Source organism: Nomascus leucogenys, chromosome 14 (genome assembly GCF_006542625.1).
Source record: "Nomascus leucogenys isolate Asia chromosome 14, Asia_NLE_v1, whole genome shotgun sequence".
Lineage (NCBI taxonomy): Eukaryota > Metazoa > Chordata > Mammalia > Primates > Hylobatidae > Nomascus > Nomascus leucogenys.
This window is the reverse complement of record NC_044394.1, coordinates 45173724-45317902: the sequence shown is the minus strand read 5'-3', so window position 1 is coordinate 45317902 and position 144179 is coordinate 45173724. Positions and strand designations below refer to the sequence as shown.

Sequence of the window (144179 nt, the reverse complement as noted above, 5' to 3'; positions counted from 1 at the left end):
AACTATTTGTGAATTTCATTACAATATTTTTCTACTTATTGCCTTGTGTTAACATTTAATATTTATTTTAACCATGTGTGGATGTGTATATATGTGTGTGCTTGTGTGTGTGTATGCCTGTCTCTCCCTCTCTGTATCTGTCTCCCTCACTTTATAGATGTAGAGCATAAATGATAAATATTGAACGTAAAATTGAAACCTTAGTGTCCTACATTAAAGATTTCTCCTTACATGAGGACAGTCGGGTGTTCTTTTTAGCCAATATCATTGTCATAAGGTTAAAGGATGATGGAGAGGTACAGAAGCAGAAGTTTCAGGGGATAGTATCTAAATATATAGGAATTCATCTCATAGAACTTCCAAGTTCTATTAGAATGCTACTTTAATTTCTCCACTTAGCGATTATACCTCTGCATAGCTCAGTGGTGGAAAAGAGTATAATTATACCTGTATAATTTCTTCCTTACTAAATTTAATTAAAATCTCTATTTTGTTGGTATTTATGATTACTAAACCCCTAATTGAATGTTGTAGAAAATAACTACAGTTGCTGAGTTTGTGGTTGTTAAGAAGCAGATAACATCAACTAGCTGGATTAAATGACCCGTAGTAGGTAATCAATAAGTGTGTGTGTGTGTGTGTGTGTGCGCGCGCCTGCCTGTGTGTGTGCCAAGATTCTTCTTATTCACATTCCCAGTGTAAATGGCTCTTGGGGTAATGGATTCTTTTATAAGCTGAAATTGCCTATGCTGAATGGTTGTTAGCTAATATTTATATATGACTTTTATGAGGAGAGACATTCTCTACTTCTTTTGGTAAGGAGAAATGAATGTGGAGATATGGCAAGTACAGGAAAATGTTTCAGTTTAACTCCAGTGGCCAGGAAGATAGCAGTTTTATACAAGCTTGATCTGTTCTAATTAATTTTTTTCTGATTTTGAGTTTTTGTCACACTTGCACATAGCATAGACACATATTAACAACTTTTATCATATTCAAACTGCACACACATACACATACATGCACTCCATTTAAAAGATTGGATGGCATTACAATATAGATTAACGCTTCAATGTTCCACATCACAATCTTTAAAATAGATAATGGTTTGGAAGTCTAGCTATTTATTTTCTATTTTACTTCTACCCTGGCCCAAGGAATTTGACAGGCTTTAATTTTTTAATGTGGAAGCCCAGTAGTGAATTTCAGTGGCCATTACTAGAAATATCTCTTCAAATGTGAAAGTAGTGAGTCTCCTGACTACTCGTTGTGAATATACTTTGATGAACATGAGGTATCTTTAGTTTTATTATAGTTTATGGCATCTTTGGCTGAGTTTCAAGCAGAATTTTGCTATTATGCACCAATGGCCAGAAAAGATTTTATTCTTTACTTTTAGAATAAATATGATTTCACACTGAGAACTTTTTTTTTTTTTAATTTTATAGTCTGGACTTTAGAGACTGAGGCTACAGCCCACGCTGTCCAGTATGTGGGATCTAGATGTGTGGACAGTGAAATAGTTTTCTTACCAAAGAATTCTTTAGACAAACTGTAGCTTTGTAGATTTGGTTCCAGCTGTGAACAATAGCCAAGGTAAGATAATTCAGCTAGTGTGAGAAAAGCTGAATTGGTCCCACTCTTCCCATTAGGCAATACACGAAACCCACCTGGGGATCTCGGGAAAGTCTGCTCAACACTCCCACTATGCTTCGTTTTGTTTTTCTCCTCCCACTGCCAAACCTCTGTGAACGCCAAAGGACATTCAATCCTTCCAGTTTTCCCACCTGTAATGAAATATACAAGTGTAAAAGCCCCATTAAGAATTTCAATACAATTGCTCTTCTACTCTTACGTTTCAACCTGTTGAGAATCCTGTTAAGCAACCTCGTCAGAGCTCACTCATCATTGAACCACAAATCTGGAAGCAGTTTTAATGCCATTCCATAGATATGCTATTGGATTTTGTCAAATATAAATTATCAAAAGAAACAAGGCACTAATGCGCGTTTGACAATGAATGTCCCTTGGGCTCATTTCAGGCCCACATCTTAATAAGAGCACTTTGCAGCAATGTGTACGTGGCTGGTCTCAGTCCATCCTTTTCTTAGCTGAGTAGTGCTTGAGCACTCTTCCGTGGACAATGACACACAATTATTGAAGTTTAATTCTAACTTCATTGCGTTTTATATTTTTAAGGAAATTTGGGAATCAGAAATACAACCTGAAAGGCCAGGTTTATGTTCATACAGACTTTTTAAAAAATGTAAGGTATCCAGAATGGTTTTATAGGAATCATTAACTTTTTAAAAGCCACCAGTTTCCTTCTGTCATTAATGATATGCGTAACAGCTTAATGTAATGCTACTTTTAATTATCACAGCCCTTTCTTTTAAATATAAAATTTCCCTCTCTAAACTGTCCTGCCTTCTCTTTAGAGTCTCATCTGTCACTGTAAATGCCATCACTTTATTCCTCCTTTAGATGCACTGACAGGCCCACTCTTATCCCAAGCTTTATCTCTTTTTCCATCCTTTATTGTACTACAAAGATCCCTTTCTCCTAGTTTACAGCTGTATCCGCTTTCCACACGTGGCAAATGATTGCCTCGGTAAAGGTATTTTCTGTTTCAATCTTGTATTTTCCCAAGGGAGAACAAAAGGGACAAGCTTTCTGGAGTTGGTTTCACTGAGAAAATTGTTTAGAATTGCCTCATTCCTCAGCAGATTAACGAATGCATACAATCCCAGCTTAAGTGCTATTGTACTACACAACTTGTCCATTATACTTTGTCCTTTCCATTTAGAAAACCCCTCACCAATTAAAGCAATACAGCCTTCCAATACCTGCTCCCAATTAAATCTGAGCTGTATTACCTGCCCTGATGCAGCTGGTCACAGATTCTTACCACTTACCCACATTCATTAGGCTTGTTCATTATCAAGGGGATGGTGGCAGGAATTCAAGCCACTGCCTTCCTTTTAGGGCTCACCAAAATTATCAGCTTTCCACCCAAGGCCCCAATAAGGACAGGATTAGGTATAAGGAGAAGGAATTCATACAGTAGCAACTCTCATTGTTTCTTCTTTCCTCATGTCTTTTCTACCTCAACACATCAAAAGGATACAGTGCAGGTACAAAAGAACACTCATCTTAATGAAAGGATCACTTTTCTCTCGGTTTTGGGCCCAAAGTGTACCCGCCAGCTTTGTTCTTCTGTCTTAACTGCCCTCCCGCTCCAAGCTCTTTCTGCAAGACCACAGTGAGAACCATAAAGAAAGGCTCTGAAAGTGACCAAGAAGCCCACTTGCTGCGAGCTTTGTCATTTAAGAGCAAGGCTTTCCAGCTTCAGGCTGGACTGGATTTTGGGGAAGTGTTATTTTTCTATCCAAGGCTTAAGGCATCTCTAAGAAAGGAGGGGGTTGTGGAGGAATGGAAAGTATGGGGAACTGTGATTTAATTACTACTGGGCATGACTGCGTGAGTGGGTTCTCCCAGATAAATTTTAATCTAAATCCAGTGAACAAAAATATACAACCGGCTTTCTTTACTTTCATTTTGAAGTGGGACATACACGCAGTTAATTCTTTGGTGATTCTGGTGGGTCTCTGTCGTGATTATTGATCAGAAAAGAAAAATAAAAAACAAAACGAAGTTGGCGGGGGGGCATGCCACAGAAGGGAAAAGGTCACAGACTAAAGAGGAGAGGTATATTTAACACACTAGAGAGAAAATTCAGGAGAGAAGAAAATACAAGTTAGCTGCTAGGGTTAGGAAATGCAAAATTCAGGTAAAAAGGACTATTGATCAAATTAAAAAGTCATGAATTTCTGAACAAGAAATGCTCCTTCAGCCCTGAGGAGACCAAGCCTGAGAGCTTACCCAGGCACTGTTGGTTCTCGGGGTGGGGGGAAAGAGAAGTTCAGCGGGAGGCTCAAGTGTCCTTTTATAGGAGAGTACAGAGCAAATTCCACCTATCTTCTCTGGAGAGAAGACACTGAGATCCTGCACCAAAGTGTCCCTTTTAAGATATTTGATTATGAAATTAAATTAATATGTATCCTCTTCCGAATTCCTGAATCGTCACCTATCCTTTAGTCAGTAACATTTTTAAAGGAACTTCAGTGATCTCGTGCCTGTACTGAGCAGGCACTGTGATGGAGACATCCTGATCCTGGAGAAACTACCAGCATTCTCAAAGGAGCAGATATATGGTGGGTGGATAATCAGTGAAAATCCATTCTAAGCAACTTTACTATAAGTCTTTATTGTATATATACAAATCTTATCAATGAACAGCACCATATGCATATCTGTGGCTTTTTTTTTCTTAAGAGGGGGAGGTTGTATATTAGTGTTTTCCTCTCAATTAACTTCTAGGCAATTTTCCCAGCTAAATGCATAACATCTTTGGCAAGATGCCAAACAAAACCTTAAGACCCAACACTAAATTCTGCACTTATACAGGCAGCTTAGATTTTCATGCGGTGAACTGGAAGCTTGCCAGCAACTCCCACTATAAACTCAGCAGTGGGAAAGCTATATATATTTTTTTTATCAAGAAACTCTACTTTAGATTTCCAAAACCACTTGAAAATTGCACTATTTTAATGTGTCTTTTAGATAAAAATAAAAGAAAGATTTAACCTGCTATTAAATTAACCCAATTAGCTATTTATTCCATGTAACCTTACACTTTGGATGATGTTAAATCAAATAAACTGGCAGGGAATGATTTTTTGTAGTGAATTATGGAAATTACAAAATGCATTCTAGACAATAAGTTCTTACGTCTTTTTCTTTATCCTTTTCACTCTGACAAGATTATCAGAATACTTTAAAAAAAAATCCCTTTTTTGTATAGGAAATGGAATTACCCAGGATATAATAAAGCTGAAGGGCCTGGGGAGAAGTGGCTGGAAAATTAGAATGTAAAGGAATGCTCATCAAATAGAAATTTACACAACAGTCATTCCTTGGAAGGCTTGCCATCCATCCCTCAAACTTTGCTTTTTGGTGTGCTGTTACTTGTACATCCCATTCAACACATGTGTTCTTCCAATAATGTCGTACTTTTCAAAGCACTAACTGCTGTCAGGCTGCTTTGGTCCCTAGTCAAGCTTTGTTGATGTTAAATTTAGAACCAAACTCTAAGAATTTGAGTTCATGTCCACTGGGATCTACCAGTTGAAGTAAAAAACACTTTCGAGAACTTGTGTAGTGTCCGATAAATTCTTTTAACACTAAAAAGCTTTTGGAAAACAACATTCTGACGATTTAAGAGGCAGTGAACCAGAAACATATGGATTAAGTTTCCTCTGTAAGACTCAGGGGCTTAAAAATTAAGGGGGAAACGCTTGGCCAAACAAATTTTGCCCAACCAAAAAAATTCACAAACCAGGCCAAGATACTTTGCCAAACCTAAATTACTGATGAGCTCTCTTTCCGTAATATTAGCTATTATTATTATTACGTTTTATTTTTGTTTGATAATTCTGGAGTTTTAAAAACATCTGGAATGGTTTCAGAGAACAGCAGTTCACATCAAACTGATTTTGCAATTTCAAAAACAAATCATAAATCATAACCTAAGAACATTGTGAATTTGTCTACATAAGTTCAAGAGCCAGGATAGTTTGGCCGGGAAGTGGCACACAGTTGTACCCATGGTAAGGGTGCTTAATGTTTAGTAGGTTAGGCCTTGCAAAGACAGGGAGACTCAGAGGATGTGGAGGAAGGAAAAGTCAGTACTTGTGTCATGGCCTCGGGCACCAGTTTCCACCAGACAGACATGAGACAGACAGAAGGCACCACTGGAGAGCTTCCTATAAAAATATGCAGAGAGATGACTCCTTAGGACGCCTCAGCAAAACACAAGATTTGGACCCCAAAAGAATTGTTAATGTTTTCCTTTTGATTTTCAACAACTTCCAAGAACAGACATAGCAGCTACTTCTGCCTATTGGCCCTCTGTAAGTTTTAGCAACAGCACAGAACTCTCATCACACTAAATAACATCACCAAAATAGCAGGACAGAATACAAGGGTGAAATGAACTATCTCAACCATCTTTTCCACTGACTTTTCCTGTTTGTCATCTGTTCCCTCAAATTGTGGCCGGAAGAAAGCAGGTTCTGTGCTATGTATACGCAAAGCCTGCATTTGAAGAAACAGAAGGAGCCCAGACTAGGAAGCTAAGGGCACAAGCTGCAAAATATAGATAAAAGAGAAATAAATAAATAAATACAATGATAAAATGAAAGAAGAAACAAAATAAACAAACCCCCAAAATGAAAAGAATGAAGGAAAGCAGAAAGAAAGCGGGGAAGAGAAGGGAGGAAGGAAGGAAGGGAAGGAAAGAGGAAGGAAGGAAGGAAGGGAAAGTAAAAGGAAGGAGGGAAGGTAGACAGACTCAGCACACATATAATATTAAGGGAAAGGAGATTATAGCCAATTTGATGAACACTTGCTATAGGTTTTGTTGCATATATAATTTATATTCCTTTGATTTATTTCAAGATTTAATTACCATTTTTTTCCAGCAAGTTGATTATGATTGCATGTGGTATTATAGTGGTAGAGGTGGTGGTAATTGTGGTAATGGGGGATAGATCAGCATTGAGAAACTTTAAAACTGTCTGTAAGACAGAAGTAAGAGTTTGATGTAAACAAACAAAAATCCTTTTTAAATATTTTGGAAGAGCGATAAAAGTCATTTGACATTTAAAGACACTGCAGCAGCAGTTAGTGGACTATGGAGAACTGATATTTATGAAAAAATTGTATTCATACTGCTGAAACATCACATAATCCCTGAAAAACTCTGAACAAAGTTATAAAATTAACTGCTCTATATGGTCTATTTTACGTAAAAGGCCATTGTGTCCACAGAATGCAATGGCTATGACAAAAGAAATATTCTTATGCTATTGAAAGTATGTTAAATTAATTTTTTTGAAACTCCTAGGAAAGTCCAAGATAGGTGATTTTATTGGTGGAGGTATTTCTTAAATATATACTAATGAGTCAACAGGCATTTGGGAAATAGCTTAACATATCATTTTTTTTTTTCTGTCTTCTAACTAGAAAAATATTTTTTTCTTCCATAAGGGCAGTCTAGAAGATTGGGCATGATTCATACTGCATCTTATTACACCCCTAAATTTGTGTCTATTTATGAAAAAATTAGCATAATTTGACTTAAAACTTCTATTACTTTGTAAAAGAGTTATTTCACATATTTCTCACCACAAGCAGCAGCAGGCTCTTAGGAAGAATTTTCTGCTGTGAAGGAGTATTCTATGCTTATATATTTATACATAACTACATTCTAACTCGTACGATCCAAAATTGCAGGGAGACAGGCTAGAAAAGGAATCTGCACTCACTCAAGATTCTTTGTAAAAAAAATTTAAAAATATCATTGTATTAAAATATTTAAAAAGGTACTCTGTTTTACATGCACTTGCTTTGATTTAGAATGCATTTTTGAAAACCCACCTCAAGCTTCTCTGGGCACTCTAGCAGGGCCTGCTTGCCTGCTGACAGACGGGCCGTCCTTAGGAACCCAATGTGCCAATTTGCACCTAGCACGGCGTGTGCATTAAAGTTACACGTGGCAGAGCTCTGCAGCATGCACATCTTTGTTCGGGATGCGAATTGTTAGAAATCAGGGATTATCTTTATTAGGATAAAGGCTAATGCTGTACAAGACCCAAACAAATAAAAACATACATAAAGCCCAGAAGCTTTTCAAGTTGAGACTTAGTGTCAGAATCCCAGGTGGGGAGGCAATGTCAGAAAACCTAATTCAGAATTTCTGATAAAGGTAAATGAAAGGTGACAGGTAGTTCCAAAATCCAGCCACAATCAGCAACTAGAGAGGAGGAGTTACCTAAACTTGAATCAGAATCCAAAATCAGGGTCAAGAGGCACAAGAAGGAGCAAGCCAGGGAGTCTACACTAGCTGGGACTTGGGGACAGTAGACAGCTGATGATGGGCCCAGGGTTTCTTGGAGTTTTTAGAGAGAGTGAGTGAAAATGAAGTGAGGGCTCTGGATAAAAGGCAGCCCGGAAACCAGGGGTGGGAGTGGGGTCAGCAGGTTACAACCCCCTCATCAGTCAAGGTACACACCTGGCGGCCAGGCCTGGCAGGCTTCTGCCGAAGAGGGAGCGACTTCCCACAGTGACAGGAGTAGCAAATTATATAGATCTAGAGATAGAGATCTATTTATGCAGGTTGTTTATTCAGAAACTAGTCATTATTAAAAGGCTACTAACTACAGGAGAAATATCACTCCCCTAGGGTCAATTGATTTCTGTCCAACACTGATTTCTGAAAAATGAAGATTTCTTTGAAATGGAAAGACAAGATATTGTAAAATATGCATCATTTCAAGATCTCGTTCTTCTGTCTTTGCACTGATCTTTCTGCTCTTTTTATTGATTCATGGATCAGTGTCCAAACATAATTTTACCTTTTTCAACAGAGTTCAAAGCAGAGGAGATGCTATCTCATCAGTTTTCATAATTTCCATATGATTCACCATCTGGCTCTCCCCTGTCTCTGGGGCTTAATTTCCCACTATACCTCTCCGCTTATCACATACACCAGCCACACCTGTAACTCCTTCTGAAAGCCACAGGGTAGTTCTCTGTTTCTCAACCTGCTCATGCTATTCTCTCAGCCTGGACAATTTTCTCTCTCTTCATTTATGCAGTTAACATTTACGGAACCCCAGCTATGTGTTTCATCTGTGCTTGGAAGTGATGAAATGACGCAGTAACCTCTGGAGCTTCCTGTTACTAAAGGCACCAAACTAGTCCACCAAGACTCAGACCTTCCTATAAAAAACCCACTCTTCTTCCCAATTTTGAATTTGTCACACCTTTTTATGTGCCACCATAGGGATATATATATATATATACACACATATATATATATACATATATATATATCACCAGAGTTTGTATTGTATATTTTAATTAATTGTATTTTATATGTTAATTAATTATATGTGTGTCTCCCTAGTAGAAGGATAAGCTATATGCTCATTATGTCTTCTTCAATACTATTGGCACAGATACAATATTTTATGCATTGAAATTATTAATTTCTTCTTTGGTTAAATGGAAGGTTATAGACTGAGGGATGGATGGATGGATGGATGGATGGACTGACTAATGAATGGATGAATGAATGAATATTTGGATATATGCAGTTGAATATTATACCCTTTTTTGTTTCTTGAATCCACAGTACATTGCCCATGACTGTTCAAGACAATAATTCTGCATTGCCTTCCTGCCTCAACCTGGAATCAATGACTTTTTAATCTAAGCCGTATTTCCCTTTCAATTAACAAATAGGATAATTTTGTTTCGTCATAGAACTACTCACTGTAAACACAATTGTCTGTGTGCATAATAGTTTTCTGTTACTACACTAAACTTTTATATGGAGTAACGATGTATATCTGTCAATTCAACAATAGAGTATAAGTTTAATATTCAAAAAACATGTAACTGCCATAAGAGGGTCTGCATTGTAGTATGACATATTTTCATGTCTAAAAGAAAAGTATTTATATGAAAAAAATGAAGCATTTATGTGGAAGAACAGATGGTTATTAATTTATATTTGTAAAAAAAGGTTTCTAATTTACTTTCATTATAAAAATTATTCAATCTGAATTATCAATTTATATGTCTTCAACTTTCTTCTAGAGATATTTTCAAAATGAGTACATACTATATACATTTAGAATTCATACATAGTTGATATTCATATTTTAGTAGATTCTATGTAGAAAATGAAAGTTTGCTCTATCATGTTTTGACAATTTAAAAAATTCATTTCTCCACCCAAAAAATCCTTGATACAGTAGACTGATTCTGGCACAGGTATCGTAATTCAGAAATGTGTAAAAAAATGCTCAGAGAAAGGCATATCTAATATCGCGGTCCTAACACATTTGATATAGTTATAGTATCGCCGAGCTCATTATAGCAGACCCTATACTACAATTATATTACACACATTTTAAATTATCATTATAATTTAAGTCTGCAATTTTGTTTGGGGCTTAGATTTTCCATATTTGTTCTCACATGTGAATCATTTAAATTGTTGAAGTAGAATCTGTTTAGCTGTTTTGAATTATATGAATGAAAGAAAAAATACTTTCTCTTCAAAGCAAATTAAGATATTTGGGGACTCAAGTGAGACTGTCTGCATTTATAAGCTTCAAAATTTTGGAGTAAATATGAATTTAAAAATATTTTCTAATTTCCCTTGAACACAACTTAAAATTACAAATAAATTAAATATTTGACATAAATCTGATGAAATTATCAGTTTATTCAATGATCTTAATTTTACCAGGAATACTGAAGATAAAATTAACATCATAAATTATTAGATTTGTTCAGTTACATTATTTTGGTGTATGCAAGTACAAGATGTTTATTTTTAATATTTGGTCATGACATTCAGAGGTACAAATTAAATAATGTCCTATTATTGTTCCATTTATGTCTGAAGTATAACTATATAAACATGCAAAAGTCCGAATTTACCAAACATTAATTTACCCTGAGAAGATGCAATATTTGTTCCTGGTAGTTGGGGATTTTAACTGGAGACCTGGATACCATTAGTTCTTTATGTCATGCTTTTATATATTTATACTTTGTAAGGAAACTGCAAAAATTTCAAATAAACATAGAAAAGACTTAGGCTAACGTTTCAAGAAATGGAGACTTCTATCTTTCTTCCTAAAAAATTACTTAAAATATCAGCTTTCAGATATTAAAAATATCACTAAGTCTATGTGTATACTCCCCTTACTTTATGTATTTAATTTCATAATTCGGTAATCCTCATTGTATTGTTGTTTCCTTAACTTAAATGTTTGCCTTTGGAAGTCAGCAGAGAGACATCACGATCCCTTTGAACTTTTACTTTTGATGATATAAGTATTTCAAATTGTAGTAGAACTCCACATGCTAAATTTTGCTCTCCTGACATTTTTAAAACAACAGCAAAGACAAAAGGGCACTCGATGTAAATCCCTGAGGACTCACAGTAGCAGCCGAGTCTTACAGGTTCCCTTGGTCTTCAACACTCTCTTGTCTGACCTAGACCGAGTCTAGCAGAGGTGGTTATAAATAACTCCTCAAACACTGGCTGGAGGCTCCAGTATGAACTGGGGCTGCAGCTGCCGTGCACACTCAGGAGAGGGCAGACAGAAGAAAGCAAGACTAGAGATGACTACAGACACAAAAGCTTAGCAATTGGCATCCTGTAGTCACTACTTGAGCTTTTCCTCTGTATTTTTCGAGAAATTTTATTAAAATGTCTAGTAGACAACACGACACATTTCTATTTAGCAAGCGCTCTAAACAGCAAGAGGCCCACAGAATGTTCATTATTGGAATGAGGAAGAAAGTGTTGTCTGTCCTGCCAGCACCAACATTAATGCCCATTCAAAAGTCTTAACCCAAATGGAAGTGGATTTAGCAGGCACTTCAGGCCAACATTATTTGGAAGGATTTTACACATTGTAAGTCATAATATATACTAAGAAAGAAACTGTGAAACAGGTAACTTGGATTTAAAACGAGAATTCTGAAGGTAGATTAGTATTAGCCAAGTTGTACCAAGAGTAAGTTTCTCCAGCAGCATATAGTACCGCATGACAGCCTCACATAGAAATCAAATTGCCTTTGAAAATTTTAGCTCACTTACTTTATTTTTAACACATAGTTTGGTATTATTAAGGGAAAGTAAAGTTGCCTTTTTCCCCTTTATTTCTCAATGCTGCGTTTCAACTATATAACTTTCTAACTCCTCCTGAGACTGCTATTTAAATGAACTTGATGATGCAATTGTTTATCAAATAAAGACTACTTTAAAATTATAGTTAACTCCTAATTTGCTATACAGATTTTTTTATTGCCATGTACTAGGCTTCAAAATTTATCCCTCAAATTTCCACTTTAACTTAAGTATATGTAATGTCAATTTTATGTTTTTGTCTTGGGACTGTGGTATTTATGGCCAATATCACCAATGTTCCAATTGCTATTTAAGCATTAAGAGGTATGTCAGCAGAAATTTTAATTGTCTTACGTTTTAATTTTAATTTTATAATCCTTTCATACTTTCTTATAAGCCATCTTTCCTTTGTGAGCCAGGAGATGAAACATTTTTAATTTGGTGCATCATTTCAGCGCATTTTCTTTTCTTTTTTTTTTTTTTTTTGAGACGGAGTCTCGCTCTGTCGCCCAGGCTGGAGTGCAGTGGCGCGATCTCGGCTCACTGCAAGCTCCGCCTCCTGGGTTCACTCCATTCTCCTGCTTCAGCCTCTCCAAGTAGCTGGGACTACAGGCGCCCGCCACCTCGCCCGGCTAATTTTTTTGTATTTTTAGTAGAGACTGGGTGGCCGTGGTCTCGATCTCCTGACCTCGTGATCCGCCCGCCTTGGCCTCCCAAAGTGCTGGGATTACAAGCGTGAGCCACGGTGCCCAGCAGCCCATTTTCTTGATGTTTCAAGCATTATTTAGTGTCTGTGTGTAGGATGTGATAGTTGCCACTTAGATTTTGTCGATGAAAACTTTTTGCCTGTGTAATGAATGGCTAGTTATAACAAAATATTAATTGTAGTCAATAAAGGAGAAAAATCAGCAAATTTAACATGTGGATGTCATTTACGGATTAAGGTCATCTGTGATTTAAAACAAAAACCTGTAATCTAATTTTTTTTTCCTAGTAATTGGTAAGGCAGAGTGATCTAGTACAGCACCATCCAATAGAATTTTCTATGATTATGCAAATATTTTATATCTGTCATGTCCAATATGGTAGCCACTAGCCACATGACATTTGGCTTGTGACAGAAAAACTTCATTTTTAATTTTCTTTAATTTTAATTGCTCTATAGTTATATTTAAATACCAACTGGTCTAGAGCCAGATCATGGGCATTTGAGAATTGATTCCATCTCTTACTGTGTGGTTTGGGATGTCACACTCCCTGGGCCTCAGTCCTTGTATCCGTGAAATACAGGTAATAGTGCCCACCTTGTTGTTATGAAGATTTAACAAGATACCCAACCTTAAACCAGTGCCTGGCATATGTTGAGTAATGAATAAATGTTAGCCATTGCTATCACAGGGGTTTCTATTTCTACAGCAGTCAACCCAGCTTAGCTTTTATTTTCTTAGGTTAGCAACCAAAATAAATAAAGTATAATTGTAACTATGTCAACAAATAGGTTTAGGTTCAACTTTTACTTGTAGTGTAAGTGGGAAGTTCTGGAACTTTCTCTAACTAATGGGTACAAGTGACAGGCCAGTCAACCTTTTCTTAGGTGGAAGCACAGTGATTTTAAGAGATTGTGTAGTCTGCTTTAAAAATACTATTTTTGAATGAAGTTGAATAAGTCTGAACATCTGCATGTGAAAATAAAGCTATAAAACATTAAAAAATTTGATTTGTATATACTGCATAAAATATGCTGTTTTCAGATTAGTTGTATAACCAGTGGTGCTAAGGACATTCAAATTAAGAAAGATATAACGTTTAGACTAATTTATGTGTTTTTACTACTGGAAACTTTAATGCTTATATTAACAAATCTATAATTAATATGAAACTTTTTTTCTTTTCATCAATAGGGATGAGGTTTTCTAACTAGCATCTCCCATAGTCAAAATTAACATTAGGGTTTTAGCAGATAAAACTCTAGAAGAGAGGTGCCCCCTGAGATTAAACAAGCATGGGGGCAGAAGGAAACTTCACAGAACCATACCAGTTACTTTTTTTCTTATATTGTCTTATGTTTGAGTGTTACGATGTTAAATTATTTCAAAGTAGAATATGTGAAATAAGAAATCACAGAAAATGAATGCTTCATGGAAAGGCTGATCTGGAGTTGAGACAAGAATATTTTGAAGCATGAAAGCAAGAATCTGTTCTTGGTGTGTTCAAAATGGAACAGGCTTCAGCCTGCTAGGTGTTGCCTCAGTCAGGCTGGTCTATTACAAAATGCTTTTAGAACTATGTTGAAAGTGGGTTGTGTGAATTCACCTCCTTCCAAAATGATTTTTTTTCATGTTGAATTGAGGCTGCTTGAAAATGAATATCAAAAAGCCATGTCAAGGAAGGCAAATATCAGCTGCTGTCATCAACAAATATTTGCTGAATTCTGAGTATTAGTTATGTACAGTGTTACAGGGCTTTCAAAGCAGGTGGATGATGAGACTTTATTTACATTTAAAGCTGATGTTCTTAAACTTGATTAATGAAAGCTTGGGCATCATGTCCAGGCAGCCCTGAAATTATGTGCACACCTTGGTGTGTGAATGTTATGTACTTTTATGTGGGAGGTGGACCAAGGGTAGTATAAGTTGTGAGAGTATCAAAATTTTTTGGTTTGATCCTTAAAGTATTTCATGACTGCCAAAATGTTAACTGTTAATTTCCTCGGATCACATCTAAATGGTAGCTGAGAAAAGCCCAAATGTTAGCCTTCTTTTCATTGTGATGCTATTATGCTAAATAGTTCTAGACATGGAGCCTCTTATGCAGTTCAGTGTGACTGGTGATTACTAATCTGGCTTAAGCCCTGTGTAATCAGTGGTATCCTGACTGCATCTGAGTGCCTGATCAGTCTCTTTCAGATAATCAAAGGGACATTAGTTTTTTCCTGAAGTCCATTACCGTGAGTTAGAGGGCTCTATATATCAGTGGTACCCCCCACTTTTTTTCATACTCACACAACCTAAAAAATTTGGACAAACTATGTGCCGTCTAGCATATAATACGTAAGCATACAAAATATTTTCTCTTAAATTTAAATATTTTTAAAGAGTGTAACTTCTGGCGTGTTGTAAATATTGACATTTAAAAATAAAACTGCTGTACCACTCCTTAAAATATATCCAATGAAATCTAAATACCACTGAGATTTGATTTTTACCAACATCCATTTAAAAAAAATATGCACAGAATGTTCTTTAACAGTCAGGAATTTTATGTTGTTCCTTTTTCTCCTTGAACCCAATTTTCATTCCACTTCCCCCAAAGAAGTTGATTCTGGGGTAATATATTTTTATGCTTAGAAGTCTTTCATTGATAATCAAATCTTGCTTCTTGCAATAAAAAAGTATGTAAATAAAAATTCTACAAATAATATTCTATGACCGTAATGATTTATGTTTTTCTGGATGGAGTTATCATTATAACTATATTTAGCACACAGTTGATGAAAACAATATAAACATTATGATCAGATTTATAGCAAAAGCAGGGAGCCTTGTGATGAGCTAGGACTGGGGTGGTTTCCCCGTAGTGTTTCCTTCAGGTGCTCTATTTCCTTGGCTGTTGTAAGACCCTCCCCTTGAAGTGATACACTCTTTGACAGTAGGGCAGTTAAGAAAGAAGCAACAAACTTTTAAAGTTACTATCAGTCTTCACTCTATTAGATGTCTGAATTCAGAGCATCTGATTTTATAGGCTAAAATATCTATTTGTAATATCACAGTCTGTCCTTAGAAGAAAACTGTACAGGAGAAAAATAATACCAGGGAGTGTACACCTACAACATTTTGAATGTTCCCTTTGTTCCAGACCTCAGCATAATGTGCATAGTGCAATGATGGATGGGCAGTCAGTATGCTTCATTTTGTAAAGTGTGGGAAGATTAGTTGTGATTAGAACATGTCATTCTGAAGGAAAATAATGGGCAGATGAGAGAAATTTTTAATTTGAAGAAGGCCTTTGGAGTCTCAGTAGTTCTAAAACCCATGGAGATATACTGATAAAACTGAATTCCACTGAATTACATCTCCTTGTGTCCGGATCCCTTTTGCCATATGATGTTCCTTCTTTGTTCTATGACTGTCTTTTCCACTTGTGTGAACAATAGAAAGTCAAGAAACTGACGATGTGTAAGTTCTGGTGTCCAGGCTTTAAGAGGCCCTGCAGCTTCTGCTTGGACACTCTTGGGAATCTCAATTCACCATGCTGTGTAGAAGCCCAGTGTGGTCTCCTGGACGATGAACAGCCAAATGGAGAAGAACCCAAGCACCTTAGCCCGCAGAGCTGCCAGCCACGCTGGAACATTCAGCCCTGCAGCTGCATTGAGGGAAACCAGTAAAAGCATTACCGAGATCACCCACCCACAGAATTTGGAGGACTTAGAACTCTGTTGTTTTAAGTCTCTAGGATTTGCTCTGCAGTAACATATAACTGATACATCCATTAAATTGAAAGATGTCCTCCAAAATTTTTATTACACTTATTCATTAATAGTCCCTTTCAATGAAATAAAGTTGTTATGTAAAATAGTTATGTAAAATAACCAATAGTTATGTAAAAGAACTTAGTTTTTAAAAGATCATCCTAATATAAATTAATATAAATATCTAAAGCTAGATCTGAACACATGAAAACACATACACATCCACAAACACACAAACTGTTATAGAATCAATTACATCAATCAGATTCCATTCAAAGTATTATAGTCAGGTAGAATTTTCATGAGTATAAAGATCAGAATCTGGCTCATAGTATGTTCAAGAATAATATAGGGAATAATCAAATGAGTTATTTTATTGTGTGAATAATATCAACCCCTTCTAACAAAAATGACATTGATTTGGGAATTTGGGACACAACCACAACATCTGTAATAAAGCTTGATTTTCCATCATACACAGGCAACATCATAAAGTATTTCTTTTAGACTAAACCACAATTCTTGTAGAGGTCTAAAAGATTTTATGTAATGCATTAAAAAGCCAAAATAAAAACCAAATGATTTTGGGAGAACTACAAGCTTATTTGCAAACATAGAGTTAAAGTTCTTCTATTCACTTTGTGTCTAAATCAATTTTCAATTGCTTTAAATTTCAGTATTTTTTTCCTTGTGGACACTCTGAAATTAAGAGGATAAATCCCCTAAATACCCTCATTGTGCTTGACATGCACAGTGCATGTGGTAGAAGAGAGCTGAGAACTATACTTGTCTCCTACAAGACAAAAAGTATGGAGAACTTACAAGGTGAAAATTAATGAAGTCAAAGAGCACTAGAAGAATAAAACACCTTGAAAATAAGTCTTTGAGTGCACACACACTCTTCACAGGCAAATGAAGGACGTGGAGCACAGAGAGGCAAGATGGTAATTAAAGAGTGGGTGACAGACAGTATGAGATCTCTTAATTTCCCTCCAAATTAACTTTTGTCTACAGGTATACAATTCCTTATTGGAAACCCTTGGAACCACACATTTTAGGTCACATGCTTCAGAGTGGAGTGGAGCACTATTAGCTGCACCTCTAGACTTCATAGCATCCTCAGTCAGATCCGGGACATTTCCCCATAAACAGGTATCTTAACATTTCTACAATGAAAGGTATGGCTATTTATACCAAATTGGCTAAATGAAAATTAAAATGCTCTTTTATAAGTTCAGGTTGGGTTCTACTACACAATGAGTTTGTTGCCAAACTTACAGAGAAAATAAATAAAACAAACACTTCTTTTGGAGTTTGGAATTCCAAGCACAGGACTCAGGAGCCTATTAATATCTATGTCTAATTCAGAACTTTCTATTTTATCCCTGTTCGTGTTTTGATTTTTTATCACACCCTGTTTCTGGATTGTAGTACAATATACAGTGAGGTTTTTATGTTTTTAAACTTGTTTAGTTTTTGCCCTTTTCTTGTATCTCTTTTTTTCCTTCATATTCTATATCAATGGTCATAAACAGTGGCTTAAATGCTTTTCTGTCTCAGTTAATGTAGGCAAATTATTCTATTGGGAAGATGGGTGAGTCATTATTTACAGATGCCCTAGAAATCAGCCTTTACACATAAAATGAGGACTGTATACTAATAGATCCAGACATACTTCTGACCAGCAAAGTGTCAGATGCAGGAGGCAAGTTAGAAGCATCAACATCAGGATCAAAATCTGTCAAAAGTACTCAAAGATTAAATAATACCCAGATTTTACATGACTCAGGGATCATATAAGTACAGGAAGCCCCTACTTGTCCCATGTAATGGACATTTAATTTATTTTTTTAAAAATAGGAATACTAAGGATCAACCATGCCAATGTGTGACAATATGGTGCACAGATGGACATTTTAGGTGACACCAGAATTGAAATAAGGGCCTGTTAAAAGGAAGAACACTAAATACTCCTTTAACAGTTAAGATTTTAAAGTTCTTGGTGAATTATTTAAATGTTTCTCGAAGAAAATTTAAATTTTTTGTTTTAAAATTGATTATAAAAATAGCCAATATTTAAAAATAAAATATTCCTTTCTAAAATTCCCATCACGTTAGCACTCATTTGATTGCCACTGGTTTCTAAGGGAGATATTAGGCGTTAGCCAACCTGTCCTATTCTCTATCTCCAGGCACATGGCAGGTTACACTCCTCTACTTCTTGGAAGTGGAATGTAGTAGTCATGCAACTAGTTTCGGCCAATGATATATAATGTAAATGTCATAGGTTACTTCTGGATGAGACATTTGAAAGGCAAAGCATAGTCCCCTGTTCTCACTTCCACTGCCTCAGCAGATTTCTGTTTTGAGATGTCAATGTCATCACATGGTAAGTCTCCATCAGTTTGGGTCCCTGAGTGACCTGATGGAGCAGAGCACTTTTCTTCTTTCCTCTCTAACACCAATCCACGTTAGACCTCAAGCATGACTGAAAAATTAGCTTGTTGCTTCAAGCTATTGAGATTTCTCAGATTATGAATTATGGGAGCATAATTCTGGCCATCTGGAATAATTCTGGCCATCTGGAATAATATGTTCTTTATTAAGCGGCTGGTTATCTGTGCATCATTCTGAATCTGGATTTTGTATAGCAACTTTCAAAGTCTTTTTAATTCATATTCTAAATACCAGAGCTGAATAGACTGCCTTGCTCAGTTAAGTGAAAACATCATATATCCCCCTTAAATGGTCTAGTAAAGCACAGCTCAACATTTGTCCTATTATTTTAGGACTATGGGATATGGCCATACTTACATATTAAAGTTCTATTCATAGAATCACAAATTTGAGGGTTTGTGGCATAAAACCCTCCAAGTTTTTCCCTCACATATAAGAAATTGGTTGTAGTGGTTAATGGAGAGTTGTAGTGATCTGTTCAATGTAAAGGGAGATTCTGGAAAGGCGTGACAGGTGAAGTATTATAAAAGAAAATCAACTGTTGTGCATGAATTTAGAAGAAAGTACATTAATATTGTGGAAGAACAAAATCAGCATATCTAAAGTCCAAAAATAGCCCAAATCCCCACATTAAATTCTATGAATCTCAGTTTAATCTATATATGATAAAATATTCAGGAGCTTAAAGGAATTAAATATTTTAGTAAGAACTAGATATTTTAGCAAAAGTCTTTCACAGTCTCTTTTTTTTTCTCTTACATGAACTTAACACTGGGTCCAAAACAGAAACGCCCAGTTGTGGGGGGAGGTGGGCCCAGTGTCTTCTCAGCACACCTGTGAACTATAGGTCTCGTTTCTACAATAATCCTCAATCCTGGAACTTCATGGTCCCCAATCATTGCTTTTTCTTCATTAATCTTTTGAAATCACAGTCAGGTATTATACATTGGCTGGAGAGAGAAAAAAATGGAATACTGGAAACTAAAAATAGAACTACCATATGATCCAGCAATCCCATTTCAGAGTATATATCCAAAGGAATTGAAATTAGTATGTTGAAGAGATATCTGCACTCCCAAGTTCATTTCAGCACTATTCACAATAGCTAAGATAGGTAAGCAACCTATCTTGCTTTGTTCATCAATGGATGAATAGATAGAGAAAACATGGTGTGTGTGTGTGTGTGTGTGTGTGTATACACACTCAAAATGGAGTACTATACAAACTTTAAAAAGAAGGAAATTCTGTCATTCATTACAGTGTGGATGGAACTGGAGGACATTATGCTAAATGAAATAAGCCAGGCACAAAAAGACAAAGACCATATGATCTCACCTATATGTAGAATCTTAAAAAAGTCAATCTCATAGAAACAGAGAGTGGAAAGGTAATGGTTACTAGAGGCTGGGTGGGGGTGGGAAGGAAGGAAAAGGATAAGAAAAGGGTACAAAATTTCAGTTAAACAGAAAGAATAAGTTTTAGTAATCTATTGCACTGCATGGTGACCATAATTAATAATGTATTGTATATTTCAAAATTGCTAGAACAGATTTTTAACATTTTCATCACAAAAATATAAGTTGGTGATAGATATGTTAATTACCTTGATCAACTCTTTCTACAATGTGTGCATAGATCAAAACATCCCATTGTACCTAATAAATATACATAACGATTTTATTTCAATTAAAAGTTGAAAATTACATAAAAAGAAAAAAGGGATATTGGCAAATACAATAAAGTTGCCTCAGGGCATCAGTGGTATGCGCTTGTGAACACGCATGCGTGTGTAGCTGGATTCGCAGATTTTTTAATTGCTTTCAACTGAATTCAGTTTTTTCAAAATTCAACTCTTGCCTAACATGGTGATCTGAAATGAAATCCTTGAAAAATTGACTTGCGACGAGGCAACTAAAATGTAAAAGGATATAGTTACACATGCTAACTGTTTTGAGTTACATTAGAAAAAATTATCAATAGAAAAAGCTCAGTTTTTAAGTCCTGTAAGTTTAATAATTACTTCATTATTACATCTTAAAAAAGAGAAATAAAATCCATGTAATTTGGAGAACCAAGGTTTATTTTAAAATGTCATTAAGAACATGCTATATTTTTCATTCTGAAAAATGGGTATAATAAGTTCTTCTTAAAATACAGTTAATAATAGAATGAAATAAAATATGTGAAAGTGTTTTCCAATAAGAAATCAACTTAACAAATTTAAGATATGGTTTTAATTTTTTATTTTTCTTGGCAACAATTTTAATGTAATGCAATATATTTTTCTCATCAATCTGCATCTTTATGTAAGAAATCTACTCCTTCATATTAACTGCAGACACATTCACTGTACTTGTCAAAGTTGTAAATACCAAGTAAGCTAACTATTTTTTTTTTTAAGAGAGGGAGTCTGGCTATGTTGCCCAGGCTGGAGTATAGTGGTTATTCACACACACAATCATAATTTGCTGCTGCCTTGAACTTCTGGCCTCAATCATTCCGCCCACCTCAGCTTCTTGAGTTGCTGAAATTACAAGTGCATACCACTGCAGCACCCAGCAAGAGTTAACATTTATCCTGGCTAAATTGAAGTTTATCAAAATGTGGTTTGTAAATATAAAAATAATATTATTTATTCCAAATCCTAAACTTGATCATTTTCAAGGAAACATAATTCTCTTTCAGTAACACACATTGCATCTAACTTATCCACATTTATTTCAGTCATTTGTATACAAATACAGAAACATAATTTTAATGATGCTTTTAACAAAAATATTGAAAAAATTAGAATCCTTCAGTTACTCATGTAGTTTTCCTTTATGAATTGCTGCATACTAGTAGTTAAGCGGGAAGACATAATTCTGTGATATTTTAAAAATAAGACTGACGTTTTTTCGAAGCTTATGAGAATATTTATATGAGTGTTATACTTTTGTATTATATCAGTTGACTCACAGATCCACGTGTATAAATTCAGCTACAGTTTGCATGTTCAAAAACATCACAAAGGTTTTCAATAACTAGAATTCATGTCTACTGTACTTAAAACCTGGTCCTCTAAAGTATATTGGCAAATGTTTATCAAAATTCTGATAGACAACACCATATCTAAGACACTAAACCTATCCCAAATGCATTAGAAACCCTCCATTCTGCTCCTTGACAAGTCTGTCTTCCTTTGTTTGTTCATTTGCCTTCTAAAGCAGTTGCTTCTGTTAAGTTCATTTTGCTATTTCCTTAAATCTTACCTCCCCCTGCTGGTTGTGAAACACGGAGTGTGTCTAAGTAGAGTAAAAAATAATTTGCAAAGGTTGGAGACCTTTCAGAAGGGCAACTAGTAAAAATACATAGGTTCATATATATGTTTACAAATACATATACACATGTACACACACAATGAAACTAGACTTTTTTATAAATTAGACTTAGATGAGAATTGTTAGGGCAATAATCTATAAACAAAATTTTATGTGAAAGTGTAATATCATAGTTATAACATGAAAGACACTCAAGATATATCCCACATTTATATATGCTAGAATGGTGAAGTGTATTTGAGTCAACAGTTTTCATTATGTTATCACATACACGGTTTGCACAATGGCTTATCTGGAACACTAAGAAGACATATACTCAGTTCTATATGTTGATGCAGATATTAGTTGGCCAAAACCATTGATTATCTAGTAATAAATTGAATTTTTATATGCAACCTTTATTGACTTATCATGGCATAATTTAGTTTACCAGAAGTTTTGACCATTTCCCTCCTTTTAAAATTAGACTGGCTCTTCAACTAGAACTTCTAATCTGTAATGCTGAAAATGCTTGCCAAATCAAACATATACGGAACCACAGGATGCATAATTTTCAGAACTGTGTCTACATGGTCTGCAATTTACATTAAATTGCTATGTTTTGGTTAAATGGCACCTTAGCTTCCAAGCAACTCTTTCAATAGTTGTTTCTTTAATTATTATTTAATTTTGTGGTTATGACTGGTTTTCAGTTAAAGAGGGTACTACTGACAAATTCAATTAAATGAAAATAGAGGACTTAATGGTCCATGCTAATGCTTCATTTCATACATAATATTTTATCATTTTCTGTGCAAATTTGAAATGAGCGCTTGGTTTGTATTAATAAATGCTTACATTTAGGCCACATAAAGTACAGTAATTAAAATACTTTGCTAATATTATTTACTTGTAAGTGCTCTAAAAACAATTAACCCGTTGATTCCAATCACTTTTACTAAACCAACTTCCAAGAATACGGTTCTTTGGCATCAAAAAATATTATTTTAATCCTACTTTTCATAAAGTGCCCTGGGTGCTATTTTATTATATTTTAATAGAGCATGTTATATATCTGCCGCTTTCTGGAACACAGATTTCATAGAATAACAGCAAACAAAAATTTAAACAAAACTACCATTTTTTTTGAATTTTGAACAAAGGACGCATATGTTATAGATTTCATTTCCAAATATTTAAGCTGAGAAATGTAACTGTTTATTGTATTGAAATGAGCAAAAGTTGGTTGTCTTTTGCTCTTTAAAGTAAATGTTACTCTATGGTATTTTTTCTTTAACCTATAACAGAAGTCATCTGCAGACAATTTACATTCCTTTTCATACTAAAAGAAGATATGCTGCCTCCCCAAATGAATAAAGATCTTATTTATAAACATGTTGCAGAATATGTGTTACTTATAATTCAACTATGTAATAACATAGTTCAAAATTAAATAGATCTATAAATGTATAAGCTAAACATAAAAGATAAGTTTAAATTCATAAAGTTGGAAACGAGTTTGTATAGGATTATTCAGTTTTCTAGTTTACATGAAAAAGCAACAATTAAACATGTCTAAAATCTTACCTCTAGATATGTGGTCAGTATATTGGCTAATCAAAGCTTTTGGTTTTTATGAAAGTGGCACTCTGGAAATCAGACATATTTAAAACAGAATGATGTGTTTTATTGTTAGTACTTTTTGCTATTGATGTTGAATCAATACCCTAAGGATAAGGAGAAGCAAAATTCCAAACTGACATAAAGGTTGAGATTACAAAATAAATTATGGAAAGGAAAAGAAAATATCTTGAGGTAGTCTGTTCCTTTAAGACCACCAATGAAAAAAGTAAAACGCAAATCAAACTCTTCAGGTAACTAAAGCTTTAGATATGAGCTTTTTAAAAGGCAGAAACAATCTGATTCATTAGAAAAAGCCCTTATTTTTAAAAGCAAGCTGGTAATGACAGCCTTAGTTTTCACATGGAAATACAAAGTGCCCAGTGATAATAACTTCATTAGATATGACCCACAGTACTTCAAAGCAGTCTCTTGTAAAGGAAAAGTCACTTGGTTGTAACATATAAAAAGGAATTATTACTATTTTAAAGGTGGGAAAACAAACACAACTTCAAGTCAAACACTGAAGCATAGGATGGCTAAATTTATAACTCAGATGTACCTTGGCACCGAATTCTACCATTTCAATTAGTCTCCAGAAAATTTTCTAAAAATAAGCCTGTACATTTTCATTTGAGAGTGATATTTTGAGTAATTGTAAGGGGCTTGACATAAAGCACATCTAGTGACATTAAGGTATATATCTTAATACATATATTGAAAGAGATCGTACGTAATAATACATGATGAATATCAATAGCATCTAAAAAACTGGTGTTTCAGCACTCAGGTTTGCCTGCTCTTCTCATTTCATGCATGTCACAGTATCTTCAGCAACTGTTGCTCAAAACATAGGAGATGTGAAACTTTTCTGTCTGGTTGCCTTTGGAGAAGTGGATAAATATGCCAACAAGAGTCCAGAACACATCCTTGTAATCACAGAGAAAATGAAACAGCATGCTCTACTTGGGGTAAGGAGATTACACAGCATTGCTTGCTGGACAAAGGAAGATAAACCTTTTTCTCTCTTTGATTCTTTTAAAAAATCCTGGTAGTTGGGGTTTGCCAGGCCCATTATTGACATCATAAGCAATATTCTTAAATGCATATATTTTTGAATGAATAAAAAATACAGCTAATCGTACTTAAATCCAAGCCAGAAATGCTTAGAAGACCTCAGCTTGACGTTTGAATGCTACTTACATTAACTGAGTACAATTAGGTATTAACAATTCCAAAACACTCTCTTTGGACAGCATTTGTTAATAATAACATTTGTGTTACACGTTTGTTGAAGTCATGCCTAAGATGCAGAATTCATCTACATAACACCCTGCTTTGCTGGGTCTCATCTCACCTGATGGCTCTTCTAGGCATCCCCTTACTCAGTGCCTTCGATCTTACCTGTTGTGTTTCCATTTCACCTCTTTCCCCTTGTGTCCTTGTATAGTTTTTTGAGACAGAATCTCACCTATCACCCAAGCTAGAGTGCAGTGATGTGATCAAGGCTCACTGCAAACTTGATCTCCTGGGCTGGAGTGATTCCCCCACCTCAGACTCCCAAGTAGCTAGGACTACAAGGACGCACCATCCTGCCAGCTAACTTTTTGGTATTTTTTTGTTAGAGATGGAGTTTTGCCATGTTGCCCAGGTTGATCTAGAGCTCCTGGGCACAAGCGATCCTCCTGCCTTGGCCTCCCGAGGTGCTGGGATTAAGTGAGCCACTGCAACCACCCAATTTTTAATATTTTGTACCTTCTAAACTAATTGTTGCACTAAAGATATGCTATTGATAAATATTCTCAATATTACTAAAAAAAAAACACTGTGATGCAGAGATTGGGCCTAGCCACTGGATGACCCACTTATTGCCATGTGGAAAAATACCAAATCAGTACTTTAGTTGCAACACAAATTGCTAAATAAAGCAATTTAGTTAGAAGGAGAATATTAATCAAAGGAAACACTCAGTCTTCAGAACAACTTGATCAGATAGCTTCCTAGCTTAGAAGTTAAACAGGAGTAAAATTAAGCCTATATTTCCTCTTCTGTAAGAGACAGGGATAATAGCTCTATAGAGGCATTACTTCACTGTCAATTTTGTTTTGCTCTGGTTTTGATGGGGATTAAGATGGAGAAGTGAAAGAACGAGGAAGAATCTGTGAAACGATGGGGCAAATGAGCTGATGTGTAAAACACTTGGGTTGTATTATGATTGGATTTTGTTACATTAATTCGAGTAGGTTATCTAACACATACAAACTTCAAATTGTAAACCACTTCGAGCAACTAGTATCTAATAGCGTAATATAGAGAAACTATTAGAAGTAAATAATGGGCATATTTAGACAAAATTAGCTTCATCATGTTGAGTAGGCAGTAGGGAAAGACTTTATGTATAAAATATGCACACAAAATGCTGTTGGGGGATAGAGAAGGAAGTAAATGTTAATATACTTAATTCTCTTTTAAAAACATAACGCAAAACCTAAAACAGAGCAGGCATACAATCGGTGTTTGTGGGGTGCCGGAATGAATGAATGAAAGATGTCATAGCCAGGGATTCCATCAGGGTAGGCAGAGATACACAGATTGCAACCATAACCTGGTTGTGGCCATATTGATTATTAAAAAAAATACATAAAAATTAAAAAAAATGTTTTCAGATAATGCTCTAAATAAAGGCAAAGTTTTTGTAGCTCAACAAATTCAATCATGGTATGTTTTCACGCATAGGTTGTATAAATTATTATTAGGACTTGCTTTATTTATTAGAGAGTTTTGAGGAAAATGAAGTTTATAATGGATGTTTTATGGTCTATTGTTAATATTATGTACTGACTTTTTGGTAGACTTTCCCTATTTGGAACAAATCCAAAGCATCATACCAGGGCAGTTGGAACATGTCTGTTCTGTAATGTCCATGTGCTAAAAATCCTCTAGAGAGTTCTACTGGGACAGGATTAAAACTTGTCATTAAGCCAAATAACAAATCTTTGTTGGTTCTCTGCAGTGCACAGCGATGTTAGAGCTCATGTTACAGGTTAATTGCTTTCAGTGGTGGAATAGCCTGAGTAAGGTTTTCCTTGGCTTAGCAGAGTATTAATAAGGAAATCCAACACAACGTGACCACCAATATTAGAGACAGAGAACTCTGGCAGGCTAAGGCAGCCAACGGCCAATGGGAAAGCTCTGTTACCGAGGGACCATCAGATATGCAAAGCACAGAAGTATTTTATTTACCCTGATGTGGTCTACTAACTTTAAGCAACAAAGACTTCGTCCTTAAGCATTTGTGAGATTTGAACACACAGTGCATAAAAGGTTATGTTCCAAGTGCAAAGTGGAAAATAAAGCGAAAGCAAGGCATCAGACAGAAATATAGAAAATTTCGATATTGTCCACTTATTGGATTTCTGTAGCCAGGAAGTAGCCCTGATTATTTTACTTTACTTCAAAATTTTTAAAAGAAAAATAAAATTGTCCATAACTGAAACTTGGGTACCAATTTTATCTACAGCATTTTTTTTCCTAGCCTGATTATAAACCCCTGAAAATCAGCATTCTTGGTATAATGGGAATACTGCATATCTTTATAACAGCCTTAGCAGTACTAATTACCCACTCTGTACTTAGAAAGTAGAAGGATCAAGACTATATGCATTTACAGCATCCAGGTTTGCAGAGATAGCTAGCCTGTCAGCATTTTCATTCTGTACAAAATGCCTGAGAAGATTTTAGAAATGGCAAAGCTGCCTCTTTAGCATCAATCTACATTGCAATTTTAGCAAAGCAGCATTACTCAGAACACCATACAGTATATCCTAGTGTACACAGTCAAAGTCCAGTTTGAATCTGTGGGATGAATTAAAATACCATATACTAAAGAGCCGTTCAAAAATAGTAAACTACCGTAGCTACCAGCTGCAATTTCTTATTTTTCCTAAAAACTCTTCTCTGTTTGAACAAGATCAGCATATGGCTTTCCAAACTATACCTTTCAATAACTCCATAAAAACGGACTGACTTGGAACATTATACAGCACCGGTAAGAAGGGCTGATGAACTGCACTTCTACTGGGGTCTTCCTACATGAGAAAAATCGTGCAAAACCCAAGATACACGATAAAGCATATATATCTGATCTTTTGCCTTTTCATTCCGCTGCCAGTCTTGCCTCCTGCATTTCTACTCCAGTCATTCTGTAGCAAGATACATACCCAATAACAATTGTCAGAGCCCGTGCTCCACGGCTGACCACCTAGAAAGAAACGTTCTCTGTTGTGAGTCCTGGCCCTGTGCACAGCCGGCAGAGGTTTCTGCATGGCTTGTGCCGGACAATGTTGTACAATCAGTTTCAAAATGTGGTGTCAGTCAGCGCTCTGGCACATGTGCAACCTCAAAGGGTGAAAGAAGTCGCGACTGGGCTGTGGTCAGTGACTGGTGGCGGGGCTGCGCTGCCAGTGTGGGTGAAGCAGGGTAGAAGGAAGCCACTTTCGAGTGATAGCATTTGGTTTTCCCATGATCTGACAACCAGCAACCCAAGGAGAGCTTTCCTTTTCTTTTCCTGCGTATCCACCTTCCCCTCTTGCCCTTTTCGCCCTCACCCCTCCCTGTTCACCTCACCCCCACCGGGCCCTGCCTTTGGTGAAAGAAAGAGACCAAAGTGCCACAAAAGGGCAAGGGTAGCTCAGTTTCAGACCCCAGGGCAACATGTGTTCAGCGAACAAGAGTGTAAGAAACACTGAATATAACAGTTAATTCTTTAGACATACGATTTTCTGACTATGGCTTTCTTTTTAGCCATGCATATTTATTGCCATTCAAAGAGATTGTGTCTGCATACTAGCAAACAGCTATTGAGAACACAGCAAATCTTAAAATGATTAAGGCACTGGAGTTTGCTAAAGATGTGGCATGCAAAGAATCACGAGAAAGCCATAGAATATTAAAAAAAATTAATAATGTCAGTTCTAATAATTCAATCTCAGATTTATTTTGCTACAATCCTGTTCCAAGTGGTGTGCCCTGTCTTTTTTCTTAAGAATGAACAAAGATCATGGAACAGATTGTAGCCTAGGTAAATTGCATGTCTGTTTACAATTGTATTTCACATATTCTATATATCATTTGCAAACTATTCCGCAAAGAAATATGTATCAAACTTTTGAAAAAAGTGAAGATTTGATGACAATCTGTTTTCCTTTCATTTGTTTCAGATGCTGCAAGAGATTTCATCTGCTGGTTAGGTTTTTTTGTCTGCATTTTGAATATAGTGTCCTGTCATGTTCATCATTTGTTTTCTTTTGTTTTCTCTGCTTTTACATTCATAAACTACATTTCTTGAAATTATATCGCCACCATTAAGCAAAGAGGAATAAAGAAAAAATAGAAGATTGAAGTGAAGTTTACATATGCAATGTAATCATAGAATTCTGATCAAATGTGAATGACAAATGTTTCCACATATCATTTGGAAAAAAAAATCAAAATGCCCCCCTCAACTCTTTTAACTTATAAGAATATGCAATTTGTGAGTTTTAGGACTTGTCATCGCAAAAATGTCTTAGGTTATACTTTGAGGAAAACAGTTAAGTATTGCAGCATATTTATAAACGTGTTTTCATGGTCTGAACCTTTGGGATGAGAAATTATTCCCTAGCAATTAATTGCTGCTACTTTTTTAACTGTCAAAACTAAAGATTAATCTTGCAATAGCAGTTTAACCAGAAGAACAAGCAATGGCAATTCCTGAGGAGTATGACTCATAGAAAACACTCAGGAAGAGCAGAGATTCCGAACTAACACTAAATGGATTCTAACAACTCAATTCTAGCGTTACTCACAGTGTATTAATAGAACCTCTCTACTCCTAAGTTAGCACTGAAATCAGACAAAAACACTCTCATTAAGAAGAGACATTTCTATCCCACTACAAATAAGGATTCTTAGATTGTACTCATACCAAACACTATTATACAGTAAATATTTAATTATTGTTTGTACTGGAATTTAAATCATTGAAAAAATGCACATTTGTTTTTCTTAAATGTCTTCAAAAATAATTATGAAAAAATAAATCCATATTATCATGTAAATTTGGCATATAGACATGTAATAAACATGTATTCGATGACTAATCATTATAATTAATTATAATAAAGCTTGGGTGTAAAAGTTGGCTTTGTCTTAGAAACTAAAAACACGCATTTAGTAGTAAATGATATGGATCACTGGAGAGGCACCTGACAGAGCTTGGGGAAAGGAGCAGTTACCCAGTGAAAATGCTTTTGGCAACTCTCGACCTTTGAGTTCCTAACTTAAAGGACATACAAACAGCGCCATTCTCCAGCAAGTTTCCCTTGATAACCTGCTGGAGAGGGGACAGAGTATCCTGAAGCCATTTGACATGCACAATTTAGCAATTATGTCGTCAGAGGAGGAATGATTCTGTTAGACCATCAGGGATTGCTGATGTTTACAACCTTTACACACTTACTAAAATCTAACACAGCATAATCAATATCAGAATGAATTCTCCTTTTGAGCCGTGAATGATAGCTCACATTTTATAGGAAAAGCAAATTTGGAAGATTTCAAATGTTTCATTGAATCTATTTTTTTTTTAAAGGAAATACGTGAGGGTGTGAGACTATGTGGTGAGGGGATGTTCATTACTATATTTAAATGAGGATTAAAAATAAACATGAGTCAAAATGCAATGTGATGCTTTTTTTAACCTTGGATTTCAAAACTAACATTTCTCCAGGTGAAAAATAATAAAGTTTATTTTACTTTACTTTTCAACTAAAAGAAGTTGTTCTTTTTTCTAAGTCTCCTTTGAGCTCACAGCAGTTTATTTTTATTTTGCTGTACATGAAGAAGGTTGCAAGACCAATAATGCTAATGCTTTAAATATTTCAATCTAATTTGAGATTCTTAATTCATTTCCTCTGTGAATAATTTAAACTTGTTTTCCTTTTGTTTAGTTTCCTTGATATGAAAACACAATTTGCATTTCTCTTTTTAGCAGGTAAGTTAGCTAGAAAACAGTTTTCTTCCCCCCTCAAAAAGTAAAATCATTTTCAAGCTTTTATAGTCACGTAAAAGTGCAGCTCAATGCTTTCACTCTCAAAGCTCTATTTTTAATGGGTTGTTTCCAAAATTTCATGCATTCATCAATCAGATATCAATTGCGGGGTGCCTGATTGGGTCTCCCTCCACCTCCATCGTTCCCTGCTGCCTGGGCACTGCCTGCCAAATGTTGCAGGAAGTGACTTGAATAGCGACAGCAGATCCAGCAGCACCCTCAGTGTGCTGGTGGGTCATTGCCATCCCCACCGAGAACCCAGAACATCTGCTCTCTAAACACAGGGTCTGACGCATAATCAGCTTGCAGAAGACCATCTCTCCCAGTACATCACAGACCCTGGCACCTCGACACGTGCAATTGAAACAGCCCACACACCCACACCTCCACGTCTTCCTCTGATGTCTGGATTTGAAATGCAAAGTCTAGCTTTTAGTTTGTTTTCTTTCAAAAAAAGAAAAGAAAAAACAAGCAAGAAAAAAAAACCACATGGATTAAATAATGAATGAATCCCTTTAAGAATCTAATGGAGGACATATACATATGAAAGGAAATGATCACAGTGATAGAGGCAAGTTCAAGTGATAAGGAAAGATTGGTTGGCATAGAAATTGGCTGTTGCTGCTCCAAGGATCCCAACGTGCACTATTTTTCTGATGTAGTCTTGATGCAAGTGTGATTTTTCAGCATATGGAATGTAGAAGGATAGGGCTCCCCAAACTAAGTCACACAAAATTGATATTCGCCTATGGGGACTTAAGAACTTTTTGAGAACTACCTGGCACGGAAATTTATGTGAAGATTCTTCACAATGCAAAGGATGATACAGTGGCTCTTGAACTATTTCCTTATTGTGCTCATCTCAAACAGATGTCTTTTTGTTCATTGCATTCCTTGCACAGACATATTGGCTGTAACCTTCTGTTTTACAGGGACTGTGCAGGATGATTTTCCACATGCTGAGATGCTAAACAAGGGTGTGTGCTCCGTGTTTGATTACTCAGTGCCTCAGTGGCAACAGGCAACTGCAGCAATGCCTTTGATAATATTTCTTAGAGGAATTAGGAAAACCGAATTTGGCGCACTTTATTTTTGTTATTAAAGAAAGGCATTGAATTATCTTTTATTCTTTTTTTTTCCCTTAGCATATTAGAGTGAATTTCCGGTTCTCTATTTCACAATGCCACACAGACACACAGCATATCATCGGGTGATAAATGAGAGCTTAGTGTATATGAAATTACTGATACTGTGGGTTAACAAAAGCTACCTGTGTGCAAAGTTCTTATGCATCTGTGTCTTGGCTTTGTGACCGTGAACAAGTTGCCAAACCTCTTTGAACCTCATAATTCCTAAAATGTGGTAAAATAAAAATTACCGTGTAGCTTTGGGGAGGTCTACGTGAGATCTGCTTCTTATATTTGCTGGCATCTAACAGCCCTCCCCTTCAAGTCTTCATGTAAAATTCCCGGGTACTCATTACCCATCCCCTCCCCCATTCCCAAGGAACACTCTCTCCAGCTTCTTAGCTTTATTTTTCTCTGGAATACTGTCTACCCTTGAACTCCAGGATTTCCCTGTTTGCTTCATTTCTTGTCTGTCTTTCTCTTACTAGAATATGAATTCACCACAGCAAGGGTTTTTGACTGTTTTGTTTATTACTGCATCCTCATTGCACACTCTGATCCAAATTATATTTCCAGCTCTGTAAATATGGATTAGTTGAGTGGATAAATAAATTTTTACACTAATAAATGAATGGAAAGCCTAGATTTATTTAAGATATCTCTTTTCCATCCTGTGGAGTTACATGGGATTCTCTGCCAATGAATTTATTGAAAATATCTTTTCCTAAACCTTTCAGGGGCCAAATAGAATATTTTCTTCCAAATGTACAAAGTAAAGTCTGTATTTTTTAAAGCATGTTTCCCAAGGCACATCTGACGTTAAATCTAGCATGGAAGGGAACCCTTTGTCCACTCGAGAAAATGTTTCCCTTATGGAAGTTGGACAGCCAGGTGGAAAAATTGCACTATGCTGTCCACCTAGTCGATGAGCCAGCAGTGTGGCACAGTGACCTAGCCTGCTGTAGCCCAAGTCACTAAGCCTAGAAACCACCTTCTAGTCTCTGCCTGTTTTGAACAAGCTGGTGAATCATCAGGACTTCCATTTCCCCATTTACAAAATACATGCACAGATTTAGTTTCCAGTCTGGCACTAAACTACTCCGAAAATTTTGACATTTCATGTTGTACCCCATGAACTAGAGAGGGTAAAGGACAGATTAACCACATTTTTTTTTTTTTTTTTTCTGTGAGACGGAGTCTCACTCTGTCGCCCAGGTTGGAGTGCAGTGGCACGATCTCGGCTCACTGCAAGCTCTGCCTCCCGGGTTCACGCCATTCTCCTGCCTCGGCCTCCTGAGTAGCTGGGACTACAGGCGCCTGCCACCATGCCCGGCTAATTTTTTTTGTACTTTTTTTTTTTTTTTTTTTTTTTTTTAGTAGAGGCTGGATTTCACCGTGTTAGCCAGGATGGTCTGGATCTCCTGACCTCGTGATCCGCCCGCCTCTGCCTCGCAAAGTGCTGGGATTACAGACGTGAGCCACCGCACCCGGCCCAGATCCACCACATCTTATGTCTAATTCCATTCTATGGTAAAACATGAGTTCTGGTGCATTAATAGCATTGAGGGCTCACCTTTTGTAGCTACCCTGATCATTGGAAGATATGAGAGAAAACAAGTACTAGGAAATAAAACCCAGAGACTGTGGCAGTACCTGGAGCCCGTGGTCCCATCCATATTCCCATATCCTCGACCCCCACCTTTTTTTTTTTTTTAACGAAGAACATCTACAGATTTGTTAAATCAAGAAAAAAACCCTAATTTTAAATGCATCCCTTAATGCCAACTATTTTTAATGTAGATGAAAGTCCACACTGAAAGGCGTATGATTACAATAAAGAGAGGGAAGAAAATCTTTCTTCAGGAGGGAAAGTTATAACTTACACATGTTTAGAATTACCCAGAGAGCTATTTGTCCTCCTAATGCACACGGAGGGGCACTTGTATCATCACCGTGAACACTGCATTGAGCAAGCACTCAGGACTATCCATGTCACTTACTTTAAGTGGGAGTGTTAATACCTTTGCCATTTCTCTAAAAATGAGGTTTGCTTCTTTTTGAGTTAAAAAAAAAAGAGATTTCTATAAAAGGGAGCATTAAGCAAGTTAACAAAGTACTTTTTTAGAGGATCAAGCTAAGGAAGGTAATACTTCCTTAAAAGGTTTCACTTCTTATTTCCCACCTTATTAACAGGATGACAGAACATCCAGGAGAAAGGCTCAAAGGAGAAATATATTGAAACTCAATTACCTGTGTTAGTGAACCACCTACAGATATTTAAAAATATTCTCTTCTCACAGGTACTCAGTATGAACCAAGTGCTTTTTTTATTTGTGTCTCTGATGCCCCATTAACATAATGAAATGCCCTGTGCCTTTTTTCACAATAGGAAAAAAGGGCCAAAGAGTGATAAGATATCCATACTAACTGTAAGCCAGTGGACAGCGCTTTTAACTGCTTCCTGGCTGACTAACATGCGTGAAACACCAAGCAGGCCTGGACAGTGTATCTACTTGTAGTTCCCAGGGAACCAGAAGCTGACCTGAGTTTTGATCGGGACAAGAACCCTTTGGTTCCATTGATTTTCTGAAACTTGTGAAATCAGCTGACTGAATTTATATAACACCAGGAAATTTTTAAAGATTCGATGCTCTACCTTCTTTCATTTGATACAGAACTGTTTACCTATGAATGTAGTCTCTCTGGATAAAACCTCTAGCTTTTGCCTGCAGCTTTGGCCACCTTCAATTCACATTCAAGGGAATACAATGCTCTCAAATAAGATGGAATCTGTATATTGACTATCCAGTCTTTATAAAAAAAATTTTTGAAGTTTCAGATACCAAATAGTCATGTAGAGCCACTCTCATATTCTTTCATTCATCTCCTCCAAAGATAGTGCTGGAATATTGTGCCAAATATTTTCCATTCAACTGTTGATTTTTCAGATTAATTATTGATTACTAATTCAACTTATGTCTGTTCAACAAATCTGAGCACAATAAATTTTGAGATTAATAAGTCATCACTGTGTCCAGACACAGTGCTGGCACTCATTCTTTGAATCCCTTACCACATGGGGTAGACCCAGCTGCCCTCAGCTCCCTCCAAGCTGTGTCTCCTTCCCGGCGGTTCCTCCTACACACCTCCTTGTATCACATCCCTGATCAATATTCTCCAGCAGTTCTCCACTGCCTGCACACAGGATCAAGTTCAAACTCCAAGACCATGCATTCTCAGCAGCTCCCTAATGCTGTCTCTAGGTCCTTCCCATCCTTGCACACACCCAACTCATACCTTACTTTTTCCTGCTCCCAAAAATGTGTTGTCCTCAATGGCTTTCCTGCCTCTTTTGTGTGCTATTTCCCTTCTTAGAATGCCTTCTTCACCCTTAGTTACAGAAACACACCACTCAAGCCCCTCATCCTCCACAAAGCTTTTCTGAATAGTTCCTGCTAGATGAGGCTTCATTTTCTACCCTTGGTTGTGGTCAGAGCACTATTTTTCATAACGCCCATTCCATTCCACATGGTGATATTTCATTTTTATTTGCTTAATAGCTTATCTCACCAAATGAATTATCTCACCAAATGAATTATCATCTTGCAGAACACGAGAACTAGGTCTTATTTTTGTACATATATTTGCATCCCTAGCCCCTTGTCCCCACCCATAAAGACGTGGAAGAATCTCATTTTAAAATAAAAAACCATAAAGACAAAAAAACCTTGCCTATTGAAACATAAACAAATAATTGAACATTTTAAATGCATTTTTTACTTACAAATTGATTTCTCATGATTTTCATTCATTGGCTTTACTAATAAAAATTCATTATGTATTATTCCACCTGACTTTTAAAGTACTTCTATTAGACAAATGTCCCAAATATGAGAAAACAAATATAAGTTAAATTAAATCCACAAAGCTAAAATTCTCTATGAAATAATTTAAATAATTGAAAGTTTCTCTATGAAATAATTTAAATTTATGGCCCTTTAGATGATTACTAAAATAGGCATGTCTCATAGATTTGAAGTTAAAAATGTGTGTGTGTGTGAACTTCTATGTTGATCAAGGAGTCAGAGGCAGGGAGGATAAGAGAATATAGTCTGGGAGTTGCAGCCCAGCAGATAAAAATAATAGAAGGACAACTTAATCATGTGTAATTTAGATCATCTAAGCATTAGGAACCAGCTACGTGAAAAGGGGTATTTTGACGAACTCCATTTGGCAGGGGCCTTAGGCACAAGGCACAGGAAAGTGCCTGTGAAAATTGAGGATGGCCAGGCATGGTGGCTCATGCCTGCAATCCCAGCATTTTGTGGGGCTGATGGGGGTGGATCACTTGAGGTCAGGAGTTCGAGATCAGCTTAGCAAACATGGTGAAACCTCATCTATACTAAAAATACAAAAATTGGCCAGGTGTGGTGGCACGTGTCTGTAATCCCTGCTACTCAGGAGGCTGAGGCACGAGAATCACTTAAACCAGGGATGCAGAGTTTGCAGTGAGCCGAGATCATGCCACTGCACTCCAGCTTGGGCAACAAAGTGAGACTCCATCACAAAAAAAAAAAAAAAAAAAAAAAGTGAAAGAAAATTCAGGCAAGGAAGGAAAATAAAATGAAGAAAATAACATTTGAAGCAGAGAAGACTAGTTCTGGGGACAGGAAGCAAGCACAGAAGGGAAATGTTTCAATCATCCAGGTCATCTATTTTAAGACAATGCAAGAAGTTATAGAGTCAAAAGCAAAAGAGAGGGGTAAAGCAAAATATTCCTTCATAAGATAAATGGAAGCATTTATTAATCAAATGAATTTTCCAAATGTTGAGCCAAAGGTAACAGACAATTCAGTTACATAATCCACTAATTAATCAGCATCATTAAAGCATTTATTCATTTATTTAGAGAAGCTCACTCTAGTGGTGGAAACAAACAATACTCTGATTATCCACCTATAATAATGTGTTTAGTAGGCACAGTTATAATATGCTATAGGAACAGAGATGGGGAGAGAATAATTCTTTTGGGGACTTAAGGGGCTGCTTCATAGATATACCAACTCCATCTTTGTATTCATAAATGGTCTAAATTTCATCAGGCTGTAAGGATTCATGCTCAAAAGCCTATACGAAGGAGCCTAGGGTGTTCCAGAACAGCACTGCCTTATAGAAATATGATGTAAGCGGTGTGCATAATTTTTGTATTTTCTGTAGTTATATAAAAAAGAAAATAAATAGAGCTACAATTAATTTAATCATCTAACATGTAATCAACATAAAACATTCTTAATGACTTTTTACACCTTTTATTGGCTGGGGGAGGGAGATGTTACAAAGTTTTTGGATCATAGGAAAAGAAGGACTTGAGTAGAAACAAGGGAAGATGGGTGGGGGTTGTAGTTAGACATATGGGTGGAAATGAAAAAGACAATTCCAGTTTAAATTAACATAAGGTTGTCAGATAAAATATAGGATGCCCAGTTAAATTGGAATTTTAGATAAATGATTTTTGGGAGGTGTAAATATGTCCTAAATATTGTGTAATTATACTAAAAATATATTTGTTGGTTATCCGAAATTCACAACACTGTAATGCTCAAGTAAAATCATAAAATCAGAGATCAAAAGTTTATACCAGGATGTTCATGAAGCTAAATTCTAAATCAGTTTATATGCATTTTTACATTTAGTTCTTAAAGCAGCATTATGTGGTAGATCCTTTGTATTATCCCTAATTTACAGATGAGAAAACTGATTCTTAATTAGATAATAAGTCAAAGGTAGCATAGCTAGTAAATTACAGAACTAGGATTTGAACCTAATTATGTTTTCTACCATTACAGTGCTCATATCAGAGCTGAAGGATATTGGAAAAATATGGGTTAGAAGTTCACAAAGGGCATAGAGGTCAATAATCTCTAAGCTCACTTGTGACTCTAAAATTTAGAATCTACTTCTGGCACAAAAAAGTATTAAACTGTGGCTTAGATGTAACCAACTTCCTGCCAAGAATAACTAGAAAATCTGGTAAAATATGGAATCGGAGAGTTATGTAGGCAGCCAAGGCTTCAGGGGCCAAGGTCTCTGAATGGAAAATGCATTAAAGTGAATTAACATTCTGCTCTGCATTCTCTCTGGAGGCATTTACTTCTTAGACTGAGAATCTAAGATAGAATAGCAGCAAAGATGCTGAGCAAAGCTTCTGGTAGTCCCATGGCATTGAGAAAAGAATATATTTCAGATCTGTTATTATAGTCAAGATTGAGAAATCAGGATTCCAGAGGGACAAGAGCGCAACATCTATACTGCTTTTTACTTCATAGCATGTACCTCTTTATGAGCGGTGGTAAGAAATTGATCAGCGCTTTTGACTAGGGAGACAAGAATTAGAGTCCAGGGGCTATCAATGGGGAAGGAACTGAAAACAATGTAGACTTTTACTTGGGATCACTGAAGAGCTACACCCTAAAGGTAAGGCTAGCTTTAAAATGAACCAGCACTCACAAAGACGAAAATTCACTGTCAAATCAGCTCAATCACAAACCGGGTTAAAGTAAAATATTTCTACTCTAACAGGCTTGAGAAGCAAAAATAAATGTTTTCTAGGGAAGGAAAACATTATTTTGAACCTTTGCTATGTTTAATATAAAGTTTTTCTACAAAATTTTATTTAAAAAATTAGTGGAGATAGGACCAAAAACAAAAGAAAAAAAAAGAGACAATAGAAATAGATGTACAGATGATCCAAGAACTACTCTTATGAAACACAGATGATAAAAATTCTGTGATTAATATAATAAAAATGTGTGACTAGATATAAACTTTGAAAAGGAAAATGGAGAACATTTAAAGAAGGAAGAGAGTAAACTGAAAAAAATGAGTTTAATAATAGATAGAACACTGCTGATTAGGATTAGTTAACTCACAGATAGTTTAGTGGAGCATATACACTGAAACGCATAGAGAAAAACTCGTGGGAAATATTAAAACAAGAACAAATTCATAGAGCATGAAAATATACATGTTACTGAAGTTCCAGGAGAAGATTAGAGGCAAATGCAACAGAGTAATTTTTCAGGGATGATTTGGAAAAATTTTCAGAAACAATTAAACAATTAAAAATAGATTCTAGAAACACTACCAATCTGAAACATGATTATAAAAGATAAAAATCATAGCAAAGCAGTTGAAATCCAAATATATACTAAAAACTTCCAGAGGAGGGAAAAAACAAATCACTTTCAAAAGAGCAACGGTAAGGATAATAACGAACTTCTCAACTCAAAAACTAAATTTAGAAGATGATAAAATGATTTTTCAAAAATCTAAAATAATATAATTTAACCTAGAATTCTATAGCCAGCTAAAATATCATCCTTCAAAAATGAAATAAAATTATTTTCAGTAAAAGAAGGACTTTTCAAACAGCAAACCTGAAAAAATGACAGAAAGAATTCTTCAAGCAGAAGAAAAATTATCATAGATGGAAACATCGAAATACAAGAAGAAATAGAGAACAAAAAGTTACAGTAAATCTAGATGAATATGTACTGTGGAAAAATGTCTTATGTGGTTTAATATATATACTATTAAAATAAATTATCACAATCCACAAATGACAGAAGGAGATAAATTGCATTAATGTATTGTTAAAGCCTTTGTACTGTCCTGAAATTGGAAAATAATTCTAATTTAAGACATACTGTAATATTTCAAATATACATGCTGATGTTTTAAGATAGCTAACAAAACAAGAAACTGTATAATGAAAAACTTACAAAGGACAAAGGAATGATAAAAAAGTAAATAAGTGAGAAATCAAAGTAGAGAAGGAAAGAAGTGGCCAAAAAGCAACAGAGTACAGACAGGACAAATACAAAACTAATAATAAGATATTAGACTTAAACATAAATATGTAATTAATTAAATGCCAATGAACTAAATAATTCAAAATTAGAATTAAAACTTATCAGACTGGATTGACAACAACTGTACACTGTTTATGAGATCAACACTTTAAATGTAAAAGAAAAAAAGACCCTAAAATCCCTGTCCCTAAGAAATCTGATATGACATTAATTAGAAATATTGATGTAAAACTGACTAGACTTTAAAGAAAGATGCAACACTAGTATATTCATGGTTCAATCACCAGGAAGAGATAATAATTCTTACTTTGTATACACTGATAACACAGGTTAAATATCTATCTGTATTTTATATACATCTATATAATATAGATAAAATGTAAATATAATATAGATAGCTGATATATCTAATATAGATATAGTATAAATATAGTAAATATATAGTTTTATATTTATAATTATATTTATAATATTCTCTTCTATTTATATTTATAGGAAAATAAATATCTATTATATTTATATTTATATATAATATTTATATTATATTTATAGTATTCTATTTATATTATATTATTAATAAGATATAGATATAACATCCATATATCTTTCTATATATAGACATTATATAAATATAATATGTAGATACATAGGTATTTATAGATATATATTTATAGACCTATAAATATGAATATATATCTATAAATATAGATCTATAAATATCTATATATCTGTATACATAGATATCTGTATGTATACCTAGATAGAGAGATATAAATATCTACATGGAAATTGTTCAGAGCTTTTGGATAGGGAGATAAGATATATCTATATAAATATCTATATGTATATCTAGATAGAGGTCTATAAACACCTATAAAGATATAGATCTATACATTTATATAGATATATATATAAAGATATATATATTGTCAGAGAATATCTCCCTGTAAAATTTTGACACATTGTTCTAACTAACTGGCAGAATCACAGGAGCAAATTAGTAAAGATATATCAGACACAAATAACATAATTCATGAAATGGACCTAATCAAAACCCATAGAGTTTTGCTTGTTTCTCAGTAAGCTCAGAAAATAATATTGAGACTATTGAATAAAAGAAAAGAAGGCATAAATTACTAATAATCAGGATGCAAAAGAGGCTATCATTACAGATCCTGCAGTTACTAAAATGATAGTAGGAAAATATTAGTAAAAAGTCTATGCCAATAAATCTGATAATTTACATTAAAAATATATATTATGTAGATATAGATATTTATATAGATATTGATGTGTATAAAGATATAGATATATTAATATCTATATGTAGCTGTCTATATATTTATAGATAATCAAATGGAGAAATAAAAGGACAAAGGTAATTTAACTACATTGTGAAGGATTTTGACATGTTTTTCCAATTGACTGGCAGAGTCACAGGAGCAAATCTATGGAGATATAAAGGACACATATAGCATAATTCATGAACTGGACCTAATCAACATATGTAGAACACTGCAACCAACAATTGCAGCCTATCATTTTTTCAGTTGAACATGGAATCTTTCTAAAAATTGACCATAATATTGACAAAACACTCAAAATTTATTAGATATACAAGGATGAAAATTATATGGAGGCATATTCTCTTACAAGAGCAAGATTAAACAAGAGTAAAAAGGCACTGATATGGTTTGGCTGTGTCCCCACCCAAATCTCATCTTGAATTGTAACTCCCACAGTTCCCATGTGTTGTCGAAGGGACCCAGTAGGAGGTAATAGAATCATGGGGGTAGGTCTTTCCCATGCTGTTCTCGTGATAGTGAATAAGTCTCACGAGATCTGATGGTTTTAAAAAATGGGAGTTCCCCTGCACAAGCTCTCTCTCTTTGCCTGCCACCATCCATGTAAGATGTGACTTGCTCCTCCTTGCCTTCTGCCATGATTGTGAGGCTTCCCCAGCCATGTGGAACTGTTAAGTCCATTAAATCTCTTTTTCTTCCAGGTCTTGGGAATGTCTTCATCAGCAGTGTGAAAACAGATTAATACAGGCACTTAATGAATTCTACAAATTTTTGGTAACTTTTAAATAACATGTAGATCTAGGAAAGAATCAAAATAAAATTTTTGAGATACTTTTAACTGAATAATATATAATAATAATAAAATGCAACATATTAAGTTTGTGAGATACAAATAAAGTCCTACCTGCAACGGAATGCTTATCCTTCAATACATATGCTTGGAAGAAGAAAGGCTTTTATCTCAATAATCAAAATATCCACCTCAATAAATTAGAAAATGAATAACAAATTGAATCCAAAGAAAGCGAAAGGAAAATGAGGCAAAAGCACAACTGCAGAACAAAGCTCTAATGCAATATGCAAAAGAAGAATTCTAACAGAGCTGTCATTAGTTCTCTGAAATCTAATAAGTTGAGAAAATAATATTCAGGCTATTAAATAAAAATAAGGGATAAATTACTAATATCAGGATGCAAAAGAGGCTCTCATTACAGATCCTGCAGTTACTAAAATGATAAAAGGAAAATATTATTAAAATCTCTATGCCAATAAGTCTGACAATTTACATAAAATAGATATACTCCTAGAAAAATTATGTGCCAAAACTGACAAAAGAAGAAATAAAAAATATAGAAAAACCACATTTATTAAATAAATTAAATTGGTAATTTAAAATTTTCCCCAAAATAACCAACATAAGCTCAAATAGCTTTACTGGTGAATTCTTCTCAAGATTTAAGAAAGAAATATCATGAATCTTATACTTTTTGAAGACAATAGCAAAAGGAGAGTCCTTTGAAACTCATTTTATGAGATGCTTTTAAACTCTCCAGAACATTAACAAATAAGAAAATTACACTTTGATCTCACTAAGATAGATGAAAAACTCCTAAAGAAATATGTGAAACAAAATATTCAAAACTAATCCCAGAAATATTCAAAATTGAATTCAGGGATCTATAAATAAAGAAAAATATATCATCATCAAGATGGGAATATTAGGTTAATTTAACTTTATAAACACACATCCATGTAATCTACCACATGAACAATGAGAGGAGATAAATTATACTATCTTTTCAATAGATACAGTAGCTGGAGGGAGAGGAGAAGAAGAGATTAGGAGAGGGAGAAGGAGAAAGTAAGAGACAGAGAGAGAAAGAAAGACAATGGAAAGTAAATGAAAAACATTCATCACATATCTACAATTTAATTTTAAAAAACAAAAAATATGTTTTAGTAAACTGAGGAAGAAAGGTATCTTAGAATACCTTTACTAGTAATGATACCATTTGTTGAATTAATAAATACCATTAATAAATGGTATATAAGTAAAACAAACATTATTCTTTATACCAGAATATTAATGCCTTTTCCCAAATTAAATTGGGGAAAAGACAAAAATGCTCAGAATCCGCTGGGCATGGTGGCTCATGCCTGTAATCCCAGTACTTTGAGGTCAAGAGATTGAGACCATCCTGGTCAACGTGGTGAAATACCGTCTCTACTAAAAATACAAAAATTAGCTGGGTGTGGTGGCGTGCATCTGTATTCCCCAGCTACTCAGGAGGCTGAGGCAGGAGAATTGCTTGAACCCAGGAGGCAAAGACTGCAGTGAACCAAGATTGCACCACTGCACTCCAGCCTAGTGACAGAGCGAGACTCCATCTCAAAAAAAAAAAAAAAAAGTTCAGAATCAACATTTTTATTCAACATTATGTTGGAGGTTCTATTCAGTGTAATTGACAGGAGACATGTATAATTTTGAAAAAATAAAATAAAAATGTGAACTTTTGCAGATGGCATAATTGTGTATAAGTAACATTTTTTCAAGTCTATAACCCATGTCTTCAGTGAATTTAGTAAACTCAGTGGATACACAGCCAGTGTCCAAAAAAATCAATTGCATTTCTCTATTTCAATAAGAAATTAGTTAAAATATTTTTAAGTACTATCCAGAGTATTACTAAGAAATACGAAATGTTTACAAATATATTTACCAAAATATAAGCAAGACTGTGGCACATGAGTTCAGTGAATATTATAAAGATGTTAATTCTCTCTATAGTTGCTTTTTAAATACAATACCAATAAAAACTCTAGCAAGTGTATTTACAGTAGTTTAATTGTTTTGAACACTTCTAAAGATGACCCTAACATTTATATTGAAATGTATATGGTCAAAGGTAGCTAAGGGCAATCATGAAGGACATTTCATGAATTTCATTTCCAGATAAAAATAAATGATAATTAAGATAACTTAATATTAGCTTAAGTGTATACAAAGAGACCAATGGAATAGAATAAGGAGTCCAGAAATATATTCCTAAATATATATGGCCAATTAATTTATCACAAAATTGACACTGCAGTGTAGTGGGCAAAGTTTTGATAGTTTTCTTAATGGGTGTTACTAGGTCAATTTGATATTTCTTTTTTTTTCTTTTTTTTTTTTTTTTTGAGACGGAGTCTCGCTCTGTTGCCCAGGCTGGAGTGCAGTGGCACAGTCTCGGCTCACTGCAAGCTCTGCCTCCCGGGTTCACGCCATTCTCCTGCCTCAGCCTCTCCGAGGAGCTGGGACTACAGGCGCCCGCCACCACGCCCGGCTAAGTTTTTGTATTTTTTATTAGAGACGGGGTTTCACCGTGGTCTCGATCTCCTGACCTCATGATCCGCCTGCCTCAGCCCCCCAAAGTGCTGGGATTACAAGCGTGAGCCACTGCGCCTGGCTCAATTTGATATTCTTATGGGAAAAATAAATCTTGACCCTGACTCACACCATACACAAATTAACTCTGGTTAAATACAGACTTAATTATGCAAGTGAATAATCATAAAACTTCTTGAAAATATCATAGGAAAATATCTTCAAAGTCTTGAGGATATACAACTATTTTTTACATAAGATACACATCCCATTAATCATAATGAAGAGTTTGGTAAGCAAAGTTATATTAGAATTAATAAATTCAATTCATCAAAAGACGCCAATAGGAGAGTTTAAAAACTAGAGAGTGATTGAAAATATTAGCAACACACATATATATACATAACAAAAAATACTTGCATCCAGAACATATAACTCTCATTTATTGACAAGGAATAGTCAGATAATTTTTTTAAAGATGAAATACTTAAATTGGCATTTCACAAAGATGATATCAAAATGACTAATAAACATATGAATAGCCCCACCTCATTCATGTTAGAAAACTATACATGAAAACCATAATGAGATATTATTTTACCCCCATGAGAATATCTAATATTAATAAGATGAGCAATACTTACTGTTGGCAAAAATAGTTCAATTATTTCAAACACTTTCGAAATAAGTGCATTATCTATGGTAGCAGAATTACATCATCTATTATTGATTTTATGCCCAATAGAAATGCATGTATATGTGTACCTCAAAACATGCACAAAAATGTTAATAGCAGGAAGATGTCTAAGTGCCAGAAACTGGAAACAACCCAGTAGGTTAATTGAATGGGATACTCTAAAGCTGTAAAAATAGATAAACCACTGCAATACTTAATATTGGGAATAAATTTTACGAACATGTTGAGCAAAAAGACCAATTCTGCACAAAAAGTACATAATCTATAATAATCTTGATTTAAAGTTCAAAAAAGGCAAAATAACTTCATGGTGATAGGACAGTGATGATCTGAGGTAGGTTAGTGACTGAGAGTAGGCATGAGAGGGATTCTAGAGGATGAGCAATATTTTGTTTTCTTCTTTAGGTGTTGTTTACGTGTGTCTGCTAACTTTGTTAGCATTGAGCTAACTTTGTATTGAGCTATATAGTCATAATGTATGCATTTTTTCCATGCATTCATACTACAATGAAGCAGCTATTTTAAAAACTGTGGCTTCACTGCTGATTTGGGTAAGGTGTGGTTGAATTATGCAAACTGTAGGCATTTTTAAAGAAGAAATTGGTGTGTTAATTATTTCAAAGTTACTTCATTTGGACTTGATCCCAGACTTTGCATAGGAAAACAAAAAGAGAAGAATGTGGCCCAGAGAAATCTAGAATTTCTGATTTAGGAGCCATAGAGTGAAGGACATGGTGAAGGTCTGAATAGGGAGATGTTAGTTTCAATGTACTGTATAAAGTCTTTGGTGTTATGGCAGGATCTTCAGATGAAACATATACATGACTCAGGACACAAAGAAAAGTTGGTACCATTACAAGGGAGAAGATAAGTGAACAGTCATGGAGGAAAGATTGATAACTCAGTCTTTTCTAGGCTCATCCTTAGCTGATGTAATTATTGTCTGTCCATAACATTTATTACATTTGTCACTCATTTTGACAATTGGTTATGTGTACATTGTCTTATTTTGTCACTTAATTATTTCAAGATGTATTAGGTTGAAGGGTATGAAATTGCCAATATTCAATCTTTTTTTACATACAAAAATGGCAATTTCATAGGGTCCAACTTAATAATGTGTGTGCCCTAGCAAGATTCACTTCCATTAGCATTTGTCTGTGGGCCAGCATGTCGCTAAAGTCTCTGGGCCTCACTCATTTTATCCTCCAATGGGCATTCTCAGAGCTGTCACAATGATGACATGAAACTTTCATTTGGAAGTGCTTCGTAAACTCTAACGTAACATCATGCTCAAGTTGTTAAAGTGAAGACTAATATAAACTATGGCTAGAGAAATCTTGCAAAGGAAAGCCTTCATGGATTTCAGTGGATCAGTGGATTTCATGGAACGCATTCAGTGGATCTACCTGGAAGCTCTCTAACTAAAGGGAGCAAAAGGCACTTTATAATGCATAAGCCAGCAAAAATTATAGAGAAAAGTTAGAAAAAAATAGGTACGTGCTTTCTGAATTTGACATTGTGGTCATTTTGAACATGTAAGTTCTCATGATGTTACAGTTTTTCCAAAGGCTTTCATGGACTTTCCTTCTTTGATGCTTCCATGGACAAAATCAGCAGCCTGGCAAGCGAGTTCTTTCACAAGTAAGCCTTAGTTTTCATTTCCAGCCTATTTCTGTCCACTCACCTTCTCAAGTAGCTACTATGTGTTAAACACAATGCTAAATTAATGAAAATACAGTAGTGCTCAAAAGTTACAGTGCCTCTATCATCTCAAAACATTCAATGTAACAGACAAGGCAAGCAATTCCAATACAGTGAATAAAGGCTAAGGGAATGAGACAGAGATTTGTGAGCACCTAGCTCAACTCAGGCTCAGGGAAGTGAAGATTGCTTCCCAGGATAATAGATATCCAAGTTTAGAGCTGGCAACTGAATGGGTGTTAGGCAGGCATAGACAAAGGCCTGAAGAGGGAGCATGGAATACTCAAAGCTGAAGAGGTGGCAGTATGGGGGCACAGGGCAGAGTGTAGATTTAGAAAGAGGAACAAAGTGGGATGGAAACATTGAGGAGGTAGGAAAGAAACACAACTGTCGGGGGTGGAACCAAGATGGCCAAATAGGAAGAGCTCCAGTCTACAGCTCCCAGCCTGAGTGACACAGAAGACGGGTGATTTCTGCATTTCTGTTTGAGGTACCGGTTTCATCTCACTAGGGAGTGCCAAACAGTGGGTGCAGGACAGTCGGTGAAGCGCACTGTGCACGAGCCAAAGCAGGGTGAGGCATTGCTTCACTCGGGAAGCGCAAGGGGTCAGGGACTTCCCTTTCCTAGTCAAAGAAAGGGGTAACAGATGGCACCTGGAATATCGGGTCAGTCCCACCCTAATACAGCGCTTTTCCAACGGGCCTGGAAAATGGCACACTAGGAGATTGTGTCCCACACCTGGCTCGGAGGGTCCTATGCCCACGGAGTCTCGCTGATTGCTAGCACAGCAGTCTGAGATCAAGCTGCAAGGTGGCAGCAAGGCTGGGGGAGTGGCGCCCGCCATTGCCCAGGCTTGGTTAGGTAAACAAAGCAGCCAGGAAGCTCGAACTGGGTGGAGCCCACCACAGCTCAAGGAGGCCTGCCTGCCTCTGTAGGCTCCACCTCTGGGGGCAGGCCACAGACAAACAAAAAGTCAGCAGGAACCTCCACAGACTTAAATGTCCCTGTCTGACTGACAGCTTTGAAGAGAGTAGTGGTTCTCCCAGCACGCAGCTGGAAATCTGAGAACGGACAGATTGCCTCCTAAAGTGGGTCCGTCACCCCTGAGCAGCCTAACTGGGAGGCACCCCCCCAGTAGGGACAGACTGACACCTCACTCGGCTGGGTACTCCTCTGAGACAAAACTTCCAGAGGAACTATCAGACAGCTGAATTTGTGGTCTCACGAAAATCTGCTGTTCTGCAGCCACCGCTGCTGACACCCAGCCAAACAGGGTCTGGAGTGGACCTCTAGTAAACTCCAACAGACCTGCAGCTGAGGGGCCTGTCTGGTAGAAGGAAAACTAACAAACAGAAAGGACATCCACACCAAAAACCCATCTGTACATCACCATCATCAAAGACCAAAAGTAGATAAAACCACAAAGATGGGGAAAAAACAGAGCAGAAAAACTGGAAACTCTAAAAAGCAGAGCACCTCTCCTCCTCCAAAGGAACGCAGTTCCTCACCAGCAACGGAACAAAGCTGGATGGAGGATGACTTTGATGAGTTGAGAGAAGAAGGCTTCAGATGATCAAACTACTCTGAGCTACGGGAGGAAATTCAAAACAATAGCAAAGAAGTTAAAAACTTTGAAAAAAATTAGAAGAGTGGATAACTAGAATAACCAATGGAGAGAAGGGCTTAAAGGAGCTGATGGAGCTGAAAGCCAAGTTTCGAGAACTACGCGAAGATGGCAGAAGCCTCCGTAGCAGATGCGATCAACTGGAAGAAAGGGTATCGCTGATGGAAGATGAAATGAATGAAATGAAGCGAGAAGGGAAGTTTAGAGAAAAAAGAATAAAAAGAAATAACAAAGCCTCCAAGAAATTTGGGATTATGTGAAAAGACCAAACCTACGTCTGATTGGTGTACCTGAAAATGACGGGGAGAATGGAACCAAGTTGGAAAACACTCTGCAAGATATTATCCAGGAGAACTTCCCCAATCTAGCAAGGCAGGCCAACATTCAGATTCAGGAAATACAGAGAACGCCACAAAGATACTCCTCGAGAAGAGCAACTCCAAGACACGTAATTGTCAGATTCACCAAAGTTGAAATGAAGGAAAAAATGTTAAGGGCAGCCAGAGAGAAACGTCGGGTTACCCACAAAGGGAAGCCCATCAGACTAACAGCTGATCTCTTGGCAGAAACTCTACAAGCCAGAAGAGAGTGGGGGCCGATATTCAACATTCTCAAAGAAAAGAATTTTCAACCCAGAATTTCATATCCAGCCAAACTAAGCTTCATAGATGAAGGAGAAATAAAATACTTTACAGACAAGCAAGCGCTGAGTGATTTTGTCACCACCAGGCCTGCCCTAAAAGAGCTCCTGAAGGAAGCACTAAACATGGAAAGGAACAACCGGTACCAGCCACTGCAAAAACATGCCAAATTGTAAAGACCATCGAGGCTAGGAAGAAACTGCATCAACTAATGAGCAAAATAAGCAACTAACATCATAATGACAGGATCAGATTCACACATAACAATATTAACGTTAAATGTAAACGGGCTAAATGCTCCAATTAGAAGACACAGACTGGCAAACAGGATAAGGAGTCAGGACCCATCAGTGTGCTGTATTCAGGAAACCCATCTCATGTGCAGAGACACACATAGACTCAAAATAAAGGGATGGAGGAAGATCTATCAAGCAAATGGAAAACAAAAAAGGCAGGGGTTGCAATCCTAGTCTCTGATAAAATAGACTTTAAACCAACAAAGATCAAAAGAGACAAAGAAGGCCATTACATAATGGTAAAGGGATCAATTCAACAAGAAGAGCTAACTATCCTAAATATATATGCACCCAACACAGGAGCACCCAGATTCATAAAGCAAGTCCTGAGTGACCTACAAAAGGACTTAAACTCCCACACAATAATAATGGGAGATTTTAACACCCCACTGTCAACATTAGACAGATCAACGAGACAGAAAGTTAACAAGGATATTCAGGAATTGAACTCAGCTCTGCACAAAGTGGACCTAATAGACATCTACAGAAGTCTCCACCCCAAATCAACAGAATATACATTTTTTTCAGCACCACATCACACCTATTCCAAAATTGACCACATAGTTGGAAGTAAAGCTCTCCTCAGCAAATGTAAAAGAACAGATATTATAACAAACTGTCTCTCAGACCACAGTGCAATCAAACTAGAACTCAGGATTAAGAAACTCACTCAAAACCGCTCAACTACATGGAAACTGAACAACCTGCTCCTGAATGACTATTGGGTGCATAATGAAATGAAGGCAGAAATAAAGATGTTCTTTGAAACCAACGAGAACAAAGACACAACATACCAGAATCTCTGGGACACGTTCAAAGCAGTGTGTAGAGGGAAATTTATAGCACTAAATACCCACAAGAGAAAGCAGGAAAGATCCAAAATTGACACCCTAACATCACAATTAAAAGAACTAGAAAAGCAAGAGCAAACACATTCAAAAGCTAGCAGAAGGCTAGAAATAACTAAAATCAGAGCAGAACTGAAGGAAATAGAGACACAAAAAACCCTTCAAAAAATTAATGAATCCAGGAGCTGGTTTTATGAAAAGATCAACAAAATTGATAGACCGCTAGCAAGACTAATAAAGAGGAAAAGAGAGAAGAATCGAATAGATGCAATAAAAAATGATAAAGGGGATATCACCACCGATCCCACAGAAATACAATCTACCATCAAAGAATACTACAAACACCTCTATGCAAATAAACTAGAAAATCTAGAAGAAATGGATAAATTCCTCGACAAATACACCCTCCCAAGACTAAATCAGGAAGAAGTTGAATCTCTGAATAGACCAATAACAGGTTCTGAAATTGTGGCAATAATCAATAGCTTACCAACCAAAAAGAGTCCAGGACCTGATGGATTCACAGCCGAATTCTACCAGAGGTACAAGGAGGAACTGGTACCATTCCTTCTGAAACTATTCCAATCGATAGAAAAAGAGGGAATCCTCCCTAACACATTTTATGAAGCCAGCATCGTCCTGATACCAAAGCCTGGCAGAGACATAACCAAAAAAGAGGATTTCAGACCAATATCCTTGATGAACATTGATGCAAAAATCCTCAATAAAATACTGGCAAACTGAATCCAGCAGCACATCAAAAAGCTTATCCACCATGATCAAGTGGGCTTCATCCCTGGGATGCAAGGCTGGTTCAACATACGCAAATCAATAAATGTAATCCAGCATATAAACAGAACCAAAGGCAAAAACCACATGATTATCTCAATAGATGCAGAAAAGGCCTTTGACAAAATTCAACAACGCTTCATGCTAAAAACTCTCAATAAATTAGGTATTGATGGGATGTATCTCAAAATAATAAGAGCTATCTATGACAAACCCACCGCCAATATCATACTGAATGGGCAAAAACAGGAAGCATTCCCTCTGAAAACTGGCACAAGACAGGGATGCCCTCTCTCACCGCTCCTATTCAACATAGTGCTGGAAGTTCTGGCCAGAGCAATCAGGCAGGAGAAGGAAATAAAGGGTATTCAATTAGGAAAAGAGGAAGTCAAATTGTCCCTGTTTGCAGATGACATGATTGTATATCTAGAAAACCCCATTGTCTCAGCCCAAAATCTCCTTAAGCTGATTAGCAACTTCAGCAAAGTCTCAGGATACAAAATCAATGTACAAAAATCACAAGCATTCTTGTACACCAATCACAGACAAACAGAGAGCCAAATCATGAGTGAACTCCCATTCACAATTGCTTCAAAGAGAATAAAATACCTAGGAATCCAACTTACAAGGGATGTGAAGGACCTCTTCAAGGAGAACTACAAACCACTGCTCAATGAAATAAAAGAGGATACAAACAAATGGAAGAACATTCCATGCTCATGGGTTGGAAGAATCAATATCGTGAAAATGGCCATACTGCCCAAGGTAATTTATAGATTCAATGCCATCCCCATCAAGCTACCAATGACTTTCTTCGCAGAATTGGAAAAAACTACTTTAAAGTTCATATGGAATCAAAAAAGAGCCCGCATCAACAAGTCAATCCTAAGCCAAAAGAACAAAGCTGGAGGCATCACACTACCTGACTTCAAACTATACTACAAGGCTACAGTAACCAAAACAGCATGGTACTGGTACCACAACAGAGACATAGATCAATGGAACAGAACAGAGCCCTCAGAAATGATGCCGCATATCTACAACTATCTGATCTTTGACAAACCTGACAAAAACAGGAAATGGGGAAAGGATTCCCTATTTAATAAATGGTGCTGGGAAAACTGGCTAGCCATATGTAGAAAGCTGAAACTGGATCCCTTCCTTACACCTTATACAAAAATTAATTCAAGATGGATTAACAACTTAAATGTTAGACCTAAAACCATTAAAATCCTACAAGAAAACCTAGGCAATATCATTCAGGACATAGGCGTGGGCAAGGACTTCATGTCTAAAACACCAAAAGCAATGGCAACGAAAGCCAAAATTGATAAATGGGATCTAATTAAACTAAAGAGCTTCTGCACAGCAAAAGAAACTGCCATCAGAGTGAACAGGCAACCTACAGAATGGGAGAAAATTTTTGCAACCTACTCATCTGACAAAGGGCTAATATCCAGAATCTACAATGAACTCAAACAAATTTACAAGAAAAAAACAAACAACCCCATCAAAAAGTGGGCAAAGGACATGAACAGACACTTCTCAAAAGAAGACATTTATGCAGCCAAAAAACACATGAAGAAATGCTCATCATCACTGGCCATCAGAGAAATGCAAATCAAAACCACAGTGAGATACCATCTCACACCAGTTAGAATGGCCATCATTAAAAAATCAGGAAACAACAGGTGCTGGAGAGGATGTGGAGAAATAGGAACACTTTTACACTGTTGGTGGGACTGTAAACTAGTTCAACCATTGTGGAAGTCAGTGTGGCGATTCCTCAGGGTTCTAGAACTAGAAATACCATTTGACCCAGCCATCCCCTTACTGGGTATATATCCAAAGGACTATAAATCATGCTGCTATAAAGACACATGCACACATATTTTTTTTGCGGCACTATTCACAATAGCAAAGAGTTGGAACCAACCCAAATGTCCAACAACGATGGACTGGATTAAGAAAATGTGGCACATATACACCATGGAATACTATGCAGCCATAAAGAATGATGAGTTCGTGTCCTTTGTAGGGACATGGATGAAACTGGAAAACATCATTCTCAGTAAACTATCGAAAGGACAAAAAAACCAAACACCGCATGTTCTCACTCATAGTTGGGAATTGAACAGTGAGAACTCATGGACACAGGAAGGGGAACATCACACTCCGGGAACTGTTGTGGGGTTGGGGGAGGGGGGAGGGACAGCATTAGGAGATATACCTAATGCTAAATGACGAGTTAATGGGTGCAGGAAATCAACATGGCACATGGATACATATGTAACAAACCTGCACATTGTGCACATGTACCCTAAAACCTAAAGTATAATAAAAAAAAAATAAAGAAACACAACTGTCCTTTGGGTCACACTAAGGATCTTAGACTTCATCCTAAGAGAAATGTCACTGAAATGATTGAAGAAACAAAGCAGCAGAAAGACATAAAAGTTTGCATTTTAGCAAGGAAACTTTGTCTCACTGGGGAGCAAGAACAGAGGAAAACCGTTCCTGGTAAGACAGGAGGTAGGTAATAAAGGAAAGTGATTGTTGTTGCAATACACAGTTACAAAATGTAGGACTGACCCAGCATGGTGGGAATGGGAATGGAGATGAGTTCTTCCGTTCTTTCAAAAGCATAGAATCAACAGTGTGACATGAGTCATTTTCTATGGAGGGAGAGGGGCTCATCAAACAGGATTCCCAGGTTTCTACTCTGGGCAATAAAGTTTGCTGGTATCCATCTCTAAGGCTGACTGCATAAGAAGAGTAACAGAATTGGCATGAGTTGCAGAAGAGAGAATGGAGATTATGATTTAGTTTGGAATCTTAAGTTTGAAGAGCTTATCTGTTACCCAGGAAGAGAGATTCAAGAAGCTGAGCAAATCTAGAGCTTGAGAAATATTTGAGGATGGAAGTTTGAATGGGAATAGAAGCCTTGAAAATAGATGAAATTGCCCTGAACAGAGAGCAGAGGGAGTCCAACTGAATGTTCAGAGCAGTCACTTTTTGGCATTTGAGGGATGCTAAAAGAAAAGGCGGTGAGTGGTGGGGGGAGTGGTCACAAATTTGAGGAGAAAGAGCCAGAAAACTGAAGACAGAGCATTTTCCAGGGAAGAAGATAAAGCAGTGTTTCTCGAATGTGAAAACACTTTCAGATGTTGCTAAGAGATTTGCATTGATAAAACTGAGAAGTGCCATTAGTTTTGCACTAAGGAAGGCACTGATAACCTTAGAAAAGGCAGTACCAAAATCTCACAAATCACCACTAATGAACTTACTCTTGTAACCAAACACCACCTGTTCCCCAATAATCTATGGAAATAAAAAAGAAAAAAAAAAGGAAAAGAAAAGGCAGTATCGGTGCAGAGGGCAGCAGCGGAAGATGCTAGCAGAAGATGGTAGTGGGGATTGGGAAAATTTTATATTCATGTTGGAAGACATGAGCATATTTAAATGTCAATGAAAAGTGTGAATACAGAGAGGAAGACTGAGGGTAAATGAAAGAGAAGGCATTTGTCATAAGAATGAAGTTCCTGAAAAAGCATCAGGGGATAGAATTGAGAGCACAAGTATAGAGATTAGTTTTAGAAAGGAAGAAAGATTCTCGTCTGTTTTAAGGGGATGTTCAGAGAACAGGGCCTGTGCAAATGCAAATAATGGGGTATTTTTGATGAGTGAGGCTTGAAGACCCTTCTGTCTTATTGCTTCTATCCTCTTTGAGTTAGAAAATGAAGAAAACCACTGAAAGTAAGGTCAAAGGTGGCATCTGTGTTGTAAAGAGTTTAATCTTAGACCCCAAAGAGGTCTGACATTTGCTCTTGGCCTTGGGTGGTAATCTTTAAACCTTTGGACTCTCATGCCTGGCAGAAATGTCTTTGTTTGCCTGGGGCCTTGACCCACATAAGATAGTCTAACAATATGATTTAGAGTAGGGACTGGCAATGCCAGTGAGATGGAAAATGTCAGCTAGGGTGTTGTGTTCTTTGGGTCATATGCTGTTAGTCTATCCTGTAGACTGAGATCAAACACATCAACAATGGAACAATCAGTCACACTGATGTGATAAGGGCCTGTTAAAAATTCTAGATTTGAGGTGAGCTTCCTTGGTTGGCAGTATCTGTGTGTATTGTCATACATCACTACTGGAAATGTACCACGTCTCAATTCCATGGGGAGAGGACAATGGAAGCTCTATGTTGTTTCTTTCCCAGCCCATGCCCTACGCAATTCTTCCCTTGGCTGATTGTATCTCTATCCTTTCCCCATGAGAACCATAATCATGAATGTTACAGTTTCTGTGACTTCTGTGAGCAGCCCTCTAGTGAATTACTGAAGCTTGGGATTTCTCGGCAGCTCCTTGAACTTGGACTTTGTGTCAGAATTGAGACTGGCCTTGTGTGGACTGTGCTCCCTCAACCTGTAGAGGTGGCTAAAACTAGTGCAGCATCATTGAGCTTAGGAGAATAGAGAAGATGAGAAATAACTTCTGTTGAGAATGTGAGCATGAACTGCAGAGGGGAATAGAAGAGGCTTGTCGGGCAGGCATCACTGAAGACCTGGGCACAGAGTGAGTGGGAGGAGGTAGCTGGGTGGCATGGCTCTGCAGCACCAGTGCAGACCTCTGCTCCTGTCTTTACTGGATTCCTCCTGCCTGCCCATCAACAGAGTCTTGGTATCCTGACTATTTCCCACACTTAGTATCCAGTCTCCTGTACATCGCTTTATTCCACTATTTTCCTTCAACTAATTTATTTGAAGACTGCCAGCCATAACCCACAGTGATTTCTGTTCCCTGAAAACAAGAACTCTAAAATGGTTTTTTTCAGCTATCATATCAAATTTTAAAAGTTTAAATTATAATATTTTTCTTCTTATTTCATTCTAGTCATGAAAGCCTTTGCTGCACATTTACCTGAACCTCTGCTGATGGGTCTCCCTGGGACACCGTATGGATATTTAGCAGTTTGCAATAGGCTTGCTGACTGTCCTCCTACTTTGAAAGTGTGCACTATTACACAAAAGCATTAGAGCATTTATACACTTTTATTTCCCCTTACCCTTTGTTACAGAACATCTGTGTCTTTCCCCTCGCCCTCAATCATGTATTATTCATTACAGAAGTACTGTCTTTGCAGCAGCAACCAGTGAAGGAGTATTGGGAATTTTAGCGTGTTAAAATGACAATTTTTTTTTAGCTCTAGGTTATGATTTCCAAGTCATCTTAGGATTGCTGTTTTCCATTAGTCATATGCAGAAGTAACAATTCCTTAAAGTTAAGAAATCTTGGGACTCAAGTCAGGAACAAAGGAACAGGCTGTACTGTTGGCTTATAAAGAACATTTACTGGAATGCATTCTTCAATATACAAGTATGCAGAACCACTACAGATAGACAGCTGTGTGTCTAAACATTTGTGACAAACAGAACTCAGATGGGAATCTATTTCTTAAAGGAGAAAAAGGCATCAACATACATTCATCACTTGGGCGTGAGAACAATACAAGCTTACAATATAGGTTGAGCAAAAGAGAGTCAGCTTGCGAAAAATGATGAGTTTTTTTTTTTTATCTCTGAAATACTTTCTGCAGTTGTCAGCATAGCTTTCTTGCTGCCTTATAATCTTGCAGCCAGTACAACTTTTTGATCATGAAAAAAACTCGGACGACTTTATAGCCAACTTACTGTTAATGACCCAAGATAGATCCTTGCTCTGTGAAATCTCATTGTGAACCCTACAGACTAAGGCAGTAAGGAGGTTTGAGGACTGAATGAGAGTCAAATATAGTAATAATGAGAGACAAATGAAGAGAAACATTGAAATGAACTGTCTCAGAATTCTTGGGATAACTTTTTAAAGCAAAGTGATTTATTAAAAAAATTATGAGACTGGATAAATCCCTATTGGGTGTGTAGTTATGTAATGAATACATACATGAATACAAACACAGATGGGATCATGAGACAGAGACAACGTATCAGAGGGCCATGATTTTAAAACTAGAAAACTTTCCCCTCTGATGTCAATACATTATGTTAGAAATTGTGATTTGCCTTAAAAAAAAACCTCTTTTAAAAGAGTATTTTTCTCTGTCTAGAATGTCTACTACTACATTTTTTTCCTTTTGAAATACTACATGTAATTAAGATTCAGTTCAATGCTTTGATGAATCCATATTTATAGTGTAGTTGTTATACTGGTCAATCTATATTTCCCTAAAAGTATTAATAAATTGGTTACTTCTTAAAAGTAGGCCATGTCTTATTTGTCATTTCTCACAGGAGTCTTAGCTTAGCCATCAGAAAGATAGTCCTAGATATTGAGGAAATGTTGAATATTGAATGGAAGACACACATTACAATTTAATAATTGAGCCTATCCTAGAATAAAATGAATGAAACAATGTAGAAGCAGCTGTGTTAAATGTAAATAAATAATAGACCACATGGACTAAGTATAAAATGTAAAAATAAACCATACAAACTAAAAAACACAGGTGAATATTAACATGCTCTTACTGTGAGGGAGGGCTTCCTAAGCATACTACCCAGGTGAATCTATAAATGAAAATATTAATTTGACTATATAAAATTGTGAAAGCTTTGTGATATAAAAATCTGCTAAGTTATATAGCCAAAAGTACCTACGTGGGATATCTTCTTTCACATACTAAAAATATGTAAGAAAGGTTTAATCCTTGTAATATAAAAAGTTATTTCAGATCCATAATAATAAGTTCAAGCATCCCAATATAAAAATTGACAACATACAACAACAAACATACCTGTTTCCACACTGCTGATAAAGAGTTACCCAAGACTAGGCAATTTACAAAAGAAAGAGGTTTATTAGACATACAGTTCCACATGGCTGGGGGTGCCTCACAATCATGGAGGAAGGTGAAAGGCACGTCTCAGATGGTGGCAGACAAGAGAAGAGAGCTTGGGTAGGGAAACTCCCTTTTATAAAATCATCAAGTTCACAAGGCCCTTTCCTTTTCTGATATAAACCAAAAATTAAGTCAACAATAGGGTCATCTATTCTTCCTACCATTTAATACTTTTTTTTGAGATCATGTCTTTAAGGAGTATGTTAGGAAGATTGCTTGAGCCCAGGAGGTTGAGACTGCAGCGAGCTGTGATGGTACCACTGCACTCCAGCCTGGGTGACAGAGCGAGAGTCTGCCTTTCAAAAAATTTACAAATTAATAATCTTGTTTTGCATGTTTATAAGAATTTCCTTCCTTCCTTCCTTCCTTCCTTCCTTCCTTCCTTCCTTCCTTCCTTCCTTCTTTCCTTCCTTCCTTTCCTTCTTCTTTCTTTCTTTTCTTTTTTCGGTTAAGACAGGGTCTCACTCTGTTGCCCAGTCTGGAAAGCAGTGCCATGGCCAGGGCTCACTTCAACCTTGGACTATTTGGTTCAAGTGATCCTCCTGCCTGAGCCTCTTGAATGCCTAGGGCTCCAGGCCTGTGCCACCACACCTGGCCTTTAAAAGCATTTTTGAGCTAGGTAAGCTGGTCTGAACGCACTTCATTCAATTACATATACATTCATTCAATCAACGAACATTTATTGAGTTCCTACCCTCTATTAGATCATGTTGTAGACTCTGTGAACAAGAAAGGCAAAGTCTCTGCTTTTATGGAGCTAACATTAGAATGAAGAAAGACAGACAATAGCCAGGTTAACAGATAAACAAGGTAATTTCGGTGCAAGAAGAGAATAACTCAGGTAGTCTGCTCAGACATAAATAGGGCAGGTCAATTTTGGTTGATGTGCAGAGGTGGCCTCTCCAAGGTTGCATTTGAAAGAGAAAAAGCCAACCAAGCTAATTTCTACTACAGTTCTGGTTCACGCACAGAAAACAGCATATGCAGGAAAGGTCCCTAGACAGAAGACAGTTTGGCTGTTCTAGAAACAGCAGGAATATACAAGTATGCAGAACCACCACAGATAGACAGCAGGAACATGAAATGCAGCTGTAGGATCATGAACAACAGGGCTGGAGTGTGAGAGCCATGGTTGGAAAGGTAGACACAAACTTGTTCATTCAGACTCTTGACAGGAGGCCAATGCTACAGTGAGCCGAGGGGTTGAGCCATTGCACTCTAGCCTGGGGGACAAGAGCGAAACTCCTTCTCAAAAAAAAAAAAGAAAAAAAGGGAAACTTTTTTTTTTGATTTTATATTGCCACTCCTTTTGTTACATTTTATCTACACATTAACATGTGCCTTTAAAATGTTTTTCAGACCTCCAAATCTAAAACATTATGCTACAGGGTAAAACAGACTTCTTTTATTATTTGGAATACTGTGCTCATTTTTAAGTTATATAATATACTTACCTGCATACTCTAAGAAAGATAAATAGTATACTTCTTTCAGGAAGTCAAGTCCAATGGAGAGTTAGTATACTAACGAGATATATTCTTCAACAATCTTTGGCAAATTTGTCCTTTAATTCACTTTTTATATTCTTGAATTTTCTAATGTAGCTCTTTGCTTTAAGTATTTATCTGCTTACATATACATGTATGTATATGAAAAGAAAGATAGCTGTATCTTCCTCTCCATCTTGTTTGAAGTAAGTGTTGAGGTCTTTATGTAAACCATTTTAATTATGCATTCCATTTATTTATTGAGACAATTTGGGGAATACCTACTGGATGATATAAATAATACAAAATTTTATAAACTAATAATAGGGTTGTAAAACTTATGAATTCTATAAAAGAGTTAGGTTCTAAAAGTACAGGAGAAATATTTTCTATTCCCTGTGTTCCAAAGTAGAAATCACTCATTACATATTTCCACTGTTTCATAGTTCCTGAGTTTCATATGCTAGCGTGTCAGTATCACAACATTTACACTGCATTATTTAAGTCTGGAGCAGTACTATTGAAATATCATGCAGTCTTGTCCCCAAAACAATGAGAAATTCATTATTACTCATGAAATCTATTCAATGAAAGTTTACAAAAAAAAATGGTTAGAGGTAAGACTAGCCTGAGGATTCCCTGGAACACCTTTTGTTTAATGCATGCTAAGTTTTCACCACAGAATAAAAGTAACTTTTACATTTTGTAGGATTGATGAATGGCATGAAGGGTTATGTTTTCATGGCTATGACCATAAAATGACCAAATTTTATTAATTTGATGCCAGTGACATAGAATGTGTGACAACTTTGCCTGCCTGTGGTGATATCCACCCATCATAGTGTTTGTAAAAACATAAATGTGAGGTAAATTGATGGTGTAAATAGAATTGCACATACTTGGTCAACTTTTTTGAGAAAAGATAACTTCTGAGAAAAATTGCATATCTGTGACTAGATGTTCTTATCGCTTCATCAAATGGACTGAATGTGTTTGTAGTGGTTCAAGTGACTCTACGTTCTAGGAAAGGGGAATTTAGGTTCTACCTCTGTACCTTGCCTGCCTTTTCTGTCTTCAGAATCCTCTTCACATTGAGATGCTGCTCCAAAACTCTAAAATCCTGAGTTTTCAGTATTTCAAACTGACCTCTAATATTAAGTATATATAATATATGTTATATAATTATCATCAATTTTTAGTTACCTCTATCTATGATTATTAATAAGTCCTCAGGTGTCTGGGTAAGTTCCACATTTAAAAAATACCTACTGTTAAGTTTTTGTGAAGCCTGATAATATTGAACTCGTAAGTTGTTGGATTTCATCTCCTTATCCATTCACTGCTAATTGCCAGTAAAAATATTTTAAAGAAGGAGAAAACAGGGAGAAAATCCTTCGGCTATATACTGAGACTAAGTATGCTCATTAAGAGATATTACGTGTTCATTAAGATAAAATTCCCCTTGAATAAAATGACATGTTTTCATGTAGAACTGAGGGTAAAGCACCAAACCCAAGATTGAAGTAGACATTCTTGGAAGTCGTAAGCATTTCTATGAGGACATTTCTAATACATAGACACTTAGAAATTGCTACTACCCCTGCCAAAAAAATTGCACGGGGAATTTCGTAGCTGTAGGAGAACTCAGGTTACTGAAACCACCATTTCAAATATAAACCTATGAACTAAATAGATTCTAACCCAATACATTTATATGTTCCTAAATATTACACAATAAAATTTTATAGTTAAAGGTCCAGGCTTCTTAGCATGACCTTCTTAGCATGATAAATGTGATTTATCATATGCATTTTACAAAGGTTAATATGCATTTACAAAGGTTATTCTTCATTTATTTGAATAATAGGCTAAAAAAGCCATAATTAGAAAAATCAAAAATGTTGCTAAGATGTTTATCTTGTTATTGGGTGCAAAATTTTGCCTCACTTTGAGTTTTGGTAGTGTGACTGTGTTTTAAAACTTTCCAGAAATGGGTCCCTTTATATTCTAAACATCCTCATAGTTTTTCTTATATGACAAGAGCTTCTCTCCAGCTACTCTGTCACCAATCACCACATAATTTGGGCAGGTAACCATTTATTTCATTGATAAACCATATTTTCTTACAACTATTCAGGCATAAATATCCCAAATTTGCTGAATATGTGATGTGAATAATTAATGAAAAAACAAGAGACATATTTTAACGATAGAACAAACCAAAGTATTTTTTAAAATACACTATCAATAGTTTATATTGGCAAAAACATTCAATGTCTGCTTGACTAAGAGCTAAGATTGGCTGCTGTGTTTTTCTTAGAAATACACGATTGACTGTTATTGCTTTCTCTCTTGATAAGACCACTGTGTTTTATTTACAGCAGTGAACTCATGAAAGATAGAATCATTATTTTAATTAACTGAACAAGTCCATGGTGATTGTCAATTCTGCGCCAGATGGCTATGCTATGCACTGGCCATAGAGAAATTGAGGTAGCACAGTGCTTGGCATGGAAATAAGCCTAGGAGAAGGTTTGCTCATGAGGTGAAGCTTAATGAGAGCTGAGACTTATTTAGGTGGGTAACTTGTGGTGTGGGAAGCTTCCCATGTAAAGAACGGTATGAATGTCTCTTGTATGTATTTACAGTCTTTGTGCTTACTTCAGTAATGCTTTTAGCATAATAGGTTGACTGCAATTGTTTGCTGAGCGAAATTCAGTAACTATCTACATAACGTACTGTTGCTTGACCCTGGGCCTGCCATTTCAGTCAGTTGTCCTGGAAGTTTCCAAATGGGTATAAAGTGGGTTATTCTATTTTATTTTATTTTATTTTATTTTATTTTATTTTTGTTATACTTTAAGTCCTAGGATACATGTGCAGAACACGCAGGTTTGTTACATAGGTATACACATGCCATGGAAGTTTGCGGCACCCATCAACCTGTCATCTACATTAGGTATTTCTCCTAATGCTATCCCTCCCCTAGCCCCCCACTCCCTGACAGGCCCCAGTGTGTGATGTTCCCCTCCCTGTGTCCAGTGTTCTCATTGTTCAGCTCTAAAATGGGTAATTTTAAAAAGGATATAGGCTAGTTAGAGAGATATTATACCTTTATAATACAAGTCAAGTCATTATTAATTACATACCAAAATTAATGGTAAGTACAAGAAAACACTTTTCTTTACTCAACAAATAATTGATTGACCATAATGTATGCTTTTTAGAGGCACAGCATAATTCATCCTTTATGAAGATAGCTGATTTTATGCATGAAAATATATGTATGGTTCTTTTTTTTTTTTTTTTGAGATGGAGTCTCACTCTATTGCCCAGGCTGGAGTACAATGGTGCAATCTCGGCTCACTGCAACCTCGGCCTCCCAGTTCGAGCGAGTCTCCTGCCTCAGACATGGTGGTGGGTGCCTGTAATCCCTTCTGAGTAGCTGGGATTACAGGTGCCCCCCACCACGCCTGGCTAATTTTTGTATTTTTAGTAGAGACAAGGTTTCACCACACTGGCCTGGCTGGTCTCAAAATCCTGATCTCAAGTGATCCACCTGCCTTGGCCTCCCATGTATGGTCCTTGACAGATGATTTTGGTTGAAAGAGCTCTGGTTCTGGGAAGAGCTGGGGTAAAACAGGCCAAAAAAAGAGAGAGATCTGATGTGAAATGCTCACTAAAATGGAAGTGTCAGGCTTTTCATGGGCAACCAGGGATTGAGAGAGAAAGAGGGACTAGAGCAGAGAAGTTCAAGAAGAAAAGTATGGGGAGAATTAGGAGAGAGAAGAGGTCCAGGAAGTTGGCAAGAAACAAGAAACTAAAGGCAACTTTCCACAAGGAAATCCTTATGTTGAAGAGGCCCAGCATATGTTTTACACTTCGGGTTTTGCTGTGCTGTGCTACCCTTCACACTGATTTCCCCTGTTACCCAAAACTTTTAGGAAAGATCTGATGCACAGTGACATCTTAAAGAAGCAGTGTCCACCCCTGGGAAACAGAGGCCCAGAGGAAGAGAAGAGCTGTAGGAACCAGCAGCTACCTTTTGGAGTTAAGGGATACAGGAAAGCAATTTGTTATACAGTCTAATTCAGACTTAGGTGCAGAACACTCTTTCTTCAAATTAAACTAAAATGAACTATTGAATAGGGAGCAGAATAGCACCTGACCTCTCTCATGTAAGTATTCACAAATATATTTAATAAGAGACAAATCAATCACTACAATAATTATTATCCGATTTCAGAGATAAAGGCATTTTTAGGCTGGAGTAATCAGCTTTGGCTAAAAAAAGTGACTCCATTGGAGAAGGAAATTGAGGGACAGTAAGAATAAAGTCGGAGGAGGGGGGCATCTCAGATGGAAGTAAGGAAGCAATGCTGGTGTTTAGACTGAACTAGAAGCAACACGTTGGTGTTTATGGGCATGAGCATTGGAGTCAATAGACCTAAATTGGATCCCCACTCTGATTACTGACTAGTTCCGTAATCTAGAGCATTTTTGCTAACGTGTTTGTGTTATGAGGGGAATTAAGTGATAACACTATGCAAAATAATTTCCTTGTGGCTTGGCACATAATCAGTTCTTATAAGGATAGTTATGTAGACTGGACAATTAACAGATGACTAATCATTATGCCTGAAGAAACTGCAGGTGAACTCTATAGACTACAATTTGGGTCTGTGCAGAGCTTGAGTAAAGAGCTACTCGGGAGGCTGAGGCAGGAGAATGCCGTGAACTCGGGAGGCGGAGCTTTTAGGGAGCCGAGATAGCACCATGGCACTCCAGCCTTGGGTGCCAGAGAGCGAGACTCAAAAAAAGCTTTACTTTAAGTGAGAATTCCTTGAGCAAGGGCAAAGATGAATGCAACATGACGATAGGGGAGACTTGTCCCAATTCGGGGGCTCATGTTGCTGCTTGGATAATGATCGAAATAAAATTTCATTGTGAACTTTGGACATCACCTCAAAACCAGCATTGGTGATTACATAAGCAAATGGGGCCAATTCATATCAGCGCTGAAAGACTTTGGAATCAAACTGTGCAATTTATGGCCCAGCTATCTAAATGCGACTCAGAGTTGGGGAAGGAACATCTTTTTCTGGTCCTTAAAGGTCAGAGTGAAGCTCTGGCCCATAAAGGCTCATCCTGGCAGAGAGACGCCATGCCCTTGGGGGCTCCTTCTCATGGAGACACCCGAAGCTGAGACAGGGTTGAAGCGTTCTGTTGGGGAAGGAGGGCAGAACCAAACTTTGGGGCTTGCTTTGTGCCTTCAGAGACTTAATGGAAAAGAACCTGGAAGCAAGGAACAGTTAGAGACTATTAGAATGGTCTTTGTAAATACCTGTTCTGTGGATTATTCTCTTCTTTCCATCTTACTATCTAAAAGAAGGATCTATATAATAATGCAATCATTTGGAATTTACCAGTTCGCCTTTTGTAAACAGCCTACAATTCTATTAAAGGCATATCCTCATCAGTCTGTGTAAAAATTTTGAGTAAATTTTAAGCTAATGTAAATTATTACTTTTATAGGAAGTGCCGTACATTCTTACCAGGCTAAATAGACTTAGGAGAGGCACTAACCTTATTGTAGAGGAAAAGTCTATCAACAATCTGAATTATAAACAAAACACCCAAAAGTTATGGAAATAAACTGTCATGTTTTCACTAGAACTCATGGATGAAAGAAGGGAACGTAGCTACTCAAAAAATAATCAGTCAACACTTACAAACCAACTGCCTAGACAAGAAGATAAAAATAAATGTAAACACTCAACATTACCATACATATTTTATTTAAGAAATCACAACTTTCTTGTAAAGTGTTATCCCTCAATTTATTTTTTTCCACACATCTCCTTTGGTGATATCATAATACAGTAGTAACTGGTCAGTATCAAAAAAGTCTATACTGCATCTACATTAGTAACAGAGTTTGGTTCCATCTCTGAAGGTTAGAGTTCTTGAGCATATCTCTCAATGTGAGCCCCAATTAATTCAATCCACAAGCAAGATAGGTCACATCTTAGGGAAGGAAAGGGAAGGAGAAGGACTTTTCCTAGATGGGATTATTTGCTCTCATTCAGGCATTCCAGAAGTTTGCGGTCTTTAAAGCAGTGCAAATGAGTGATTACAGTCAAGGAATTTAAAGTCACACTACTTAGATTCCAATATTTTATCTGTCATTTATTATTGATCCACAGCATTGTTACTTAAGCTCTGTGTTGTATTAATTTCTTTCTATCTAAAATAAGAATAGATTATACATCATAGTTTTGTTAAGAATCTTATTTGGGTTGATAGCCTGAAGCCTATGTCCTTAGAACATAGTGAGCACTTGAGAATTATTATCTGTTTTTCAGCATAAAACTTTAAACTTTTACAGGTGAATTTTTGAAGAAAATATGAAAGTATAAATTTAGGTGTGTAATTTCATCCACATTTTTATTTTCAAGAAAGTTGATTATCATCCCTTCAACTTACAAGAGAAAATGTGAAAAATAAAAGTTTCTGGCTCATGAGTACATACAATAGTTAAATGTGTGGTTATTTTTGTATAGCATATATATTATATATGCTTATTACATATATATGTATCCATAGTTTATAGATTTTACTTGAGAAGAATGCAAATGGAATCCACATATATGCACATATACACTTAAACATGTACTTATTAAAAACAAGAGTAGGCTCCCAAATGCAAGTTCAGTAAAAGTTTATTATATTTTTAATTGAGAGTAAAAATATTTTATTTGGAATAAACTATTACTTTTACATTTCATGATTTAAATGCTTTCAAGTGTCTAACTTTTGTGTTCCTTTAGATATATATTTGAACTTATTTTTTTCTGGCAATATTTTAAAACATAAAGAAAAATAAATCTTAACGACCAAATCAAAATATTCAGACACCCTCATTGAATTAAGTAAATAAGAAAAAGTATGTTGCTTGTCTACTAGTAGTTAGCTAAGCTTCAGATTAGAATTGACTACCCTTAATAGGTCACCATTACCTAGAAAAAAACAACTTTGTAAAGTAAACCAGAATATTTTAGCAGTAAAATTTTATAGGCAGTTTCAGGATGACATTTAATATTATTTGCCAAATATTCTATTTTTTTAGTACTTAAAGCTCTACAACTCTTCATTATTATATACCAGTAACTTTGATTCATTCTTCTTTCTCAAAAAGGAATTACTATGGTTTATATTGTCTTAGCTGAAGTGATAAAAAATTATCTCTTAATTATAAATAAATATCCAATTTTTTTGGAAGTATTGGTAACTGAAAAAATCTGACAATCCGGAATTCTTAGAAGATATTTTGGTGTTTTCAGGAGAACATAAGAAAATTTAAGGCAGAAATATATATTAAATTATATTTTGGGAAGTTTATTTGGAGAACTAGATGCTCTATATGTGTTGGATTTTTGTTGTTGCTGTTGTTGAAATAATTATTTTTTAATTTTCAAATGTTATGTATATAATTTTGTCCTTCTTAAATTTTCATTCATTTGGATGTTGTAACACTGTATTCTACCAATTTTACTCCTACCTTGAAAATTAATCCTCTCATATTTGAGATGTATGAACTATTTTTTCTAAAAATTCTATATTTAAACTCATTTCTTTACTGTGTATTCTGGATATCATTTCAATTCATCACTTCAACAAGTATTTGCTGATCTGACATGTATTTTCCAGGTCATTCTTATTCTATAGACAGACCTATAGTGATTATCTAGAATAGATAATACACTATATAATATTAATAATTTATAGATCATTATTCTATATAGATATTATCTATTCACAGATAATAATCTATGCTAACAGAAGTCCAAACAATGGTCGCCTTCGTGGTGGCTGATAGGAAGGAAGCAGGAGAAAGACTTTTTAAATTTCTACATAAATTTTATCTACAAATGGGTGTTGATTTGGTAACGATTTATCAAATTCTACCCTTAAGATTTGTGTACTTTATGTAATACCTCAATGAATATTTACAAGTTATATGCATATAACATGTACTTACATATAACAGGTAATAAATACATTGTGTACATACCTACAGTGACTATGCATAAATATAACTATAAGCAAAGAAAGATACTCTTAGAAGTTATCATACTTAACTACACTGAGACCAAAATTTGAACTTTGAGAGCAATAATTCTTAGTCAACAGACATATGCTAACTTCTTCCAATATGTCTGGCCTGTTGCTTGGTGCTACAGGAAACAAAAATGTATAAGACATTTTCCCTGCCTTGTCAAGGACTTCTACTTTATTATTACGTTGTGAGCTCATTTAATACAAGTTGTGTATTATTAATTTCTCTATCCCAGCACCTAACAGTGTAGTGTTCAAAAAAGGTATTCAGTAAGTATATAATAAATTAACTCAGTAGAAGGCGAGGAGAGTGAGCCAAAGGCATAAACAAAACATATAGATCTACACAGCACATCATTAACCACATAGGCACACTCATGAGTTCCTAGGAAACAGGAAGCTATGTTTGAAACCTTGAGACATTTGTCTACCTAATGTTAGAAAAATACAGACCTTGCTAAAATAAAGAAACGTGATCTACTAAAATAAACCTTACACAGGTGGGAGAAATATCTTGCTTAGATGACAAGATAAGTGGAGCTCCCTTTGTGGAAGCCTTCATAAGGGAGGTTTTATCCTCTTGAGCTCTTTCTCAGGGTTTCCTGACGGGTAAACAGCCTTGGACTGCCTATGGGAAACTGATTCCCAAATGTCAGACACTAGTCATGTTTTCTCTGGTCCTCGGGAAACTGAAAAATATAGGGAGAGCATAGGGTAATTTCACATAGTTAAATGTACTTACGTAAAATAACTTTTTTTTCTTTTTTTTTCTTTTTATTATTATACTTTAGGTTTTAGGGTACATGTGCACAATGTGCAGGTTTGTTACATATGTATCCATGTGCCATGTTGTTTTGCTACACCCATTAACTCGTCATTTAGGTACCCAAATGTCCAACAACGATAGACTGGATTAAGAAAATGTGGGACGTAAAATAACTTTTAAAAATGATTATGCAGTCTTTAACATGATATTAAAATGCCTTCTCTGAAATCATGAAATTAAGATTCTATTTTCATTTTATTGGTCTCAATTGGTCAAAAACAAAATGTTGATAACAATAAGTGGACCTCCTTCAGGTCTACTTAGGAGATAATTATATACATGTATGCACACACAGATACATTATTATGGGTGTGTGTGATATTGTTTGGCTCTATGTCCCCACCCAAGTCTTATCTCGAATTGTAATCCCCATAAGTTAAGGGAAGAACCTGGTGGGAGGTGATTGGATCGTGGGGGCAGTTTCACTCATGCTGTTTTCATAATAGTGAGGGAATTCTCATGGGATCTAATGATTTAAAACGTGGCAGTTTCCCCTGCACTCTCTTTCCCTTCTTTCTCCTGATGCCTTGTGAAGAAGTTGCCTGCTTCTCCTTCAACTTCTGCCACGACTGCAAGTTTCCTGAGGCTTCCTCAGCCATGTGAAACTGTGAGTCAATTAAACCTCTTTTCTTTATAAATTACCCACTCTTGGGCAGTATCTTTATAGCAGTGTATAAATGGACTAATAACAATATGTACAAGCTGGCCTTTTAAAACCAAAATCCCAGAAAGATTTACAAAAACTAATCCAACGAAATAAGGCACCTCAATTTAAGAAAGCATACAAAACATGAGCTGAGCTCCAGCTTTTCATTTATTTGTTTGTTTGGTGTTTATGCCCATGTACCTAGAAAGACAAGAATAGAATTTCCTTTGGACCTTGCAGGTTTAGGCCCCAATATGTATGTGCTTCCTTCCCCTCAATGTTTTGTTGTCGCTGCTGTTTTGTCTGGGTAAATGAGCCTATGATTAAGATCAAAGGCTAACTATGGGGTAACAGGTATACAGCAGTCATAAATAGTAGAACCCTGCATATGGATAAAGAAAATATGAATAGGACAAAGTTTGCATGAGTGATGAGGAAGTGAAGACAGTGAATGCATATGAACTGCTGGTCAACAGGCCAGTGAGGCCACTAGTCCTTTATCTTGTATACTCTAATCTCTTAATATTCTCTTTCTTCTGGGGTGGTGATATTTCTCTAGTTTCCTTAGATAGACTACTCTACCAGTAATACACCTTCTTCTACAGATTTTGCACACATTTTAAATCTTCCAAGTTCCAGAGCATTATCCAGGCATTAAAAAAAAAGCTAAGGGGGTACTTGTTGTTTTTAAATGTCTCATGATATATCCTGAATACTAATAGATGGATACGTGAATGGCTACCTAGGTAAACAGTAGATATAGATACATACATACATATAAACACACTCCAGCATACAAAAACAACAAAGTTGCAATTAATGTTAAATTAAATGTACACAAACTTATTGATGAGTAAAGTGTAACTCAACTAAATTCTTATATAATTTAAAGAATGTGAGTGTTTTTATCCTTTTCTGTTTGAGTTTCTTATCAATTGTATAATGATAGAAATTATGGTTTTAGATTCCAATTTCATGACCAGGGACTACTTATTTAGCTTTTCTGCTTTACTTTCCTCATTTGTAAAATCAGTAAAATAATTCCTCATAAGGAATTACTTAAGGACATAAAGCCAAAAGTCAGAAGTTAGGACAGACTTAGAAAATACTGGCAGTGTGGTAAATATATAGAGAATGACTGTGTGTTGCTTTGAGTTAAAAGTGTTGGGAATAACCTGCCATCTCCATACATGAATCTAAATCCCATGCAGGTGACTACTACTGAGAAAATCTGGCTTCATTTGCTGCATTGAGACAGTGCAAAAAATAAGGGTGTTCATAAACATACATACACAAGAGTGTAATTGCAGTACTATTCACAATAGCAAAGATATGGAATCAACCTAAATGCCCATTAATGACAGGTTGGATAAATAAAATGTGATATATATACACCATGGAATACTATGCAGCCATAGAAAAGAATGATACCATGTCTTTTGTTGGAACGTGGATGGAGTGGAGGATATTATCCTTAGCAAACTAATGCAGGGACATATACCCCATGTTCTCACTTCAAAGTGGGAGCTAAATGTTAAGAACTCATGGAAGTGCAAAGAGGGGAACAACACACTGGAGACTATTTGAGGGTTGTAGAGTGGGAGGAGCAAGAAGGCTAGAAAAAAATAACTGTTGGGTACTAGGCTTAGTACCTAGGTGATAAAATAATCTGTACAACAAACCTCTGTGACATGAGTTTATCTATGTAACAAACCTGCATATGTACCCCTGAAACAAAAGTAAAAATTAAATAAAATAATAAAAGTGTGGATAAACATCTTAAAAAGAGTATAGAAAGTTGCAATAGAGGATCATGGAATACCTTCAAGACATCTGAGAGTTTATTATTAAATTTAAAAATTGTAAAATGTGTGTTCATTCCCACCAAATATATTGCAAAATAATAAAATAGATCCCCTAAACTAGATTCCCTAAAATTTTTTCTTCTAAATTTGACAAGTGGACAAGAGTGTAAGGACTATACTATTTTTAATGAGAGAGAGAAAACAGTCTTGCTCCTTTGTAGAAATAATTTATAAGAACAGGCCACAATAAAGCCTGAAGTATGTGCCTCTATTCTATAGGGGTCACAGGTTCAAAACAAAACATTTGACCTATTTTCCACTATGAGAACAGGATTTTTTACCTTAATTCCTTAGACGTGACAAGTTGATAGGAAAAGCCCACATTTTGCTAAGATACAGTCATGCTGCTACGGGAGTTAAATGAACAACTTTACTAATGTCTTGGCCAATCTGACTTTAGTATTCTGGATTTATGATGTCATGTGTTCAAACTCTCCCTGATAAAATTATTAAGGAGATAGACCCTGAGGTCACATGAATTCTTACCCATATCTCACTTGTTTGTCATTCAGGTCATTTCTATGTTTGTTGGAAGGTGAATTAATCACATTAGTAATAAAAATTATAGCATTGAATCATTTTAGTGCATTGAAATGTGGAAGGAACATTAACAAAGACTAGGAAAGCAATAAAATCTGATTTCTTACATAAGAATTTGAGTTGTGAATACCAGGCAAGGCTTTTGTACATATGATTTTTTGAGTATTTTGGCTTATTCCTAGATTAAGGTATGCGTGAGTGTTAGACAGACTTACCTCCTTAAGTTTTAATATATCTATCCCAGTTTCTTTTTTTTCTCCCTTTTTTAAGGAATCACTTTATTAAGATATATTTTACACATCATAAAACTCTCCCTTTTAAAGTATACAATTCAGCAGTGTTTTTGTTAACTCACGAAGTTGTGTTAACCATCACAACTACTTAATTTTAGAACATTTTTAATATCCCCAAAAGAAATCCTATACTCATTAGCAGATATCCTCTCTTCTTCCTCAGCTCTTGGCAACAAAATCTATGGATTTCCCTATTCTGGATAATTCATGTAAACATAATAATAAAATATGTGGTCTATTGTGACTGGCTTCTTTCACATAGAATAATGTTTGCCAGATTCATTCATATTATAGCACATAACAGTACTTCATTTCTTTTACTTTTGGAAAAATAGTATTGTAAAATCTATACCACATTTAAAAAATTTATTCATCAATTGATGGACATTGTGATTGTTTCTATTTTTTAGCTATTATGAATAATGTTCCTTTGAGAATTTAGGGACAAGTTTTTATAGAGACATATATTTTCATTTTTCTTGTGTACATACCTAAGAGTAGAATTTCCAAGTCACGTAGTAACGCTGTGTTTAATCATTTGAAGAACTGCTAAACTACATCTGAAGTGTCTGCATCATTTTGCATTCCCACTAGCAATTGATAACAATTCCAATTCCTCCACATCCTTGACAACACTTAATATCTGACTTCTTGATTCTAGGCATCCTAGTGGGTGAGAAACAGTACCTTGTTGTGGTTTTGATTTGCCTTTCTTTGTTAACTAGTGATATCGAACATCTTTTCATATGCTTGTTGACCATTTCTTTATCTTTGGAGAGACTTCTATGCAAATCATTTGCATTTTTTAAATTGGGTAGTCTTTTTGTGTTTGAGTTGAGCTCTTTATATATTTTAGATACTAATCTCTTATTGGATATATGATTTCACAACATTTTCTCCCATTCTTTGAATTATGTTTTCACATTTTTTATGGCATTATTGAAAGCACAGAAGACTAATTTCAATGAAATTCAATTTATCTATTTTTCTTTGATGTTGTAGCTAAGAACCACTGTGTAATACAAGGTCACAAAGATTTACTTCTATGTTTTCTTCTAAGAATTTTATAGTTTTGCCTTTTATATTTAGGCCTGTGATCTATTTTGAGTTATATGTGGTTTGAGATAGGGATCTGACTTCATTCTTTTACATAAGTCTATCCAGCTGTCTCAGCACCATTTGCTGGGAATAAAATACTACTTTCCCCATTGGGTTATCTTGGCACCTTTGTCAAAGATCAGTTAGCCATAAACATATGGCTTTATTTCTGGGCATTCAGTTCTACTTCATTGATTTATTTGTTCGGCCAATTTTGTCTATGCTTGTAACAATGCCATACTGCATTGATTCTCATGGTTTTATAGTAAATTTTGAAATCAGAAACTGTGAGTCCTCCTACTTTGTTCTTTTTTAAAGATTTGGCTATTCTGGGTCCTTGACAATGCCATGTGAATTTTAGAATCAGCTTGTTAGTTTCTACAAAGAAGTGAGCTGGGATTCAGACTGAGATCACATTGAGGTTGCAGATCAATTTGGAGAATACTGCCATCTTAACAATGTTAAGTCTTCCAATCCATGAATATATTTTTTTCCATTCATGTTGATCTTTGTTTTTTCCCCATTAATTGAAGTTTTCTGAATATCAGTTTTATACCTCTCTTGTTAAGTTTATTTGCAAGTATTTTACTTGATACTGTTTTGAATAGAAGTGTTTTCTTATTTTCATATTTGGATTATTCTTTACAAATGTATAGAAATATCATTAGTTTGTAAAGTATTAATCTTGTATCCTGAAACCTTGCTGAACTAATTAGTTCTGATATATATTTAAGTAGATTCCTTAGGATTTCCTATAGATTACATATATAAAATTATGTAATCTAGAGATAGAGATTCTTTCCAATGTGGATCCTTTTTATTTCTTTTTCTTTCTCAATTGCCCTGGCTAGAACCTCCAGTACAATGTTGAATAGAAGTGGCCACCACTTACCACGCCTGGCCAAAATCATTTATGTCTTCTTTTAATAAAAACATTAAGATGTTTTTTGTTATTGTTGCAGCTAAATTCATATGATTGACTTCTAGTTTCAGTACTGTCTTTAGAGAATGTGAATTGTACATTTTTGGGGATCACCTTTAAAGTTGTCTCTGTTTCAATGTACATGTTCTTTTTTAAAGATTACATCCAAAGTTTGAGATGTATCTTTTATCTTAGGTCAATATTTGAAATAGTCATTCAAGGAAACACCACAGTTACAGATTAAATGCTTTTGAGGGTGCCTATGATCTCTCAAAGCTCAACTCAATAAACATAGTGTTGAAGTTTTGTGCTTAACATGCCTTTGCCAGAGTTACATCACTTGTACTTTCTTTCCCAGAATGGAAATAACCTGATTTACATATGAATATATATTGAGGTAGTAAGGCTTGGATAGCCTTACTCTCATAATTAAACCCTGTGTAGAGAAACCAACTATATTCAACTGTGAGGTCTTTACTGTGTATTAACAGATCCTTAAGTGGATGAAAGAAGGTCGCAGAATGCTTGGAATGTATTTCTGATCCAGCTGAAGACAGCATTAGATCAAAATGTAAAGGACGAAAGTGATAAAAATGATAGACAACACTTCTTGCCTGATATTGTTGTAAGTACTACAAAATTTGCATGTAAAATCTTTACAACTGCTCTTTAAGGTATCCCCATTTACAGTGGAGGAAATAGAGGTACATAGATGTTAAATAACTCACCAGAGTTCATGCAGGTAACAAGTGACATAGCTGGGATTTGAGCCTAGGCAAACGAACTTCCAAACTGTCCTCTGATTACTAAGCTACAGTACAATGAAGATCAATGGCAGAGGAGTGGTCAGAACACTACCTGGCTTTGGGAGACTCGCAGAGCCTATTTGGTGTCCCTTTCTGCATTCCCTACTTTGTCACCCACATTATCAAGAGGGAAACAGGAAGATTTCAGACTGCATAAGTGGGGAGAGCTGGTAAAATATCTGGGGTAGGTTGGTCAGAGTGTCCTTAACACGTCCTCTTTTTCTTCAAAGGTGATAGGGTTTGGTTCTGTGTCCCCAGTGAAATCTTATCTTGTAGCTCCTAAAATTCCATCATGTTCTGGGAAGGACCTGGCGAGAGATAACTGAATCATGGGGACAAGTCTTTCGCATGCTGTTCCTGTGATAGTGAATAAGTCTTACGAGATCTGATGGCATTAAAAATGGGAGTTTCCCTGCACAAGCTTTTTTTTGCCTGCTGCCATCTGTGTAAGACGTGACTCGCTCCTCCTTGCCTTCCACCATTATTGTAAGGCCTCCCCAGCTACATGGAACCATAAGTCCATTAAACCTCTTTTTCTTCCCATTCTCAGATTATGTCTTTATCAAGAGTGTGAAAATGGACTAATAAAGGCTAAGAGAAAAGGCACTGAAGCTCTAACCACATAAGCACTTTATCTGAGCACTTTCTCTGTCTACATTCAGGGCTTGCCTAATAAGTTGTTTCTCCTTATCTCCATTCCATTTTTGTCTCATATTCTGGTTTCTTGAATTTCATTTCCAGATTGACATTATTTGTAATTATTCAACTACATATTTGTAGAAAGAAACAAATGTGTGTGTTTTTTTTCTTCAAGAAGAGTAAACATTTGAGAAGTTTCCTGTGGTGACAAATATTTTTGTGAAAATTAGTGACAAATTATTGGGGAACTGCAGGACTTTTTTTTTTTAACAAGAGAATTCTTCTTTCAAGATAGCCCTCACAACAAAACTTGGCTATGTCTCTAACCATTGGAAGTTTCATTCTCTCTCTGTCTTTCCCAGCAGTACGCATTGTTTAGGGAAGCAGATGACTTCAGGACAATCATGTAAAAGACAAGACAAATCCCAACCAAGCTAGCATTAGGGGTAATACAGTAACTACATGGCTATGAACATTTGAAACATTATTAATTTGATTTGTTAGAATTTAAGTAGAAAAAGAAGAAATTTCTCATTATTTTTTATGGACAACTTGTACCTCTATTAAACAGAACATTGACATTGCTATAATACCAAGAAAATGTTATCCCCCATAATTAATCTTCTATTAGGATCTATGTCAGGACCTCCTTGGTTAACTCCATTCCATCCTACACCAAAAAAATCTTCACTATTAGATATCCACATAACACTGACATTGGCATGCACACATTCCAAGCATTTAACTGTCTTCCACATGTCCAAATCATACACCTTCCCAGGCTATAAGGGGTATCTCAGAAGCAAGAAATGAAGATAAATTGGGTTTCCCATTCAGAGGTAGGTGGCCATAGGCAGGACAGTGTAAAATTATTTGTCTATACTCCTTATTGGCATAACCTCATTCCCTTAAAGCCTACCTAACAGCCCTACCACTTACCGTTGTTCAGTACTTTAGGAAGATGCTATGTTATTCTTTAAGCATTATTTTTTAAACCATTTTAGTTTAAATGTTAAACAGTTAAACTTATTTTGTAATATTTCATTTCAGGAATCTCAATCATCTTCCACTATCTCTCATTTGCAAAAATGGTAAGCCAATTCAGCATCAACTAGAAAATAGAAATAATATGTGAAAAGACATCTTCATATGTCTCAACATGTTTGTGGATAACTTTTCAAGGCATACATCTTTCTTTGACATTAGAGTTTGTATAGCAAGGATGGTATACAGGCCCAGGCAAAGTGGAAATATTCTCTTATTACAAATAAGGAAGGAGAATGAAAAATGGATAGGAGTGTCAGCTGTAAATTGTAGAATGTTCTGTATCAAGAACGCTTAATACTTGTTAAATAATAAGTAGTGTTCTGAGTACCCAAGGTTTTGTTAAAAAGTATGTACAATAACAAACAGAGAATAATAAGCAGAGAGCCTTTGAAATCAGGAAAGAACTATAGGGTAGTATTTCTATTTTGGTGAACACCTGGAGAAGAGTTGCTTGATTTAGGACAGGAGGCAAGAAGTCACACAGCAAATGTGTGCTTAATTAACTACAAAACGTTCTTTCAATATATTAGTAATATGATAGATACTGTCAGACTTATTAGAATCACTATATAAATTATTCTTGGCTGGGCGTGGTGGCTCACACCTATAATTCTGGCGTTCTGGGTGGCTGAGGCAGGTGAATTGTTTAACTCCAGGAATTCAAGACCAGCTTGGGCAACATACTGAAACCCCATTTCTACTAAAAATAGAAAAAGTTAGCCAGGCGTGGTGGCAAAAGCCTATAATCCCAGCTACTCAGAAGTTGAGGCAGGAGGATCACCTAAGCCTGGGATGCCAAGGGTGCAGTGAGCCAAGATCGCACCACTGCACTCTAGCCTGGATAACCAGAGTGAGACCCTGTCTCAAAATTAAATTAAATGAAAATAAATTATCTTCATAAAAACATTTATAAATATTTTATGTCAGATGAGAGGCTAAAATAAAAAATTAGATAGTTTAACTTCCCACTAAGTGAACACTCTTCCATGTAGTCCAATTATTAACACTCTTAGAGTCAATTCCTTGGAGTGTTAACAAATACATAAGTCCTGTGCTACCCTGAGAGGCAATTATGAACATAATGTAATTTTTGCTTAATGCCAAAGAAACATGTTTAAACACTGGTAGTCCTTCTGAAATGAAACTTGCTGTCTTGTGAATGTTTAATGAATGCTATCCTGATGGTGAAATTAGGTGAAGAGCAGGCTGACACGCAGCGAATGAAAGCTATTGTAGGTATGTAACCTCTCAAGTTGGATTGAACTCCACATGTAGGAATTCTGATTCTTACACATTGAACAAACTTTACAGAGGTAGATTTTAATGTCCTGATACTGTTTGGCTGTGTTCTCAGTCAAATCCCATCTTGAATTGTAGCTCCCATAATTCCCATGTGTTGTGAGAGGGACCCACGGGGAGGCAATTGAATCATGGGGGCAGTTTCCCCCATACAGTTCTTGTGGTAGTGAATAAGTCTCATGAGATCTGATGGCTTTATAAGGGGTTTCCTCTTTTCCCTTGGCTCCCATTCTCGCTTGCCTACCACCATGTAAGATGTGCCTTTCACCTTCTGCCATGATTGTGAGACTCCCCCAGCTACCTGGAACTGTGAGCCCATTAAACCTCTTTTTCTTTATAAATCACCCAGTCTCTGGTATGTCTTTATGTGCAGAGTGAAAACGAACTAATACATGTCCGATGAATATTTTAGAGGCTATTAGTGATTGACACAAAATACTTTATGAGTCATAATTTGTTGTGCCTCCTTCCTTAGTGATAAATCGAAATCCTTTTAATTCCAGGTAATTGTATACAATTATTTTTGATCTCTAGTCCTATGTGTGAAGAAAAGAAATTCAACTAATTAGCTGTTGTAGAAATGAATGATGCTAGTTGGCATGTTGGTGGCATTTAAATTACTATGGATCCTAAAAAGTAAAAATGAAATAGCAGAGGGAGACTTCCACTCTAAAAGGTAAAAACAGCCAAAGACATAGGAAGCAGGTGGTGACTCAGGTCATTCCAGAAACTAAGGCAAGAGTTGAACATAGTAAACTTTGGGCACCACATCAAAATAAAATCATCTAAAACACAGTGGCTCCTTTAATTTAGAAATTGTTGTTAGATGGTCTTTAATATGGATTGCTTAATGACAGTTAAGATTAAAGAACTTCAACTATTATTAAAAGAATGCTGTCCATTTTCCTATTAGAAAGTAGACCATTTTGAGTGTAGATATGTATCTTGTAGATTTTTTTTCTATTTCATGTTTTTTAGTTTATCTAGTGACATTTGTTAAGTGAATCATAGTTGATTTTTATTAAAATTTGTAGTACTGTTTATCCCAAGTCTTCTATTTTGGAGGCCTAAGTCGCCTGCTTTGCCACACAAATAAAGGGTACTGCAGGTTATTTGGTAAAAGACAGGAGAGAATTATTTCAAAGTCTAAAATAAAATTGTCAAAATATGTCTTTGGAAACATGGCTCTAGATTTCAGAAATATCCAAACATAATAGTGCCCATTTCCATCTGAGTAGTTTGGGTGGGCTTTATGCTGCTGTAACAAACAAAACAAAAATAAAATGCAACTCAGTTGCTTAAGAAAACAGAATTCATCTGTTGTTCAGATAAATTAGCTGTGAAACTGGGAGAATCCTCACTGCAGCTGTCCTCCATCAGGTGACTCAGGGATTACGTTGATTCAATCTTGTGGCTCTACTGTCTCAAATGCATGCCTCCTCTACAGTCTCCTTTGCAGAGGAAGAGAGAGACTGAAAATGCACATAGGGGATTTTTACTTCCTCTGCACAGAAGTGATATACTTTACTTCCATTTTCACTTGGCCAGAAGTAATCCTATGACCCCCCCTAACTGCAAGGTGGAAGGAAAATATGATTTCCTACATGGTCACTAAAGAAAGAAACCCAGATATTAATGCACACTAATAGTATCTCTCTCACCATCCTTATGATTTCTAATAACCTGCAATCCCAAAAAGCTAAAGGGAATAAAAGGCTTAAAGCAAATGCTCATAATTTTAAATAACATTTTTTTTAAAATGATAAATAAAAGCACCTAATTATACAGGAAACATAAAATTAAGGTCCTTGAAGTCGGGGTCATGTCATATCCTTTTTATGTTACCCAATCCCTATCAAATGGTTTGCAACAAAAAAAAATTTGTGAGAGAACAAACATATTAGTAAATTCATGAAAGTATGATTCCTTCCTTTGGTCAGTGAACACATGATTTATGTTCATATCATAACATAAATTTACATCAGGATAGCATACTAGCATTAATAACAACTTTAATAACTGTGTATAATGTTAAAATGTGCAAAGCATTATCTTATACTCTATGCTTAAAAAGTCAAAACTGTGAGATTGGTATATATGTTTGGTTTATTCTCTATAATTTAAATACATAACAACCTTGAAAAACGTAACATCATTTTAACACAAAACATTTAATTTTTGAGGGGAAAGTATCTTACAGATAAAACATCAGAATATTTTTGTTACATATAAAAGAAATACACTTTTTAAACTCTCTAGATGGAAATAGCATTCAATTCTTGGAAAATATAATACTACATTTGAATTAATTTGTATTATTTGAAAGATATTGTATGACTAGTGCTAAGCACATGAATTTAATTTCCAAGTTACCTGTAATACTGTTAAAAACAAATTCAGGATGGCCAAACTTGCATAAAATTTGCATTAGAAAACTGAGAACACTAATGAGGAAATGAAACAGCCATTAATCATCATTGGGTGACTGGAGAAGGATTAAGTGGGTTTCTATAGATTTTGCTTCACTTATTAATGACATGGTTTTACAGGTATAAAAGATATGTATACACAGATCCAAAATTGGGGCATGGGCTGTGACAATTTATTTTCCCTTGGATTTAAAGTAACTATCTTTGAATTTTTCTCAATAACTATATAAGTACAAAAGATAAAATCTTGTTTTAACCATCTATGTATAAACTTTCTTAAGGGCTCCAGATCAGGGTTATTACTCAAATATATGTAGAATTGGGTTTTATTAAAAACTTACTAGGATAATAGTATCTCAGTATATATAGTCTTTAGAGTCCAAAGGATAGACTGAAATCTTAGCATCTTGATTCAGTAAGTATGAGACTGTAGGTGAACTAATTAAGCTCTCTGACCATTAGTCTCATCTCTAAAGTGATATTAAAATGCCCTTTACAAAGTGAGACTGGAAGCATGAAATGAGAATACACAGATAAAGCACCTAGCATTGCACCTGACAAATGGTGAAAGCTTGAAAATTCAAATTCTCTTTGAGTGTACATTATTGTGCATATGTTATTATTATGACCTCTTAAAAGGTTCAAAATCCAGTTGCAGAAAATAAAATACATGAATTGGAACAAATTGCCAGGATTACACACACAGATACAAAGTTCAGTGATTCATAAACATTAAACACATTACCTTAAGTGAAAAAATGCTGCAATAAGATTTTCTGTAAATATTTAACCTGCTATGTAGGAAGTGTCAGTTCTTTATTTTGAAGTAAATTTTTATTGCTGATATTTAGTTCCAGAGTAAATTTTTTTTAACTTGAGAATTATATCATAATTTAATGGAGTATTTTTAATGTATTTAATTTGGAATCTAAGTTTGCATATTATCATTTGTATTTCAATAGTACTCTGGTTTGAATTTTACATTTATTTTCATTTCTCTCAAATGGCACTCAGTTATGTAGAGTGTATCATGATAATTCAGAATGTTTTTCAAATATTATTAACCATCGTTCACGTTCACCACATTGTTTTCTTTGAAAATGATAACTAGAAGCAAGCAATTCTAGAAACGAAAATTTAGGGTTTTTTTTAATTATACTTTAAGTTCTAGGGTACATGTGCACAATGTGCAGGTTTGTTACAGATGTATACATGTGCCATGTTGGTGTGCTGCACCCATTAACTCGTCATTTACATTAGGTATATCTCCTAATGCTATCCCTCCACCCTCCCCAAACCCCACAATGCAGCCATACAAAAGGATGAGTTCATGCCCTTCGTAGGGACATTGATGAAGCTGGAAACCATCATTCTCAGCAAACTATCACAAGGACAAAAAACCAAACACCGCATGTTCTCACTCATAGGTGGGAATTGAACAATGAGAACATTTGGACACAGTAAGGTATTTTTTAAGTAAAGGTGAAATCCTAAATAAGTTAGTTAATTGAAAATATTGAGGAACTACTAAACATAGAGCAATGTGTTAGGTATGCTGCAGTAAAGAGAACAAGATGACATTGTTTCCTCATTTAGCAAACTTGCGGAATTGCTGAGTAGAAAATATGCACACAACACAAGAACCTTAGAACATATGACAGTGTGAGGTAAAGTGCTATACTTTGTGATCTTAAAAACAAAGAGTTCAAGGAGAGGGGGAATCAAACTACAATACTTAAAACAATGAAGACTTCCAGGAGAAAGTGGAACTTGAATTTGGCCTTGAGGAATGAATAGGAAATGGGGATATGAACAGATACACTGATTATGCTGTTCACAGAAGCAGAAATAGTGATGGTGGGGCATGTGAAGGGAGAAAACAGAACAACCTTATTAGCTTTGAGATTTCTGGTATGTACTAAAGAAAGATTGCTTTTGGATAACTGTGGCAATACTTTATTCTATAACTTGTATATCAAACTGGGGGAAAAAAACTCATTTTCCCAGACTGGTCACATTAAAAAATAAACAAACAGGAGAATAAGTGTTTTAGAATCCATCACCTGGTAGTATATTAAGAATGGATTTGAAATAAGATATATTAGAAGAAGACCACCCGAAAGATCATTTTGGCCATCCAGAATTGGAAATTCATACTGACAATTTAAATGAAAAATGATGGAATTTAGGCAAAAGGACAATTACAGGAGGAGGGTCCAGATCCAACTTTTGCAACTAAGAAAAGCTTTAGGATGGAAAAAGTATAGAGGACTTCTAGGATTTGTTATGATGGAAATGGGGAGGCAAAATTTCTGCTACCTAAAAGACCCCAGTTCCTCAAGAAATGCTTAAGCAAAGCTTTCCATTTGCAGAAAGTGCTGAGGGAGATGGGAGGCTAACCCTCATCCTAATTTTGAGGCTAAATATTGACTAATACTTTGATGAATACTTTTAAAAATCATTAAGGCAGCCAGGGACTGTGGTGTGGCTCTGTTGTCTCAGTGATTCTGGAGGCTGAGGTAGGAGGATTTCTTGAACCCAGGAGGCCAGCATGGGCAACACAGTGAAATCTTGTTTCAGAAAAAAAAATTACTAAGAAAAAATATAATTTCAAGTTTCTTTTGTTCATATTTACGGTTAAATATGAAGGACTGAATTCATCATTGTGAATAGGTATTTGCTTGGTAGAAATTTCTATTTACCACCCTCCAAAGGTAATGCAAACTTCTACTCAGGCCTAGTAAAAGCCTGCACAATGAAAGGCTAAACTAGTCTCGCAATAAACAGAAGCTTGCCTTCACTGTGGGCTGGGTAAAGTTACGACAGAATATTTTAATGTCAACTTATTCTTCAAGTATCTTGCAGGACTCAAATATAAGGAATAAGACAAATAGTCAAAATGTATTCTTCTGGGAGGGATGCAGACCCCAGTGGTTCATGGTGCACTGATGATGGAGAGACACAAAGTACACATCTCTATGGGAAAGGCATCATTCAGTGGCTTTCTTAGTGATGAGATCTGATATGCAACTTTAAGTTTTCTGTTTGTGTGCAATAATTCTGTTTAACCTCAAGTCTTCAGTAACGTTTGTTCAACATGACAGTTTATTATCAAATGTGGTACTGTTTGGTGGGAAGTGTGAGCTCGAAGGATGAAACCCGCATGGAAATGAAATGATTATAAAATACTGAGAAATCCCGAAAGCTTTTGGTTTTAGAAAGATAATGAACAACAGCAAGGAGATACTGGACCTTCGCTGCTCTCCCACTACCATCCAGCAATACCCAGTTATTACTAAATAATGGAGTACAAGACGGTATTTCTGCAGTCCATCAAGTTAGAATCTCATTCTTGGTTAAGTATTATGGAAAGGGTCACTGAGTCAGATGAGTTAAGACATCGGTCTACACAGGTATCTAAGCTAGAGATTTCTTCATAGTATTAAATGAGATAAAATGTTTTATAATATTGTATACACTCAGAACATAGTAGGATCCCAATGTATGGATTTGATAGTAAGCAATATTTCAATAATACTTGAAGAAAAAAACTGGGTGGATTCCAACATGAATACAAAGCTGCTGTTTGGAAAAATATACAACTTCACAGAAAACCTCCTATCTCAACCAGTACGGCTTTATCATCCCTATAATGCACGTCTCAGGAAAATGTTGCAAGGATTTTAAGAGTTTCCATGTGGAAAAGATCAGTGCGTTCAGTGTGTTTCTAGCTTTATAACATGTAAATTATACTCTCAGCATTGTACTACTGAAAAACTTTAAACACCCAATTTTTGTGTCAGCTCATCTTTGGTTTTTATCTTGCTTCTGCATTTGATCTATTTTTAAAGAAAATTTTCCACATTTTACCTGCATAATCCTCTGGCCTGTCACAAACTCTTTCAGTGGGGATTTAATTTCCTTAAGAAACAAATGCTCCGTTTGGAATGTTCTCCTAACCCATGAAGTTGAATCTCCAAGAAGTATCTGGACTTACCAGATTGTCTAATATGGGTTAAGATGTAACTGGCCTTACGAGATTCAAACTCAGAAGATGGACATGAGGGGAGAATTTTTTTAAAGGATTAAGCCTGACACAGAAAAACATACTCCAAGGAATAGTGGCAAACAAAATAAAAATATCAAAAGGCTGAGAGTCCCAAAGAAAAAAGTATCTCACCAGATTTTTGAAGTTACCAGACGATCCAGGAGTCCAAGCCTGATAAAAAGCAAAACAGAGAAAAGACGGAAAACGAGTTCTTGTTTTAGAAAAAATGGGCAATAAGATGCTATAATTCTACAATATTATTCTATTCACAACTACCGCAGGCTGAATAAACACTTTAGAACATAATTTCTGTAGATGAAAATGTGTCTTTAACTTAAACTGAAGTGTTGAACCTTACATTGTGCCATTAAAACAAACGAAAAAAGGAAATGTTCTAGCTCTAGAAAATATTTTTTCCAATTATTTAGGTGACGATAATTATTTGGTTAATTCTTTAAGTTCTCAAAGAAGGGAGATTATTATTAAATGCACTTGAAATTCTCTAATAATTAGTACATACATTTAATGTTTTTATGGGAGAAGCCGACCAAAGTTTCATTTTAAAAGACTTTTCCCATTTTTCAGGGTTTTGCTGGCTATGACAATAATTAGTTTTGGCTTTGATTTATTTTTGAAAAGTAAAACCATGAAAGATATTATAACGACAAAAATAAAAGGCTTTTAATTTTTAAATGATACTAAAATGCAGCCTCTATTTTTTTAAAGGTGTTTGAAGTTCAAATGAGAGGCAGTATCTGAACAGCACAAATTCCCAAGAGGAGACCCAGCACCTGCCATGGGATGCAAAGGTTTTATCAATGCTGTCTTGTGTAAAGAAAATGGCAAACATTATGAGGCCTTTTGCAAATATGCCTGCTTGCTTCCGTGTCTGAGCAGAAATATTGAACTTCTAACCATTATTATTATAAAATAAAGGAGATTATTCTTTAAACATCTGATGGTAGCCTTTTGGGAATCGAGTTTGAAATTACACATTTGAAAAAACACATGTCTTTCTGTGAAAGAGAATGGAGAAAAGTGTGAAAAGGAGTTGACATTATTGTGTAAGGTTTTATATGTGCAATGAATATGTGTCTGCATCTTATTGTCAGAAAATTTAAATTAGGTTATTTCTGTTGGGCCAGAATAATCTCCGTAATGATGCACCACTAACTGGTAACAAATCACCCAGAAGGAAGCTATTAATATTCCTTCTCTAGTGTCTAAAATCATTTGAGAAGATCAATGCTTCACTTTTGAAGAGCAAGTAATGGATCTTGTCATACTGAATTCTCTAGCCTGGCTTCAAAGATGTAAAATGGATGATCTATCTCTTAGAAACCTTTGTCCATGGATCTTAGTTCTATTAATGACCTAAGAAAATAATCTGATAAATTATTTTATTCTCATATTTTAAGTTATTCCTTTGTGGTGAGTTGTAAACCACAAAAGATTTGCAAAAATGCAAATGTATACAGCTCAATAAATTATCACAAAGTCAATGCTCATGTAATTATTACACAGATAAACACCTTGAAGATAACCACTGCATAGAAGCCTGTGGCTTGTTCTGTCGCACTGGGTAAGTGTATATGTATGTACAAAGATACATGTGCAGAGATTTGTAATCATGCTGCATTAATGACTCATGTTCATCACAATTTTTCAAGGCATTTGACTGTGCGTTACCAGGGAGGGACAACACCTTGAACATATCATGGGATGTCATTGTAATCTCAGTAAACAATTAATTATCTGTATTTGTCAAAGTATCTGGATTTTTTGTCCAGCCTATTGTTCTAACTTAAGTTTTAAACTTTATCTAATTGGATTCATGTACTACAACTCTCTCTCTGTTTACTTTCTTTCTCTTAAAATCTTATTTATGAGATTCATCCATCTTGTTGCTCATAACTGTAGTTAGTTTTCATTACTCCTATAGTATTCCATTGGATAAATATTCCACAATTTACATATTCAATCCACTATTGGCAGATACGTGGATTTTTCCACTTTGGGGTTATTAAGAATTACCCTACCATAAGCATCCTTTGTTAAGAGTGAGATTACTGGGTCAGAAAATATGCCTAAGTTCTACTTTAGCAAATAATTTAAACAGTGTTACAAGAATTGCCATTGTTGCACTTTTCCCAGAAAATATTTCTTTTCTGCTTAATTTTAGCTATCAGTTTACTATTTAGTAGAATATTTCTGTACTTTTCATTTATATTTCCTTCATAACAAATTTTAGTGCATTTTCATACCTTTATTAGTCATATACATATGTATTCATCTGAGAAGGTTTTTTAAAGTTATTTTTACCCATTTTATATGGGTGGTCTTTCCTTATCGATTCACAGAAGTGCTTTATGTATTCTAGGTGCGAGTCCTTTGTTGGTTATATATTGTGAAAATCTGTTCCCTACTCCATGGCTTCCTCTTTTACTCACTTACTGTTTCTTATGTTGAACACCTATTGTTAATTTTAATGCAGTCCTATTGAATCATCTTTACTTATGTGTCCTGTTTATTACATAAAATAATCATATATATGCTTCTGTATTTGCTTCTAAAAATCTTTTTATGCTATGATTACTTCGCCTTTCACATCTAATCCAAAAATCTACCTGAAATTTATGTTTTGAGTTGGGGTAAATTTTCATTGTTTTTCCAAATTGGTCCAGCAAAATTTATTGAAAATATGACATTTTCAAACTGCTCTACAATATTAGTCATGAATTCAGTACCCATGGATGCTTGGCTCGGTTTCTAGACATTTGTGTGTTCCACTGAACAATTCGTCTATATTGTACTGTCTTACACAATGTACCTAATAATATGCTTTGATAGCTGGTAGAGCAGATTTTTCTACCCTTTCCTTCAATATGAGTGTGTTGACTTTTTACTATATTGATATAATTTACATAAGGTTTACTATTTAAAATTATACAATTGTTTTTTCAGCATATTCAGTTTATGCAAAGATAGCTACTAATTCCAGAATGTTTCTAACACCTTAAAAGAAAACCCTGTGTAATACCTCTTAGCAGCCAATATCTGATTCTCTTGTATCTTCTTCCCCTGATAACTCCTAATCTATTGTTTCTCTGGATTTGCCTATTCTGTATACTTCATGTAAATGGAATCACACAACATGTGACCTTTTGTGTCTGGCTTAATTTAAAATATTTTTAAAGTCCATTTATACTGTAGCATATAATAGTACTTTATTCCTTTTGTTGCTAAAAAATATTTCATTGAATGGATATACCACATATTGTTTATTCACTAGCCGAAGGACATTTAGGTTTTCATTTTTTTGCTATTATGAATAACAATGCTATGAACATTCCTATATGTGTTTTCTTGTGTGAAAATTTGTTTACAGTCCTCTCGGGTACATACTTAGGAATTTCAGGGTCATCTGGTAATTCTATGTGTTTGATGAACTGCCAAACTGCCTTCCACAGCAACTGCATCATTTCACATTCCCACTAGCAATGCATAAGGTTTACAATTTCTCCCTATCCTTGTCAACACTTATTTTCTATTTTATTAAAAAAATCAAACACTGCATGTTCCCACTCATAGGTGGGAATTGAACAATGAGAACACATGGACACAGGAAGGAGAACATCACACACCGGGGCCTGTAGGTGGGGTGGGGGGAGGGGGGAGGGATAGCATTAGGAAATATACCTAATGTTAAATGACGAGTTAATGGGTGCAGCACACCAACATGGCACATGTATACATATGTAACAAACCTGCACGTTGTGCACATGTACACTAAAACTTAAAGTATAATAAAAACAAAAATTCAAACAACAACAACAAAAAAAATCATAGCTATATGGTGGAATGTGATGGATCTCACTGTAGTTTTAATGTTTATCTCCCTAATGACTAATAATGTTGAACATTTTTTTCATATGGTCATTGCCTATGTTTTAATCTTCTTTGGAGAAATATGTATTAAAATTCTACACTCACTGTTTTTTTTTTTTTTTTTTGAGATGGAGTCTTGCTCTGTCACCCAGGTTAGAGAACAGTGGTGCGATCTTGGCTCACTGCAACGTCTGCTTCCCAGGTTCAAGTGACTCTCCTGTCCCAGCCTCCTCCTGGGATTACAGGCATATGCCACCACCACACCTGACTAATTTTTGTATTTTTAGTAGAGATGGGGTTTCACCATGTTGGCCAGGCTGGTCTCAAACTCCTGACCTCAAGTTATCTGCCTGCCTCGGCCTCCCAAAGTGCTGGGATTACAAGCGTGAGCCACCGCGCCCGGCCACTATGGTATTATTTTATCCCAATAATGTAGAATTTTCTACATATAGCTTTACATCTTTCAGTAGATGCATTCTTATTTGATATTTTTATGTTACCAGACATGGTATTTTTGTATTACTTGTATATAGAAATGCATTTGATTTTCTATTGACCACTTAGTGAGGAACCTCAATAAAAATCATATATTAAAATTAATAATTAATCTGGTACATTCCTTTCAGTTTACTACCTACACTCACACAATAATAGTTTTATCTAGTCCATTCAAATCCTTTAACTTTACTAAAAAGGCATGCATCTATGTATGCATGAATTCACGTGTATATGCATGTATGTATTTTGCATTCACGCATTTACCAAGACCACCAATACAACACTGAATGGAAGTGGTGATACTGGGCATCCTTGTCTTTATCTCAAAAGGAACCACTGCTACTAAGTGTGATATTAGTTGTAAGCGTTTGCTAGATATTTTTATATCATAATAAGAAAGCACACTTCTATAAGAATGTTTATCATAAAGGGTTTTTTTGTTGTCTGTTACATTACTTAAATAGTTAATTACTTACAGTGTCTTTTTCTTGCTCTTCTCATCTTTGCTAAGTTGTATTTTTCTAGAAATTTTATTCAAAATTCTATGTTTTTAGAAAAGTAATTTCTAACATCCTCTCAACATCCTTTTAATATCATCAGGGTTTATAGTGATTTAACTGACATTAGTTTTTCTTGAATCCTCTATTTTTTTACTTGGCAAGTTGCATCACTGTCACTTTCATCAGTTTATTAAAAAAAAAAACCAGTTGTGGTTTTGTTGATCCCTCTGTTGTAGGCAGTACAATATATGATATAATATTTACATTATATTACCTTCTGATATTTATTATTTCTCTTCTTTTGTATTTGAAATAAATGTGCTGTTTCCTTCCTAACTTGTTGAGATAGATACTTATATTATTTTTCTGCCTTTTTCTTTACATATATGTATATATGTGCGTGTGTGTGTAAATTACAGGTTTCACTTGTAATATTGGCTTTCATTTTGAAACAGCATTTTAATTTGTATTCATTTCTAAATATTTTCAAGTGCATTTTCTTAAGAACTTCCAAAAATATGAATATCTATGTTTTAAATGTCCTAAGATCTGAAGATTTTCTACTTCGTATTAATTTGTACACAAAGCACTTACTCTATGTAATCTCAATCCTCTGAATGTATGGAAACTTGCTTTATGATTCAGCATCTGGTCATTTTTTATGAATGCTCTATATGTACTTAAAATTACATTGTACAATTATATACATAAATTACCTTAAATGTCTTGATCTTGTGGTTTATTCAAATATTAGAAGATGCATGTTTTCATATCCCATCATGATTTGGGATTCATCTTTTTTCCCCTGTAAGCTCCATCATTTTTCCTCGTTATGCATATTACCTGTTAATATATAAACATTTGAGATTTTCATAGCCTTTTGTTCAATAGATACTATTATGAAGTTGTTCCATTTTATCTCTAAAACTACAATTTTTTTTTTTTTTTTTTCTTTTGAGACAGAGCCTTGCTCTGTCGCCCAGGCTGGAGTGCAGTAGCGCGACCTCGGCTCACTGCCAGCTCCAACTCCTGGGCTCACGCCATTCTCCTGCTTTAGCCTCCCGAGTAGCTGGGACTATAGGCACCCGCCACCACGCCCGGCTAATTTTTTTTGTATATTTTTAGTAGAGATGGGGTTTCACCGTGTTAGCCAGGATGGTCTGGATCTCCTGCCCTCGTGATCTGCCTGCGTTGGCTCCCTTTCAAAGTGCTGGGATTACAGGCGTGAGCCACCACACCTGGCCTCTAAAACCACTTTTCTAAGTCGGTTTTGTTTGAAATTAATAGAACCATGCTAGTATTTTCATTGTTTTTTCTCAATACAAGAGCAAATAATTTTAGTGGAAAGTATTACACGTTAAAGTAAATTCTCGGGCTGTAAATTCACCAGTGGAAGCTACCAGCTCTTCCAAGGAAAGTCAATGAATGCTTTGACTGGAGTGAGTACATATTCTAAACAGAGAAAATACCATATTCAACAACATAGATGGTAGTATATTCTGTGTGGCTGGAGTCTGAGGTTCATGGTGGAAATAGATATAACCAACATTGGAAACTAGAATTTGAGACCAGATTTGAAAGACTTGATGATGGAAAGACTTCGGTAGTTGGCAATTTGAAGATAAGGCAAAGATGATTTTAGGCAACTGGGTGATGATATCCTTCATTAAAACAAACCAATATGAAGAAGTAGTAGAGGAATATAAAGTAAAATGTAAATGTATTGAGTTTGAAAACGCTATAGCTTTTTCTGGGTACATAGTTCTGAAATCTGTATGTGTAAATCTGTGGCTCAGGAGAATTTTACAAATTGGAGGTACACATTTGGAATTTATTAGTACTTTAGTGATAGAAGAAACATGGGAGAAAAGAAGGACACAGAATTAATGGCCAATAATGCACAGGCAATCAATGAAATTTCAAAAATAGAATTTTTCTTTTTTAAAAACAGTAGTATGTTTAATTTTTATGAACTTAACAAGTTAACAACAACAAAAATCCAGAAATGTTTGAGTTGGCTTTTTTTTTATTATACTTACAAGTTCTGGGATACATGTGCAAAATGTGCAGGTTTGTTATACAGGTGTACATGTGCCATGGTGATTTGCTACACCCAACAACCTGTCATCTACATTAGGTATTTCTCCTAATGCTATCCCTCCCATAGCCCCCCCAACCCCGAACAGGCCCCAGTGTGTGATGTTCCCCTCCCTGTGTCCATGTATTCTCATTGTTCAATTCCCACCTATGAGTGAGAGAACATGCAGTGTTTGGTTTTCTTTTCCTGTGTTAGTATGCTGAGAATGATTTCCAGCTTCATCCATGTCCCTGCAAAGGACATGAACTCATTCTTTTTTATGGCTGCATAGTATTTCATGGTGTATAGGTACCAAATTTTCTTTATCCAGTCTATCATTGATGGGCATTTGGGTTGGTTCCAAGTCTTTGCTATTGTGAAGAGTGCTGCAATAAACATACATGTGCATGTGTCTTTATAGTAGAATGATTTATAATCCTTTGGATATATACCTAGTAAAGCAATTGTTGGGTCAAATGGTATTTCTGCTTCTAGATCTTTGAGGAATCACCGCACTGTCTTCAACAATGGTTGAATTAATTAACACTCCCACCAACAGTGTAGAAGCATTCCTATTTCTCCACATCCTCTCTGGCATCTGTTGTTTCCTGAGTTTTTAATGATCGCCATTCTAACTAGTGTGAAATGGTATCTCATTGTGGTTTTGATTTGCATTTTCTCTAATGACCAGTGATGATGAGCTTTTTCCATACATTTGTTGGCTGCATAAATGTTTTCTTTTGAGAAGTGTCTTCAAATTAAATTAGTAAAATTGGCTGAGAAACTTAAGAAAGAGACGTGCAAGGAAGGAGCATGTATGATGGGGACAAAGAATAAGATTGTCAGCAAGATGGAATATTCTTCAGTGCATTCCAAGAGCATGTAAAAAGAAATGTGGCCTTCACTTTCACCTTTCGTAGAGAAATTTATGCAGAATACTCAAATTAGAAGCATCGTGTATTCAGTGATAAATGGTAATTTATAGAAATATAATTGTAATTGAATGTATGATTTTCTTTTTTGTAATTTTGATGAAGAAAGGAAGAAAAGGGTATTATTCATACCTTTTGAGAATGACGATATGGGTTAAGGAAAGGTAGCTCTTGTTTAGGAACATGTTATGCTAAAACGTTGAGGTCATCAGAGAGCCTGAGCCACATTCTTTGTCAGCCTTAAAACATGGTGTGTTCCTTCTTTCATCTCAAATATGTAACACAAGACTTTTATACCTAGACCTTAGTGTTTCCACTTAGACACACCTGTTATAAATATCAACTCTTACCTTCCTCTACTAGCTTCTTTTGACCAAGATATGTAATTCAAATGACATATCTGTGGGATTATATTCAACTACTTTTGCTAAAATCTCAAGGTTTTGTTTTTTTGTTGTTGTTATGCAGACTCATTATACTGGCATACAGAGACCTAAAATCAATTCTACTGTTAGTATCTTTCTTTAGTGTCTTCCTTTCTAATAATTAAAAGGCATGATCGTACTTCTGTGTCATACCAATTACTCCAAATGATGTGTATTTTTACATTCTTATTTATATAATTTATCTTGTCCTTTCAGTTAGGCTTTTTGGGATACTCTGTTCCCACATATCCTTACCTTCTCTCTACATCCCCCTTCAATGGCTCATGAGCCATAGGCTCTCAGACAGTGTTTATAAAATAAATATGTATGGATGATAAAAATGCATTCATAAGTAAAACAGTTTTATATAAATGTAAAGTCACATGCCAAATGCATATTTCAGATCCTTTGGAGGGAGGTAGCCATGTTATGAGTCCAAGAGGGCTGGAACCAAAAGGTCAAGAGTTTGTGTTCTGACTTTACTGCTTTTTAGATGTATTAATTTGGATAATTTGCCTAACCTTCAGTTTTCTTATCTATAAACAGAAGATCTTAATGCCTAGATCTCATTACCTAGCTCAGGAATGTTATAAGGATTAAATAAGTTATTCCTATGAAGGCACCTAGGTCAGTGCTTGTACTCAAGTGAGGGCTCAATATTAGATAATCCTGGACTTCATGGGCCATCTGACCTCCCTAAGAGCCCGTTTCTCTGGTACCACAAACCATGACTTATTTCTTGACACTACCTTTTCACAATCCACACCCTCTTCCTTTTCCAAAGGCATGACCTTTAACTGTCATGTTAAGACAGAAGAAGAAATGAAAACACTCCTTTGGCACCCCATACTCCAAATCTTACTTCTTTGTACCAAAAACTCAGTCTATACACACACACACACACAATTTATATTGACTGTATAAATTTCCCCCCAAAAAATTAAGGGCAGGTTCGATGATTTCTATTTGACTCTCAATAAGGTCTTGAATTTTTATCCAAGAAGAAAATATGCAGGCTAATTGATCAGATAAATCTATATATTGTAGCCTGTCTACTCCTTATAGAAACAGTGACGTTAAATAATCTACACCTCCTATATCCTAACATGTATATGTTCTACATAATGCATCTGAGTGGGCAGCATCTTGATGAAGTCATTCTACTTGTAAGACTTTTACATATACTACTTCAACTTAACAGCGTTTCTTTAAGCCTAGGAATTTTCTTGCATGAATACTTATTACCACCATTTTCCATAGGAATTTTAACTCACTTGAGGAGATTTAATTCAACCTTCCAAATGATCGGACTTCCCAAACAAGTCATAATCAACGATATATTGTCAAGGAGATTCATGCAATTATCTACAAGTCTTCTAATCGGAAATACACATTTTACGTTTCCTTTGGAGGGTAACGAGTTGTTTTAGAGTAGAGTGGCTGCAATTGAGGCAAACAATTTAAGTAAAAACAAATCGGTTTTATACACTTTGCATGTAGATGTTGAGGACTGCATATATTGTTACCAATTTTGTTAGTTATTTAACTCTGCAAGACTGAGTTTGAGAATTTAATGACCAGTGATACATTTTCTACAATGAGCTTACAGAACTTACCTCAGTATAGTTCAAATAGCTCCAATTTATATTTACATAAGGTTTCTATTTCAATACCCATAACCTTTGCTATTGTAGCAATGACTTCTCTAATGACATAAGTGAACGCTACCTAAACTTTACTTGGAAGAAAAATGCTACTGTCACAAATACTTTGTGAAATATACATATACATAAATATGTCTTCAAGTATATGTATGTTGAATAAAAGAGTAAAAGAGCAAATAAATTAATGAAGAACAGGAAAAGAATATAAATCTCCTAGCCTGGTGTGCTTGATAATTAGTAAGTGCTAGATAAATACTATTAATATAATCCACATCATAATCTAATTCATCACATGGCCTTTATGTGAGCCCTCTAGCAATTTTAATAATATCAACAATTTTACAACTATAAATACGTGCTTGAGTATGTCATTTGCATGCAGTTCTAATGCCGCCCTGGAATATTATCTATACATAAGAAATCAATAGAAAGCATTTTCTTGAATCTCATTTCCATAATCAACAAGCTAATTCAAATTCATATAGAGCAAATAAGTGATTTCGATGGAAACATTTTTAATGTCTTTAAAAAAGTGGACTGAAAAAGTACTTTAAACATGAAAAGTAACTTAATTATTAAAAATTATAATTATAACAATAGTTAACCAGAAGAAAAAACTAAAAAAATTCAGATATTTTTAAAGCACTACAGTTTATCATGTCTCTACTTTTTCTTGTGCAATTTTTATAACATGAAACAGATTGTGTGGCTGTTGTTTCAATGCAATGGGGAAACAAAATAGCCTTAAATGCTGTGGACTATGCTAAATATGAACTTATTTTCAAGGAAAAATTCAGTAATTCTGACTACTTTTTTTGTTAAGCTGCTTCCTAGAAGTGAAATGAAGGCTTCAGTCCCACCAGAGAGGCAAATAGTACGAAGAAGTTTTCCTTTCTCTTTCTTCCACCAAAATGACTCAGACTATGAAATTAAAATTTGGAAAACATCACCCTATTAAATTTCCCTCTCTTTATCACCATCGTGGCAGGGCAAATGAATGTTTCCTTCAGCTGTGTTCCCATAATTTTTATCCATTTACATATTGCAATTCCTCAAAAAAAATTTAACTATTTCATTCCCCTGTACAAACTTTCTGAAGATTCTGAACTCAAGAGCAGAAAGTGCCTTACTGCTCATGATCCTTGTCACAGTCTAGATAACCTTGTAGACTCTAGCCTTTTTCCTACCCTTCTGGCCTCAATTTTGTTTTCCTCACTGTACTCTAGCTACACAGGACATATTTCAGTTTCTAAAGTGTGTTCCCTGACCCCATCACAGTGCTTTTCATATAGTATATAGTAAGGTAGCTAAATGCTAGAATAGCTCTCCCAGGTTTTGTTTCTCTGAACTGATTTAAGGTAAGAAAACTGTAAAAAAGACCAACATTTTTATTCACATGGATGATGTGTCAGTTCAGTTTGTGCCCGCCACCCCGCCCCGCTTAGTTATAGCATAAGTTGTCTTTAGAACAAGAGAACAACTGAAATCACAGTATAATAGGCTTTAATAATAAACACATTAAACAAAATGGTGGCCCTTCTTATTTAAAAAAGTGTCATTTTCATTGGTTGGGGTGGGAAAAAAAAACTCAATTAACTTTGCAAATTAAGAAGGTTTTATATGAATACTCTAGCATGAGAAACCAAGTTTCCTCACGAAACCCAAGAGAAAATCTGCAATGCTTAAAAAAATTTACTTCAGTCTGCCCAAGAGAATGAAATTATGAAAGAACCAATAAAGACAGCTTGATCTGTAAGAAGAAAAAGATTATTCTTAAGAGGTATGTTGTGATCTTAAAGGGTAAGCTAAGCACGTATAAAATAAAAGAGATGACATGCCCACGTCAAACATTTTAGAAGCGTTTCAGAAAAAAAAGAAGAGAGGTTTTAATTATTACTCAATCGGAAAGTTACTTGTGCCCAATAAATATAATCAAAGAAAGGAGGCAGTCTCAGAGACTCAACTCTTTTGGAGAAAACATATCTAAAATCTATCAAGGGAGCAAATATGCAGATAGAGTAATTAGCACAATGGGGAACCACCTCTTCAATACTTAGATAATCAGACCGCATGGCATCTGAACTTCTGTAATTGAGAGGAAAATTGCCAAAAAGATCAATATAGAATTCTTAAAATTGTTTCAAGTAACTATTGTGAGTCGATATTCACTAAATTGGCATAATTTATAACAAATTGGGATATGAGTGTTGCTTAGCCATTAGGGATGCTGAGAAGTTGGATGAGAAGTGAAATAAGAGAAGGCATAGAAAAGATGAAACACAGTAAACGAGAACACAGCAGGCAATAACATACTGAATCCAGAGCTAGGTTACATGCTCTGCAGGAATGTACATCTTGGGTCAGAATTTTTTACTTTAGGGTGTAAAGATAGACAAGATGTTCTTGAAAAGTCTTTTTGGTTTTTTGGCAGATGCAGTACTCATTTATTTTTTAACTGTCATAAGACAAAATATAGACAAGTATATGAATTCCTGGACTGCAAAGCAAAGTTGGATAAAAAGTAAACAGTACATTCTGAACCTGCAAACATTAGTAGCCCTGTAGGTGTCAGGAAACATTTAACATGTTAAACAGTTAAAAATTCACCTGAGCCTCCTAGAAATCTGTAAGGAAACAATAGCAGAAAATAGAATACTGGGGTCATTCGCCATAGCTAGAGAGAAATATATTGTAGAAATAAAGAAGTTTCTGATGTCCCTAAAAGAGTACAAGTTTTTCAAAGCCTGGAAAAGAGGGAAGAAGCATTGTGAGCAGGAGCCACTGGCAGAGGTATTAGGCTTAGCAGACCACCTGGGGATGCACATTTCAGGACTATCAACAGCTTCTGTCCAGGCTCATGATTTCCGATATGAAATAAATATGGGGCTAAAAGAGGAACCCTCCCAAGAAAACGTGTTTCACAGGTTTCAGCATCTTCATTTCTAGAGTTCATGGCAGCAACTGGTGCAGCACAGAACTTTATATATCTGCTCACAATAGAGTGTGTGAGCTGTGCCACAATAGAATCCACATTCGTTACAAAACTGGGGCTGAATATTAAATTGCTTTGAATATACTATTTGGGGAAAAAATGGTGCCTCAGATTATACCTGGTGACTGAATCTGCTTTTTTTTTTTCCCTCCCCGAGATGGAGTTTCACTCTTTTCACCCAGGCTGGAGTTCAATGGCACCATCTCGGCTCACTGCAACCTTCGTCTCGCAGGTTCACACAATTCTCCTGCCTCAGCCTCCTGAGTAGCTGGGATTACAGGTGCCCACCACCACACCTGGCTAATTTTTTTGTGTGTATTTTTAGTAGAAACGGAGTTTCACCATTTGGGCTGGGCTGGTCTCAAACTCCTGACCTCAGGTGATCCACCTGCCTTGGCCTCCCAAAGTGCTGGGATTAGAGATGTGAGCCACCGCACCTGGCCTGAGTCTACCTTTTTTACAAATTTCTAAGCTTAGCAACATGGCCGGAAAGTTTCAAAAACACTCTTTGGGAAAGGAATGTATAAATAGGTGGATTTCCTCTGAGTCATGGTCCATGCAATGTTGTGATTAATCTTATGACAGAAGAATTAGATCATGTGGAGATCACAGCTCTTGGAATCCAGAAAAATGGCATGAACTGAATGGCATCTCAGCAAGAATGGTCCAAGCAAGATTTTCCTGGGATATATTCTTTCCACCATTCACCAGTGAATCACTGGTTCACTGCTGTAAAATAGTGGGTTGCTGTGTTTTCTAAACTTGGTGCATATAAAGATAGTATGGTAATAATATTCTATGTCCTATTACTTTTATTTACTTTTTATTACTTCTATGTTCTCTGTACTTTTTAAATAGTGGGATCCTACACTAAAATCTTTGCATATTGCATGAATATTCACACCAGAATTGTTCTTAATAACAAAAATAAAAAGGGGCAACAATCCATAGAAGTATTTAATAAATTGTGCCATATTCTATCAATGAGCTATTGCTACATGCATTAACATGGACAGTTCAGAAACCAAGGAGATCAAAATAAAGAAGAAAAAAGATCTGTCAATTGTGATTCAACTTATTTTGAAAACAGAAAAATAAACAACACATTGTAAGGGATACATACTTAAATAATTATAACAACAGAGAAAAGTGGATGGTGTTTACCTCAATGAGGAGGAATACTGCTGAGGTACTGAAGGAACTACAACCGATTCCAATGACTGATAGCTGCTGAAGTCACCCACACTACTTGGGAATCAAAGCAGTTAGCTGCCTGGCTGAGCAAATAAAAAAATTATTTCAGGCTTTCATTTCTTTGGCCTTTAACTTAGGAATTTTGGCCTTTGATTTGACTGGATTTTTACACAGCAAAGTGATTTCATTTGGAGATTTATGTCAACCTCTGGAAATGTAATGATGGAAGAGTCATAGTGTCCACATTTGGTTCTTTTGGTATCAGTGACATTATATTATTGTCTGCGTACTGATATTCATTTATTGTGTACTACTGTAATCTACATTTGACAACATGGCTGGTGATCGTTTGAGATGGGAAAAATCAATAGTGTGGCAAAACCCAATAGGCTAACAGAACCAAAACCTGCAGGATGTGGAGTATAATCTCCCTTCTTCTTTCCTCTGGTTTTTGTGAGTGTCTCCATTAGAACAATCCACCTGATCTTCTCTTTACTCCTCTGATTCTAAAGTTTGGCAGAAGACCCTGAGCACATCCAATTCAGCCCCCTCTCGACTCCTGCCTCTCTCCATGCCTGTCAGTTTCAAATCTCAGTCAATTTCTATGCTGTCATGTGATGATCAGGGAGGGGGCAACTCAGCCCTGTTTGGGAGGCCTTTGGTTGTTCAGCTGCACCAACAATTAAGTTGGTAAGTTAGCTTAACTCAGTGGTAGGAGAGTAAGCCTTTTTGCCCACTCCTTTAAAACCACATTTTCCAATCATCTCTATAATAAAACTATTTGACCTCCATTTGTCTGTCTCCTGAGTCTTAGTTCTGAATTGATTCCAGGCTCAGGAGGGGAAGAACAGGGGATCATTTATTGATCCCCTAAACCCTAAGAGCAGTGATTATAATAAAACACTAGATGACATTATCAGATATTTATTATTATCAGATCAATCATTGTTTAACAGGCTTAATTCCTTTCATGACTCCATAACAAGACAATATTCTATATAGAATCCACAGAATGTACACACCACAGGGTCAGTAAGAAAGGAATGCCTTTTTAATAATAAATCATTTTTTGTGTGTTCTAATATTTTCAAGGAAGTAAGTCCTCAGGAAGGGATTTATATTAAGAGTCTGACAGTTAATTTGGAAACCTCATAAGGCAAAAGTTAGAAGTATAGTTATTAGAACAACTCTCAGGTTAGTCACGCTTCCTGTCTCTTTCCTCCCCTCATCCATTAAAAAGAGGAGGAAGAAAGAAAATAAGTTTCATAAAGTTGAAGTTGGATTTAGCTAAAGTCACTTGAAATAACCAGCGGTATTTTTTCACTGCCTATATAAAATAATAAAAGATCTCATATGTTGACTAATGTGTGTGGAACTACTTGCACAGCCTTCATAACAGCTCTGGAGTTTTGAAGATGGGTATTTTAATTGAAAACAACTATGAAAAATAAAGTTTTGTATGATTAATGTAAACCAGTTTTACTTAACATTACACAATTACTAATACAAATTGTAAAGGTTTTGCCAATATGCTAAATCCTTTATTCCCGTCTCTAGTGCATATCCTAAATATAATCAAAGGTGATGATTAGATGTTTTAAATTTATTCTAGCAATTATATACTTTATGTAATTATTATTGAAATGCTCAAAAATAAAATAATGTGAATGGCAATCACAGACTTTAAAAATTGTCTTTGCTTTAGTTATCAAGCAATCCAAAAAATAGAGCTGAAAATAGAGATTAAACATCTAATCTATAGCACAATTACAGGGAAATTATAGACTCCCTCAGCTTAGACATATGCAAACCATGATGCCTCTACCCCACATTCTCTTTGATGAGAAAACATGATCCAAAACTCCTCCTCCCTTTGTTTAACCCAGTCCCGCATCAACACTTCTACTTACTTCACCATAACCAATCTCAGAAAGAGTTCTTTAAAGCAAAGGGTGAGCCCAACAGATTCACATTAAATTGTAATGTGAAACTCTAACTTCCTACAGAGGTTTGCGCTAGGGGTGTGTGTATATGTGTGTGTGTGTGTGTGTGTGTGTTTGCATAGTTTCTTCTGCAGGTTACCCTTTAACAAAACGTAAGAAATTTTAAATAAGCGAAACATTTTCAACCACTAACAAGATACCTTGAAGAAGGAAAACTATGAATTCCAGGGACTCAGGGCTTGATGGGAACTTTTCTATTTAATCTCTAAATTTTATTTCCCCTTCCCTAATTCCTGAAGTCTATATGCTTCCTCCAAAGGCCCAAGGTTCTGCCCTATTCCATTTCTGTGTAGGACATCAAATGGAGGTGCTCAGGGCAGAACAAGATTAACGAGCAGCCAGTCGGCTTCACATGTAGCAATCATTAAGGTATATTAAATCATCACTGGAGAAAAAAATCGAATATGGTTTCTAATTTTGATTTTCCAAAGAAACTTACATGACTTCAGAATGTTCATGGGCCTCTCCTGCCACAGCAGACAGGTTCTTGAATGAAGATTCAAAACATGCACACTCATATCCACACAATAAAACAAACAGAAAAGTGCTCCTAGGTGCTATTTTTAAATCTCCACTAAGTATTCAACTTAAAAAATATATTTTTACAAGAGTACCCCATTATTAGACTTCCAAGGATTACTACAGGTCCCCTGCAAGATGACTTTAGTTCCACGCTTATTTATTCATTTATTTTTTAAATCACTGTTCAAAGCTTGGAGACACTAAGAATTAATTCCAACAAGTAGATGTGAAGTCCAACTTCACCACTGACTGGCTTTTGAACTCCAGAAAAATTAATGCAACATTAGAACCTTAGTTAACTCATCTCTACAATGGCAATAATAATGCAAATAATGACTACCTGTTATAAATTGAATTATGACACCCTCAAAAAAGATGTGTCTGAAGTCCTAATCACCAGTACCTCAGAATGTGACTTTCTTTGGAAAGAGAAACTTTAACAGAGAAAAATCAAATTAAAATGAGGTCATGTTGAAGTAGGATAGGCCACTTATCCAATATAACTAGTGTTCCTTTAAAAAGGATAACGTGAAGAAGAGACACACAGTAAAAATGTCATGTGAAGATGAAGACAGAGATTGGAATGATGCATCTACTAGTCAAGGAGTGCCGAAAATTGCCAGCACACCATCAGAGCTAGGAGGGTGTATGTCTCATCTCCAGAGCTATGAAACAATAAATGTCTGTTGTTTAAGCTGCTCGGTTTGTAGCACTTTGCAATAGCAGGTTCAGAAAACTGACACGCTACTCAAAAAGGTGATTGTGAGGTTTAAATAAAGTGATATCTAAATCATGTGACACAGGATAAGCTCTTAATAAATTGATATTAAAAATAGTAACAGTGGTGGGATATTTTGAAACATAGCCATTTGGTAGATTATACAACAACTATATTCGATTTATTCTTCATTTCTATTTTTAGGAATTTAAATAAGAAAATATTCCAGTGGTAATTCAGGAGAGAATGAAGGAATTATAAAGGAGATAAATTTCATACTAGTGTGTGCTAATTGTTTCAATGCCCTGTAAATGGTTTGCCATGAGAGGAGGTTGGAACACTTAGCTAAATTGAAGTTTGGGGATTATCTGTGAATTTAAAGTATTCATGCCATTTTGGCCCCTATTAGCACAAGTAATTGAGAGGAAAATCTTGCCAGTTATGCTTTTCCATAAGACTTAATGTGGACTTCGATATTTAAGTAATTCATTAGCAGGCTTAAATGGTATCACGGAACAACATTAAAGTACGTAAGAGATAGTCTGTGACCTTCATTTTAGAGATGAACAAATTGAGACCCATAGAGGTTATAATGAACTCAAGGTTGTACAGTTTACAGTGGAAAAGCTGACACTAGAATCCTTGCGTACTAGTTTCTTGTAAAAATGGAGTGTGTCTTTCAAAACTCTGTGAGTTTGATTTTCAGAACCCCGTGGAGCTTTTTAAATTATCAGAACCCCAACTCTGCACATGGAACTTTAAGATCAAGGTTGAGGGAACTCAGATCCAGAGAGAAGAAAATGACATTAACATTTTCAGTAAAGAAACCTCGAAAGTTTCATTTGGGGAAGGAGATGCAGTGGGGATGGAGGGCGATTATTTTTACACTAAAATTATTAGCTGTATACAATTTTAGAAAAATCTTTTTACATTGTTTAGAAGATCCATTAAATATGGCCTGGCATGACTATTCTAGGACAAGTCATTAAAGCCCTAAATGGTATTTGGAAATGCTGCTACCTCAGATTGAGGTCATCTGCATTATATTATAAAACACACAGCATACTCTGCTTGGCAAGTTCACTGGAATGGCTGAACTTTGGCCCCTTGCATGATTTTGCAAATACAGAGTGTACTTGTTCTCTACTTAACAACTAACCCCACTTAAATTAAAGCAAGCTGCCCCCTTTTCACCTCTGGTGTGCTCTGCTTTTAAGTATGCCTCGTGAGAAGAAATGTTAGACTTTTAATACAACAAACTTTGTTTCATTGCATTAGTTTTTTTCACTTTGGTTTATTATTTTATTTTATTTATTTATTTTTTTTTTGAGACGGAGTCTCGCTCTGTCGCCCAGGCTGGAGTGCAGTGGTGCAATCTCGGCTCACTGCAAGCTCTGCCTCCCGGGTTCACGCCATTCTCCTGCCTCAGCCTCTCCGAGTAGCTGGGACTACAGGCGCCTGCCACCACGCCTGGCTAATTTTTTGTATTTTTAGTAGAGACGGGGTTTCACTGTGGTCTCAATCTCCTGACCTCGTGATCCGCCCGCCTCGGCCTCCCAAAGTGCTGGGATTACAAGCGTGAGCCACCGCGCCCGGCCTGGTTTATTATTTTATATTTTCAGTTTCTATAGGACATTTCCATGTGGTCCTTCCGCAAAGATATCACCCCTGTAATAGAGAGGCCCAGTACAGAATCTATTCCAGAAAGAATCATGCAGTTTCATTTTGCAGCTTCATAGCCCAGAACCAAAACGTTTCAAAAAACACTCAATAACACCAATACAGGGACCCCTCTGGACAACATATCAATTTGTATTATGAAGTGAATTATAGCTGGACCCACCAGAGCTGGTATAGTTAAGGGTCTGTCAGTGTTTCCATTATACTTTGAGGGCTTTGTTCTTGGTTGCAAAGATACCCTTCAGGCTAAAGTATACAAGGCTAATGTGGAGAGTGACTGTTCCCTTTGTTTATTTTTTAACATTTAAAAACACTAGCTCTCTTTTGTGTTTGCCTGTTATACATTTTAAAATAAAGAAATTTTGGTTTTGTAAATCGACAGTCTGCCAGAGTGATGGTGGTTTTAATGGGGTGAGCTTAGGGTATGAAAGTTCACAAGAGTTGGTGTGATCCACGTTGTGCATCTTGGAGGTTATCAAGGCCTCAAAGATGAAGGTCCAATGTGTCGCAGATGCTCTCTGAAAATTACATGTAATTATTGGGCCTCTAAATTTTAAATTCGGAGGTCACCATTTATATCTTGGATGGAATATGACTGCATTATGTTTAGGGTTTACCTTTGTCTTCCCTTTTTCATGCCCCTGTCCTTACATTGAATCCATGCGAATTCTTCCCTTAAGAACCTAGCTCAAATTTCCTATTTTCTAAGAAAACTCGCATTTCCTCAAATAGACTCAGATGTTCTTCCCATAAGCTCACTTAGATCCCCCAGATCCAATATAGCAATTATTATATTATACCATTTGTCTGTGTGTCTTTTTCTTCACCAGGCTGGATGATCTGAGGAAAAGAACTACTTACTAGCAGAATGCTAGATATATTAAATATTAAATATGCTCAGTAAAAACTGGTTGCTTGAATGAAAGGATGGATGGATGAAAGGAAATGTGTTCTGTGAAACAGAATTAATGACAAGGGACCTGGAGGAATGACAAGACCCCTTTGAAAAACAGGGACCATCTTTAATATGACTTTCTGGTTCTAGTTTTCAACCTTCCAGAGGGTACAAATTCTTATAAGCCCCATAATGAAAAACCTCCCAGGAAACTGGATGACTTGTAAACTTTTACAGGAAGAAATAAATGCAGTGGGATTTGTTGAGAAAACTACTGTTCAAGGAGCTAGGAGATGAAATGTTTATTCTGACTTAGTCACTGACCCGGTAACCCTCTTCAAGTTATTTAACAGCTCAGTGATTCCATCTCTCTGCAAATGGTGATAAATAAGAGCAGTTCTTGACTGCTTCACAAGAATATTTGGCAAAAAATGCATTAGCATCTTCGAGACATTTTATTAACAAAGTGTATATATTACATATAATATTATACTGATATTGGATGCTATGTACTAAATAATTTGTTTTTAAGGGCACTATATTGTTGAAATTACATTAACCTAATCAAAAAGTATAATTGGAAGGTTTGATTCTTCTACTTGTTATGGGCAGTTGGACTATATTCTAAAAAGAAAGTTTATGTAAAGTAGATTGTTCAATTGTTTCTGCATTTAGCATGTGGGGACTGTCTATGTGATTGGTATGCTGGATAAGCTGTCATGTTCTACCTGAATCACCAAACACATCTTCAATAAAAGGTGCTAAGGAGAATTACCAATGCTTTTAGAAGAAAATGATGGAGGAAATTTTTTTTTTTAATCACAGGTTTGCAAAGCACGTTAGACTTTAAGGACTTGAAAGCTTCCAGTGTTTATCAAAGGATAATTTGTGAATCAGCTGCTTTGATGTAACCTGGAATATTGTACTGCAGAGTCACAGACCCCATTCTGGATTTAAGGAATAAGAAATTTTGGGGAGATATACAAGAATCTGCATATTAAACAAGATCTCCAGATGATTCTTATAATGACTCAGGTTTGAGAACTGCAGTGAGATCTTGTATCTTTTGGTTCAAGATGCAAATGAAAAGAGTACAGACTGCAGAAGATCAGGAGAAGGAAATTGAACTTCCCAGTGTAACAAGGGGTGATAAATGATCGTCTCCCTTTAAAATCAGTGAGTATGCTACCTTTTGTAGAATTTGGGAAGAAATTTGAAATTGTTTTAAGGGGGAAAATTGGGAAAAAATTGTACTAAAAAGACAGGAAAAAGGAATTGACAGCTTCAGTTTTTTGTCTGTTACCAGAGTGTAAGGGTAGATTGTATTTTTGGAAGAATGAGGCAAGGCTCTTCAAACTCTTCCTCATTCTTTCTTCCTCAGACCTTTGGAGGCAAGCTGATCTGCTTAAGGTTCATAATCAGTTTTATATTTTTCTAAAGGTTTGCGCTTCCAGCAACTATGATGAAAAATTGGGTAAAATAACAAACATAGTACAGTTGTAATCCATTGCTACCGTTACTTGATACAGCTTGGTTGCTTTGTTTCTGTTAGTAAGGTAGCATATACACACGTGGAAATTTAAGCAATTGTATAAAAGAACACAAAGGCAAACGAAAAACACCTGAGGTTCTGATACGGCATAGGAATTACTGCTCTCATTTTGGTAAAAATTCATTTAGACCTATCTACTCACTGTCAAATATTATTCAATTTATATAAAATTATACCTATAATTACATTTACATATTTTACATATATAAACATAAAACATATAATTTTATATTTTAAAACATTTTATAGTTTGCTTTTCCATGTCAATGATGCTTTTAAAAATTATATAATCTTGAATACCTATCTTATCAAGTAGAAAATAATTAGACCTAGGTTAGAGCTGCTGTCAGCTGTTTCATGTCCTTCAATTCTTATATTGAAGAAATGCATTCCCTCTCATAAACCTTTATATTCCTCTTATTTTTAGATTGAGGATGTCTGGAAAACTCCCTCCTTCTTTCAACACCTCTCTGTTCTAATATCGACCTCAAGCCACTTTAGAAAAAACTATTCTGAGGAATGACAGAGATGAACATAAATTCTAACTCTGAGTCTTCTGGAGCAGCAGAGGGTTATGTGAGATTCATTAGCTTCTAAATAAGACAAAGTCTATGGTTTCTCTCTCAGTATTTGCCTCTTGTGATGACTTTGATCCACACTTCCTAGAGAGTGCTTTCTAGAACATTAGTTCCTTTGGATTCAAAAGACAGCCACGCAAGTTTAACATTTTAACATTTAGTTTTTACAATGGTTTACATTCATTGTATTGGTTACTTTATTGAATTCTTACAACCACCATATAAGGTCAAAGCCATTTCTATCTATATAGGAATAAGTGGGAAACTGAGCCTCAAAGAGGGTAAGCAGAAGGTCCACACGACTTATTCAAGTGGAGCAGGTTGGGGGTGGGGGTTGGAGGAATGGGGAACAACTGTTCAGTGGATACAGAGTTTTCCTTTGGGGTAATGAAAATGTTTTGGAACTGGATAGAGTTTGTGAATACATTGTGAATGTACTAAACGCCACTGCATTGTTCACTTTAACATGGTTATTTTTATGGTATATGAATTTTATCTCAATAATAAAATTAGTAGAGCAAGCAATTAAACCCTGTCAGATTCCAGAGACCACAGTCTTAAAGATTACAAAATACTGCCTCTCATCCGGTTAAGCTAGCTCCGTATTTTTCTAGACTGTACATTAATAACTTTCTACTGCAGAGGTTTTCAATGTCTTTGTTGTGCTGAAAAACATGCTAGTCATTTTCCAATTACTTTTTCTGTGGAGCTCATTTTACCTGGAAAGTTTCCACAAGAATGTGTTTCATAAAACACTTTTATAGAATCACTGTTTTCTTCAAACCCATGAAAAGAATGTTTATTACAGAATTATTTTATCTTAGATGGTCTACTTAGTATGACAGCAAAAGTTCACAGGAATTCAGGCCCTATAACAAAGATTAGGCAGTTTACCGAGATTCCCTTTATGACCATTCCTTAGCAGTTGTTCATAATAGAAAGAGTAAAAGTGCAAAGGATGCTAATCAATTTTATCTTTTATTGTCTGCTTGAAAACATTTAATATTTACTCTTCGGTTAAGTTTCATGCAAATAGAAGCTCTGCGACATGCACATAAAGCTATTTAAATTTCATGATAAAACACAAAAGACTTAAGTATACATTGGCATCTGCAATTTTTAACACAGCAGCTTCTGGGCTTAAATATGTCTTTCATAAGCAACTGAAAACACTAACTTTATGTATTTGAAAAAACAAATGGATGTTTAATGTAAATTTTCATTTTTGTTCAGTTATTTTCTCAGTAGGGAAGACAACGATTTCAGAAAAAGTTAAAACACTTGGAAATTCAGAGCAATAATTTATTATAACATAATTATCTCTTATTTGATCAAAGCAACTTATAACCCCATCTTCCTATTCTCTTTTTTATATATTAGCCACTAGAATTTCATAGAAAGGATGTGGGGTTTGGGATTAGCTAAAACTGAGTTTGCCGGTCACGTATTATGCATTCTATTATTCAGTTTCTCATCTAAATATAAGATAGGATATGCCTATCTTATAAAATCTTCATCATTAATTCATAAGATATACATGTTAAGCCATCCTTCCAAAAATATGTATATACTTTTAACCATTTTACTCATCATAACTAAGAATTTTGACTCTGCTAATTTTTACCAGGCTGCCATTATTGATTTCACTTCCTTCTTCGCACATTGCGGAGCCCAAGCGAAGCCATTTCCTGGGGGGTTCCTAGAACCCCTGAATCTCTGATCTAAGTCATAATTATTACCAACTTATCAGTGCTTACATTTGGATAGTTCCACTGCCATATCTGCTGGAGAGCCTCTCGCGTTGCTGGGGAAAAGTCCCCAAATAATACTGATTGGGTGTATTGCAAACACATCCTAACACCTGCGGGCTGTATTTGAACTGCTCAGTTCTCATCTCAAGAGTAAAAATGGCAAAAAAAAAAAAAAAAAAAAAAAAAAATTGTATTCTCCCATAGCAGACTTTTTTTTATTCCTCAATAAAAACATCACTTATTTCCTTATAAGAAAACAGACATTATTCAATGTAGCTCTTTTACTTCCATTCACTTGGCTTTTGTATATTTTTATTAATGTTTACTTTTAAGGCAGTTTTCATTTTATGAAAGCAACACAAACCCATGTACCTTCTCATATGTGAAGACTGCTATATGGCCACCTGTGATGGTGGCTGAGGAGGGGTAGGGATGGGTAGCAGAAGGTCAAACCTCAGCCAGCTCTGCCACATTAGACAACACTACAGAAGTGCCCTCAAGAAGTAATCTGAAGAATCACCAAATGATTGTGAGAGAGGCAGCGTGTGAGCTCCAGGTTCTCAGAAAGTACATAAGGCCAAAGATAGAACAGTGGCTACAACCAATAAAGGAGAGATAGCACTTGCCAAGGAGAGTTACATATGGAAGGACTGTGTCCCCCTTCCTCCCTTGCCCCAACCAAGACAGATAGCGGGGAAGTAGAAAAAGACGTGAAAAGCAAGGAAGCTCCAGAACCTCTTACCATTCCCTCATCGCCACCCACCCCCAAGCCCCATCCCACTACTCCCACCAACCGTATATTCAGAGCAACTGGAACATCAAGTCTCTCTTGCGTACAGGCAAGGGGAAGATCACTGAATCAAATATGAGGTTGAAGATTTAAAATAATCAAAACTAATTCTTAACAATAAAAATAAGACACTTTAATAACAAAAAGTGACTGAAAAGCTATAGAATTGTCAAATGTGATTAAGGTAGCAAGTGTGTTACCCAGTAAGAAAGGAATGTTGTCAGAGAATGGAAGGTAGTGTTTAAAGAAAAAAAGTCATATCATTTTATACCCTCAGGATTTCAGACTTTTTATCAAACCAATTTGGATGATCCCCATACTAAAATAATTTTCAAAAATAACTTATTCCTTAATTTCTATCTTTGAGCAAGCAAGTCCCTAGCTCCTTTTTCACAGTCAATCTATTCCTAGCCTGATGCCCCTGAGATCCTATAGTAATACACATATGGTCTAGCCTGTGTTCAGTCAGTCTGTACTGGTAATGGTTACATTGGTTATTAAAATATTAAACTACTTATGTATCATTGGTAAACTGGCACTGACTGCCACAAACCCCATCCCCCAGTGCTCTGGTAGTCTTGGTCGCTCCTCCAGAAGTCCCCACAACTCAGCAATTAAAGTGTTAATGCTAGTACAGCTGAGGAGCCTCCTAGTCCCTGCTCCACTCTTTGGTTAGCACCAGTACCTTATTAGTTTTCAATTTTGAGTATAAATTCAGTCTGTAATATAAAATTCAGAAAATGATGCAAATATCTTCAAATAGTCAAGGTCTGTTTTTTGGGTTTTTTTTTGAGATGGAGTCTCACTCTGTCACCCAGGCTGAAGTGTAGTGACGTGATCTCGGCTCACTGCAACCTCCATCTCCCAGGTTCAAGCAATTCTCTTGCCTCAGCCTCCCAAGTAGCTGAGATTACAGGTGCCCACCAATACGCCCAACTAATTTTTTTTATTTTTAGTAGATACAGGGTTTCACCATGTTGGCCAGGCTGGTCTCAAACTCCTGACCTTGTGATTTGCCTGCCTCAGGCTCCCAAAGTGCTGAGATTACAGCCATGGGCCACTGTGCCTGGCCAAGATCTGTCTGAAATGATAAATCGTTTCCTTTGCCACTGGATCTCCTCTATAAACAAATAAGCTCTATTCTTTCTATAATTTCAAATATATCTTTCTTTCCTTCTCCTCTAACCTGGTGTTGTACATTTTGCTCATGTTAAACTTCCAGTATTGCCTGCTTAACTAGATTGTCAAGATTGTCTACCACTAGACATTCGAGATAATGGATTTTCCCTCTGAAGTTTCTCATAGTGTCTTGAGAAGGATCTCGTTACAAAGTGGATATTGCTACCCTATTTCTGTGTGTAATCTGAGCTCTAGATTGTAGCCTCAGCAAGCTTTTCCTGTCTCCCCAGGTCTATGCCACATACCAAAAATACATCTACTTTTTTTTTGTTACTGAAAACATTCATACATCTTACTGAAACCACTCAAATGCTAGTAGTATTTAAGGTGTATGATAAGTGAGAAAACTTTAGTGTTTGATATAAGACAAAGTCCAGGAAATAGAAGAGTATTTATTTACATACAGTAAAATTTTTGAGGGTAAAACATTATTCTGAATTTCAAGAAGACACAAGGGCTTGATATTTTTGCCCTCCAAGACCTGCTCCAATACATTCTAAACTGTCACATGTCATAACCTTTATTTCTATCCTTTATTGCTTCTCAGGACTTTGGACTTGTATGTACAGCCTCCTGATTGTCTGTCTGGACTTTGAGAGATCTCTTCTTCCCCATCATTTCTACTCAGCCATCATATATATATATATATATACACACATATACACACACACACACACACACACACACATACATATATATATTCAAGCACTGTTCATACAAGTACTCAAAACTCAGCAGTTTACAAATAATCTATTAGGAAATAGGCAAACTACATGAAGATTTCACTGAAGAAGATAGACAGATGGTGAGTAACCACATGAAAAGACGTTCAACATCAATAGCCATTAGAGAAATGCAAATTAAAAATATTAATACAATGAGATATCAGTATATACCTATCAGAATGGCTAAAATAAGAACCATCAACAACACCAAATGCTGGCAGGGATACAGAGAAATGAGCTAACTCATACATTACTGCTAGGAATATAAAATGGTACAGCTACACTGAAAAACAGTTGGGCAGTTTCTTATAAGACTAAACATGTAACTGCCATACAATCTAGCAACTGTAGTCTTGGGCATTTATTCCAGATAAAGGAAGACATCTTCATATAAAAACATGTACACAAATGCTTATACATTAGTGTAACAGACAAAAACTGGAATCAGCCCACATGTCTTTCAACAGATAAAAAGTTAAACTGTAGCACATACATACAATGGAATGCCACTCAAAAATGAAAATAAACAAACTATTGATACATACAACAACTTGGGTGAATCTCCAAAAATTAGGCTAAGCAAAAACCCAATCCCAAAAGGTATGATTCCATTTATATACCATTTTTTAAATGACAACATTTTAGAAATGGAAGACAGAGTAGTTTTGCCAGGAAGTATTGTTTAGGAAGAGGGTTGGGGTGGAAAAATGGAGGGAAGTGAGTGTAGTTATAAAAAGGCAAATTGTCAAATCCTTGCAGTGTTGGAACTATTCAGTGTCTTGACTGTGGGGTGGGATACTTAAACTTACAAGGTGATAGCATTTTATAGAACATAATAAAGACAAAAATGATTACAATGGGCATGGGGTAAATCTGAACAATATTGGGGGTTTATCTCAATTTCAATATGCTGGTTGTGATATTATACTATAGTTTTCCAAAATGTTGCCATTAGGGAAAACTTGGCAAAGTGTACAGACTCTTTTATGTTTTATAGCTGCATGTGAATATAAAATTATCTCAATAAAAATTTCAATGAAATTTAAGAAAAGCTATTCATTATCATTCCACCAAATTGGCTCGCCTCCCCCCTACTCTGTATTTCTACGTAAACTGAGCAGAATCAGTCCCAATTGCCTACATCAAAATCTGGGAATTATTCCATGATCCACCTCTTTCTTCTTTATTTTGATCTTTCATGTTTGCAAAATATAATATTTCAATATTCATTGCTTTGGGATATTGGTCTGCTTGGGCTGGCTTAACAAAATACCAAAGACTGAATGACTTAAACATAAATTTATTTTCTCATAATTCTGGAGGAGAGAAAGTCCAAGATCAAGTGTGGCAGCACCACCTCCATAACTGTAGGCCAGGGTCCGAATCCCAAGGCTATAGGAAACCCCACCCTTACATCACTCCAGGACAGTCCTGCCCTCAAGGCTCTGAACAGAGGTTGTCTGACCTGTTGGAACTGAGGCAGTAGCCCTGATAACTTCCCTCTTGGAAGAATAGTGAATGTTTGCAGCCAAAAAGCCCTATTGTCCTGTCAAGTCCAAGAAGTCCAACAGCCTTTCTTCACTTTGTCCCATCTCTGTCCCTTCAGTAAAAACTGGCAGGATTTCAGCTGGTATAATCCCAAAAGCTCTTCTTGAAGTGACAGTCTAGCCTCATTCTTAGTGTTCTCTTCAGAGTATGCTTTCTCTTTTTTGCAATATAAACAGACTGAAAATTTTCCAAATCTTTAGGTTTGGTTCCTTTTATTTTTGCTTAACAGTTTGTTCTTCAATTCCTCTCTCTCCTCTGACATTTTACTGTAGCAATCAAGAGGGACTGAGCCACTCTTTCAACACTTTGCTTAGAAACCTCCTCAGCTAAACATCTAATTTTATTGCTCATAAGTTCCACAAAACACTAGAACACAATTCAGCCAAGTTCTTTGCTGCCTTATAAGAAGGATTGATTCTCTTCCAGTTTACACTGACACGATCCTCATTTCTATATAAGACTTCATCAGAACCGCATATATTTCTTTCATGCACCTCAGAACTCTTCTAGCTTTTTATTATCAAGATGCGAAGACACTTCCACATTTTTTAGGTATTATTCATAGCAGCACCCTATTTCTTGATGCCAAAGTTTGTCTTAATCAACTGGGTTGCCATAACAAGATACCATAGAGCTTAGGTAGAAATAATAAATATCATCTTGGATGAAAAGCCTTTGTAAGAGCCTTTTTGATCCTTGAAATATTCTTTTGAAGAAAGGTATGTGGCTTAAGGGTTAATTGATAAATCAGACACCAAGGAACTGTACCTATGGCTACCCACTGCCAAAATAACATCAAAATGGGCAGATAAGTTGCTCCAAAATTAGGTTAACTTAGTTGTTTTCACTTTCTCCTCACATACCCTTTGCTCCCATTAAATCAGTTGATCCTCAGATACACCTTGTGCTTTTGTAACTTAGTGTCTTTCCTCATGCTGTTCTCTGTTCCTAGAATTACATATATCCAAATCCCAACCCATTCTTCCAAATTAGCTCAGATGTCACATCCTCTATGAAGGGCCTCTGATCCCCTCACAGAAGGAGTCTGTTTTGTGTCTCTCCATCCCCACCTTTCTGGCATTAGCAATCTTATAGAATTTTATTTTTATAGTTCTTGAGGCCCCTCTCGCTTTCCACCTTGAAATTTTGTTTTTAATTCATTTGTCTTACGTCTTCTATTGGTCTCTAAGTTTCTTGCAGTGAAAACCTATTTTCACTCAGCTTTGGGTAGATCTCAAATACCAAGCACAGTGCTTTGAATGTAAACGTCACTCAGAAACATCTATTCAGATTTGAGTGCTTACCATGTGCCAGATACTAGGCCTGCGGCGTGACTGAAACAGTTTCTTCTCTCCAGGTACTCATGGGAAACAGACATATTAACAGACTTTCAATATGATCTAGTAAGTAATAAGGTAGAGTCATGAACAGAGTGTATGGAAACCTAGAGTAGAGACTTGACCAAGGAAAAGGCCTAGACTGAAAGATGGGCAGTTTTGGTCAGAAAATGGAATGTATGAATCTATGACTTCAAGGTGAAGCCATTTTGGAAGGTGGCAATATCCAGGATGTGACCCTGAGAACTGTGCAGGCGGAGGAACGTGAGTATAGGATGTGAGATAGCTCTTCCAACTGGCCAATGGTGCCAGGAATTGAGGTACAGAGGATGCCGGTAAGCCAGATGCCAGAGTCCTCAGTGAATGAAGGAAAATGTCCAAAAGAGAGGTAGATGATCATCCTGGGAAGGAGTAAAAGATGGCATCTGCAGATGGTGTGAACTTCATGGGCAGTGAGGCTTTTCATGAAGCTGGAGCAATGGCCTGGTAAGGGCAATGGGAAGGCAGGAGGGTGCTGGTTCCCTATGCTACCTGACCCTATCCATCCCAGAATTTGATGTTTAGAGCTCAAGCAGCTTTAACTGGAGAGGGCTGCATGGTGAGGCTCATTGTCTTTGTAGAGCGCCAAGTCTTCTTCATTAGGGCAGGAAAGAGGTGTTCTGTGAAAACACTGAGGGTATAGAGGTGCTTATTTACAAGTTGAATCACCATAGATAATGCTGATACAATGGGAGAGCTGAATGTGGACTAGTCCACTTTTATCATTTTAAATTTGAATACTCTGAGGCCCAGTGAAAAGAAATAACTTTTTTCCTGAGGCTTCCATAACTAAATTTAATTTCCTTTTTCCTAGCAGTTATTCTGATGCATAGATTTCTTTTTTCTTTTTTTTTGAGACGGAGTCTTGCTCTTTCATCCAGGCCAGAGTGCAGTGGCGTGATCTCGGCTCACCGCAAGCTCCGCCTCCCGGGTTCACGCCATTCTCCTGCCTCAGCCCCCCGAGTAGCTGGGACTGCAGGCGCCCGCCACCGCGCCCGGCTAATTTTTTGTATTTTTAGTAGAGACGGGGTTTCACCGTGTTAGCCAGGATGGTCTCAAGCTCCTGACCTCGTGATCCGCCCGCCTCGGCCTCCCAAAGTGCTGGGATTACAGGCGTGAGCCACCGTGCCCGGCCTGATGCATACATTTCTTAAACACAGATGCTTGAAGCACATGAGTGGTCTATAAAGACCTCCAAGGTAGATTGTGGGTTATTTCATAGTATAGCATTTCTAACATGATAATCCTATGAAAGCATACAAATATGATGTTTTGACATTAAGAACCTGCATATAACATTCAACAAACATGTCAATAATCAATGATATTTATCACGGTAGCATGTTCTTCCTATACATTTATGGATAATTTCTTTCCCCAGTTCCCCCAGCCCTAATACAACAGTGAGTCTTTTGACTGTATGGTCCTTGAAACTTCCACCCACACCACTCTGCTAAAACAGTTCTCACTAAGGTCACCAATGACAATCAAGTCACTAAGTCTAACAAATAATTTTCAGTCCTCGTCTTATTCAATCCCTCAGTAGCATTTGATACAGACAATCTTCCCTTCCTTCTTGAAGTACATTTTGCCCTTGGCTTTTATGAAACTACAGTCCCCTTGTTTTATTTGCCCACTTTTGTATTGCTCCTTTGCAGATTTATCCTCCTTTACTTGGTTATTAAGCGTTGAAGTTCACCAGGGCACTGTTCTAGATACTTTTATCATCTCACTCCATATTCTTTCTCTGAATGATTTAATCTATTCCCATGGCTTACAATATCTTTATGCTCAGTGTGTCTCCGGAGCATAAATAAAGATTTATATCTCCAACCCATGTTTCTCCTATGAACCTTAAACCCTTATGTCCAACTCAACATCTCCACTGGGATATCTCAAGGGCATCTGAAATTGAACTGGCCCGAGTGTGAACTTAGATTGCTTCTCTCAAACTTGCTCCTCCTCCAGTGTTTTGTATCAGAGTGCCAAAACAGCTATTTACAGTTCTGTAAGCTAGGAATTTGAGTCATCCTCAATACTTTCCTTCCTCTCAACTTCCACATCAAATCCATCCACATGTCCTGTTGATTTTACCTTGAAAATGCCTCTCAAATTCATCCACTTATCTCCATCTTTATTAGTAGCACCTTCAGTCAAGCTATTGCAGTAGACTTTCTTTGGTAACAGCTTTACTGAGATTTAATTCAGCTATTATAAAACACAGCCATTTAAGTTGTACAATTCAATGGTTTTTGGTATAATCACACCTTATTTTATTTGCTTCACTTCATTTCATTTTGTAGATGTTGCATTTTTAAAAATAAATTGAAGTTTTGTGGAAATCCTGCATCGAGCAAGTCTATCAGCAATATTTTTCCCACAGCATGTGCTCACTTTGTGTCTCTGTGTTACATTTTGGTAATTATCACAACAGGCCGGATGCAGTGGCTCATGCCTGTAATTCCAGCACTTTGGAAGGCTGTGGCGGGTGGATCACTTGAGGTCAGGAGTTCGGGACCAGCCTGACCAACATGGTGAAACCCCTTTTCTACTAAAAATACAAAAATTAGCCAGGCATGGTGGGAGGCGCCTGTAATCCCAGCTACTTGGGAGGCAGAGGCAGGAGAATCACTTGAACTCGGGAGGCAGAAGCTTCAGTGAGCTGAGATCACACCGCCGCACTCCAGCCTGGGTGACAGAGTGAGACTCCGTCTCAAAAAAAAAAAAAAATTATAACAACACTTCATACTTTTTTATTATTGTTATACCTGTTATGATGATCTGTGGTCAGTGATCTTTGATGTTACTATTGTAATTGTTTTGGGGCACCATAAACGGTGCCCATGTAGGACAACAAACTTAACTGATAAATGTTGTAGGTGTCTGACTGCTCCACCAACTGGTCATTCTCCCCTCTCTATCCATCTCCTCAGGGACTCCGTATTCTCTGAGACAGAACAATATTGAAATTAGCCCAATTAATGACCCTACAATTACCTCTAAGTGTTCAAGTTAAAGGGAAGAGTCTCAAGTCTCTCACTTTAAATCAAAATCTAAAAATGATTAAGCTTAGTGAGGAAGGCATGTTGAAAGCCAAAATAGGCCAAAAGCTAGGCTTCTTGCATTAGCCAAATTGTGGATGCAAAGGAAAAGTTTTTGAAGGAAATTAAAAGTGCTACTCCCATGAACACACAAATAATAAGAAAGCAAAACAGCCTTATTGCTGATATAAAGAAAATTTTAGTGGTCTGGATGGAAGATCAAACCAGCCACAACACTCCCTTAACCTAAAGCCTAATCCAGGCCAAGGCCCTAACTCTCTTCAATTCTATGAAGTCTGAGAGAAGTGAGGAAGCTGCAGAAGAAAAGATGGAAGCTAGCAGAGGTCGCTTCATGAAGTTTAAGGAAAGAAGCCATGTCCATAACATAAAAGTACAAAGTAGGCAACAAATGCTGATGTAGAAGCTGCAGCAAGTTATCCAGAAGATCTATCTAAGATCATTGAGGAAGGTGACTACACTAAACGACAGATTTTCAATATAGATGGAACAGCCTTATATAAAAAGATGTCATCTAAGTCTTTCATAACTAGAGAGTAGAAGTCAATGCCTGGTTTCAAAGCTTCAAAGGACAGGCTGACTCTTTTGTTAGGAACTAATGCAGCTGGTGACTTTAAGTTGAAGCCAATGCTCACTTACCATTTCAAAAAGTCTAGAGCCCTTAAGAATCATGTTAAATCAACTCTACCTGTACTGTAAAATGGAACAATAAAGCATGGATGACAGCACATTTGTTTACAGCATGGTTTACTGATTATTTTAAGTCTGCTGTTGAGACCTACTGCTTAGAAAAAACCAAGATTCCTTTCAAAATATTGTTGTTCATTGACAATACACCCAAGAGCTCTGATAGAGATGTACAAGAAGATGAATATTGTTTTTTCTGCCCGCTAACACAACATCCATTCTGTAGCCCATGGATCAAGGAGATATTTTGACTTTCAAGTCTTAAGAAATATATTTTATAAGGCTATATGTAGCTAGTATAGAGTGTGATTCCTGTGATTAATCTGGGTAAATGAAAAACCTCTGGTTTTCCTTATTCACCATTCTAGATGCCATTAAGTAAATTTGAGATTCATGGGAGGAAGTTAAAATATTACATTAACAGGAGTAGTGAAGTAGCTGATTCCAATCATTATGGATGACTGAGAGGGTCAAGAAGTCAGTGGAGGAAGTAACTTGAGATGTGGTGGAAATAGCAAAAGAGAAGTTGCTGATGCAGCCAAATTAACAATGAATGGAACTTCCTCTGTAGGAACCCTGGCTGTGTCACACGACCCAGTCAAGCTAGTAACTACCAGTCCTCTACCAGCAGAGATGGATATTCCTCTATTCTCTGGCAGTATAACTCAGGTCAGAAGTCCTGTTGAAAGTGCAATGAGCCTTATTCCTGAAGATGGCCTTCCTCCTATTCTCATCTCCACTGGTGTAAAAGGAGACTATGCTGTGGAAGAGAAACCATCACAGATTTCAGAAATGCAGCAGTTGGAGGAAGGTGGCCCTGACCCACTTGTATTTGTTTTAAATGCAAATTTGTTGTCAATGGTTAAAATTGTACATTATATGAACAGGAAGTGCTGGTGTTTTACAACCAAGGGAATGCATGCAGTGGGTCAGTCTGAGATAGTCATTCTTCTACAGTGTCTACCAGATGGAAAGTGTTTGCCAAAGGATATCTTTAATCACTTTGTGCAACTTTATCGGGATCTCTGGCAGGGAATGTCGTGGGCAACTTGGGACATTCCTTCTTCAGTCAAAGTCTCCTCAGCAGTAAAAAACATGGTGGATTTTTATATGTGACATCTACCTACCAGTCACTGCAAGACCTAGTACTCCCAAACCCACCTTACTTGTTTGGGATTCTTATCCAGAAATGGGAAACTCCTTGGGCTAAAGTGTTTCCTATCCATCTGATGTTGAGACTTGGAGCTGAATATTAACTTTATCCATGCCCACTATTCAGTGTCAGATTTTGGAAGCCATTATTTGGAGAGATGGGGCATACCATCATGAATCTTCTTGCAGACTTCAGAAATTGCCAGTATACCTTGCCAGTAGTTCAACGTTTGGTGGTTGATATGGAAGTTTGGAAAACCAGCGTAAAAATTCCCAGCAACAGATAAAATGAGATGATGAAAACCATGAACAAGTCCAATGAGCATGTCCTGGCAGGAGGTGCCTGCTTCAGTGAAAAGGCAGACTCTCATCTTGTGTGTGTGCAGAATGATGATGGAAGCTATCAGACCCAGGCTATCAGTATTCACAATCAGCCCAGAAAAGTGACTGGTGCCAGTTTCTTTGTGTTCAGTGGCACTCTGAAATCCTCTTCTGGATATCTTGCCAAGTCCAGTGTTGTGGAAGATGGCGTTATGGTCCAGATCACTGCAGAGAACATGGATTCCTTGAGGCAGGCACTGCGAGAGATGAAGGACTTCACCATCACCCATGGGAAGGCGCACTCAGAGGATCCCCAGGAGCACATCCACATCCAAGCGGTGGATGATGACAAGAACGTTAGCAAGGGCGTCGTAAGTCCTACAGATGGGAGGTCCATGGAGACTATAACAAATGTGAAGATATTCCATGGATCAGAATGTAAAGCAAATGGAAAAGTCATCAGATGGACAGAGGTGTTTTTCCCAGAAAATCCTGACCAGCACAATTGCCTCGGTGATCCTGCAGATCACGGTAGATTGACTGAGCATTTTACCAAGGCTTTTTGTCTTGCTCTCTGTCCTCACCTGAAGCTTCTGAAGGAAGATGTAATGACCAAACTGGTACTACGTGTGACACTTGATTCAGATCAGGTCGGCTATCAAGCAGGGAGAAATAGCCAGCCTCTTCCCTCGCAGTACATGAATGATCTGGACAGCACCTTGGTGCCGGTGATCCATGGAGGGGCCTGCCAGCTCAGTGAGGGCTCTGTCGTCATGGAACTCATTGTTATTTTTAAAAGTTGCCACGGCCGCCTCAACCATCAGCAACTAGCATCCTGATCAGTCAGCTGCCGTTAACACTGAGGCAAGACCCTCCACTAGCAAAAAGATTATAACTCCCTGGAAGATATTGGTTTTTCTTTGCCTGGCTTATTTCACTTAGCATAATATACTTCAGGTTCATCCATGTTATCACAAATGACAGAATTTCCTTATTTTGTAAGGCTGTGTGTGTGTGTGTAAAATCTCACATTTTCTCAATCTATTCATCTGTTGACAGACATTTAGGTTAATTCCGTACCTTGGCTATTGTAAATAATGCTGAAATAAGCATGAAAGTGCAGATATCCCATCAACATACTGATTTCATTTCCTTTAGATATATGCCAAGTAGTGGAATTGCTGAATCATATTGTAGTTCTATTTTTAATTTTTGAGAAACCTTCATACTATTTTCCATAATGGCTCTACTAATTTACATTCCTATCAAAGTGTTCAAGGGTTCCCTTTTCTCTACATTCTCACCAATACTTACCTTTTGTCTTTTTAATAGAAGCCATTCTAACAGGTGTGAAGTGATATATCACTGTGGTTTTTTTGTTTTTTTTTTTGAGACGGAGTCTCGCTCTGTCGCCCAGGCCGGAGTGCAGTGGCGCAGTCTCAGCTCACTGCAAGCTCCGCCTCCCGGGTTCACACCATTCTCCTGCCCCAGCCTCTCCGAGTAGCTGGGACTACAGGTGCCTGCCACCACGCCCGGCTAATTTTTTGTATTTTTAGTAGAGATGGGGTTTCACCGTGGTCTCGATCTCCTGACCTCGTGATCCGCCCACCTCAGCCTCCCAAAGTGCTGGGATTACAAGCGTGAGCCACCGCGCCCGACCATCACTGTGGTTTTAATTTACATTTTCCTCATGATTAGTTATGTTGAGCTTTATTTTTTTCATATACCTGTTGGCCATTTTTATATCTTCTTTTGAGAAATGTCTATTTGGGTCCTTTGCCCTACTTTCAATTTGGTTGTTTTCTTGCTATTGAGTTCTTTGAGTTTCCTATGAATTTTGGATATAAACCCCTTATCAGGTATATGGTTTGCAAATTTTTCTCCCACTTTGTAGATTGCCACTTTACTTTTTTGGTTGTTTCCTTTCTGAACAGAAGCTTTTTAGTTTGATGCAATCCCATTTGTCTATTTTTGCTTTTGTTGTCTATGCTTTTTGGGTGATATAAAAAAAATGCCAAAATCAGCACCAAGAAGCTTTTTCTCTGTTTTCTTCAAGTAGTTTTATGGGTTCAAACCTTAACCTTTATGTCTTTAATTCATTTTGACTTGGTTTTTGTATGTGATGAGATATAAGGGTCCAATTTCATTCTTCTGCTTGTGGATATCCAGCTTTCCCAACACCACTTATTGAAGAGACTCTCTCTATCCCATTGTGTGTTCTTGGCACCTTTGTTGAAGATCAACTGACTGTAAATGTGAGGATTGATTTCGGAGCTATCTATTCTACTCCTTTGGTCTATTTGCCTGTTTTTATGCCAGTACCATGCTATTTTGATTACTATAGCTTTTCAGTATATTTTGGAATCAGGTAGTGTGATGCCTCTAGCTTTGCTCTTTTTGTTTGTAATTGCTTTGGGTATTCGGGGTTTTTTTTTGTGTGTGGTTTCATATGAATTTTAGGATTTTTTTTTCTATTTCTTTGAAAAATATTATTTGAATTTTGCTGGAGATTGCATTGAATATGTAGGTTGCTTTGGGCACTATGGACACTTGAACAATATTAATTCTTCTGAATCACATATGTGGAATATCTCTCCATTTATTTGTGTTTTCTTCTATTTCTTTCATCAGTATTTTTATAGTTTTCAGTAGACAGAACTTTCACCTTGTTTCTTAAATTTATTTCTAAGTTTTTTTATGCTTTTGTAAATGGGGTTATTTTCTTATTTTTCAGATATTTGTTGTTAGTGTATGGAAACACTAGTGATTTTTGTATGTTGATTTTGTACCTAGCAATTTTACTGAATTTTTAAATTTGTTCTAATAGTCTTCGGGTTTTCTGTATGTAAGGGTGTATTATCTGCAAACCAAGAGAATTGTACCTCTTTTCAATTTGGATGCCTTTTCTTTTTCTTTCCTTCTTTTTTTTTTTTTTTTTGGCCTAATTGCTCTGGTGAGGACTTCCTATATTATATTGAATAGAATTGTTAAGAGTGGGCATCCTTGTCTTGTTCCTGATCTTAGAGGAAAAGCTTTCAGCTTTTCTTTCTTTCTTTCTCTTTTTCTTTCTTTCTTTCTTTCTTTCTTTCTTTCTTTCTTTCTTTCTTCTTTCTTTCTTTCTTCTTTCTTTCTTCTTTCTTTCTTTTCTTTCTTTCTTTCTTTCCTCTCCCTTCCTCCCTTCCTTCCTTCCTTTTTCTGATGGAGTTTTGCTCTTGTCACCCAGGCTGGAGTGCAGTGGCACGATCTTGGCTCACTGCAACCTCTGCCTCCTGAATTCAAGTGATTCTCCTGCCTGGCCTTTCAAGTAGCTGGAATTACAGGCACGTGCCATCATGTCCGGCTAATTTTGTATTTTTAGTAGAGACGGGGTTTCACCATGTTTCCCAGGCTGATCTCGAACTCATGACCTCAGGTGATCCACCCGCCTTGGCCTCCCAAAGTGCTGGAATTACAGGCGTGAGTCACTGTGCCCGGCCACTTTCAGCTTTTCATGGTTAAGTATGATGTTAGCTGTGAAGACTAAAATCCTTAAGATATCATTGAAGTCTCTTAATAGCATTCTACATTAATTAATCAATTACACACCTAAATGTAAAGTTTCAACTTTGACAAGTGATACAACAAAATACGGTCACATATGGACCATGTATATTGTGGTGGTTTCATAAGATGATAATGAAGCTGAAAAATTCCTGTAGTCTAGTGATATCTTAGCTGTCATATTGTCATGGCACAATGCATTACATTTTTTATGTTTAGAAATATTTAGATACACAAATACCATTGTGTTACAACTGCCTACATTATTCAGTGTGGTAACATGATGTACAGGTTTGTAGCCTAGGAGTCACACCATATACCATCTAGGTTTGCCTAAGGACACTCTGTGATGTTCACACAATGACGAAAAGTGCCTAACGATGCATTTTTCAGAAGGTACCCCTGTACTTAAGCAATGCACGACTGTATGAGAGTCTGAAAGTCTATAACAGATCAATTTGACCCAGCCACAGGTCTCCTGCATGAGCTGTTTCTGTACCAGTAGGAAATGTATCTATTTTGTTCACTACTGGATCCTCAGTTAAAACATTTTTTTTTTAGCTAGATCAAGACTCTAGATTCTAGTTTGCCTCTAAGCTGAACGTGTTGTGAAGAACAAGGAAATTAACACTGGTTAGTTATAATACATTATGCAAAAGTAAACTGCTAAAAGTTAAGACAGTCCACGTCTAACCATTGAGTCATAGGCATCTTGTAAAAGAATAAGTACTACAACCTAAGTCACAATAACAAAACTTTGTCAAGGAAAAAAATCATTTCCATATTTCATCCACATCTTAGGCACTTGAAGTCAAATGTTAAAAATAAACACGCATACCAGACTTCCAATCAAAGTATTTGGATTAGCTTTTGTTTAAGACTTGCATGAGAGGCATTCCTTTATTCTGGGACTCACTGAATCTTTCATGGTCAAACATATCTAGTAAATAACACTCTACACTTTGCTTTCTAACAGTCTGACACATTTTATGATGTCTTAGATGGTCAGTTTTAGTTGTTTTTTGTAACTGCTGCTATTTATATGCACAAAAAGAAAAATACAGACCAGCCATATTTTGCTTAGTATGTAATGTAGACATATTTTTACTCTTTACCTTAAGGAGTGTATATATATATATATACACACACACACATATACATATATACACATACATATATACACACACATACACACACACCTATATATGTATCTGAAGATATGTGTATGTATATGTGTACGTATGTGTGTACATATATATATATCTCTCTCTCTGAAGACCTTTGATATGGAATGCAAGAGAGATTATTTAGAGACCTGTAGACTGTATTAACTGAGTATAACCACAACATCTTTAAAAAGGAATATTTCCTCAGAAAACTCTGAAATCATAAAGGAAAGGATCACAACAACAACATTTACTTAATTAAGAAAATCTTTGGCTGGGCACGGTGGCTCACGCTTGTAATCCCAGCGCTTTGGGAGGTCGAGGCGGGCGGATCACGAGGTCAGGAGATCGAGACCACGGTGAAACCCCGTCTCTACTAAAAATACAAAAAAATCAGCTGGGCGTGGTGGCAGGCGCCTGTAGTCCCAGCTACTCGGAGAGGCTGAGGCAGGAGAATGGCGTGAACCCGGGAGGCGGAGCTTGCAGTGAGCTGAGGTCGCGCCACTGCACTCCAGCCTGGGCGACAGAGCGAGAATCCGTCTCAAAAAAAAAAAAAAGAAAATCTTTGTACAGTTTAAGCTTTCGGAAACTTGTATGCTTTTGGCTAGGCTCAGGATCATGTTCGGGAAGTTATTTTTGTTTTGTTTTCTTGGAACTTATTGGCTTTTCCTGGTTAGGTCTTCTGGATATAGTTCTCAGACACTTCACAGAGAACTAGATGAACAGCCATGTTGAGCATATAAGATATGAGAGAACAGATTTATCAGAACAGAGTTTCACAACAAGACAAAATACTTAAGGATCATAATACTCTACTTCATAGGTTAGTTGAGCTTTTCTTTTACACATACAATTCCTAATGAGAAAATATTGCAAAATATCCTGGTGAAGAAAAAATTTTGTAAGTCAATAATTTCTGAGCAGAAAAATTGATTCCAATGCTACTCATTTTAATTTTACTGTTTTAGACAGCATAAGGCAAGAAAGAGTAGAAAATGAACTTTTCCCTGACAATTTAAAAATAGTTGATCATGAAACTGAATTGTTATTCATTTGAAATAACTGAATATAAAACTGGATTTTTAAATTCCCGAATAACAAACATGTAACATGAAATATCTTTAAATTTCAAATTAGAGTAAATCTGGAAACTCAACATGTAGAAGACAAATGCCTTCTTTTTTGCCCAGAAGTTATTTACTACCTTTTGTTTTAAAGAGCCGGAGAAGTCTTTAGAGACATTTTCATTAGCCAATCAGGAAATTTGGACTTGGAGAGTTTAATAACAAGTCATAGATCACAAAGCTAGTTATTGGCAGACTTCGAATTTGAACTCATGTCTCTTCACTATCATTTTGCCTCCTTGAGACAGGATTGTATCATGGGTAAGAATAATGTGTACACATAGACATATATTCTTAAAACATACATTCTCTATTTCTTTTATGATTTTAAAAGTAATCATTATAAAAATATTCAAATAACAGCCAGTGCAGAAAGCAGAGTGAATTTTGGCCTTCCATTCCAGTCAAAGGATAAGCATTTCACATAGGTAAAAAGGAAGACAAGTCAGCTCAGTGTAGCTTAGAGCTTAAAGCTGAGAAAAGTCTAATTTTTTGAACTTATTCTTCTTTCCCATACCATAGGAAAGCATTCATTCAAAGTCTGTCATTACTGCAGGCCCAAATTTAGAAAGTTATGACTGTGATATTACTACTCTTGAAGGAAGATATCTCACAGAGCAGTTTTGCAAAATGTTGTGAAATTGAGTGCTATGGAAACAGGACAGCACCCGATTCCCCTTTGGAACACATGAGGTAATCATTTGAATTATACTTTTGCGAAGGCATGTTAGAATGCATTTTTTTAGATCGCTGTTTGAAACGGTGATTAACATGACCCTTTTGGAGAGATTTGATCTGCTTGTCAGCTGCCTGGAAACACAACAGGCTGTAAAAGAGGGTTTATTATCAAGTAATATAACTGAAGAGGCATGGTGCATGCAAAAAGAGGAAGATAGATTTTGTTCTCTCTTGGCGTGTCTCAGATATTTATTAATCGAGATGGCATTTGCAGTGGCAAATCCCATTTCCCCTTTCACCTTCCCTCTGGCTGGCATATGATGATAGTATTAGAGCTGATGCCACTTGGCTGATCATGCATTGCTGATCACCATTCAAGGCAACCGGAAGAGACAAAAGAAAAAGCCTATCAGTCCCCAGAGTACTAATGTGAGGAGAAAATTGCTCATTTGAAACGTTTTAAAATTTCATTTCATTTCTAAACAGTAACAAATTGTATTACTCTCTTTATTTTTATATGTTGTTAGATGGGATGCAGGCCATTATTTATGAATCACTTGCAAAGCTGCTCCTCCCATCTCTCCACTTCCCCTCCCACTGCTAGCTTCCAGTTCCCATCCTAAGTACCACACTATCTTATTTAATATTCTTCCCTTTGTTCTACTCTGTGCTTCTAGTTTAAATGCGATAGAATTATGTGAGATTAATCATATTTGTAACATCAGGTGCCACAAAAAAGAGAAAAGAAACAAAAATCCTTATTTGTAAATAGCTTTTGCATTCTGTGGGTTCCTCGTGGTTTTACTAAACACTTTATTGCTTCATGTTTAGAATTCACTTGACTTCATTTAGAATTCATTGCTTTATATAATAAAGTGCTATATAAAAGATGCAATTAGATGTTTTTCCCATTACTAATTTCACTGTTTAAAGAGAGATAAAACACATGGAAGGATGTGAGTTTATGGACATGGTCAGGACAGACTCTGGACCCACTTCCTCATTGATTGGCGTTTCTGATTAAGAATCATAAAAGTTCTACATCTTTTTTTTTTTTTTTTTTGAGACACAGTTTCACACTTGTTGCGCAGGCTGGAGTGCAATGGCATGATCTCGGCTCACAGCAACCTCCGCCTCCCAGGTTCAAGCCATTCTCCTGCCTCAGCCTCCGGAGTAGCTGGGATTACAGGCATGCACCACCACGCCCAGCTAATTTTGTATTTTAGTAGACATAGGGTTTCTCCATGTTGGTCAGGCTGGTCTCGAACTCTGGACCTCAGGTGATCCGCCTGCCTCGGCTTCCCAAAGTGCTGGGATTACAGGCGTGAGCCACCGTGCCTGGCTGAAGTACTACTTCTTAAGAAAGTCCTAGAAAGGTCTCTGATTGCTGTGAGGACTCAATAAGTTCATGAGAAAATGAGAAAATCTCTAGTGTACAGTTCCATCTTGGGTACTTTGCTTGTTTTTATGCAATAATTACATTATAGTCTCATTTTAACTATTATTGAATTAAGTCAAGATAAGAAGGAAATCTAAATATGAAACTGGGACTCAGAAAATACCACCTGTTGTTCTAGGCAATGGAGCAGAGCAGTAAACAAAATGGACAAAAATCTCTTTGCTCTCATAGAGTTAGCATTCTAGTGAAAAAATACTAATTGGATGGACTTTATAATATAAATGTAAGCAGGTGACTGATGTTATTATATCTGCTTTTGCAATGAGAAAACATGTTAGGTCAGTTTGTGCGTAGTCCTCTAAAGACATTTAGTCCATTGCTATCACGAGGACTCGACAGCTAATGTAAATGATTTGGAATAAATGTTTTTATAAGACCTGTACATCATGTCACATAATTGAATTGCAAAAGATGTGGGAGGCGTCAGTCAATGGCAAATGGTATACATTTATGCCAGTTTTATTTTGTCCTTTAGGTTTGGCCCAAGTGACTGCTGATGAACATATGGGATCTGGCTAAAGAATTATTATTTTCTGTAAATGTTCAATATCAAAGTACACAATTTGAAGTTTTTTTCTAAATCTTTTTACTTCTGCCTTACACAGTCCTGAAGGAAGAATGGTGTCTTTCTTGGGTGCCTATCCACCTGATGAGACATGGTGCAATGGAAAGAATACAGTCTTAAAAATCAAGGCTGGGAGTGGTGGCTCATGCCTGTAATCCTGGCACTCTGGGAGGCTTAGGAGGGCGGATCACCTGAGGTCAGGAGTTCGAGACCAGCCTGGCCAACATGGTGAAATCCCATCTCTAGTAAAAATACAAAATTAGCGAGGCATGGTGGCTCGCGCCTGTAATCCCAACTACTCGGGAGGCTGAGGTGGAGAATCGCTTGAACCCAGGAGGCAAAGGTTTCAGCGAGCCGAGATCCCGCCACTGCACTCCAGCCTGGGTGACAGAGTGAAACTCCGTCAAAAAAAAAAAAATAAAATAAAGAAAGAAAAAAAATCAAAAAATGGAAGTTCTAGCCCTGGTGTTTTTCACAAACTAAGTAAACTTGTACTATTTCTCCTATCTGGACCTCAATTTCTGCACATACACAATGAAGGACTTGGCAGATTGTCCCTAATAGCCCTTTCCACTAATATATTTCATGATTCTATGACTTGATGAGTAAGGGTCGTATAGAAGATCTTTCCTTGATCACAAATATAAAGTTTAATTTCTCACTTCAAATCATATTTTTTTCTTGGAATTAATTTAACCACTTTCTTCAAAGCCAAAAAGACACATAGGCAATTTAGAAGAGCTATTTAATTTGACTGACAAAATTTCAAGTAAAATAAAACAATTTAAAAAAATAACAAATCAATAGTATTTTATTTTATTTTATTTTATTTTATTTTATTATGTTCCAGGGTACACGCACAGGATGTGCAGGTTTCTTTTTTTATTTTTTATTTTTTATTTTTTTTGAGATGGAGTTTTGCTCTTGTCACCCAGGCTGGAGTGCAATGGCGCAATCTCGGCTCACTGCAACCTCCGCCTCCCAGGTTCAAGCAATTCTCCTGCCTCAGCCTCCCAAGTAGCCGGGATTACAGGCATGAGCCACCACGCCCAGCTAATTTTTTCTATTTTTAGTAGAGACTGGGTTTCTCCATGTTGGTCAGGCTGGTCTGGAACTCCCGACCTCAGGTGATCCACCCGCCTCAGCCTCCCAAAGTACTTGGATTACAGGCGTGAGCCACCGTGCCTGGCTCGACATGCAGGTTTATTACATAGGTAAACGTGTACCATGGTGGTTTGCCACACCTATCAACCCATCACCTGGGTATTAAGCCCTGCATGCATTAGCTATTTGTCCTGATGCTCTTCCTCCCCCCACCCCTTTGAGAGGCACCAGTGTGTTGTTCCCCTCCCTGTGTCCATGTGTTCTCAATGTTCAGCTCCCACTCATGAATAAGAACATGCAGTGTTTGGTTTTCTGTTCCTTTGTTAGTTTGCTGAGGATGATGTCTTCCAGCTTCATCCATGTCCCTGCAAAGGACATGATCTCATTCTTTTTTATGGCTGCATAGTATTCCATGGTGCATAGGTACCACATTTTATTTATCCACTCTATCATTGATGGGCATTTGGATTGATTCCATGTCTTTGCTATTGTGAATAGTGCTGCAATAAACATGCATGTGCACGTATTTTTTTTTTTTTTTTTTTGAGACAGAGTTTCACTCTTGTTACCCAGGCTGGAGTGCAATGGCACAATCTTGGCTCACTGAAACCTCTGCCTCCCGGGTTCAAGCGATTCTCCTGCCTCAGCCTCCTGAGTAGCTGGAATTACAGTCATGTGCCACCACACCAGCTAATTTTTTGTATTTTTAGTAGAGATGGGGTTTCACCATGTTAGTCAGGCTCATCTCAAACTCCTGACCTCAGGTGATCTACCTGCCTTGGCCTCCCAAAGTGCTGGGATTACAAGTGTGAGCCACCGTGCCCAGCCCACATGTATCTTTATAATAGAATGGTTTATATACCTTTGGGTATATACCCAATAATGGGATTGCTGGGTCAAGTGGTATTCCTGGTTCTAGATCCTTGAAGAATTACCACACTGTCTTCCACAATGGTTGTACTAATTTACATTCCCAGCAACAGTGTAAAAGCATTCCTATTTCTCCACAGCCTCGCCAGCATCTGTTGTTTCTTGACACAATAGAGATCTCAGAAATAAGACCACACATCTATAACCATCTGATCTTCCACAAACCTGACAAAGACAAGCAATGGAGAAAATATTTCCTACTTAATAAATGGTACTGGGAAAACTGGCTAGCCATATGCAGAAAACTGAAACTGGACCCCTTCTTTACAAAAATTAACTCAAGATAGATTAAAGATGTAAATGTAAAACCCAAAACCATAAAAACACTAGGCAATACCATTCAGGACATAGGCATGGGCAAAGATTTTATGATGAACTTGCCTAAAGCAATTGCAACAAAAGCAAAAATTGACAAATGGGATTTAATTAAACTAAAGAGCTTCTGCACAGCAAAAGAAACTATCATCAGGCTGGGCGTGGTGACTCACACCTGTAATCTCAGCACTTTGGGAGGCTGAGGTGGGTGGATCACTTGAGGCCAGGAGTTTGAGACTGGCCTGGCCAACATGGCGAAACCGCATCTCTACTAAAAATACAAAAAATTTGCTGGGCATGGTGATGCACGCCTGTATCCCAGCTACTCAGGAGGCTGAGGCAGGAGAATCGCTTGAACCTGGGAGGCAGAGGTTGCAGTGAGGCAAGATCGCACCACTGCACCCCATCCTGGGAGACAGAGCATGACTCTGTCTCAAAAAAAAAAGAAAAAGAAAAAGAAAAGAAAAGAAACTATCATCAGAGCAAACAGGCAACCTATAGCATGGGAGAAAATTTTTACAATCTACCCATCTGACAAAGGTCTAATATCCAGAATCTACAAGCAACTTAAACCCATCTGACAAAGGTCTAATATCCAGAATCTTCAAGGAACTTAAAGAAATTTACAAGAAAAAAACAATCCCATCAAAAAGTGGGCAAAGGACATGAACAGACACTTCTCAAAAGAAGACATTTATGTGGACAATAAACATATGAAAAAAGCTCAATATCACTTATCATTAGAGAAATGCAAATCAAAACCACGATAAGATACCATCTCACACCAGTCAGAATGGCGATTATTAAAAAGTCAAATCAAGAATTTCATGTATAAGGTGGGGGTTCATTTCTAATCACTGTTCCACTCTTATATATGTTTGCAAACTTTAACATAGAAGACTTTTTTTGAATTTAGTGGAAAGGAGTCAATGATGCAGTGTGTCGAAAATGGTTAACTATTTTGGGAAGATTAATAATGAATAATAATCACCTGTTCATGGCACTTTGACCTCATTCGCAATATATCACTTATTGAGTGACGTCAATGTCTGTAGCAATGTGCTAAGCTCCTCACAAACCTCAAGTCACTTATAGCACTGAGATTTAGATATTTTTGTGCCTATATTTGCAAATGAGTAAACTGAGAAACAAGTAAGTTGATAAAGGTGACATATACAGTAAGTGGCAGAGCCTGGATTCAAGCCTAGGCCTCTCTGATTGCAAATGTCTAGTGCTTTTATGTATATACTATACTACTTCATTTGATACCCACACCAATCATGTAAGATAGGTAAGGCATTATAAACCTCACTTTATTGATGAGAAAACAAAATCTAAGGGTTTATGTGACTGACTTACTTTGAAACACAATGCTAGTAAGTAGTGGAGCAGGGACTGGAGCCTGATGACCAATATCTAACCGAGTATAAGATTATATTAAGCAAAGGCCAGGCATGGTGGCTCACACCTGTAATCCCAGCACTTTGGGAGGCTGAGGCGGGTGGACCACTAGGTCAGGAGTTCAAGACCAGCCTGGTCAAGATGGTGAAACTCCGTCTCTACTAAAACTACAAAAAAAAAAAATTAGCCGGGCATGGTGGCACATGCCTGTAATCCCAGCTACTTGGGAGGCTGAGGCAGGAGAATAACTTGAACCTGGGCAGCAGAGGTTGTAGTGAGCCGAGATCGCGCCACTGCACTCCAGCCTGGGTGACAGTGTGAGCCTCCGTCTCAAAAAAAAAAAGATTATATTAAGCAAACGTTTGTGAGGCGAATTTAAATAATTATGCCTATTCGTGATATCAGTCATGTGACCATTTTAGGTTTTGGAGCAGTAGTTACGAAAAAATAGATTTAGGCTTAAACGTAATTGATAGAAGACATAAAAACAATGTGTGTTATAACCGTTCTATCAACCAAGAAGTTTTCATGGAACATCTACTTTATGCACAGCATTCTTCTATGATACATGTGAGCATAGAAAAATACAAAACAGGCCAGGTGCGGTGGCTCACACCTGTAATCCCAGCACTTTGGGAGGCTGAGGCGGGCAGATCATGAGGTCAGGAGTTTAAGACCAGCCTGGCCAACATGGGGAAAACCCGTCTCTACCAAAAATACAAAAATTACCAAGTTGTGGCGCACACCTGTAATCCCAGCTACTCAGGAGGCTGAGGGGGGAGAAGCACTTGAACCTGGGAGGTGGAGGTTGCAGTGAGCCAAAATTGTGCCACTGCACTCCAGCCTGGGTGACAGAGTGAGACTCGTCTATTAAAAAAAAAAAAAAAAAAAAAAGAATGTTCAATATGAGCTGGAAAGGACTGTATGAATGGAGACTTGAGTTTGGCTCTCAAGGCAAGTAGGCATTGATTAGATTGGCTAAGTTGCAGGAGGAAATTTAGAGGTAGGAATGAGCTAGACATTGCTGGGGACAGTGACTAGGTAATGGGTGGAAAAAGGGTTTCATTTTAAGTGCCCACTCTAGTCATTTTTTCGTGTTGTCTGGAGCATCATATTGGGAAGTATTCAGAGACTCAGCAGATAAGTGTCATATGAATGATTATGAATGTCTATTATGATTGTGGGAAGGAGGTAATAGGAACATGAGGTCAGCCTTTTGCCATCCTGGCCCAGAACAAACTGGCTAGGGCAGAGAGTTTTCTTGGCAGTACAGCAGGAGACAATGTTGAAAAGAAAGGCTGGGAGTAGATTGTGGATGCTCTAGGAATGCTGTGCTTACTAGCTACATGTGCCTATTTAAACACTTGAAATGTGGCTGCCCCAAATTGAGATGGACTGTGAGTGTGAAATACACACTGGATTTCTAAGACTCTATCTCCTCCACAAAAAATATAAAATATCTTATTAATAATTTTTATATTGATTATATGTGAAACTAGTAATATTTTTTCTATAGATTAGTTCATAAATTATGGATTTTTAATATAAACTATGGTTGTGTAAAATGTTAACATGTGGGAAAACTGGGTGAAGGGTGTATGAAAACTCTATGAACTACTTTTGTAACTTTTTTGTAAGTCAGCGATATTTCAAAGTAAGATGTTAAAAAATATTAACTCATCACTCTTAAAACTTTGTGATTACTCCATTTCTGTCAGGGAGACCAAAATTCTCTCCATCTTTCAGGTGAGAAATCATGAAACAGAGATTCTACTTTCTTCACCACCCTTTATATCCAGAAAATAACAAAGACCTGTTGGTACTTCTATCTAAATGTCTCTTGTATTATATCTTTTGTCTCCAGCCCCATAGCCATGACCCTAGTCCAGAACATCCCTCCTGGACTTTTGTAATGTGCTGTTCCTCTTGGCCACCTTCCAGGCCATAGCTAGACTAAATTCCCCCCAAAAACAATCTCACATTCCTACTCGAGGACCTACAATGGCTTCCGAGGATGAAGTACAAACTCCTTAGCTTGGATTTCTAGACCAGCTCTGTATATATAGTTTAAAATTTTCTACCAGCCATATTTTAAATAGTAAAATGAAACAGATGAAATTAACGTTAACAATATATTTTACATTCTTTTTAAAATGCTATGTTTTCAAAATCTGGTGTGTATTTTGCATTTAGAGCATATCTCAATTTGGACTATCCACATTTCAAATGTTCAATAGCCACACACAGCTAGTGACCACTGCATTTTGGACAGTGTAGGTTTTTGGTCTAGAGTAAGAATCCACATTGCATTTGGTTGTCATGTCTCCTTAGTCTCCAATCTGGAACAGATAAATTTACTTCTGAATTAACTGAGGTATTGAGTCTTGGTGCTTAGAGGTAGTTACAGGTAAGATCTTAAAGTGCAGGTAAGACTGGTCTGAAACTCTTGGGGTCAAGGGATCCTCCCGCCGCAGCCTCCAGTGTTACTGTGATTACAAGTGCCAGGCCCAGCTAGCGACTGAATTTAACATTAATAAAATCAGACTTTTTTTCACTTGAAATGATGTTTTAAAAGAGTTGAGAAGGCCGGGCACGGTGGCTCACGCTTGTAATCCCAGCACTTCGGGAGGCCGAGGCGGGCGGATCACGAGGTCAGCAGATCGAGACCACGGTGAAACCCCATCTCTACTAAAAATACAAACAAAAATTAGCCGGGCGTGGTGGCGGGCGCCTGTAGTCCCAGCTACTCGGACAGGCTGAGACAGGAGAATGGCAGGAACCCGGGAGGCGGAGCTTGCAGTGAGCCGAGATCGTGCCACTGCACTCCGGCCTGGGAGACAGAGCAAGACTCTGTCTCAAAAAAAATAAAATAAAATAATAAAAAAATAAAAGAGTTGAGATAAATGAACAACTTTGTGGTTACAAATATTTTCTCCACTACTTCTCTGCCTTTTTTTGTCACTTTCACCATTCCCTCCTTTCTTCTGTCTGCTGGGTCCCCTCCCTTCCTTTTGGCCTTAGGTTGACTATTGGACAATTTGTTCGAAATTTTTTAAGCACCTACTATTGATTATCTAGTTTGTTCTTTAGTTCTTTAGTAATGATTATAACAGTGAACAAAGTATCTTTTTTTTTTTTTCTTTTGACAGAGTCTCATTCTGTCTCCTAGCCTTGGCACAATCTTGACTGACTGCAACCTCTGCCTCCTGGGTTCAAGTGATTCTCCTGCCTCAGCCTCCCAAGTAGCTGGGACTACAAGAATGCACCACCACGCCCGGCTAAGTTTTGTATTTTCAGTAGAGATGGGGTTTCACCATGTTGTCCAGGCTGGTCTCGAACTCCTGAGCTCAGGTGACCCTCCCACCTCAGCCTCCCAAAGTGCTGGGATTACAGGTGTGAGTCACTGAACTCAGCCCAAAATATCTTAATTCTCCCATATTTTAGTTAAACGTTTACTAGGAAATTAAATCAAGATATATGAATGTTTTGGTTTATGCAAACTCAGTGAAAGATATTGCTATCATTTGATTTATATTTGTATTACAAAGATTTATAGAAAGTACTGTTGAGATTCTTAAATACCCATATTTATCTTACCTGAATTATACATAACTGTGTGTTAAAATACCTCAAGCACTAGAATTAATTTAAATGTCAGATTCTAATTGACAGGAATGATTTAGTGAAATTTCCTTATACTGCCTCCCCCTCCCCCCCACTGCCCAGGGGAAGAAGTTTGACTTTATTCTGACCTTTATTTACCCTTGTTTCTTTACCAAAAAAAAAAAGGTTTAATGAGAAAGACTTGGTGTCAGTTAACAAAAAAATGACTTCAGATTTACATTCTTTTACCAATGGAATAAATGAACAAAGTTTGCAATTGAAAAGGCAGTTTACACCTTTTGTTGTTTGGGTTCTGGAGAATGTGCAAACACGTATTAGATCAATGACATTTCTTTGTAGTTTCTTTTATCAACATATTTAAAACTGAATATTCAAACCTTCATTCATATTTTAGATGCCTGTCTCATCAGTACACTTATACCTGAGTATATTTCATTGCTATAGAATATTTTTCCCGCTAAGATCCTAAATGCATTGAAAGATCCTAAATAGTAGAAGGTCAACAGTGTTCTGCCAAGGTGTTTGCAATTAAGCAGCCACTCCACTCACTGGTGGCTTTGAAATTAGTGTTTGAAATTATTGTCTGTTATCTACCATCAATGATGATAGCATTCAAAGGAATTCATAGAAAGATATTCCACAAAAGCAGTTTATTTTAGTTTGGGGAGTAAAAACACATGAAAGAGCTTTATCGAATGTGATCAGATCGCGTGAAAATAAAGTTGAGTTTCCAAAAATTTTCATAATCTAGAGGAAAGGTTTCTCCCAGACCTCTGAAATATATACCTACTTTCTGCCTAACTTCTCTTTCATTAGTCTTTTTGATTCTGAGGAAATGCCCTGCATATGTTTTGACAGTTCATCCTTGACCATTTTAACCACAATCTTTCATGGTGTAGAAATCCTAGAATGCACTTTTACAAGTAGGTCTAAGACAATCAATCTGTTTAGAAGCTTGATCCCAAAATTTGTACAGATAAGGCATTTTAGACAAAATTATAGAATATTTTAAACTAAGCACTAGGTGACAATATATGTTAATTTTTTTAAAGTTTCCTCTTTGAGTATAAACCATATATATTATATATTAAATTAGACCAAAGTTGTGTAAACCTTAGGTTTTATTACAGTTCTTCTGCATTTCAAATTGATGTTTTCCTTTGAAGTAGAAAACAAACTTCTGAGAAGTTTTCTAACAGACGTTTCTATTTTTCTCAACTCTAAAATTCCAGATTAATAAACTCTACTACTAATTATAGTATATTTTATTGTGCAAAATGCAATATAAACTCATGATGTAAAGTAATAAAAAGCATAAGGCAACTTTAAAATATTTTTAAGGTAGTTATCATTGGGTAAGGACAGGTGCTTTAAAGTCACATTAGCTTCTCAGGAGTAAATACGCAAATAAAATATTGAGTTAGTTGATGAATAAGCTGAATTGGAAAAAGCTAAGATAAAATATATAAAATATATGTTTAAGTATTGCCGATAGGGTTATTTTAGTTAGAATGATTTTACACATTCAATGTGAAATGATAAAATTATATTGCAACATAATTACATTTAACTATTTGTAGTTTTTTAACTCTGGGAAAGAAATTGCATTCCCAGCTGTTTCTCGACTCCTGTAATTTAAATAAGTAAACCTTTTGTTCTTGAAACTTACTTAGTTCCTTCTAATTCTGTTGATGGACATCCATTTCTACTGCCTTATTTTATGTTAATATCTAACAAAAGAATGCTGTTAGCCTCCTGCCAGTAAAAGCCCACCTCCTTTGTTGGAAGGGTAGAGAGGAGGGAGATTCTTTTTTAGCCTTTTACTTTACAGAAGACTTAAAACTTCCTCTCTCCACATCTAGTCAAGAAGAGCATTTCTACTTGAGCTAAAAATTCCTAGGAAAAGGCTATAGCCCCCAAGTGTGGAAGGTGGTTCTTAGCTGTCAATTCCCTTTTGTTATTCGCTCAAATGGAATTATGAAATGTTCGTGGCTTTGTAGGGCAGAACACATTTCTCCCGAGCAAATGCAAATGCATTAGGTGTGCCCAGGTAATTTGAAGTGCTCATGCTGGCAGCTTTTCTGCATGAGTAAAGCTGTTTAATTAATGCATTTTCCCCTTCCTTCTGATTAGTTGATTCTGATTTTCTTTGAATAAATTAAACTCTCTGTAATATGCTTCCTATAGCTTCTTGGGCTACCCAAGCCCTGATACCTCCCACCAGGAGGGCAGATGCAAAGAAATGAAATGATTCCTCTGCATATTTCTCAAGAGATTTTTCTCCTGTACAAAAGACTGATTTTCCTTGTAATATAGCTCAGGCGAGTGATGTATTTAAAGAAGATCTTTGAGTTTCTGTTGATATTGCTCATTGGTAATTGTCCTTCCAACTTGAATTATGGAAATGGGTATTGGATCCATTTAGTTTTGCTTTATTGAGATTTGGGGAGTAAACATTCAGCAAGGTTGGACAGAAGTGGCATAAACACCTTCCCTAATAATAGTGCTCATGTTAACTGCCACTGCTTACTACAAGTGCCAGCATCTACAAATGGCATGGGAAGTTAACATTTTTCCCAGGGTGCCACAGGTTTCTAAAGGAAACCTTTGATTTGTGAAAAGAATTCCTTTGCATCAAAAAGGCAGAGTAGCATAGTAGAAAGAAGGCTGGGATTGGAGTCAGGAAGAACTGTGTTTAAGCTCTAACTTTGCCACTAGCCAGTTTCTGTAACGTCAAGATCTTGTAGCAGTCTCTTAAGTGGGACCCTCCCAGCCTGTATAGCCTCATTATTTTTACACATGAGGCATCTTAACAAGGGTTGAGATAAGGTCCCAAACTGTTGTCCCATTTTAAGTTTTGGCTTCCAGACCAAAACAGAAATCCCTAAACATAATTTTCTTGTTCCTCTCCAACCTTCACAACCTGGTCTCATTCTACTTGGACACACTGCAGAGGTAATGCAATCATGTTCATGAGAAAATTATTATTATATTGTTTTGAGACAAGGTCTTGCTGTGTCATCCAGGCTGGAGTGCAGTGGCACAATCATGACTCACTGCAGCCTCTAACTCCTGGCCTCAAATGATCCCTCCACCTCAACCTCCCAAATAACTGGAACTACAGGTGTGCACCACCATGTCCAGCTATTTTTGTTGTTATTTTTTTGTGTGGAGACAGGGTTTTTCTATGTTGCCCAGTCTGATCTTGAACCCCTGGCATCAAGCAATCCTCCTGCCTCAGCCTCCCAAAGTGTTGGGACTACAGGTGTGAGCTACCACACCCAGCCTCATTAGAAACTTATTAATGAACATAATGACAATAGTCACAAGATCACTGCCATAGTTAGTATTTTGTAGCCCTTTCCTTTTAAACATTTGAGAGTTCTCAGCAGCATTTTTGGTTGATTTTTATATATTTATGTATTTAACAGAGCTGCGCTGACTTCTTTTTTTTTTGAGACGGAATCTTGCTCTGTCACCCAGGCTGGAGTGCAGTAGCGTGATCTCAGCTCACTGCAACCCCTCCCTCCCGGTTTCAAGCAATTCTCCTGCCTCAGCCTCCTGAGTAGCTGGGATTAACAGGCACATGCCACCATGCCCGGCTAATTTTTGTATTTTTGGTAGAGATGGAGTTTTGCCATGTTGGCCAGGCTGGTCTCAAACTCCTGACCTCAGGTGATGCCACCTTGGCCCCCCAAAGTGCTGGGATTACAGGCGTGAGCCACTACGCCTGGTTGACTTCAAACTTTTTAAGACTCTCATCAATGAACATTTCTTGCTTCTGAGGCCCTTTCAGGGTTTCCTTCAGCTCAAAATACTCAGCATGCCAAGGCACCATATTTGGGATATCATGTTTTGAGCCCTGACAAAAACAAATGCCAATGCTACTCTTACAGTTACCTTCTCTATTTTTTATTCATGTCTCACCTATCTCCATTGTTCACTTAATGAACTCAGTACTTCTAGCTTAGGGCTAATTGACATGGCTGATCAGTAGAAATTGGTATAGAGCCCACTTAATACTCTATAAGTGTTCTTAGAGAAGTTCTGTATGATTAAGAACTGGTCAAGAGGGGAATAATACTTTTACACTGATCCTTATAATTACTTTAAAATCCTTCATGAATGGGTTTTCTTGACATCTCTTACTACTCAAAGTAGTTAATGAGCTAGATGTAGTAGTATTTAAAGTAGACTTGTTTGATTAAGTGGACAACCCACTCCTTAATGTATTTTTTTTTCTTTTTCTTTCTAAAAAATATAAAATGCAGGCCAGGCACAGTGGCTCATGCCTGTAATCCCAGCACTTTGGGAGACCGAGTGTGGTGGATCACCTGACTTCAGGAATTTGAGACCAGCCTGACCAATATGGTGAAACCCCATCTGCACTAAAAATACAAAAATTAGCTGGGCATGGTGGTGGGTGCCTGTAATCCCAGCTACTTGGGAGGCTGAGGCAGGAGAATCAGTTGAATTGGGGAGGCGGAGGTTGCAATGAGCCAAGATTGTGCCACTGCACTCCAGCCTGGGAGACAGAGCCAGACTCTGTCTCAAAAAAAAAAAAAATTTATATATATATATATATATAATGCTCTATGAATTTGTGTGTCATCCTTGACCAGGGACAATGCTAATCTCCGTATCGTTCCAATTTTAGTATATGTGTTGCTACAGTAAGCACTTAATATATTATATATATATTATTTTGACATGTGGATCCAGCTGTTTTGTTTTTACATTTTTCATTTTGAAGTAATTTCAAACTTACAGGAAAGTTGCAGGAAAGTAAAAAGACCTCTTATATAGTTTTCATTCAGATTCCCCAATTATTTACATTTGCTTTATAATCTCTTTAAATATATATTTATATATAATATATGTAATTAATATTTCTATATATTATATATATTTATATATACATAATGCATTCTCCTCTTCCTTCTGATTAGTTGATTCTAATTTTCTTTGAATAAATTAAACTCTCTGTAATATGTTTTTTAAAACGATTCTTTTTAAGTAATTATATTAGTATTTTTTCTGAATTAATGGAAAGTTGCAGGGATGATGCTCGCTGCCCCTAAATATTTCAGTGTGTATTTTCTACAAGATAAGGGTACTCTCATACATAGTCACAGTACTGCCATCAAAATCAGGAAATTAACATTTATACAATACCACCTAATCCACAGATCCCATTTGAATTTCACCAGTGGTTCAATAATGTTCTTTATAGCAATCAGTCAATAAATAAAATATATTTTTTAATCTGGTCCAGAATCCATCCAGGATCATGTGTCACATTTAACTGTTTTAGTTTTCTTCAATCTGGAACTAGTTCCTCAGTTATTCCTTGTCTTCCATGACGTAGACATTTTTAGAGCACAATTATTTTGTATAATGTCTCTTGGCTTATATTCGTCTGATATTCCTTATGAGTAGATTCAGTAATGTATTTTTGGCAAGAATATCACAGAACTGAGATTGTGTTTTTGTCAATGTATCATATCAGGAGACACTTTGAACTGTCCCATTACTATTGATCTTAATTTTAATTGCTGGTTAAGTGGCATCTACCAGATTTTCCCACTGAAAAGTTTTTATTTTCCCTTTGTAATAAACAAGCATTTTGAGAGAAAATATATTGAGACTATGTAAATATCCTGTTCCAATGGCAATTTTCTAGTATTATATTTTTGTACATTTATTAGTCAGCATCCTACTGTACAGAAGAATTTTTCTTGCCCATCTATCATCTATCTATCATCTATCTATCTATCTATCTATCTATCTATCTATCTATCTATCTATCATCAAAACATAGTCCTATGAATTGCTATTTTGTAAAATTGGTGCAGAAATAATGTTTTAGCAACTTTCTGGATATCTTTTAATCTAGTCAAGTTGACACCTAAAATAAACCATCACAGACAATATATCCAACTGCCTAAAGAACAGTATAATAGTATAAAAATGTTTATGGAATGTTTTCTATTTTGCAAGCATTTTCTCCCTAATACTTCACATGTATTATCTCATTTCATTCCTCCCAACAGCTCTTTGAGATAATTACTATTACTTTCTTGCTTTACAGTTCAGGATATTGAGGCAGAGAAGTTAAGCAACTTGCCCATGGTCACACAGTTGGTCTCATTGGCACCTTGATAACAGAGACTAGGCCTTTGACTACTACACTCTGCTGACAACTCGAGACACCCCAGACTTAATCATCCTCCCCTACAAGCCAGCACCCCTTCCAGTCTTCCAGATCTCAGAGAGAGTGATGCTAGTAACCATCTAGTTATTCAAGTTGAAACCTAGTTATCATACTTGATTCCTTTCTAGCCTTTAATGAGAACTTGTACTTCTCCCAGCATGGTACTTCCTATTTGCATTGTAATTGTTAATTTTCTTGTATCCTTCTTTAAATCCTTGAGGAAAGTGGTGGTGTGATGTTCATAGTTGTATCCAAGGTACCTAATATCCACATGTTAGTACCTAGCACACGACCTGGCACACATTCAGTACCTATTTGTTGAATCAACGAATGAATGAATGAATTGGTAGAATTAAGCCTTTTATAAGTGAGCAGTTAGAATAGAAAAATGAAGTGACTTACTCGAAGTTATACAATCAGGAGTGGCATATTTACCATAAAGCAAATGAGGCTTAAGTTTCAGGGCCCATCACATAGATGGCCCCTCCCAAAATCCTAGGATGGGCCTTTGGAATGTGTTCATTTTGTCTTGTTTTTGCAAAATTTGTCTCGTTTAGGCCAAATTTGTCTCTTTCCATTTAGACTTCTTCATCACACTCCTCCTTCTTGTTGAATGGCATCTGAGTGGCTGCAGGAATTTTGGGGATCAGGCTAAGGGGAATTTGAAATGGGGATACATTTAGCTAAAGTTTAGTGGAATATATCTATGTTATTTGTGGTCACCTAGGGGTATAATTATGTTATTGTTACCTGCCAAGAATAGGAATGGCTGGCAGAAATTCTCTACCACTCACTGTGCCATTTCACCTGGCACATGTCATGGAATTGCTGGCCTAGAGCTTATATCCTGATATGAATGTGTCCCTTGGTGCTCATCATTGGAAGTATGTGAGTAATGGAGGAGAAACAAAGTTGAAATGTACAGAACCAGAAGCTGATCTATGGAGAATTCTTCTCAATATTGCAGGTTATATATGAAAGATACTTGATAATGTTCTTCTTATTTTCATAAAAAATTACGTGATATTAGTAATAAAGAACTTTGATGTTGGCTGGGCGCGGTGGCTCACGCTTGTAATCCCAGCACTTTGGGAGGCCGAGGCGGGCGGATCACGAGGTCAGGAGATCGAGACCACGGTGAAACCCCGTCTCTAATAAAAAATACAAAAAATTAGCCGGGCGTGGTGGTGGGCGCCTGTAGTCCCACCAGCTACTTGGAGAGGCTGAGGCAGGAGAATGGCGTGAACCCAGGAGGCGGAGCTTGCAGTGAGCCGAGATCATGCCACTGCACTCCAGCCTGGGTGACAGAGCGAGACTCCATCTCAAAAAAAAAAAAAAGAACTTTGATGTTGAAAATACTTTTCTAAACTGTCAATAATAATAAAAATTTGATTAATGATGCTAGAGGAAAGATTGAGTTATCTTTCTATTTTCTCTATGGAGATATCTATTGTAAAATTATTGTTATAGGAAGAGATAATCTAAGAATATGCAGCTTAAAAAGAAAGAACAAGGAGCCCAGCACGGTGGCACACACCTGTAAACCCAGCACTTTGGGAGGCCAAGGCGAGCAGATCACTTGAGGCCAGGAGTACAAGACCAGCCTGGCCAACATGGTAAACATGGTAAAGCCCTGTCTCTTCAAAAAAATACAAAAATTAGCTGGGTACAGTGGTGCATGCCTATAGTCCCAGCTACTTGGGAGGCTGAGGCAGGAGAACTGCTTGAGCCCAGGAGGCGGAGGTTGCAGTGAGCCGAGATCACACCACTGCACTCTAGCCTGGGTTACAAGAGTAAAACTGTCTCAAAAAAACAAAAAGAAAAAGAAAAATGTAGATATGTGTGAAGCAGTTAATTAATATAAATATTATGTCATTTAAATGGATTTTCTAATGTTTGTGGTATTTCAGCTTTTGAAAATATGTACTTTGTTGTATTTTCTAAATTCTAGGTAAATATTCATTTTGTTACTGAATTCTGTTTTTACATTTTTGGCATCATTTTTCTTAGTGACAGCCCCACAAATTGTATATGATTTTTGGGAGGTGGGCTGGTCAATTACAAAAAACAACAAATTTAAAGGTTAAAACTGCTGGAATTTTAGGCAGAATAAAAAGTCCAGGAAACCTGGATCCAGTATGACAAGGCATGAGTTAAGTGCTCTATAAATGTTTGTTGAGTGAGTGAATGAATTAATGAGTAAAGAAAGCACCTTTTTAAATTTTATAAAATTTATATGATATATATATATTATTATTTTTTTTTTAAAAGACAGAGTCTCGCTCTGTTGCCCAGGCTGGAGTGCAGTTGCTCAATCTCGGCTCACTGCAACCTCTGGTCTCAAGCAATCCTCCTGTCTCGGCCACCCGAGTAGCTGGGATTACAGGCACGTGCCGCCAAACCCGGCTAATTTTTGTATTTTTAGTACAGATGGGGTTTTGCCATATTGTGCAGGCTGGTCTTGAATGCTTGGCCTCAAAAGATCCATCTGCCTTTGCCTCCCGAAGTGCTGGGATTGCAGGCGTGAGCCACCACGCCTGGCAAGAAAGCACCTTTTTACACAGGCTTCTTGGGCATGGAAGGCACTCGGGGAAATACCAGTTGGTTTGCAGTTGGGTCAGGGTGGTGGCAACTAGGGGAAAAGAGGTTCCACCTGAGGTCTCTGATGAGTAGGGACCTGTGCTGAAGTAGAAGTTATCACCTCTTCTCCACCTTGTGAAGATGCTGAGGATATGCCAGTTGGAGTTAGGTGGAAAGTGGTCAGTGGTTTGCAAGGGCATGACAGGGAGGTAATCTATATTCTGGACTCATTCCCTCATCCTGGATATTTTCTCTACCTTTGGTAATGAGGTTTTTAGCAACAAAATGTGGGGCTGGCACATATCTCCCTTGTTAATAGATGTATTACCATATGACTCTTTCCAAATAGTAAATCACATTAAAAGGACGTGCATTTCTAGTTACTTGTAGTCGCAGCAGAGAAAAATAAAAGCCAAAAGTTTTTGTTACTCTAAGATCACAGAATCATGAAAAAAGATAGTGATAATTTGGAAAATGGAAATCATAAATCATTGTTTTTTTTTCTTTGTAATTAAATCACGCTTCTTTTTCTTTTCTTTTTTTTTTTTTTTTTTTTTTGAGATGGAGTCTTGCTCTGTCGCCCAGGCTGGAGTGCAGTGACGCAATCTCAACTCACTGCAACGTCTGCCTCCCAGGTTCAAGCAATTCTCCTGCCTCAGCCTCTCGAATAGCTGGAATTACAGGCACGCGCCACCACGCCTGGCTAATTTTGTATTTTTTTTACTAGAGACGGGGTTTCTCCATGTTGGTCAGGCTGATCTCAAACTCCTGACCTCAGGTGATCCACCCGCTTCGGCCTCCCAAAATGCTGGGATTACAGGCATGAGCCACC

General features: G+C 36.5%; 1 protein-coding gene and 1 non-coding gene across 2 annotated transcripts; one reads left to right on the top strand and one right to left on the bottom strand.

Annotated features, from left to right (window-relative positions):
* Nucleotides 1-27963: 27963 nt before the first annotated feature.
* LOC115838246 (zinc finger FYVE domain-containing protein 9-like) lies at nucleotides 27964-127133 on the top strand. The gene is given in 5 exon segments (XM_030827087.1): nucleotides 27964-28357; nucleotides 113588-113666; nucleotides 117690-118195; nucleotides 118198-119445; nucleotides 127090-127133. Coding segments are annotated over 5 exon segments (2271 nt in total).
* An 11997-nt stretch (nucleotides 127134-139130) lies between these two features.
* LOC115838422 lies at nucleotides 139131-139234 on the bottom strand. Its single transcript, XR_004033451.1, has one exon. It is a non-coding gene; the product is annotated as a U6 spliceosomal RNA (small nuclear RNA).
* Nucleotides 139235-144179: the final 4945 nt, after the last annotated feature.